General features: G+C 38.5%; 1 pseudogene; it reads left to right on the forward strand.

Annotated features, from left to right (window-relative positions):
- Positions 1-6374: 6374 nt before the first annotated feature.
- Positions 6375-70727, forward strand: LOC114696444 (annotated as a pseudogene).
- The last annotated feature ends 73452 nt before the right edge of the window (positions 70728-144179 follow it).

Here is a 144179-nt window from a genome sequence, read left to right on the forward strand (position 1 = left end):
TCATCAGTAGGTGATGAAATATCTCAAATTATTAGGTAATATATACCCCAATATTAGGTGATATATATCTCAATTAGGTAATAATATCTCAAATTATTAGGTGACACAACACATCAGAAAATATATCCAAAATATGTTTTCAAATGCGCATATTCACCTTGAAATTTTAAATTTTGCTAACTATCCCTTATGCCAGCATGCCGTGACCTTGTTTGGATGACTTTAATCTTTTTATAATTTAGTAAATCCAAGCTTGTAGGGGCTTTTTGAGAATATTTGATCATCAAAAGTCTACTCCAGAGGTTACTTTGTGAGTCTGTTATGGAGAAATTCCTTGCTTGAGGAATATTTCAGAAAGGTAATTTTAGAAAATTTGGGATGAACATCCTGACCGCCAGAATGTTATGGGTAAAAATGTAAAACAGATGACTAGGAACAGTCACTACATCAGAGTGAGGCCTTTTTTACATGGTCACTCCAGGATGCAAATCATGGGCAGGGGATCTTTGCTTATGTTCATGGTTACTTTCATGACATAGAATGTACTTTCAGAGTTCCCGAGAGAATGAACTCTGAGTTCTCGTCTTGAGATGGAGAAACAGGTCAGATTCAACTCTTTTCAAACAATCCCTCTTTCCAAGGATCAACTCAATATCTTCATGGAAGTTTGCCTGATACTCTTGGCAGAATTTACCCACCAGGACAACATCATAGTCACTGGCTAATTTAATATTTTCCTAAGTGAAAACCTATTTGTGAGCACAAAGCTGATGTTCTAACAGTGTGTGTGGAAAGCTTTTCTCTAAGGTCTTTGGAAAATTAAATTCTTATCTACTATGACATGAAAATATTCATATAAATTTGTGTGTGAGCCGAAAAAATTAAGTATCTCTGAATGATGGCGGCAATGTTTGATAAATGCTTCTATGAGTATTTTGTATAAAGATCATGTGTGCTTTTAGAAGTAAATCTATACTGCTCCAGGCTACATAATAACTCTCTCTCTCTCTCTCTCTCTCTCTCTCTCTCTCTCTCTCTCTCTCTCTCTCTCTCTCTCTCTCGTGTGTGTGTGTGTGTGTGTGTGTGTGTGTGATTAGACAGCCCTGCATATGCACATAGCCTGCAGCATATGCCATACTCTTGTTTCTAGGCTATTATGACCGCATAACACTCAACAAAGCTTAAGAAAAATGATGCAATAAAGAGATGCAGTAAACATGAATTGTTCTGTAGTAAATGTATAAAAAGAGAAAGAAGTACATGTGCAATTTCCAAAAAAACTCATAATTACTAAATAGTACTCACTATAGCCAAAGAGTGGGAGCAATTTAGCTGCCCACTTACAGATGGATGGATAAAGACTATTGTATGTGTATACAGTGTTTGTGTGTGTGTGTGTGTGTGTGTATGTGTGTGTGTGTGTGTGTGTGTGTGTGTGTGTATTTGGCTGGACATTGAACCAAAGGAGACTGTTATATGTATATAAATGTGTGTGTGTTTGGCTAGACATTGAAACAAAAGAGACTGTTGTATGTATTTAAGTGTGTGTGTGTGTGTGTGTGTGTGTGTGTGTGTTTGGCTGGACATTGAAACAAAAGAGACTGTTGTATGTATATAAGTGTGTGTGTGTGTGTGTGTGTGTGTGTGTGTGTGTGTGTGTGTTTGGCTGTGCATTGAAACTAAAGAGACTCTTGTATGTGTATATAAGTGTGTGTGTGTGTGTCTGTGTGTCATGTGTCTGTGTGTTCGGTGGACATCAAACCAGGACCACAGACATCTGCCCACAATGTTGGTCGCTGTAGCTCAACGTCGTCTTGCAGCCCTGTGTGTCCTTGCTGGCCTCTTCCTCCTTTCTAGTCTAAGTGCAACCTGCTAACTCCATCAAACTTGGAGCACAGGCACTTCACAGACAGTCTGAGACAACATGCTCAGCTCTGCCATGCAGGAATGTCTGCTTGACCCCATCAGCACCTCACAGTACGCTGAGAACCTCAGACTGTCACTAATACATTAGGTGTTTACCACATTTCACCTGATCTCCTCCTCTCACCCAACCAGAGCTAACACTGTCATTACCTCCCACCGTGTGTTATCAACACATGGCCTTCATCTCATCTTCTCACTACATCTTTTAAGGTCATTGTGAGCTTAGACTTTTTTTTTTTTTTTGAAAAAAGAAAAAAGACGTAAGAGCAAGCCCTTGTGTTGGCCTCCAACTTACTTGCTTTAGAGACAGGACACATCTAAGTAGGCATGTGATACAGTGGATAAAAAAGGTTTAATAGACACACCCACTTTGAGTCTTCAATTGTTCTGTCAACAGCTTATGAATTTTACTGAAAATTCAGAAATACAGCAAAGACAAAAAACTATTTGTGAGGAAAAGGTACAATTTTTCCCAACTTTAATATGCCTGGAAAAAAATTGATGATTTCCTAGAAACCTCCTGAGAAACGGTGCTTTGATGTGCAGTGAAGGAACTGTGGTGGAAGAATGCAGGAAAAAAAAACCAACCAACCAAACAAACAAAAAAACTTCTGTCTCAGGGTTTCTGTTGCTGAGATAAAACACCATGACCAAGGCAAGTTGGGGAGAAAGGGTTTATTTCAGCTTACACTTCCACATCACTGTTCATCACTGAAGAAAGTCAGGGCAGGAACCTGGAGGCAGGAGCTGAGGCAGAGGCCATGGAGGGGTGCTGCTTACTGGATTGCTCCTTGTAGTTGCTCAGCCTGCTTCCTTATAGCACCCAGGACCAGCAGTCCAGGGAAGGCCCCACTCACCATGGGCTTGGCCCTTTCCTACAAATCACTAAGAAAATGTCCTACAACTGGATGTTATGGAGGCATTTTCTCAATTGAGGTTCCCTCCTTTCAGATAACTCTAGCTTGCTTCAAGTTGACATAAGACTAACCAGCACATCTTGTTCCTCTAATTTTCTGCTAATAATAAATATCTGTGTCTTTAGAATTATTAAGATTTCAAATACACAACATGTTGGTAAACTCACTTTATCCTTGAAAGTACATACATCCATACTCATACACACACCCCCACACACTCTCACACATGTGTGTACATATGAGAATTAGATATTGTTTAACTCATCCTCTCATTTGAAAGGAAGAAAAATGAGATTGAAAAAAAAAATTGACCACACTAAGCCCCATTCATGTCTTGAACTGATAAAAACTACGTTAGAATTATATTGATTATATTTAAATAAACTTAACAAGAATGAATAATGAATTCTAGGTTCACTTGTACATTTGCATTTTATCATCTACAGCTGGGAAAATATATTGTCCTAAAACACTTTGACCTTATTTCTCACAAAGAATAAAGTAATTCCTTTCTATTACTAATGACTAATGAATCAATTAGTAATTGTTGATGATGACTGATAACAGTAACACAGATATCAAATTTGATAGACATCATGTTCAACATTGTGCTCTTAAATATTATACATCCTGAAACTCTATCAAGATTTTTATAAACAAAGAAAAGGTCGTGTCTTAATTTTTGTTACTAAGTACTTTAGTTACTGAATTGTAAATATATAATATTATAACTGGTTTCCCTTATGATATATGTACAGACAATATGGCAGATTCCATACCAGATTCCAGCCTCTATTTCTTGTTGCATGGCAATTTAAACCAAAGCATAATTTTATTTTATATAACAATGAAATTGCCATTCTGGGAAATAGCCTTCATAGTATACACTAAGATCATATAAAATGAATTATTATTGTAGCTAAGTGTTCACTGTGAAAAGCTGAGGGAAAGACCAGCTTGCTGGTTATATTGTTGTCTTCCTCCACGTTTGCTATAAAATAGAAATGATAGGACTGTAAAGAACACTGTAAAATTGCTATGTACTACTACCTTGCCATTTGACATGAAGCCTAGGAGCTTGCTGACAGTAATCTTAATGAACACCACACTAGAGATATTAAAAATATATGTTGCCATCTACTAACAATCCAATACCCAAACATATTTATATTGTATCTGCATCTGCATGCTTCTTTTCAAAAGTGCTGTTATTTTAATTAACAAGACTTTGAAATCTCATTCAATAAGAAATCTGAATGTTATATTAAATCATCAATAAAATTCAACAGTAGCAACAAGCAGAGTAATTGCTGAAAATTAAAATGCCTTTGAAATTTTGATTGTGAAAGACTAATTAAATTCAACTGGGAAGTTTTATCATCTGGTACTTACATTCAGAACACAATGGGAGACTTGGCCACTGGATCTCTGTGAAGAAAACTGGCTTTCATACACATTTACTCTGAAATATATAAAGAATAAGTAATTTTTCAGACATTCCAGAATCATGTAATTAGTCTTGCTATCTCCTGCCTTGCTCCTAAATAATCTAAATTATCTCATTAGTTGATTTTTTTTTTCAATTAAAGTTGCCAGAATCTAAGTGAAGTAGGAAGAGAGGATTTTTGCAGAGTCAAGGAGGATGCTTGAATTTTCACACAATAAAAGAATACAAATTCATAGAAGGGAAAGTAGGAAGCTGGACCAAGATGGCATTTCTATCTTGTCTTAGTGTGCTTTCTGATGCTCTGATAAATACAAAGCAATTTGGGGAGGAAAGGGTTTATTTGGCTTACAGGTCATAGTCTAAAGTAAGTCAGGGCAGGAACTCAAAGCCAGAACCTAGAGGAAGGAGCTAAAACAGAGACCATGACGGGGTGCTGCTTACAGGCTTGTTCCCATGGCTCCCTAAGCCTGCTTTCTTTTATAACCCAGGATGACCAGCCCAGGTGAGCTGGGCACTCCCATATCACTCATTGGTCAAGAAAATGCCTCACAGACTCGCCCACAGGTCAATCTGATGGAGGCAATCCCTCAGCTCAGATTCACTCTTTCCAGAGATATCTAATTTGAGTCAAGTTGACAAAACTATGAGAGATCTCAAAGAGCTGGTTCATTCTACATGTTTTTTAGTGTTTGCTATATTTTTTGCCTCTGTTTTCTACATGTGACAGTTTGAATAAAAATGGCCTCTAAAGGCTCATGTATTTGATTGCTTAGTAATCAGAGAATGGCACTATTTGAGAAAGATTAAAGTGTGACTTCAATGGAGTAGGTGTGACCTTATTAGAGGAAGTGTGTCACTGGGGGGTAGTCTTTGAGGTTTCAAAAGCCCAAGCCAGGCCCAGGTGCTTTTTCTATCTCTTGGCCTATGGATCAGAACGTGGCTCTCAGCTCCTTCTCCAGCTCTATGTGAGAATGTGGCTCTCAGCTCCTTCTCCAGCTCTCTGTGAGCTGCCACACTCCCCAGCATGATGATGGTGGACTAAACCTCTGAAACGTAAGCAAGGCCCCAATTAAGTGCTTTCTTTTATGAGTTGACTTGCTTATTATGGTGTCTCTTCACAGCAATAGAACACTGACTAAGACCCTACATGATAGAAAAGTTGGCAAATGCTAATTTTAAACTCTATTTTACACTTTTTCAAATTTCAAATTTTATCCTCCAAGACAAACTTTTCAGTTACCTCAGCTTGGATTCAGTAGGATAGAGGAAGGAAGAAAAATTTCCCTCAGGGGTCCAAGTGTCTGGAAGAGTGCCAGCTTCATGCAACGTGCTGTTGTTTTGACAGGATGATAAGCCAATTAAATAATCATCGCCCTGTAGGCATGGCTGTGTTACCTGTGGAACTGAAAACAGCTATCTCTAGGTCTTGGTTTAGGTTAACTAATTCATCTACCTGAAATTATTTATTAAATACCTATTTAGTCTGTCCTGGAAGCTATGCTGAGCACTGAGACACCATAGGGAAAATACGAAGAGCCCCTTTGCTTGCACAAGATACCCTGTGCAGTGTGGTAATACCGGGACTATAAATGAATATAAACACTGCCCTGACTCAGCATTGTAGGTGAGATCAACAAGGGATGGAGAATGGTTAAGAGTACTTTTTCAAACAACACAGCAAGGGAAAATCTCGGCAAGTGAGGCCGTGTGAGTGACAAAGGCCAGAAACATTTTCTTTCTCTGGCTTGGGAATGATTATCCCTGTCCAGTGACCTGAGAGTGTTGCTAGTTAAGGATGGAGAAACAGTCAGGCCATGCATGAACAGGAGAGCCTGGAGGAGGAATTTTCATTTAAATGCAAGAAGAGTTGTTTGTATCATTTCAAGCTAAGGAACAGTAAGATGTCATTGATATTTTCAGATGGTTTGCTCTGGTGCTTATGTGGAGAATGGCTTGGGAGGAAGGTGAAAAATCTTTGAATTTGTTGATGTGCTTGATATAGGCATTGAGAGGAATGAAGACTTTCGGTTACTTCAGTTTGGGACCTTGAGTGATGAGATTGACAACAAGCAGTAGGAGCTAAAATGGAGGAGATGCCTGTGCGCAAAACACTGGAAATACAGAGCTCAGAGTGTGCCACAGCCATGAAGCACAAACACACAGATGGAAAACATCAGGTGACTGCACACTTCCGGAAGTTGATGAGTAGAGACACTGCTTTCAGAATCGGGTGCTTCATGCAGATCTCACAGCATCAGCTCAGACTTTGGGGGTCTACACAGTGATTGTCCTTACTATTACCATGTCTCATACATCAAGGAAATAGTATTTGTACAGAATGATTGTGTGATGATTTCACCTTTTCCAATCAAGGAGAAAGGTCTCTCTGTGCACTGGTCTGGAACCTTAGTTTTTGTTTTTGTTTGTTTGTTTGTTCTGCAGGAGAATAGCAGTGACATCGATGTGGCTCTGCTGAACCTCAACAAGGCAAGGGGTCCACAGTGGGGAGGAAGACATCACCAGGTGAAAAGAATCAGGAGCCATGAAGGAGACTCATCCCCTTCACATAACAGCCCACTGCTGTGGGTTCTAATCCATCCCAGCTAGAGCCAATCTGTGTCTACCAGAGATCATTAACTTGCTCTGTAGTATGGAGTTTAGGAATTCATTGCCTTGTAGTAGGTTCCCTGTTAAATGAGCAGCCACCTCAGTGCCACCACACTGGCCACCAAACTTAGGATATACAGAACCACTGGAATAAGTGGTGTCCAAATCATGGCCCTAGTCATGAAGAGCAGCTCTGTATTGGTCCATCTTCTCTCAGCCTCCCAATCATCCTTGTTATTTGCTCACATACATTAAACAAATACCTATACATTAAACAATGGATTCCCTTAACCAACCACTACCATCTCTCTCTGACTATCAGCTGCTTTAATTGCCTTTTTCTTATTGCTTCTGGCAAATATTTTTCTTATCTGGCGTCTGAGATTTAAGTGTGATCCCCTGATTCCTAAGATAACCAAACCCAACAGTGTGGCCACTTGTTAACACCAACCTAAAACCAGGAGCCACCAGTGAGGGATTCAAAGACAGCGTGCCTTCTCACTAGTTCATTTGTCATCGCAATGCCTTCTAGACTTAGCCGTGGTGAACCCCAGTCACCTGGTGGATTTTCTCACATTGCAGTCTACGTTGCAATCCCTGGTTCTCTAGCAATTTGATCCATTAAAATATGTCATCACATTCTCTAAGAATTATAGAGGCATCAGAAGCAGGATGAAACCGCTAGCTTCTTATCAAGATGTTGATTTTTGCTATCTCAGGGGTTGGGCGGGGTCATATCAAAGATTCCTAACTTCACTTGCTATGATCTCTCTGTTATACTAACAGCTGCCAGATTCAGGCACAACTCATGGCTATTTCTTTGTTTGATATTAACCTCTCCTCCCTTAAGAAGGCCACATTCTTTTTAGTTAGTCTGGGAAAGCTCTGAGAATAGTTACTAGTCTGGTTGGCCAGAAGAGACCTAAGAAAACTGTGTCAGCACAAAATGATCTTCAAACCAAAGATGGCAGTTCTGGCTCCTAACAAAAGCATCTTCCTATGAGCCCCCCCCTTCTCCTCCCCTCCCCCAGCTAGTTCAAAAGAATCTGCAATTGTGTCATTCTCTAACATATATGCCCAATTATCCCCATATTCTGTTAAATGTCCCCCCCTTTCTCTAAAACCATAGCATTGCATTTGCACTGTAAGAGGGAGACTCTAAGCATGAGTTCGGAGGTTATAAAATGCATGTGATGATATAAAGACAACTTAGCCAATTGGCACGCTGTCTTTGACTTCCAAAGGAAAGAAGGTTAAAAAAAAATACAATTAGCCTATGACAGTGTCCTTCAGGGTAAAAAAAAAAATACCTTCATTGTCATTATGCTCAATAAATAAGAGAAAGCATCTGAACAAAATATGTTTAAATAATCAAATATAATTTTATTTAAAACCACCTTGCATGATCATAGACAAAAGAATTAAGCAATAAAAAAGTGCCTGTTAATGTGTGACAAAGTTGTGACATTATGGTGGCATTTGAGCATTTATTTCAATTCTCTGATTCTTTGATCACCGAATCAAAAACACATGTTAAAACACACATGACAGTATTTGTTACCAAAATTACAAATCAATAATTCAGGCTCTGGGTACATGGTACAGAGTGGGTACTTAGTAGGTATTTTTAGAATAAGTTATTTACTTATGATAGGATAATTCTATTTTTCATAATTTTGGCTAACACTGCACCTGTTTCTGGTTAAAAAATATCATAAAAAATACATTATCATGATTTTCTGTGAGTGGATAAATCTAAAAAATACGTATTTTATATTACAATTTAAAATTCTATTCTTAGGAGGAATAAAGTTTTCAAGAATATATATATTCCAAGTAAAAGAGGTTGGTAGCTTCAGGGCTTAAAGCACTGCAAATTCAATTGATGTGTTTTATAGAATTCCTAACGGAAAGGAGCCCTGTAAGAAAATATGCAGGTTTAACTGTAAATGTAAAGTATTTTATTTATTTAACAAGTTATCAAGGCCTGTGCATACAGATGACTCTTTAGAATAACTAGGATTTTGCAGTCTGTGCTGATGATACCATCCTTGGCCCGAACACTTTAGGATCCCCCTTTGACATAACAGTATAGTTAACATGTGGGGTTTCCACCTTGCATACATGTGTAGTTTTTTAACTGGTCCTCTTAAAAAAAAAGTTAGTTATTGTATTTGGCCATTCCAGCCCTGTCATTCAAAAACATAACACAGATATTTGACAAGATTAAGTCATTTCAAATAAATTTGCCACAGAATAACGGAGAAAATCCAAACTGGAGACTTTGATGACATATTTGGCAAAGACAGTGTCATCCAAGTGGAGAGGTGACCAGCTGGTGCAATCTAAACCCTCAGAAGCCACCAACAATGAATGCATTTAGTTTTGCACATCAATGCTCCAATTTGCATGTGTATTTTTAATCTCCAACCCCTTGTTCAATCCTAAACCCAAGTGCACCAGTTGTATTGAGGCGAGGCCAGATTCTTGGGGGTGATTAACTGTGAAGATTCTGTCCTGCATGGAGCATTGCCTTGATAAAGATGCTGGTGGTGGTCCACATGTCTATTTCTTCTACCCAGTGTAGGTAGTATTCAGTCCTTTTAGAAGTGTGGAGTGGACTCAGAGTGAGACTCTTACCAAACGTAAAACTTGATGTTGGATTTGCTGCCCTCCAGAACTACGGGGAATAAATTTCCTGTTGTTTATAGGTTGACTCCCCAGTGCCAGGTATTTTGTGACAGTGATGAGTGGACTTAGTCATAAAATTAGTACTTCTGTAGATAAATATTCAAGTGTTGGATATCATCAAGAGGACCCGTGACAACAAATATCAGTGATGAGGGGAAGAACAAACATTTCTTCACTGCTGGTTCGAATGAACACTGTGGGGGCCTTTAGGGGAATTGTAATAAAGGCTTTTTAACATCGCTAACATTGTTTACCTACTTTTAGGATTTTGGGATTTCTACTTATTGTTAAATTGTCAGGGTTGCTAGTAAAATTGGAAATAAGACAATTATTAGGTATGATTTCAATTTCACTTCATATTATCATATAACACTTCATTTGTTATTTCATGGTAGCCAGTGCATCTTCAGTGTATATTAACCAATAAATCATCTTAGTTTCATTGAAATCACTGTATACTGTTTCATGGTTAGTGCAAGTACCTTGGAAAAATGTGTCCCCAACTCCTTTATTTATGCTTAATAATGGTGATATCAGTGATTTGTCATTCATGACACTGATGCCCTTTATCTAAGTTATCCATAAGTCGCATTCATTTAGAACATTGTAGCAATTATTATTGTGACCCCATTCTGATTTGTTAGATCAATTAGGAATGAGAGAATTAAACTACTTTGGTGATTTGCCCCTTTTGAGCCTGCTTGATTTCTCTCCCATTTTTCCTCTTCTTCTTTGTCTTTCTGTCCCTCTGTCTCTTCTCTTTATTTACATGGATCCACACATTTTGCCCATGTCTTTTCTTTCATCTTGTTGAAGAAACCCTTTATTAAAACCATTTCTTTCAAAGCTCATATGTTGTAAAGGAGCATCTTCAATTCCTACATCCACAGGAGTATTTCTTCTGAACATTGATAGAATAATTAGAGCAGTGTGGACACTGTTCTAAGTTGTCAAAAATTTTCCCCTTTCAATACTTTATTCCCTTAACTTCTGGTTTTCACAGTTTCCATAGAGACATACCATGTAAGTCTTGCTCTTCCCTTCTTTTTTTTCCTAACAGTCTTCTGAATACATCTCTGTCTGTCTTTGCTCACCTCTCTCTTGGTTGTGGTATTCAGATTGTTCCGTTTCTTTGTGTGTGAGAATGATAATAACTACCCTGGTTTTCATCTGTCAGACTGGAAAAAAAAATAACTAGTAAGTTGCAGATATAGTTGTATTATATAGGTTTTATGGTTGTGTGATAGATTTGTATTCCTAAAAAGTGTGTAGGATTAGGTATTTATAATTGACATATTATATTTTGCTTCTGGTTCTATTTGTAAATATAAATATTTATCATATTCTTAAGGCACTGGTATGTTATTTTCAAATTTTTTACTATTTGGGTCAAAAAAAGTAATCCAGTCTCCACACTGCTACATTGTGAAATACTTAGTTTTTATGCTTTTAAGGAATTCCTTAATGATCCTTTTGTGCATTATACTGATTATGCCCTTAGAAACTGTTCAATGAACTTAGAATAAAATTTTCTGGCATGTCAGTATGCTGGTGAGATAATCTGAACTTACTTTTCCAGGAGGAGTAATAATTTACATTCCCCTTCGAAGATGGTGAGTCAGCGTGATAGGGATAATAAAGTATCTTCATGTAAAAAGGGAAAATTTTCTTCACATACAATGGTATCAAGTACAGATTTCTCTCACAAAAATAAACTTGTATATCATTCTCTTTGTAGGGACTAATCTTATGGGCCATATTTATATTGGATTTCTCTTCTATTACTGTTGGTACATAGCACTATTTCCATTCTGGCTGTTAATCTTGTGTTTATGTTCACTGTACATGGAGGAATATGAAGTTTTATATTTCTTCTTGTCTCCTTTTTGTGCCAGGGTTCACTGTTAGCATCTATCACTTCATATGAGGGAACAATCTGCTGTGCATATAAGTTCATATTTCAGCTTCATATTAGCAGCTTCTTCAAGTCAGCAACAATGCCTCAGACCATTCACCCTCCCTGGAGGTGTGAATATATTTTCTTGAGAGATCTAGAACTGATTCAAATGTGTGAATATGTGTGTGTGTGTGTGTGTGTGTGTGTGTGCGCGCGCGCACATGCACACATGTGTATTGTGTGTGCATATCTGTCTATGTGTCTATGCATGTGTGTGGCCATGTTTATGAATCTCTGTATGCATGTGTGTCTGTGTGTGTATGCTTGTGTATCTGTGTGTGCTTGTGTGTGTGTATCTCAGTGTATGTATATGTGGATATGTATGTGTATACATATGTGTTTGTGTCTTGTGTGTGTGTGTGTGTGTGTGTGTGTGTGTTTTATCGGCTTGAAGAAATCAAGGATCTTAAAATTTGTTCCTATATCTCAAAAACTGTAATATATATTTATATAGGTTTTTTTCAACATAATTGGTAACTTCCCCATTCCACCCCCAAACCAAAGTAAAACCCAAGCAATCCCAAGCAATCCGCACTAAGCCTGAGAATCCTACATTCTTCACCAGAACCTCACAACCATTCAGGAGCTCTTTCCCACCAGTGTTCACAGCTGTGGGCTATAATCTCATTAATCTTGCTGCAGAGGAAGTTTTTTTTCTGGTTACCTCATCCTCTATCATTTGTTCATACTTCTGTTTCTGTTTGATTCTTCCACTGAAGCATTTCTGCTGGAGTTCCCGACTTCTTATTCTTTTGGCAGGTACCAGTCTTGGGTTTTGACAGGGAAAGTTAAATGGAACAGGCAAAGACAGCAGGGAAGGTAACCCCCTTCTCTTTAGTCCCGAGGCTATCTCTGTCCCTACATTCCTATGGTGTGTTAACTCCCTTCTCTTTAGTCCCAAGGCTATCTGTCCTTGCACTACAATGGTGTGTTAACTCCCTTCTCTTTAGTCCCGAGGCTATCTCTGTCCTTACACTCCTATGGTGTGTTTCAAACCCTCCTGATAGTGCATTTAATCCAGGCCAGGACCTCACACTAGACCCAACAATGGCAAAACAGTAACTAGGATTTAAAGATTTATCCACACCACATGATAAAAATTAATCCCAAGTCCCTAGTTAAAGTGACTGAGCCAATAATGCTAACAGGCTACTCTCAAGGCTTGGAGAGGAAGGCTGAGATGCTTAATACTTTACAGAGTTTGGGTTGGAAGATCAGAAAATATACTGCCTCTTCTTGAATATTCCAGAAAAAACGACATTAGCACTACAAGCATAACTTGTGATATTTACTAGAGATGTAACCAAAAGCTAAACGACAGGACCAGTTTTTATTTTAGTATTTCAGTATAATTAAAGGCTTTCTTATATGAAATCTGTTACTCTTGGAGACTCAAAAAAGTAGCAAGATTATCCTTGTTAATTAAAACTAAGATTTAATTAACCATATAGAATAATTTTCAGTAACTAATTGGGAAATTGTACTATGTAATTTGATATTCTTGACATTGACTATTTTGTCCATACTAACCCAATACACAAAAAAAACGCATGCATGTTCATTAAAAAATTAAAGAGATGTATTTATATATTAAAATCATTCTCCTTCATGGAAAAATATGTCATTTTTATTGTTGTTTTTCAGTTTTGTGTCATATCTTTCTAAATTCTCAAATGTGCTTCATATGTTTGAGTTTAATACAGGCACTCTACTGGGCTTCTCTGCATGGGAAGTAATGTGTATCTTTATAGCAACAAACATTAAATTTTATTCAAATGCTACAACAATCTCAGATGTAAAAGTCATAAAATATTGTTTTGCAAACAGTTCATTGCTGTCTTAATTTTGCTGATTCAGGTTAAAGGAGAATACTGCTCTCAAAATATGGGGGGGGGGAAGGACACCCCACGTGTCTCATAATTAACTCTAATGGTTTCATCTACTATTTTTATTACATTAGGACACAAACAAATTACACAGGTGGGAAGCAGAACATTTAGTGAAGCCAAAACTCAGTCAACTTGGTATCAGGAGGCAGGCACAAGGCTTGGCTAAAGCCTGATCCCTCCTGGTGCTTGGCTAACCTTAACAAAGTCAATGTGTATAGCCACATGAAATTTTGGAATTACACAAATCCCATTACAGGAATTGTAGTGGAACAGAGTGTTGGTCTGTAGAATTCCCTTAACAGGGTTGTTCCTCATTGATCCAACACAGAAAAGTTACTTTCCAAATAAGAGCACATTGTCAATGCTACTGTTATTTTTAGGTATTTATTTCATTATGTTGAGACAGATATAAGAAATATTGAAAGAGAAGATGATTTAATGGTAGTATTCAGAGTTATACAGTTTTATAATATGTGAAAAGATGCCTATTTCATTGCTATCTCATTTAGGAATGCTACAGTTAACTAGTTAGATTAGATAAATCAATATGCTGTTTTTAATAAAGGTGCTATTTGCAAAATTTTGATTTTTTACATTATAAAATGAAAGAGTTGAAGTTTTGATTGTCTCCCAAAACATAACACAGAAAACTATTTATGCTATTTCAATTTTTTAGTTTTTTTTATATCTGTTTTATTTACTTACTTTGATGAGAGTGTAACAAATGTATCAGTCATTTTGACTAGTTGCTTGTTGTGGTGGTTTGAAAAAGAATGGATTTCATAGGCTTATAGATTTGAATGCTTGGTCATTAGGATGTGGTACTTCTTGACAGGGATTAGGAGGTATGGCCTTGATGGAGTAGGCGTGGACTTGTTGAAGGAAGTGTGTCATTAGAGGTGGACTTTGGTTTCAAATGCTCAATCCAGGACCAGAGTCTCTCTCTCTTCCTGCTATCTGCAGATCAGGAGGTAGAACTCTCAGGCCCTTCCCAGCACTATATCTGACTGCCTGCTGCCATGCTTCCCACCGTGATGATAATGGACTAAGCCTCTGAAAATGTAAGCCAGGCCCAATTAAATACTTTCCCTTTTAAAAGTGGCTGTGGTCATGATATCTCTTCAAAGCAAAAGAACTTTGACTAAGACAGAAGTTGTTACCAGAGACTGGGGTATGTTTGTAACAGGCCTGATCAGGTTTCTTGTTAGTGGAGTGTGGACTTTGGGACTTTGGATTAGAAAAAAAAAAAAAAAAAAGAGTTCAATACTTTAAATGGGCCTTAATGGGCCTTACTAGAAGGAGTATGGAAGACAGTGGTGCTGTGAGAAATGTAGATTATGATGGCAAAGCTCAGGTTTCAGAGAATAATATTAATAAGTGGCCTAGAGATCATTCTTATGATATTTTGGGAAAGAATGTGGGTGCATTTTGCCCTTGTCCAAAAAATCTGCCTGAGGCTAAATTGAAGAGTTTTGGATTAATGGCTTTGGCAGAGAAGATTTCAAAACAGCCTGGTATTGACTGTGTCTTATGGTTATCTGTTGCCACTCTTATGCAGATCTATAATGAAAAGGAGCAAGCTGAGCAAGGAAAAAGAAAATGTACAGTTTGAGGAGAAAAGGGACACCAGGAAGTGTAATGGAGCTAAGTCCAGTGCTCAAGGAGACAAAAAGCTTAAAGAAACGCCTAAATGAAATAAAAAGAGTGGTGACCTCAGGACAAGCCCCTACCTATCTAGGCTTCCAACTTGTTAAAGGGAATTAAAGAAAAGATTAAAGCCATGTCCAGTAGTTTATGCCTTTGGTCCAAGCATTCAAGAGGCAGAGGCAGGGGGATACCTGAGTTCAAGGCCAGCCTAATCTACAGAGTGAGTTCCCACACAGTCAAGTTTAGGCAGTGAAGGAAATAATTGAAAATAGAAAGCCGGTAAAAATGTATTTGGGTGAGGGGAGCCATATTTCTGCTCCAGCAAGCAGAAGAACTTAGCAGATTCAGCCACGTGGTTCTGGATTTAGAGTCAAAAATACAAGAAAGGGGTTGTGGAATCTCCCTCTATGGCTAAGGAAAGCTGCTGAGGCCAAGCATGTGTCAAGAGTGTCCCTGCATGGAAGCCTAGAAAACCTATTATATGAGGCTGTGAAAGTGAAGCTTGAATTTCATTGGTGACCCCAAGGTAATGGAGATGCTAGAGTCATGAGATACCTGCTAAGGAAAGCTGCTCACAGGGATGTGGAACCAACCCAAGAGAGAAAAGTGTGCTGCAGTCAGCAAATATGAACAGAGTTTGAGATCTGATGAGTGTTTTGTCATCAGACATGGAGATGCAGAAATTGGAATTGGCTCTGCTGGTTGTAGGTTTTCATTTGGTCAAATATTTCCTCACTATCTCCCTTCCCTCATTTTTGGAATAATTAATATATGTTCTGTGCCATTGTATGTTGAAAGTATGTGATCTGCCTTTTGATTTTGATTTTACAGGGTTACAATTAAAAGATTGCCTTGAGTCTCAGAAGAGACTTTGAATTTATAAACAGTATTGAGACTGTAAGAGACTATGAGGGCTTTTGAAGTTGGACTGAATGCATTTTTGCATTATGATATGGCTACAAGCCTATGGGGACCAGGAAGTGGAAAGTGGTGATCTGAATAAGAATGGCCCCCATAGGTTCATAAATTTGAATACTTGGTCATTAGGGAGTGGTACTTCTTGACAGGGATTAGGAAGTATGACCTTGTAGGAATAGCTGTGGCCTTGTTAAAAGAAGTGTTATCACTGGGGATGGACTATGGGTTTTGAAATGCCTAATCCAGGCCCATTGTCTCCCTGCTGTCTGCCAATCCATATGTAGCACTCACAGCTACCTCTTCAGCACCTTGCCTGCCTGCATGCTGCCATGCTTCCAGTCCTGATGATAGCGGACTGAATCTATAAGCCAGCCGCAATTAACCAATCAAATGTTTTCTTTTATAAGAGTCCCGTGATCATGGTGTCAATTCACAGCAATAAAACAATGACTAAGACACTTGTGTAGATGGCCGACAGACAGGTAAATCTTAAATGGGGATGTTATCATAACCAGAATAAAAGGGCACAGTATTTTGAAAACCCATGGTAGAGCAAAAGTTATGTCTTAAAACTCAAATACTGCCGGGCGGTGGTGGCACACACCTTTAATCCCAACACTTGGGAGGCAGAGGCAGGTGGATCTCTGTGAGTTCGAGGCCAGCCTGGGCTACAAAGCAAGTTCCAGGAAAGGCACAAAGCTACACAGAGAAACCCTGTCTCAAAAAACAAAAACAAACAAACAAACAAAAACTCAACTACAACTAAGAAGTTTACTCTATGTATTTAAACCATATCTGGTTTAAATTTTCCAATCAGTTTCTATAGCAACATGTATATTTTTGTCTGATGTGACCATTTTGACAGGAAAAACACTTGTAGATAAGATGTTTCTCTATGATATACAGCAAAATGCTTCACCATGATCACCTCAATTTTAAGTAAAAATTATGTAGTTGTTTTTAATCATTATATTTTTTTCTAAGACAAAGTGCAAAAGGTTAATTCCAGATTACCTATGACATTACAAGGTGGTCTTGGTTGTGCATGCCCATTTGAGCTGCAATAAAATCACTTAGCATTTCAGAACTCTCTCTCTGTATCAAATGCTTCAATTAGCTAATAAGCTTCTACAAAAGTGAGACAAATTGATTTCACATTCTAGAATTTCAGATTATAATAAAATTTCAGTAATAAACAAATTTACATAAAACTCTTAAAAGTGCATTTCTTTATAGTTTCTTCCTTTTGCCAGCAAAAAGGTGTCATTTAGAATCAAATATTTCAGCTAATATGATATTTTAATATTTGCTAAGCATCTTAAAGACTCACTTGTGAACTGTCTTCCTGGGTTTAATCACTTTGCTAAACAATTGATTTTGACACTTCCTAAAATTTTAAATACAATTTTTTTTTACAAGAAATGGGTAAAATTGATTTTTTTTCTGTCTGTAAAGATTTTAGCTATATTACATGTTGAAAGAAACGCCATAATAATGCTAATTTTTTTCTGTGAGCAATATTTAAATTTCAAAGCTCTCCCTTTCTCCTTGGATGTTGTTGTTACTGAGTCAGGGTCTCACGTAGTCTAGGCAGACCCCAAACACAGTATGCAGCAGAATATGGCATGAGACTTTTCATCTTTCTGCCTCCATTACCCCCAAACACAGTATGCAGCAGACTATGGCCTGAGACTTTTCATCTTTCTGCCTCCATTACCCAGGTGCAGAGATGAGAAGTGTGAGGCTCCCCGCCTGGCTTAGACAATGGTGGGGATTGAACCCAGGCCTTCCTGTATGCCGGGCAAGCACTCTACTAACTGAACCACATCCTCTTCAGCAGCAACCATCAAACTTCATATCTTTCTCCACACCCTACGATGCCACAAGTTTCCCTCGGTAAGAGTTCCACTTCAAAAGAAGAATCCACAAAAAACGGTAAGAGGGAAAGCAACTCTAACGCTAGTACTCTTAAATATTCTTACTCCAAACCCTAGCATTCTAAACCCTCATGCAATGAAACGACACTTCTTTCCACGATTTATTCTATACTTGTGGGGGCCTTCTCTCTCACTGACTGCTCAGTGGGGGAGAGGTGAGGGAGACTGAGTCATGACAAGTTTCCTGGGAAGCAGACTCCAGAGACCAGCCTTGAGGTACAGATCTGGTTCAATGTGTATGTTCAATGGGATATATGCATACATTATCCCATCAGCTAAGGTCATATTAAGTTACTGTCCAATGAGTTCAAATGATAGGCAATCCGCATTATGTGTGTGTGTGGGGGGGGGCAGTAGGTCCAGGCAGTGTGACTGCAGACAACGGGCAGGAAACAGACAACACCCTCGGCTTTGTCACAAAATTAGAGGGTCTCCAGTTACCTGGGACTCCATTATGAGTCGTCTAGTGTTCCAGAGACTCAGATCTGCCCAAATGGCCATAGGAGCTTCTCATGTTCTCTGTCTTTTAGTGACACCATTTGAACAGAGACTTACCCCTCATATACTCTTCATTTTCAAACTGCATATTATTAAGAAGTTAAACTATCTTCAAACACCCTTTTACAGGTATCTACTTCTGCTATTTATTTTTTGTTTCCTTTTGTTGAGTATGTTTGTTCTTTGGTAGCTTCACACACGTATATATCACGGTGCAAGATTCTGTTATATTTAACACCTTTTGATTCCCTCATTACATACCATCTTTCCACGTTATGAAAACATTTATACATCTCCTTCATGATTCATCCCCAGGCATGTATTTTTCTTTTAGACATGTTTTGTTTAGGTGGTAGACAGATGGCTCAGGAGTTAGGAGCACTGGATGCTCTCCCATAGGACCTCGTTTTGGATTCCCAGTTGCAACATAGAGCCTCATAATCATTTTTTCTTTCCAGTTCCAGGGGATCTAGTGCCCCTTTCTGACCTCTAAGGGCACCAGTCATGTATGGGTGCACAGACATACATGTTGACAAAATATCTATACACATGAAATGAAATGATCATATAAAAAATGTTATAAATGTATTTGTTTAGCTTTGTCTCTGCTTCTCATGGGCTCTGAATATATAACATATTATATATATACATACATATATATACATATATATAATTTTTATGAGTATCATTGTTGTAATCTGCTCATCTTCCTTATCATTCCTGACCTATGCCACATTCCTATGTATCCCCTATAATGTATGTCAGGCCCATGAATATTCAATGTGATCATTCAATCAATAAAAGCATACAGTATATAAAGCTGTGTATTAGATTACTGGTCTTTAAATACTCTTGCTTCAATAAATAATTCTAAGTAAAATTTTGTATTAATGTTTTATATTTTAAATTTTATGTGGAAATTAAAAGTTGATTGTCACTTTGACTATTTCCTGTGGTCAAATTTCATTGTGGGATTTGCTTTCCTCAGGCTTCTAGAGGCTTCTGACAACAGATCAAAAGGATAAAGCCATGACAATTTTTGTCATTAAAATATGCTGCATGAGATGTTTTGTAGAAGAAATGGGGTGGGAATATCTATAAATGCTACATAAAAGAGAAGTAGGCAAACTTGATAAATATTTCATAGGTATTTTCAAACAACATTTTAGTATGATTCAGATAAGAGGTCTACTTCATTGAAATGTTCTGTCTTATGGTGCTCATTTACACATTGTATAAGCTATTTTTGTAAATCAACTGAACAGCACCTACTTCTTGACCATCCTAAATTCTACATTAACAATAACATCTTAAAATTCTGGTGTGTGCAATAAACTTATAAGTATGCATCATTCTATTTATGTCAGTAGCTTTGACACCCAAAATAGCGACCTTTTGTGTTAATGATGATGCATAAGTCAAAATAATAAGTATTTGATCTAAATTTTCAAGTCATTGCTTGAATACTGGGACATGAGCATAAAATTCAGAGACTCAGTGGAATCAGATGTACCCAACTAAAATATCTCATTAAAAATTTTTAGGAAAAGTAAGTAAATGTGGTAGAAATCTTATTTTAAAAGTACAACTCTCAGATTGTGAATAACAAAGAAAGGTATCTGAATACGTTATTTAGTACTAAAGTTGAGGCTTTATGACTGGAAAAAGAGGAGGAAAATAGATAACCTTTGACCCTGGCCACTTAGCAATGATTATGAAATGATCTCATGCAAAGAAGAGGTGTAATGTCTGGTTGCCCTGCTTTTAATTAAGTCCTCCAATAAATGGCTGATCACTGACCTTTGTTCTGTTTTCCGTGCAGGAGGAGTACATAACTCTCACAGTGTCCATTCCAACTCAGAAAGCATTATAAATGTTCACGAATAATATAAATAGGTGACTTCTGTCCTGACATGATCTATAAATAAATAAGGATGTAAAGTAGAAGACAGAGATGGAATTTTAAAAATAAAATATTAAAACAATTGTGAATAAACATTATTATTTTGCATATATTCTTTCAAGTAGATTAAGGTAACAAACATTACATTATGTTTCCCCAATTATGACCACACACTGAAGGATCTTAATTAATATTGGCTCTACATTTTCACTCTGATTCTCTCAAAATGTTTCTTCTAATGAAATAAAAGCTAATTATATACTGCACAAAAATAATTAAGCCTAAAAGTTCTTTATTTGTCTATGTAAATAAGATATTTTCACATTTTCATTTCAAGTGTGGACACTGGTGGAGGAGTAACTTCAATTAAAAAATACTCCTGGGTTTCATGTTTCTATCTGCAGTGGAGTAACAGTATCAGGTGGGGTGTCCTATCAGAAATAAGTATGAACTTGGGAAAGCTATTTTCTGATTGGGACATCAGAGACTAAAGTACAGAGGCCACAGAGAGAATGGGGTGTCACAAGGTGACCCCAAGATAATCACAACATTTGATTGCAGATTCTTGTTGACTCCATCTCATAGAAATGAGTTCAGCCCGAACCTAGTAATCTAGTGGAATGAAACAGTAAGAGATTGCAGCTCTCTGGTGCCAACAAGCAGGGGAGGGATTTTTGAACAAGAAACAGAAAATGAAAGAGCTGTGATGGAAGGCACTTTAGAAATCTGTATGGGGTCTGGGAAGACAATGTCCACACAACTGCCAAGGAACCAGGTACTGCTCTATGGCGGGTTGAGAGTAACTCGTCACGCTATTGCAATAGAGAACTGAATGTGCCTGGTGCTGAGACATTAGGATTGCATCCTACCATGAACACAGATATCATTGAACATTCCAGCTACTGATCTGTGACTTCAGAAATGCCACTGGTGTGTGTGTGTGTGTGTGTGTGTGTGTCTGTCTGTCTGTCTGTCTGTGTCTGTGTGTGTGTGTGTTTAATTGCATTTCACAGGTGACAAAGAATAGCTCTCCTCTTTAGCACTATGTTTTTCTTTTGGACAATACTCACTGCTCAGTGTTTAGGCCAACTCAGGTCCCTCACATTCTGGCTGGATACTTTTTTTTTTTTTTTTTTTTTTTTGGTTTTTCGAGACAGGGTTTCTCTGTGTAGCTTTGTGCCTTTCCTGGAACTCACTTGGTAGCCCAGGCTGGCCTCGAACTCACAGAGATCCGCCTGCCTCTGCCTCCCGAGTGCTGGGATTAAAGGCGTGCGCCACCACCGCCTGGCTGGATACTTAAGCCATTAGTGAGATTTTTTTTATGTGTCTCTCTTTTCCGGGGAAGGGGGGATGGCGCGCGGGGGGGGGGGGGTGGTGGTTATTGTCCACAGGCCCAGGAGAGCAAAGGGAGCAGAAGCAGCAAGCAGGGTTCCGATGGCCATAAGCTTCAGGGAATTAGCTTCAGAGAGACAGCTCCCTTAGTGAAGCCAAGGGGCTACTTTATATATCTCCTGTCAGGAGGGAGGGGACGAAATGCACCTCATTTGCATATGTGGACCCAAGTGAGGACAGACAAATGTTAATGAGAGCAGGGGAAGAAGGGGAGAGAAACTTATGTGCTGAGTCATGCAGCATTTGCAGGGAGCTCTGTGAGAAGAGGAGTCCAGTCGAGAAAGGGAATCCTCCATTTTGCACCAGACTCACAGAGCTGTATGGAAATGGTGGACTGCGACCTTACATGCAGAGTTCTCCAACATTTTTTTCTCTATTCCTGTGTGGGAGGAACTAATTTCAAAAGTGCAAGAAAAGAAATTTTCTTTTTAATTCAAACTGATTTGAAAAAAATCACTTCTGAAAGATTGCTTGGAAGACTAAATGGCAGAGTGTTAGTGAAATGATACTTCACCTAAAAAGCCTCTGGCTTTCTAATGGTCACCAATGAATACACACACACACACACACACACACACACACACACACACACACACATTATATATATATACACACACACATTCTTACCATTCAGTTGAATACTCAGATTTTACTGTATTTCCAGAGAGAAAATCTACTCTACAAACCATAGCCAGGACTTCCACATGTGTGCTGCTCACAGAGCTGCATTTATTTCATAAATAAGCTTTGCTTTTTGCCAGGAGCATTGTGTTTAGATGTAGCTCATGGCAGAATGTGGAATAGAAGCAGGAAGTGTGTAACTGTCTTCAAAGAAGACATGATAAACAAAAAGGAGGTTAACTAAAATGTGAATATTTCTGAACATAACTAATACACTCCAGTCACACATGTGTCCCTGACTGAATAAATTAATAGGATTCAATGCTTATCCAGAGATATGGAAGAATGGAAGAATATTAACTTCAATTAATATTAATTTTGGGGGGTGAAGTTACAGTGGCAGAGAATGGAAAGCCTTGGGTTTGATTCCAGTTTTGAAAAAAACAGAAATAGTAAATAAAGTTGATGCTTCAGTTCACATGAATTGAAGGATTTTATCATGTCAGAAAAAAATAAATAAATAAAGCATGATTTATAAAAGACAACTGTTCGGCAGAATTCCCTCCTGAAAGATATTTTATTACTGCAATTGCTGAGTTCATTGTTTTTAATTGGCTAATTAATCATGAAACTTAGAAAATAAAATAATTCAGTTAACCTGCTATTTTCCCCTTAAATCAGAGTTTGCTAGTGTGATACTTACCAGTGTTTACAAAAGCTATAAACTCTGCTTGCAAGTTAAATCATAAATTTTTATTTTTTAACCCATAGATTACATTTTTTGTTGTTTGCTCATTTTGAGACAGTCTTGCATTCTGTACCCCGGGCTGGCCTGGGGTTTAGTATGCACTCTGTAACCCCAGGCTGACCACAAAGTCTACATCTTCCTAGATGACTCTGATGAGCCTGAGAATCCAGGTATGTATCACAGTGCCTGCCTGGCTGCCACATTTTAGCATCTAATTCTATAGTTGCTTTCTAAAGACTTCAAAATGTATCCATTGACTGGAAAGTAGGTAAATGACAACGTGAGCTGCATTTCACGGAGTGACTGCAGTTCCTATTGGTCTCCCGGAAGAAATATCAGTATTAGTGTGTCTGCTTTACCCAGTAGATGGGACATTATTCTCCCCATCAGTTTTCTGACTTGCCCTTCCTCCAGGATGTACTCTAGCATCTGGTTTCCTTCTGTGCTGTAAGATGGTTGCATCACATTGTCTTATGTTTTCACTGCAGGCCTTCAGAACGTGTGCTGTAAGATAGCTGAGCAGTGAGTGTGCTGTAAGAAACTGGCCCCACCCCCACCCCCCGCCACAGCCTCTGCCTCGTGTGATATGTTGTTGATTTAAGGTCCCCTCCATTACTCTCCATTTGCTGCAATTGCTTCCATCGTACCAGGTAACCTTCCATTACTTCTCCATTTTGCATTTATTTGTTTTCTATGTCAATATTAGTTCGCCCAAATAGCACGTTTCTCACGAGTTAAATACATTCAGAATGATGTCACTGAAAACTTACATAGGTTCTGAAAACTTCCTTTTTCAAAGTTAGGATCATATGAGTTCTGTCACACTTATCAGGGCATCTAAACCCTGGCTGGTTGCTCAAGGAGGGTGCCTCTTAACCTGAAGGAAAAACATTTAGAACATTAGTGTCACTCACAGTTAAATGTGTCACTCATGGTTAAATGTGTTACTCACAGTTAAACTCCTGACCACTCATAGTCATTGCTTCTTCATATAATAAGCCTACACAAGAGAAATTTTTACCGTCTATAAATAGGCTCTTATTTCTGGATATTTATTGTACACAGAAGCAAGCCCCATGTGACACTTTTGCTTCCACATGTTATCATTTATTATGACATAGTAAACATCCATCTATACTGTAACATTTTACATGAATATTCTGTTTTTTCTCTATTCATTTCTCCACATGAAACTATCTGTCTCTGAACAGCCATACTATATTTTCTTCATTTAGTCAATCTGATGGAAAGATATGATTCTGCTTTATCTACCATTAAAAATATAACTGCTTTCCACACTGACATATAACTCCTTTGCGCACATATATTTTATTATAATTCTGGGGAGTGTCTTAGAATATGAGTTGATGTGAAAACTAAAAAATAATATTTGTAATTGTAAAATCAGATTATCTTCCAATGTTGGCATTATTTATGCTTTGCAGTCCCAACAAACATGAAACGCTAGGAGGTAAAGTTCTTTTAACAGGTGAAAATCACAAGGCTAGTTCAAACAGATTCTGAAATTAAGTGCATGCATTTATAAATTGTACTTCATATTAAAGCCATTGAAATGGTTTTTAGCTTGTATTAATGAAAGAATCAATATTGAGTGTGTTATATAAGTACTTTATAATGCACATTTTAAAAAGTTTTGTAGAGCAGTTACCCATCAGCACACATATTAAGAACTCCATTTCATATACAGTATACCTACCAGTCAACAAATAGGCCACATCTGTATGTATGTATGTAAATTTGTATGTGATATATATATATATATAAATAATATATATATATAAATATCACATATATTTTTATCACATATAAGTTTATATTTATATGCATAGTATTCAGTACATACATAGTCACTTGCATATCTATTATTTGATTATTTTTACTGCATAAAACACCCATGAACTGTGTAATTGTAAAAATTTTATTTAGGAATTACTGGAGGAGCAATTCCTCAGAAACTGGCTAGGCTCTGATCTTGTGGAGTTTCAGCTGATGGAGTCTTTCAAGAAACTCACCTGTGTGGATTGTAGCCTGGAGCTCAGTCAAGCTGCGGACCAGAGCACACACTATGACATCTCTAGCATCATTATCTGAAGGCAGACTTCTCAGGTGGAGCTTTGGATTCGTAAGGTGAACTCTAGCTTTGCTGACAGCTTTCATGCAAATAGGATACTCAGGTGTTCCTACAATGTGTCATGGCTTCCTTTAAACTCAGTTGTGTTGCATCGCTTGAGATCAGATGACAAGAGAGTTCCTGAGGTTAGTTTTAATTCAAAAGAAGGGAACACTCATATCGAGCCTGGATGAGGCAACCCAGTAGGAGGAAAGGGTCCCAAGAGCTGGCCACAGAGTCAGAGACATCCCTCCTCCCATTGTTAGGAGTCCTTTTATAGAATGTTACTTTTGTTTATGTTGCATTTGTTTAACTGTGAAGCTGTGTTACTTTGCCTGTCTAAAACGCCTGGTGGTCTAATAAAGAACTGAATAGCCAATAGTAAGGCAGGAGAAAGGATAGGCAGGGATGGCAGGCAGAGAGAATATATAGGAGAAATCTGGCAGAGAAAAAAGAAGAGAGTCAAGAAAAGAAGGGGCCATTCATTAAGCCAGCCACGGAGTATGAGTGAAAGTAAGATATACAGAAGTAAGAAAAATAAAAAGCCCAGAGGCAAAATGTAGATGGGATAATTAAAAGTTAAGAAAAGCTATCAAGAAACAAGCCAAACTAAATCTGGGCATTTATAATTAAGAATAAGCTTCTGTGTGTGATTTATTTGGGAGCTGGGTGACAGGCCCCCCAAATGAGTAAAAACAACCAACAATAGAGTTCCACAAGAATACTTAGCTACACAACAACAACATATATGTAGAGTATCTTGCTCAGACCCGTGCAGGCTCCATGATTGTCACTTCAGTGCCTATTACAATTTGTTAGGTTGTGTTTAGTGGATGTCCCTGGGAAGCCTGCTCTTTTCTGAAGAGAAGTGGGGGAATGGATCTGGTGAAGAGGGGACTTCGGGAGACTGGAAAGAGGGGAGAAAGGGGAAACTGCAGTGGGGATGTAATGTATGAGAGAAGAAAAAAACAATTTTAAGAAGAAATGAACACTCCTCAATGGGAAGAATATCAAAGAGTTTAGTGATATTTTGAAAATTCTTGACACATAGTATTCTAGCACTCGACCAGTGCTGAGGGGACTCATAAACAGCTTGTTTACTTTGTGTAGCAAGAAGACGTAGCTTATATTCCAGGATCGAGGAACTAACCTAAAACTATCATGAATCATGAAAGGGCACTCAATTGTCAGAGACATGGAAAAGACCAAAATGTGTGGAATCTGAGGAGGATGGAGCCCTGGGTAGAGCAGGAAGTACCCTGTGATGGACCTGTGGAGGTTGCTGAGAGATGGCACTGGTTTGTGCCACTGTGTGCATACACACGTCTGTACAGTCATATATGTAAACACCTGCACTTATACTGAGCCAAATGTAAGTTAATGATGAGGTCTCCAACACATTTCATATGACAATGACCATTTCAGATTCCTTTGTTACCTCCAAGAAGATGCAAAAGCTCACTGTGAGATAGCGCACAGTCCTTGTTTTTCACCACCCTAGTTCCTGGCTCTCGATTGCATCAATTACTCAACATGAGCCTGTAAGTAAAGGCATGTGAGAATCATGAAGACCTAACTCCATAGAAAATGTCTGGAATGAGTTAATGTTTCTTCTACCTTCGATAATTTGTTTTTTTTTCTATTTTCCATTTAACAATTTTTTTTTATACTAACAGAATTCTGCTCTTTTTCATTCATTCCAGATAATGACCAGTTGCTCATAAAATAGTTTATAGTCCTCAAATCTTAATATCACATATTTAATATTTCTTACCTAGAACATTCCTTTAGTTCTCATCCTGTAATCCATTTTGTGTAATGCAAATTGGGATGCAATTTAAAGAGTAATTGGCTATCATAATCTATTGCACAAAAAAATCATTTTGTGTCATTAAAAAAAAGACCACTTATTAATTGCTTATGAGAGCATAGTATATTATTTTGTTCCATTAGCACATTTCTGTGTTTATGTAAATTTTCTTCACTGTCATTGTACAAAGTCATTATTTTACTGTATTATTTCCGAAGCTGTAAGAGGGCTTGTGTGTCAGTTCCGGGTTTTCACGCCTCAAATGCCAATCACCCATGCCCTATATGTTCCTAATCGGTTAAACAACAAAAGAAAGCATGTGGAATTCTCTGTATGTCCTTTCAAAAATAACTTCTGAGATTCAAAGGCCATCACATTCAAGCAGTGTTCATTCTACTCTAATTGTCGCAGGTTCCTAAGGAGTTTCAACAAATTTGATCTTCAGCCCTGTCCCGTTTTAGTCACCCAAAGAAATGCTATTATACTTGATGGTCTGTAATCAAAGCAATCCATAGCCACACCCAGAAAACTTCTTTCTATTCTTTAATTAGCAGACAAAATGGCTCAGTTACCTGCAAGAGTGCACAAAACATATACTATAATTAATATTTTGATGAAAATAGCATATAAACACAGCAGATCTAAAAGATCAAAAGAAGCTTTAAAGGGCCCAAATCTGCAAACTTGGAGACGGTTTCCAGCTGACTCTTTGAGATCTTTATTTAATGGATTGAAGGGTAATTTACTAATGTGTCTAGTCACAAGGTAGCTTGATGTGGTGGTTTGAGTGAAAACGGCCCTCTTAGGCCCATAGAGAGTGGAACTGTTAAGAGGTATGGCTTTCTTGGAGTAGGCGTGGCCTTGTTGGAAGTGGGCTTTGAAGTTTCAAATGCTCAAGCCAGGCCCAGTGTCTCACTCTTTTCCTGCTGTCTGCTAATCCAGATGTAGAACTCTCAGCCACCTCGCCAGCACCATGTCTGCCTGTGTCCCTGCCATGCTTCCTGCTGTGACAATAATACCTCTAAACTATAAGCCAATCCTAAATGAATGTTTTCCTTTATAATAGTTTCCCATGGCCATGGTGTCCCTTCCTAGCAATGGAAACCCTAAGTCAGGTTCTTGGCTTTCTCCAGTTTACCCCTGGTATTTATGAAGTATGTATGGGTCTTAAAGTAAATTTGTTCATGTTATCTCATTCAATTTGATGTTCATAGTTCAAAGCTGTGACATTAAACATTTTTTCCAGCAGTCACATAATTGACAGTAATGATTAGGAGACATACAGAAGGCTCAAATCCATTACTAGAAGAGATACAGTTAGTAAGGGGTAGAGCTGAGATCCACACCTGCTCTTCCCTGTACATAGTAACTATATCACACCATCTAAAGGACATCATGTCAATGTCAGTTGTAACTTGTAAGTGACCAGGGTTTTGGAAAGCATGGTCTGCAACTGAAGTACTGGGGACTGAGATGGAAAGATACTTGGGCTGGAACTTAGTTTTCACACATTATGACATTAAACACATCCCTAATACTTTATGACTGGTCATACATTGCACTCAAGTGTACTTTTTAAATCGTAGCTGTATTGGATAGGCTTAAATAATTGCCAGTGTTTGATATCACTGTGGCCTGAGATATTAGTGGCAGTCTGCACAAGCTGGACCTTTCCACTGAGGCAGGAAACAAAGCCTTGCCCATCTGTTCCACTAGCCAAATCTACTTCCAGCTGAAGTCTGGTCAGGGACAAAAGTTTCAATTTTTACCAGTAAATAAGTAAGTTATCTGAGGTTCATACTCAGTTAATGTAATCCACTTCAACTAACGTATCCCTTTTTCTACCCTGGGAAGTTCTAACAGAATAGCAGGATTACAGCACCCATTCTGTCCATTCTAAAGACGCTGGTAATGCCTTTTGTGAACGCAGCTCAGCAATCACAACTGCTTAGCGGAGAACTCAGCCATTCATGCTTGACTTAACCCCGCATTCCTTGAAGTTTCGGAAGCCAGGCTCCCCACACAATGGTAATTCCACTAGAACTCTCCATCCTGTTCTCAACTTACCTACAAGCACCAGACGACTATTTGCCTCCTGCCAACCAGGCTGTCAGTATTTGTGTAAATACACTTTGCACAAATGCATTTTATGAATTCCTGTAAAATGCATTTACATTTTGCATGTAAAACGGGCCTTATTTTCTTACTCATTTTCTCTACGTAGGGGGTATTAATCTCTAAATGAGATTCAATTATGTGTTATCCTTCACAAGGGTCTGTCATGGTTCTTGGGTATAGGTAAGGGGTTCACTAACCATCATAAGCAACAGAAGAAGGATAAGGTTTCTCTTTCTGTATTTATCACAGTGAGGTTCAGACCCACACTGCATTAGCCCCTCTTCTATGGAGGCGTGTACACAGTTGCACAGTGGCTCCGTTCAGGAGTTTTCCTACAGCTTCAAAGGCTCTTCATGTGACATTAGTACACATATTTTACTTTTACGGTGCATGTGACTTCAGAATTAAGAAAACTGGGCAGATAGTGAGCTTTGAGGAGGGCTAATTTTATTATGCTTGGTATGATTTCAGGATACAGCCAGATTTCTAAAAATGATATGCTTATATATTCTGCACATAAATTTTGATAGTCTTTTAGAAAAGAGGCTATTGAAGTAACTAAAGATATTCCAAAAGAGATTTATAGAAGGAGACCTGTAATTTCATTTCTGATTAACAAGGATTGGCTAAGTATTTAGATTGTATTTTGATGGTTGCTTCTGTTTGGATATTAAGTTATTCTGATATATATGTGATGGGGCATAAAGAAACATCCCCAAGAGACATAGTAATTAAGCTAACACTTACTACCATGAGAAAATAACCTAAAATAACTCAAAATTGACAGAAGTTGATTTTGTGTTCATAAAGTCAAAAAAAGTGAGTTGTTTTCAGTTCTCTTGTAGGTGTTCATTTCTATGTATTCATTTCTATGTGAAAATTCAGAGGCAAATTTGTTTCAAGGTTTTCACAGAGGTTACGTTTGTCATTCTGGAGTCAAGAAACATGCATGAGATACAGAGTATATGATGTTGTAATTGTTAGCATTTAGGCATCTGTACTGGCCTACCCCTAGGGTCCTGATAGGATATAGCCTCAGCTGCAGCCACTGAGAGCACCCCCTGTGTGCATTCCCTATGTTTCCTTATAAAAGAGGGGGGCCTTGCCCACCTCCTGTCTCTTTCTCTTCCTTTGCTCTCTCCTCTGCCCCTTCTCTCCCCTCCTCTCCACAAACCTCCCATGTGGGCCTTGTTGTATGGTTTGACTCCTTTGTGCCACTTTTAAAATACAACAGTAAAAAGCTTGGCTCCAGTCTGGATGAGATGAGCCATTTTGTTGACATTATCTTTGCTGGATTTATATCTAAGTATCTAAGGCCTCGAGTGACATTAAGGAAAACTGGAAAATATAGCTATACTTTAGTTCTAAGAAAAAAAAATTTTTTTTTTATAAAAACCTAGCCAATACAATAAAATATATTACAATATTTTGTAGCACTTAATTCTGGAAGTTTGCATCCTTGTTTCTTGTCTCTTAATCTTCTTCACTTTTCTGTTCCCATGCTCTCTTATCTTCAATTCTATGTAGCCGGAGATAATTAAATGCTTTGCCTTCAAATTACCACTGAGAATCAGGCCCATAGCTGTTGGGGGATTGAAAACATTGGTTTAGTCGAAAGGAGATCTGGGGATTTTTGAGGTCTCAATTATATTACATAGTATATTGTTAATTATTCTGTAGTGGGTAGCCATTCCAGCTTTGATCTGGAAGTTCCAACCCCCATTGAGGCTTCAGTACCTGTCTCGCCTACAAGGTGGGGCCAAGAGAGGACCGTGAAGACCCGAGATCTGAGTGTGCCAGTTCTCTTGGTTCCTGAACCCTGGACGCTGGAGGTAGGAGTAGAGTTCTCCAGGGAACACCACTGGACTGCGCTACACCTTTCCCAGACCCTGTTACCTATCTCGTCACTTGTAAGTTACCCCACAAAATAAACCTCCCTTTTAACTACGTGGAGTGGCCTTAATAATTTCACCAATATTATTCACTTCTTTAAAGTAGATTGGGTAAATGATGATAGTTTGGGGGTAAGAATATTATTGTCTGTTTTTCTCCTCACGGTCAACTATCCCAAAATACTTGGGGCTCAGAGGAGTCACTCTTCTGTGATTTTATGCTTGTGTTCTTGTCCCTTAGATGCAAGAATTTCTTTTGGGGATCACATATTGTTCTTTAGTGCCAACAGTACTCAGCATATCTAAAGTCTAGAACATAAAATCGGAAGTAATTGACGTGTTCGTTGTCTCTCAGAACTCATCCCATGTGTGGAGCGGCTCCTGTTGCGTCAGTGACAATGCTAGCTTTTTTTTTTTTAAGTTTTCATTTAAATAATGACTATATAAAGGAGAGCTTTGTATTTTCTCTGATAATGGGCTCATGGAAAGGTGAATTCTCAGCTATCTGCACCTTTGCATGTCCTGCGGAGATATGTGCTGAAACATTTATCATTGTTATGATGACGTTCTTTAGCTTTAAAACCATATTTAACAGCTGGGTAGATCTTGCAAAGCCAACACTCATTCCATGTGACAGCTATGAGTGACTTGGGTGTATACTGGCTTTTAGTTAGTAGTATCACAATCACAAACACAGAAGACTAGTCACTGCCCTAGGTGCGTGGCCAAATTATGCAACCCATTTTAAAGATTGTAGTTAGGAATTATTCCCTAACAGATATTTCTGTTAACTGAGAAAGTGTAAACATTGAAAAACACATGCAAGTTCTGAAGGAAAATTCGCATGGCATGCTAAAGACTGGTTGAAGTATGGGATGTTAAACACGTTGACAGATTTCAGTGGGTGCATTTATGTGTGACTAGAATTTCATTGTTGGAGCAAAGATCTTTATTTCTCATCCTTTCTCTCTTTAGTATGAATATTCCTCAGTATAAGTAGGGCAGAATTTGCATAAAGTCACCCTGTTTTAAATTACACTCAGTGCATTACTTTATTATTTTTTTTTAATTTTTAAAATGTTTTTAGAATTTCATGCACGAGTGCTATATTTACATCATTTTCACCCTTCCCTCTCCTCCTCCAGCTCTTTCCGTACACCCCTACTATCTTGCTAATTCATGTCCTCTTCCATCTAATGTTTACTTTATGTTTATGTTTTTGGCTGACCACTTACGATTCCTCACCAGGGAATATTGATTCTCACTCTCTTAATTCCCCCTGGTTGTCTATAATTCTTTATATAGGAGTAAAAAATTCCCACCCACTTTTGAGCAGGACGTTCTGAGGATTCCTAACTCCTGTTCTTTAGAGGCCAAGATTTTATTGTTAGGGATCAGTAAAAAGTGAATATTATTTATTTTATTTTAACTTTTAGGTTTTTTCAAGACTGGGTTTCTCTGTGTAGTTTTGGTGCCTCTCCTGGATCTTGCTCTACAGACCAGGCTAGCCTTGAACTCACAGCAATCTGCCTGGCTTTGCCTCCCAAATGCTGGGATTAAAGGTGTGTGCCACCCCCACCTGAACTAGAGAATGTTATTTTATGATTCAAAAACAGTATAAATACTCACGGTATGCAGGGTCTGCCCTGCGTATTAAAGAAGAGGCAATAAACAACAGATGCACTTTTATCATTCCACACTCCCACTGTGGTGCTGTGGGAAGGATGCAGAGCTTTTCCATGAAGCAGGCAATTGGTCATAAAGCTGTAAAACTATAGCATAATAATTTTCATATCACATGATTATTGAGAACTAGCTTCTGGAAGTCAAGAAATTTTCACAGAGAAAGTCTATATTGTTAAAATTTGAAAGATCTTAAAGCCTTGCATGAGTTAAGATGGGGTCAAGAGCAGCCTAGTAATACAGACTAAGCTTCCCATGCCAGAGTGACCAGGGAGCCAGAGTACAACTAGAAGTGAGCCCCAGAAGCACAAAGACCCTGGCTATGATGTAAAGCTTTTCTAAAAGGTTGAACAGGAGTGCAAACTGTGGAAAGATGCTACTTCCTGGTGAAGGTTTTTGTTCTTTAAAGAAAAACACAATGAGAAATGTAGCCTTTAAAGACATGTTTCCCTGGAAGGGGTTCCATCTAAAGGGCACAGACAGAAGAGGAACAAACAAGTTGAAAGGTAGACAAGTGCAATGCTTACAAAAGACTCTGGCTTGGAGCTCCATGCACTGTACTCTTGTAACATGTATTTTCAGGAAAGACAAAGGGACAATGTATTTCTCAAATACAAGAGAAATGTTCAGGCTCTGTGTCACTGAAAAGACACTTCCAAAATGAAGCTGAACATTCTCTGAGCTTTCTGGAGTATGATTTGTGCTGGATTCGGCTAAGGTTGAAAACTTCCATGGTGGTTTTAATGAAAATGCCCCCCACAGTCTCATATCTTTGAATGTTTGCTCCCTAACTGCTGGCACTTTTTTTGAGAAGGATTAGGAGCTGTGATATTGTTGTAGGAGGTGTGGCCTCTTTGGAAGAGGTAATTCACTGGGAGTGAACTTTGAGGTTTCAAAGTTCATGCCAGGCAGTCTCACCCAGTCCTCTCTCTGTCTGTCTCTGTCTCTGTCTCTCTGTCTGTCTTTGTATCTCTGTCTCTATATCTCTGTCTCTCTGTCTTTCTCTCTCTCTCTCTGTCTATAATTTGAAGATCAGACATGAACTCTCAGCTACTGCTCCAGCACCATGCCTGCCTGCCTGCCACTATGCTCCCCATCATGATGTTTATGGACTCACTCTCTGAAACTGTAAACAAGTCCCCAAATAAATGCCTACCTTTATACATCATATTGGTCATGATGTCTATGTACAGTACTATAACAGTGACCAGGGCAGCTTCCTTTTTTTTTGTAGGTGACAGGAAAAGAGAAGATGGCCTCCTGGTGCATTATCCAAGAGTTTCATTGCAGCCCAAACCATCCACATTAAAAATATTAGATTTAATTGACAAACACAGAGAAATACCTATAATAACACCTATAGGACCTGAGTTAAAACAAAGGAGAACGGCACCAGGAAAAAATATACAGAACTATGAATAAAATTTTTATTTTATTCTTCAAATTATTCATTTGTTTAAAAAAATATACAAACTTAGGAATCAACTTTAAAAGTTTCTGGGTTGATGAGGTCCTAGAGTACATGCCAGTAGGAAAAACTCAAATTTCATTGAGTGAAAAAGAAAAAAATCACAATCCAGGCTGCACAAGCATCATATAGGAAGAAGTTCCTAGAGTTAAACTCAGAAGGAGGGAAGTAAATCAAGAGACAACTGAAGGCACAATCTACTCAAAATAAGAGTTAACTTTGAAAACTTAAGGATTTTTGTTTGCTTTTGACACAAGGTCTCATTCTTTAGCTCAGGCTGGCAAAGTCATTACATTAGCCCACCTTGGCCTGAAACTCTTGATGACCCTCCTGTCTCAGGCTGGAGAGTTCTGGGATTACAGAGATGAGCCTAGCTTCACAAAAATCACTTGAATACACCTGTCATTGTGATGGTCATTGGTATAACCCACTACCAATGGCACTGAGCTAGTTCCAGAAAACCAGTGCCTCGTGTTCTGTGATCACAACATCCATGGAAATTTGCCTGCAACAGATAATAGTTGTAAAGCTCTTTCTCCATGGCCGGGGTATACTTTTTGTTTCCTGTAAAATCCAAGACATAAGCATAGTTCTTAACTATAAATATACTACCTCACTCATCTGGATCCACTATCCTTGCATTGAATTTGGTGGTTTGGGTCTTCTTTTGCTGGATGACATCTTTCCAAGGGTAGCCAGTACCATCACCCATGTTGATATTTAGATGTGAATTTGGTTAGACTCGCAATGTGTTCCTGCTACAAATGGCTCAGCTCACACTTTCTACATGGGATGATTATGGATGTGGATGAATAAAGTGTGTAAAAGCATTTCAAGGACCCTGATCATGTGCCTTATACAGGAAGATTATTTAATTTACCCATTTCACTTGGTACTTTACAAAGCCACTCTATCTTTCTTACATTAATGTGGGAGGAATTAGAATTATAAAGGCAAGGGATGACTTGGCTTATAAACTAGAAAGACAGCTTCAACATTTCAAACTCTAAGTGATAATAATAATCATGGAGTAAACTGGGACTGTCCTTTGGCCCATTGCAAATAGACTTGGTGAGTGCACTGTGATAGTTATCTTTTCACACTTCAGGAGCAGAATGGATGGAGGAATTTTACACACAAAAGAAATGCCAAAACTCAGTTAATAATAATAATAAAAAACTTCTGTACAAAATTCTTGCAATGGAAACATTTTGGCTTGTCTGGGTTTTTGACATTTTATTTGTAAGGCATCTGGTTGTGCTAGGTAAAGACTCTAGATTCAGCCATCCCTTGTGATCATGCAGTGAGTAGGACAGCAAAGGACATAGCGGTTTGGGGCTTCTACATTTTGAGGAGAGCAGTATGCATGGGCACTTTCTTGAGTGGCAATCACAAACTGCTCAAAAAAGGGCAGTATGAAACGAGCTGGGATTTCAATAACTGAGGTCAGTTTGACATTTAGAGGCAGTGGGGCTCGTTGACGTATGTCTGCATACTTTTGCATGATTTTAAATGCTAACCAAGCCACCGAGCGATCAGAAAATCAAAGTGAAGCAAAAATAAAATTTTCTGCTCGACTGGAGAAGATGATGATGGCTCACACATTCCTCATTCTAGAGGTTATTTAAAGATTTGTTTTAAATAAGCTGAATGGAAAGGAAAACAGACAAAGTAGTAACTTTAAAAGGCACCTCAGCAAGATGTGGGGGTGGGGGCCTTTGAAATTATTTTCCCTATTTCAAGAAGTCTCCTCTGTAGTTCTGTATCTCAAAATTAAACATGTAAACATTGCCTCTACCTGTGAAATCTCTCTACTCTACTTTCTTGAGAAAAGGTCACATGATTGCAAAGTGAACCAAAAATTACAACAACTTTTATCACTTTCTGTCAGAAAAAAACCCTGAAATTTAGAGCAACTATCCTGCACAGTTAGACACTTCATTTTTTTTTTGTTTCATTATAATGTTCTTTCTGTGTTCCTCAGACAAGGTAGGGGCTATACAAAGGGAAAAAAAAGAAACAATATGTGTTATGTATGAAATTTAACTGTGTGACCTACTATAATTTTGTGTGAATTTTGTTTGCTTAATTCTAAATATATTAAGCAAGAAATGAAAACCTAAGGTCTAAAAAGCTCTAGTTAACTAAATAAAAAAGAACACAGAGGGAGTAATTTTACTCACAAACTCAGGTGTCCTGTAGTTCTGTGCTGTAGAAACACCACCTGAAGCCTCCCTGATGTTTGAATAAACCTCTGAAAACAAATATCCAGGTGCCAATCCAATCTATTATTAACTCCTTTAGGAAAAGCCACTTATCACTGAGAACTGATACACATTTCAACTCTATATAGGCTGACATGGATGAGTTCTAAAGCCCTTTATAATAGAGTAGAAAAATTGTTTTAGTTTCAGTGAACATTCTCAAAATCACAATATTTTAAAACTCAGATCTTTCACTTTCTTCTTTTTTTCTTAATTGTATAGAAGTCAGATGTCATAATCATATAACCTCCTTTTCATTCACATTGATTTGGAGTTCCTCTGCCCATCTCAGATTGAGGCTTCTTCTCTCATTGGAAGCAATCGTTGGGGGGTGGGGTGAAGGCAGACTTGCAGTTCTATGAGCCTTCTGCTTTAGAATGGGTGTTCAAAAATGGAAATCAATTAATTTTGGGATTTTAAGAGTCTCAGTTATTGTCTTAAAGTAGATATAAGCCTTAGGATTGCCTCTATGCTTACATGGTATGCATACACTCTAGTGGCATGGGCCAAACCTACATATCACCACCTACACTGGGCTCTTTTTACTCTGTAAAAGGAAGTGTCATAAAGAATCAGTAAAGTCATGGTCTGCAACAATGTATATATATTAAGATTCTCTCAGAAGTTTCTTATAGATTTTATTTTTCTAGAACCAACTTAATACTTGTTGAAAACTTTGCAAGGACCTGGGACTATGTGTTGGGAAGTTGTCATTGCTGCTATCACTTAAGAAATCAACAAGCCTGACATTCTGGGAAAACATAATTTGATGACATTTATTTCTGTGTTAAGACTGTAGAATATTTTTTAATTTACTACTATATAGATACAGTAAGTAAAATTAATATTCATGGTGCTTGAAACAATTATTTTCATCATATCTGAAAATAAATATGCCAGAAATATTAGAAATAAACACTTTAATGAAAGACAAACACAGAGTAAAACTTTAAGAAACTGAATAAAACTCTGCAATATTGGGTCGAAATTTGTAAGAGTAGTGTGAACTCATTGCAATTTACAATTTTGATTTTGTCATTATATGTGTACTTTAAGGCAGAATATATCAGTAAAGACCTATAGGGCTGAGAGAGTAGGACCATTAAGTTTATGGCAGTCTACACATCAAACATGGGATTAGTATTCAATATAAATAAAGAACTAAAAAAGTAAATAGCCAGAGTATCAACTAATCGATATACAGCTAATTAACTAAATAAGTCATCACTGCTGTGCTATTATAATATCTAAGCCAAAAAAGAAATCAGGTTAGAGGTCCATCAGCATGTGAATGAGTAAAGAAAAATATGACACATGCACAGAATGGGACTTTATATGGGCAAAATAGTGACAGTTGCAGGAAAATTGATGGGAATACTATGCTCAGCAACATAAATCAGACTCAGACAAATACGGCATGTTTCCCCTCATGTAATACCTGCACTGAAAATTAAATACGTTTTAATACCTCTGCGCATGTGTGTGTGTGTGTGTGTGTGTGTGTGTGTGTGTGTGTGTGTGTGTGTAGAGCATCAAACTAGAAAGGAATCAAGAGTTGCTAGGAAGAGCTCTAAAAGGAGGGAGGGAGGGAGAGGTTAATGGAATATATGTGATGTAAAAGCAGAACAGGAGGGATGTAGGGGAAAGAAGGGAGCAGACAGAGGGGGTAGAACATGGAGGAGAGCAGCGCATGAGACCTGCAAATTAGAATGCAGTAATGACACGTATGGAAATGCTACAAAAATTATTACCTTTGTATGCTAAAGTAATTACTTCAAAAGTAATAGAAATAACAAAACCACCGTCTTTGCTCCTAAGAATTATATAATTATAACATCTACTACAGACTCTTTATTTTTCTATTATTTACTCATTATTAATTCACAACAACTGTTAATAATTAATAGTCCCATTTAATATAAATTATTAAGACAAGTACCTCATTAAATTATAGGTAAAGAAAGTGACAGCAACACACAGAAAATTTACTGAATGTGTTCATTTGGAGTCACTAAAATTAATCTATATTTTTACTAAATGTTTTTAAATTTCATAAAAATCACTTATTTTAAAGGACACATTTTAAAGCATCTTTTACAATCTCTGTCTAGATTCCTCCCAGGGTTAAGGCTGTAACTGCAACTGGCTGGCCTGGGATGAAGGTTTCATTCTTGATTCAACACTGCTGATCACTTAGTCAATGAGTTTTTATCTCCTACTGCATCCAGACATATAATTCATGAAGGTTATGCTACAGGAGAAAATTTGCACCATCCCTATGGGATCCATGCAACTCCTACAAGGTTCTGCTGCTGATCATGAGATTTTTATTCATGCTGTTTATGTTCAATCCACATTTCTATTTCTGATTTTACATAAATGGGATTGTTTTGAGAGGTTCAATATCCAGACAAAGCAAAATTAAAATTTAAAATAGCACAAAAATAATATAAGTAACTAGTATTTTATATATTCACAATTGCAATGACTTAATAACATTGGGCTCATTCAAGTGCATGAAAAACAAATTTCAAAATATATTAAAAGTATTTGTATACTTTATAGTAAATATTATTCTTTAGAATGATGAAACACTAAAATTAGTGGATTCATCAGTACTGCTTTTGATTTGTATGTTCACAAGATTTCACTTCTATTTCAATAAATTTGTACTTATCCAAGTAATGAGTATTATAAAACACAAAAATTTTGAAAAGTTTAAATCTGTACTATATATTTAATATTTTTGACAATTGAATCAACTTTTCTCAGTAGATAATAATTATATAATTAGTTATTATTTACAGTAATCAAGAACTCTATAGGAACCTAAATAATCCTGTAGGACACAAAATCTTACAAGTTATAAGCATAAATATTTCATCTCAAAGTTTTAAGCAGGTAATACATCTTTGCTTGAACTACATGTGCTTTTTAACAAAAAGAAAATTAAAAACAGAACTCATCAAATGGAGTCGTTTTCACTTATTTTGAAATTATACGAATTATAATGCTATATAATTGTTAATCACATTTTCTTTCCATTGTAAAATAGGATATAACTTATTTAATATAACTGAGTTTTTCTTCCACATTAGCAATGCATTCCTAATTTCTACAAATGTGTCTCCTCCTGAAATAGGTATTGATGTGAAAAGAAAATAAATAAACAACAACAATAAAAGATTGTGCTTGATTTCTTAGAATGTGCTTCATGAAGAAACATTATTTGAGAAAACCTATTAAATGTTGGTAGGAATTTTGCAAGTCCACAGAGTCTGCACTGTGATATATTCCTGTCCTCTTGCCTCCTTGTAGTGAGCTTGCAGACAGAACTCCCCACTGTTCAGCTGAGGCTAAGACATTATGCTGAAAATGTTGAGACATCAGCACTTAGCATGCTCCATTGTCTGCTTCACAAGGTAATTGTAGAAGAGTTTGGCCAAGAGTTTGGAAGCTTCCTTCTCTCACTAGACCATGCGGTACAGACGTGGCATCTCTGTATTCTAGAAGTGGAATCGGGAAGACTCTGAGATCCAGGGTAGCCTAGGCTGCAGAGTGAGACTCTGTCTCAAACAAAAATCCGTGGCTTTTAGTGAAGCCAGAATTGAAGGGAATATAGGAGAAAGATGATAAACCACATGCCAGCTCTTGAGCCAGAGGGAATTGGGAAAAGCAAAGAAATGACCTGGAGGGTACAGGCAAATTTCAAATGCTGAGTTAAAAACAAAAACAACAACAACAACAACAACAACAACAACAAACCCACAACAACTCTCTTTAAAGGTGTCAGACTCTCTCAGGACAAGTCTCTGTGTGTGCCAAATTGTGGGTCAAAGCAGTGAGTCAATGGGCATCAAATGAGTAGCATGATAAGTGGACTTGATCCGGAAAGAGTCCAAGTGAGCACAGTTCACACCACTGGCCTATCACAATGAAGTTGTTCTTCTAGGAAACAATAACAATGTCTTTACCTTTTTGGTAGAAAGTAGAATTGATTAGAATAGTTACCAAACATTGCACAAGTGAAAAACTATAAAAAGGGCTGGTGAGGGGTAGAGTCCAGAAAGATGCCACAGGGTGTCATCAAACAGAATCAAGTAGGAGCAGTTTGAGCAGAACTAAAATCAGGGGCTATGTCAAGGGACCCAAAAAGTCAAATGGCATCAGGAGGAGAGAAGAAGCTCACCCAAGTCCGGCCTGTGACAGGGACCAGGGCTGGATTCAGCAGAAAATGACTTTAAGGTTGCAAGTTTAAGTATGTTCAAAGAACTGAGGAAAACTGTCCTTAATAAAGCATGATGACCTTTCAGCAAGCATTTGCAAGCACATCGAAATCATAAAAATAAGAAAAATATGGCATTGGAAAGTATAGGGACTGAAGTGAAAATTCACAGGGTGACACAAAATGACAGACAGTGGGGCCACAACGGATTTGATGTGTGAGAAGAATGGATTGGTCAACAAACTTGGAAATTAAGTGACATATTCCCAAATAACTAATGACACAACAATCACAATCATTCAGAAAATGCTCTCAGAGAGAGGAACAAGCAGCTCCATTTGAAATGGAGCTTAGACATCTATAGAGCACGATGCATCCCTGCACATGCTTGCTTTAAAACTGAAGAACAACAGTGGGGGCTTGGTGTTTTCCCTTGAGACACTAGAACTAGGGGGCTCTGTGGTTAAGAGCACTTGCTGCTCTTGCAGAGGACCCAGGTTCTCTTTCTGGCATCTATATCAGGTGATTCAACAACTGCCTATAACTCTAGCTCCTGTAGATCTGATATCCTCTTCTGGTCTCCAAGAACACTGCCTTCATCTACACAAAACTACAAACACATAATTTTATAAATGAAAAAAAATAAAAAATTTAAATATCAACAAAATTGACAAGCCCATAGGGGAAAAAACAGGAATGTCTATCTCACAAGATCTGTTCAGCATTGTAGGGGCCTTCTAGCCAGAGTAAAAGGAAGAAAAATTTTAAAAATTTGGACAAGAACTGCCAGGCAGTGGTGGCATACACCTTTAATCCCAGCACTTGGGATGCAGAGGCAGTCAGGTCTCTGTGAGTTTGAGGTCAGCCTGGTCTACAAAGCAAGTTCCAGGAAAGCAAAGACTGTTACCCAGAGAATCCTGTCTCTAAAAAATAAAAAAAAAATGGACAGGAACTAAGCCATGCCTGTTAGCAAATAACAACATTATATACTTGAAATCCACTTATAAATCAAGGTTTTTATCTACAAGATAAACAGCTAGCATTCCGAGTTCGCATAATAAACTTGTAATAAGAAATCTAAAAATGAAATCCTGACAGCAACTTCATGCACACTAGCACAGAATGAACAGCATGCCAAGTCAGGAGTGGAACAGAGGGGCTGAAGTACATTAATCCGAACACCAAAATGAACTGATAGAAACCGAAGATCCAAAAGACAGAAATTAAAACATTCATTTCCTGTTCATACATCAACCTTTCTCCACTCAGAACTGGGAGGAGACAGTCTAAAAGAACTAGGAGATGGGGAGATCTGCAAATTGTCTTCTTGACATTGGCTTGATGGATGCATCTTTAAACTCATAGTGTCCGTTGTTTCCTGCACAAGACCTGTACAAGATCAAGCCAGTCAAAATTTTTGCATAGGGAGAGGAAGGAATCCTCAGGGCCCATCCTATGTTTAGGGGATATTTGCATTTCATGGTTGCTGAGGGAGAGAAACTCACTTCTCCTTGGGGGTATAAGTTACCCATGACTCAACAGAAGAGCCCATACTCATTTGCACATGTCATCCCAAATTGGACTCAGTGGGATGATGATGATGATGATGATAATGATGATGATGATAATGGGCGTGGTGGTGATAGATTAAAATTGGAAAGGAGAGGGGCTGGTGACCTCCCAACAGACATTGGATGGAAGCACTAAGGAGATGAAAAGATAGAAAAATAAGTATTATATATGGGCAGGAAATTTTCAAAGGAATAAAAATATATATACATTTTTAAGTAGCTATGGAGTCACTTATCAAAACTGCTGAAACAACTACTTTGGAATAATTGGCTGGAGATGGAAAGTTGTGGATGGATTGTCATAAAAGTATATCTTCTCAATATTAAACACAAAATGGATTTATAATAATGTTCACAATTATGACAGGTGATTTCCCTTTGTTGAGGTGAACTTTTAAAAGCTTTGTCTGTTGCCATGATTTGTGTTTTAAAGTGGAACATTAAATGAAGACAAGCAGAATCTCTATTTAATTTTCTGTTCACACTGAAATAAATGAAGTATAAATCCAATGTTTGGATAGTCCGTCTGTTAATGGTGCTAGCTCATTAAATGCTATCATTTCACTTATATTTAAGCACAAAACGAAGCCTCATTATTCTTTCCTCAATGAAAAATTAGGCTTCTTAGAGAAGTCTGGGATTTGAAATGGTCTTGCCAATGATACCTCTTCGGCAGATTTATATTCTGGTTTCCATCCTTTCACCGACTCTACTATAGCCCCAAAGGCAGGTTTTTAAATGTCAGTGAATATTTTATGTAAATTACACTTTAATCACCTCATTCTGATTATTTAAAATGCAGTACCTAAAGTCTTATTTTTAGCTTACTATCTAAAAGGGTGAATTGTGGGATAAAAATGTTTTCCTAAGAACAAAACCAAGTCCTGCTATAAAAAATGTTGAAGCACTAGCTGTGAACTGTATAAGAGACTATTTCTGGTTAAGTTTCATGTAAAGTCAATGTGTAATTTCCCTCTTTCCCCTTCATCTGAAGTACAAGAGGCTGGAGTGTTAGGACCCTTTGAAAACTGTAACCTATGACAAACCTGTCAAATATTGAACAAATATCCAGCCAAGTGTACCCTTCCTCAGGTCTCAGAAATCAGTGGGTCAGGATGTGTCTAGAATAGTTGGAAATGTGAAGAAGCTGTTATTTTTGCCTGTACACCTAACCTCAGTGAGAAGATTGCCTATAGAAACCTTCAGAGTTCAGTCATCTTACTTCTGTGCAAATTTAAGCACGCCACTTGAACTCGACCATAATGTGTTGTTCAAGAATGGAAATTTAGGAGATGTTAAAATGGACATTTCCTGGTTCAATAGTTATAATAGGCAAATGGCTTATATGGCTTTATTAACATTGGAGAAATATGTGAACTCACTCAAAATATTTAATCAAAACTGACACTTATTTTTAAGGCTAGAGAATGAACCAATAGAATTGAAGAGCACTCAATAATGGACTTGAGCATCCAGAGGGGCTGAGTCTAAAAAGGTGTACTTCTTTGCCTGGCGGTTCCTTATAGGTTTTTATCCTGTTAACTTCTGAAAGTTTGACCTTAAGAGGAATAATCATCCTGTGGTGGCAGCAGAGGCGATTTGAAAGGTTCATGTAGATGAGTTTATGAATCATGTTAGAATATTTCAATTTACCCTACAGGCAATGGGGAAATAAGGAGATGCAGGCATGAAAATAAGTTTCAACTGAAATGTCAGGAAGATGACTACAACTGAAGAGGGTAAAAAAAGGCCTTGGGACTTTATTTTCCTGCCTTTAAAATCAAGAGAATGAAACGTGATGTTTCTTTTCCCCAGATTCCTTGTGCTTCCACACCAGTGGGCATCCAGGAAGCCAGTTACTTACTGATAGCAGACATCTCAAGGGTACAAATTAAGTATCTCTTCCCATCCAATCTCACTGGCACGAAAAACAATCCTCAAAATTGTACTAGCATTCTCCATTATGATCCAGGTGTTCAGATTAGAGGGAAGCAGCTTCCTGTGTGAACAGAATTTGGATACAGAGCCAAGGGAGATGCACAGCCAGCAGAGGAATGCAGATGTTTCCTGAGAAGAGACATTTCCCTTAAGCAAAATCAGACTAGGGCTTGGAGTAAAATTGTCATTATGTGAATGTAAGCATTGTTGGAATACAGAGGGGATGGTGCAATATGTGTAATTATTAAAATTTAAAGAGATGAATGTTAATTATAAATGCTGGATACTGGTTTCTGTCCTGTATTTTGTCTTTTTAATATTTCCCTTAGAATCTGTAATTCAACTTTGTATTTCTTGTCTACTTCAATAACAAAGAAAAAATGGTGGCCACAGGAGACTGTAATTGTCACTCTTTTCCTTAAGATTTTGTTACTGGACACAGTGATTATTTAACTATATTCATGAGGATAAATTAGGGAACCTCTCTTCAAATATTAAGCACTGGATATGTTTCACAAATATTTACTTTTGAACATGATGATTTAACATGTTTGTCAAGTAAGAATAAGCACGGAGTATCAATATATCAGAACATATATTTAAAATACATGTATTTTTAAACATATATGAAATATACACTATATATAATACACTTTTAAAAACACTTTAAAATGTAATGTACCAATGACTGTGTATTTTGAACAAACATCACTTTCACACATATATACACACACACACACGCACGCACGCACGCACGCACACACATACACACTGCATCTGGGCTGCTGTAAGTGATCACATATCATTCATCCCCAAATTCCTTTTCCCCAGTGCATCTATGTCAAATGTCAAACTGGGAGATTGTCATTAGAGGTGAGGGAAAAAGATGGAAATGTCAGGTTATACATCCCAGCAGACGGCGAATCAGACAACACATGAAACCCTTTGGCAACCAAACAAAAAAAACAAAAACAAAAACAAAAACAAAAAACATAAGATTTAGTGACAGTCTCACAGGGAGACTGGTCTTGAGTGTGTTTTGAAAGATGAGTAAGGGAAGAAGTATGTGGGCATCAAAGCCAGGACAGCAGAAAAGACCTTGTGAGGCAAGCTTCATGGCGGCTCACTCTAATCTGAGCAACTCTGGAGGCTGAGGTAAGAGTATCACAAACTCAAGAGTAGCTTGTTTCAAAATAGAAAGGAAGTAGTGCCAGAGGCAGGGCAGTCCCATTCATATGGGCCATGGATACACAGACGTAAGAAAATAGTATGAACACCCCACCTCACCTCCACATAATGAACAGTCACGATCAACTTCGCCTCTGTCATTATTCCCTATTTGGCAAGCACACAAAGCAACCTTCTGTCACTGTTCTGCTGCAGTAACATAAATACTTGCAGAGGTTTTATTTGTAAAATGCAAATGGAAACACCACTGAAGTAAAACTTGGCAGAAGAACAAAAGAGATGAGGGAAATAATTAAAACCTGACTAAGGTGCTACATTGCCATCTCTAGGAAGAGCACTGATCATATTTTTATATCTTCCAGGGACTCCTTTGCTTGATCCCGGGCAGCATGAGGTGGGAGGACTCATTAAGGAGTAAAGACAGGGAACCGGATGATTAAGATTTCTGTTAGGTACACCTGGAGATTTCTCTTTCATCCACAAACATTTGGCTTTTGTTTCCTCACTCTATTCTCAACCTTTTCTAAAAAATTCCCTCTCACCATCACTGTGCTGTCTGGACATAACCATGAGGTTGGCTATGTATCTCGGCACTTTTATCTCTGAACCACGTCACTTAAGAATAAAAGGCACATGAACTCAGTGATGGGATTTCAGAAACTTAGAGGCAGTCTATCCATTTCTGTGATAGGGAATTTGAGTGAGGAAAATCTTAACATTTTAAAGGAAATCGCCATTCAGGAGGGGAGAAATAGCTTAACTGTTTAAAGAGAGGGATGTGTCAAACTTTGAAGAATTATGGGTATGCTACTGTGTGCACAGATATTCATGAGTGTGTGTTCATTCACGTTTATCTGAGCATTGAGCACCTGCATGCAACTGTTCCAGGGATTTGACATCATTCCATCATTCAGGGATTCGCCAGTGACAAGAATCAGAAGGCAAATCTCTCTCCTCTTATTAAAATGATGCTTTGAGTCCTGTTCCTGGCTCTTAAAAGTTTAAGAGGTATGATTAATATGTTAATATATCATTTATAATCATCGTGGTAGAGATCACAAAGAAGGGTTGTAGCTTTTAAAGTAATACACTAATAAGACGTCTGCATTCATGTGTAGAGAAGAGGAAGCATGTATATGCAGAGGCTGATGTATTACGAGGCCCAAACTCTGTAGAAACAGTTATAGGCTTTATATAAGGAAAACATAAACCAACTCTGTCTCCAGGAAGATTTAAATAGGGAAATAAACTTCTTAACAGTATTGCAAGCAGATCGAACGGAGCCATCGGAAAGCCTTGCTTGGCTAACTCCTGATTTACATTTTCCCTCGCAGGGATAAGAAAGGCAATGCCGGGTAAAGAATGTGAAGAGGATAATTTACATAATTAATCACTGCACTCTGATCGATAGAGCATCAGAGGCCATTTTCGATACTGAATAGAATGACTTGTCGGATGTAATGGACCGTTTGGAAACCTATCCTTCTGATACAGCCTGGAAAGAGGCAGTCTGCGTCAGGGAGTCAGAGCAGAAGGGGTGACTAGAGATGCAGCAATAGTGACGTGGGTTTACAGCTACAGCACTGCCTTTAAACATGGATACAAAAGAGGCCCAAGACCGCCGGGCGGTGGTGGCGCATGCCTTTAATCCCAGCACTCGGGATGGAGAGGCAGGAGGATCTCTGTGAGTTCGAGGCCAGCCTGGGCTACAGAGTGAGTTCCAGGACAGGCTCCAAAGTTACACAGCGAAAATCTGTCTCGAAAAACCAACAAAACAAAACAGGAAGAAAAAAAAAAAAGGCCCAAGGCCATCTTTGCTCTAATTTGTCATGACGATGTCGAGGCCTGGCTGTGCCCATTGATGTCCTGCCCGCCCCCTGAAGCATCCTTCCCTCTTTGTGTCCTTCCCTTTATCTTCCTCAGTGTCCCTGTTTCCATGGTCGAACTTGCCAAGATACTCCATGGTGATTTTCAGACAGAGAGCCTCTGGAAAATTCTCAAGGTTGCAGTTTCTAAGAAGGGGGTTTTAATTTATCAAGTGGCCACTTTTGCTTTTCTTTGTTCTTTCTGATACCGTTTTCACCTAAGGTATGGGTTGGTGTTCTCAAAACGAAAAAGTTTATGGAGTAGAAAATTGGCACACAGCCAACGCGCTCTGTAATTTTGACAACTCTTAGTTGAGAAACACTACTTTTTACCAATAAATGTGAAGTGAGGCTTTAAGTGGTGTAAGGATGGTTTCCTGAAACTGAAAAGAGTCAACGCTTGTGTCCCCGCGGATTTCTGAAGACATTGACAGAAAACTGTACTAATGCAAAGTAGGTAGTCAGAAGTTGCGAGGAGCCACTTACGGCCTAGGAATCACCGTCCTGACCAATGGGAACTGGGAGTAAAGAAAATCAATATGGCGAACCTTGTCTACCTCATACCAGTATGAGGCTTTACTGTCTCCTGGGCATTCTAGGTTTTTTTTTTTGTTTGTTTGTTTGTTTGTTTGTTTTTTTTGTGTGTGTGTAATGAAACACTGACCAAAACCAAATTGGACGAAGAAAGGGTTTATTTTAACTTACAGGATACAGTCTGTCACCAACAGAAGCAAGGCCAGGAACTCAAGCAAGAACCAGATACAGGACCTAAACCAGAGGCGGTGGAAGAACACTGTTTATTGGCTTGCTCAGTTCCTTTTCTTATCCACCCCAGGCCTACCCAACTTCCCAAGAAGACTGCTGCCCACAATGGGCTAGGCTCTTCCACATCAAACAACAACAACAACAGCAACACTTCCACAGACATAACCACAGACCAGTCGGATGGAGGCGGTTTTCAGTTGTGGTTCCTGAGTTACTCTAGTGTGTGTTATGCTGACAAAAACCTGAGTATAGGCTTACTACCCATGAAGCAACTATCACAACTGCTTTATAGAATATACCAGGAAATTTGCTGATTTATAAATCAACCTTTTCACACAACTTCTCTTTTCATCAGTAAAGTTCTGTCCACACAGCAACTATGTCCTTAAACCATATATATATATATATATATATATATATATATATATATATATATGTGTGTGTGTGTGTGTGTGTGTGTGTTTCTAAATACAGAGACTTAGTCATTGAGACATGTTAGTACATGTACACACAGTATAACATTAAATGTTGTGTAAGATGCACCACGTTCCAGGTGGCAATCAAGGTTTACATCTCCTCAAACTTTAATCATTTCTGGGTTGGAAGATTTCATTCTTCTTTTCATTTTGAAATATATCATAGATTGTCATGAGTAGCAACCCAGCTGTGCTATTCTAGACAATCAGGATGAACTCTTCCTGTCTTTTGATGCCTTTAACCCAAGTTATCTCCATCCTTCCTCCTCCTGCTCTTCCTGGCCTCTAGAGAATACTTTCCTCCACTATTCTTCCATGAGGTATACATTTTAGTTTCCGTAAGTGAGCACAAAAATGTATTTGTCTTCTTTCTTTTAAAGATTGTTTTTATTTGTAATTATGTGTTCATGTGGGTTTGTATGTTTGGGTATGTGCTCATGAGAGAAGGAGGCCTTGGAGGCCAGAGGTATCTAAAATCCTTGTGGTTGGAGTTACAGGCAGGGGTAAGCTGCCCAATGTGGGTCCTAGGAACTGAACCTGGATCCTTCTACAAGAGCACTATGTGGTCTTAACCATTGAGCTACCCCTCCAGCCACATATTGGTTCTCTTTTGTTTGTCTAAGAGGGTAATCCCTGATTTCATCCCTGTCACTGCCAATGACTGGATTTTATTTTGTTTTGTTTTGTTCTTAAGGCTGAAGTGCAGCCCACTGCAAACACACAGATTTAACATGAATTTAACATGAGCTACACGTGGTTCTCTATCAAAAAGCACACATTTTAGATTTTGTGGAACTTGTCTATTAATTGAAGTTGTAAATCATGGCTTAATGAAAAACTTAAGTCATCAACCCATTCCTTAGAGAAACTATATTCTATCCCTTCTTTCATTATAGAAAAAAATGACCTACCCAGGAGACTGAAATTTTAACTTACATGGCAAGCCTTAATGTAAGACTGGAACCATATCAGACCTTCAGACTTTCAATAGGTCATATAGATTCTCTAGCTCATATAGATCACAGCAGAATTAGATCAGCCTGATGAGTTCCATCCACCAGAAAGATGGCCTCTGGTGGACTCCAGTGTCCTTGAGCACAAACATCTGATGGCCTCAGGCATGTAACTCAGGCCCTGTGCCACATTGATGCCTTCTCTGAATTTTAATTAGTGTCTTCTATTAACCTGGTGAATTCACTTGTATCACAAAACACATCTACAGGAATAAGAAAGGACCCTAAGCCATCCTTTGTGGGAGAGTGAAGGAGCCAGTGTTTAAAAACACTTCCTAAGACTCAGGGCACAGGCCTCACTCAGTCTCTCAGTGGGCATGTGTAAAATACAGTGCTGGACTGCATCTGCTTTCATCAGTTACTGGATCAGGTTCGATGATGACAGTTACGGTATTCATCAATCTGATTACGGAAGTAGGCCAGTTCAGGCACCCTCTCCACTATTGTTAATAGTCTTAGCTGGGGTCGTCCTTGTGGATTCCTGGGAACTTCCCTAGCACCAGGTTTCTCCCTATCCCCATGATATCTCTCTCTATCATGGTATCTCTTTCATTGTTCTCCTACTTTTTCCCTCCCCTAGCTCCACCATCCTGTTCCTGCATGTTCTCATCCCTCATCCCCTACCCTCTATTGCCTTCCATCACCCCCAATTTGCTCATGTAGATCTCATCTATTTCCCCTTCTCAGGGCAATCCACACATCCTTCTTAGGATCCTCCTTTTAGCTAGCTTCACTGGAGCTGTGGGTTTTAGTCTGGTTATCGTTTGCTTTACATCTAGTATCCACTTTGGAGTGAGTACATGCCATGTTTGTCCTTCTGAGTCTGGGTTACCTCACTCAGGATGATATTTCCTAGTTCCACCCATTTGCCTGTAAATTTCATGATGTCATTGTTTTTTTACTGTCAAGTAGTACTCCACTGTGTGTATGTACCACATTTTTTTTATTCATTATCTAGTTGAGGTGCATCTAGGTTTCCAGGTTCTGGCTATTATTAACAATGCTGCTATGAACCTAGTTGAGCAAGTGCAGTCGAAGAGAGGGAAGAGGGATTCTAGGAGCAAGGGGCATCAAGATCATGATGGGGAAACTTACAGATACAACTAAACCAAGCTAGTGGGAACTCATGAACTTTAGATCAACTTCTGTGGAGACTACATGGGACTGGACTAGGCTCTCTGCATACTGGAGACAGCTGTGTAGCATGGGCTATTTAAGGGGCCCCTAGCAGTGGGATCAGGATCTATCCCTGGTGCATGAGTTGGTTTTTGGAGCTCATTACCTGTGGTGGGACACCTCACACAGCCTTGAGGCAGGGGAAGGGGCTTGGACTTGCCTCAACTGAACATACCAGGCTTTGCTGACTCTCCATGGGAGGTCTTACCTTTTTGGAGGAGGGGATGGGAGGGTGGGTGGGCTGTGGGGGATAAGGCTGAGGGAGCAGGAGGAGGGATGAGAGGGGGATCTGTGGTTGGTTTGTAAAATGAATAAAAATGTCTTAGTTTTTTTTTTTTAAAAGAAGAAAATGCCGTGTCCAGTAGATCCATCATCAAAGGGCTGAGGGACTAGAGGGAAAACTGAGAGTTATGGACATAGGAAGTCATAGACAGTGATATTTAAAATTGACCTTGTCAACTATCGGATTCTCTCAAACAGGCTGCCACCCAGAGATATGACAGGGCCAAAGGATAAAGTTATGATTAAATACTCAAGCATTCACAATGGGAATAAAAAGGAAGCCCAAGTAACAACCACCCTCCAACACCCCCCCCCCACACCTGTACACACATACATACACCCCTGCATTCACACATACACACACACCTATACATATACCTATACACACCTACACGTACACACACATGCACACTTACACACACTATACACACATCTACATATACCTACACACACCTACACACATACTTGCACAAACACCTATATACACACCTATACATACACAACTACATAATACATACCCACAAACACCTAAACACACAAACCTACACACACACACACACACACACACACAGAGAGAGAGAGAGAGAGACAGAGAGAGAGAGACAGAGAGACAGAGACAGAGAGAGACAGAGACAGAGACAGAGAGAGACAGAGAGAGAGAGAGCGCACTTGGGAAACATACGGATTGAGAAAGAACTGCTGTCAGAAGACCTTCAGGTCTTAGACCTAGGACATCTCAGAGCTTTCTGAGTTTACTTCATAGAGGATGTTAGAGATATGACAGACAATGTTTAGAAGTCCAGCAAAGATGACAGCAGGCTCTCTCTCCTGTTGATTCTGTGACTTACTATCCATTCATAAATGACAGGGTCTCTCACAGCAAAGGATATAACAGCTTTAGCCATGTTTCAACTTTCCTTCTATTTGCCATACTTGTAAATGATCATTTCCCTTACTAATGTGCAGCATTACTCCATATCTAAAATTGGTCTTTAAATCATATTTACAAGCACATTTATATACATGCAAATTTGTAAAACAAAACACACTCTGACACTTAATATTTCTATACTTTTTTTACTTTATTGTTGTGCACACTCTATGGGGAAAGAGGCATGAATTTAATATTCTTTCATTACCAAATACGTAGTATTTCATGTTGTTTTTATGATGATGGTATTAAGAATTTCCATTTTGTGAATATTTGGTTTTTGCTAGTGTTTTCACAGGGAACTGTGATAAATAACATGTTGGTATCATAGTTTTATAAAATAGATCATGTCTTTAGTATCCTCCCAGAAGAGAAATTGTTGGACAAAATAGTTCCATTTAAAATATTCATGTATCTTCACATTGTTTTTGTTTTGTTTTGTTTTGTTTGAGACAGGGTTTCTCTGTGTAGCTTTGGAGCCTTTCCCAGAACTCTGTAGCCCAGGCTAGCCTCATACTCACAGAGATCCACCTGTCTCTGCCTCCCAAGTGCTAGGGTTAAAGACATGTGCCACCACCGCCTAGCTATCTTCACATTTTAAAAAGGAGGTTGGTTCTTTTTCTTGTTATACTTTGTTTGCTTTTTGTTTTTCTTTGGAGTCTTTTACTTACAAGAAACACTACCTGATTTAGGCTGAGTCAAACAAGAACAAACCCATTTGAGATACTGAGTATGGCAGTAACTTATTAGGAGAGCTAAGCCTTGAATGACATTATTCTGAATCATTTCATAGTGTTATAAGCAGTATGGAGATTCTGGTGCAAAACCAACAGAAAGGCAAGGGCTTGTCCCTGGTACTGTGTGGGGAGCTCCATTCTTCAAATTCTATAGTTTAGCTTGAGTGTGTCAGACTGGAGAAGTTAAACCACACGGGGGGCTGGAAAACAACCACAGCATATTCTTCATCTCCACAGTCCCTAAAACAGGAGTCTGTTACACAAATTCTTGCAAAACAGCTTTTCAGAAAGAAAGAAAATAAAGGACTAACCTTCATGGACTCTGAGGACAAATCACTCCTGGTTTAATGGAGTGGTAGGCAGTGCAGAAAAATTTATTACACTAGAGTGGCAACATTGACCTCACTCTAGGTCAGTAAAGAGGCACAAGAGAGCCCTGAGCAAAACAAAAGCCACACAAAGGCTAACTTCTATCACCAAACATTCATTCTGTCTCTGGTGTTGGACGCCTGGGGAGGGGAAAGATGAACGTTCTGGGACACAGAATGCAGGCTGCCCAGGGAACTCGTTCTGTAAAAGAACAATCTCTTGACCTAGAACAATTCACAGGACCTGGTGATTAGTCTAAGGACTGTGGCTGTCACTGGGAGGTGGAGATTGAGACAACAATCTGTCTAAATGTTGGTGAAGGAAATACAGCAAAATGTGGGTGAATGATAATTTTAAACTTTAATTCAGATCATGTAAATTTGCCAGTGACAGAGATTTCCCACCTGGCCAAGGAGAAGTCATGAAAGCAAACTTGAGATATTTTAATTTGATAATGTACACTGGATATTAAGTGGGCCTGGAACTTATAGAACTGATCTGAGAAAGATATGTAAGGATGGGGACTACCTACCTGTCTTTCCAGGGAGACTAAAGGAGAGATAACCACTGTGATCATCAGAAAAGGAAGCATGGGGGGGGGGCATATAGAAGAGATACCCAAAGCTCAAATTCTATAATGACCCTATATAAATACCCTGAGATGAAGCAGGACTGATGGAAAGGACACAAATAAAACAGGAAAAAAGAAAATGTGAGGTACTCAGTTCTAAGAAGCAGAAATGACACCTTTATGCAAGACATCTGTCTCCCAGGAACTTCTTGCAAGTATAAACCCGTTATAGGGGTAAGGAAAACTAAGGCCCAAGACTCCAAGTCTCCGCCTGTGGTTTGCGGAATCACACTAAGTTAAATCAGCCAGACTGAGAAAGACTGAGAAAGTAGTAGCTCATGCTTCCTCCTCTGCATGGAATCTGGGGTGGGGGAGGGGACAGCCATGAAAGTAACAGGGTGGAGTAAAGGGATTCCAGGAAGCGAATAAAAGGAGAGGACTCAAGGGAGGATATTGCCAGCGTGCACAATATGTATATGTTAAAATGTCACAATGAAACCATTATTCTGTGCAACTAATATACAGTAATTAAAAAAAAATAAAAGGAAAAAAAGACTATGACTTTCTGGTGACACAGTACTGCCACCTGCTGGACGCAGTTTGTAAACTCTGTATCAAGATGATGGACCCGCAGGCAATGTTTCCAACTGTGAGCGCTGAACCCCTTGAGTTCAATGGTGAAGTATGTCCCATGCCACACATTCACAGCAGACAGAGACTTCTAACCACTGAGAACTAAGATGTGGATTTGGCTGGATGCAAGTGTTATGACCCTGACAGATGTCATTTTGGAGTCACAGAAGTCCAATGACTGTGTGTTTAGAAGTGGGGGTGGGTGGGAGGGGTGGAGCTATGGAAATAGTGATGGTTTTACCATGAAAAGAGTGACGACTTGGACATCGTTTAAAGGGAGACTTGTAGGAAAATCTGGTAGTGAAGAATGAAGAAAGGCTGAGATGGCTTCATTCTACAATAGAGAATGCAGGAGGGCTGCCACCTGCCGCTGAGGGAGGTACCAATGGTGAGAGGCCGAGGCCATTCCTAGGAAGGAGCAAGATGCCCGGGAAAGACACAGGAAGGGGGAGGGTATGATTATGAACCCCAAGGTAAGCAGAAGGTGAGACTGAGGAAAAAGACTGGAGGATATCTCACCTTTACTATTGATACATCAACAAGAGAGTCTCAAAACACTTTAGAACATGGGTTTTTTTTGGGGGGGGGGGTGTTTTGTTTAAGTGATTATTGATCGACACTTTTGGAGGCAATATTATTTAATAGCAATTGCTCTTATGTTTTAACCCTGAATCCTCCCAATATTGCTTTTTCATCTCTTATTTTTATGTAATTATTACAAGTTTTTCCCATGAGAATATATTGTGTTGAGCATATTTTTATCCATGCCGCTCACTGCTCCATTTTCCTGCCCCCCATTAGTCTCCTTTGTCCCCCACAGACAGTTTCATTTGTAATCTCAGGTCATGCATACATACATACATACATACATACATACATACATGTTTTTATATATCTATACACAACCTAGCAATCACAACTGGTATAAAGTATATATTTCTGTTTGAGTCTATTTTAATTCATGTAATATGGTTATGCCCAAGCATTACAGGACTTGCCGAAAAATAGGTTCAACTCATAATTTTATCAATAAATTACCTTAGGACAATTTTATATACATGTATATGGCACATATTTACCATGTTCACACCCCATTAACTTCTCTTGTCACCATCTCCCATCTAGTGATCCCCTTTTCTTTCCCACAAGCACCTTCTTCTACTTTCTCATCGTGCGTGTGTGTGTGTGTGTGTGTGTGTGTGTGTGTGTGTGCGTGCGCGCATCACACTGAGTATAATTAGCCTTACTTAAATGAGCATGACAGAGGTGTTGCACACCAAATTACCAGTGGCTACACCACCAAAGAAGATGAATCCCAGCCATTGCTAACTGCTAATATTTTGATGACTGGTCATATGAGACTATCTCGCAGCAGGCTTGCTTTCCTCACATCAGGCATTAGTACACGTTCTTGCCTGACTTTCTCTCCTTATTTGAGGGACCTATTACAATTCAGTTGTCAAACAAATGGGTGATAATCAGCTAAGCGATAAGAGAATCGCTAAGCTGCCATGTCTACTCAGAAGTGTGACTTGTGCCTCCTTTGTGTGATGTTAATCTCAAATTAAAATTAATTCTCTGCCAATTCTATAACCTTCCCCATGCCCAAGACAATGCCCAAGCTACATCATTGTCATTTTTCCCCTTGATACTGTCCCCTGACTCCTTTACCCTCTAAGAGGGATGGCTTTAATACGCTTGGGTAACATAAGATTAAAACGGGGTTGGTGAAACAAATTATTAAATAAATACATATTAATCTATTCAAGGAGAGTCAATGTCTTCTTATTTACATTCCTGAAATGACATTAAAAATCTCACTGGAGTTTGTGACTTCAGATTTTACCCTTGGATTTAGTATTTCTTAATCATGAACTTTGTTGCCAAAAGGAGCCAGTTACCAGAAATATCTAAGGACAATAATGGTAAACTCCCTCACCCATCATCTCCAACCACATTTGCATCATTCAGAATAATGTGTTGCTTATAATTGATGTTTTCCTTTTAATTACAAAATTGAAACAATATGACCAAATTTAATCATTATGGTGAGTTTTGCCATATCGTAGCACACTATTACCACAGGGCAGAGTTATATCTATGGTACTCACGTGTACATTGTTTTTCCTTTCATTCTGTATGTTCATCCTACAGTCTGATGCTAAGTTGACGTTTTTAGTTAGCTCAGTGGCTATGACTCGTTCTCTAGTGGTGGCTTCAATGGGATGTTTCTGTGCTGTTCGTCAGCTCTGGCTCTTGTATGTATTTCCCCATATACTCTATTGGTCTTCCTAATCCATTTTTCTTTCTCATTTTGTAGGAATTTGGGCCTCACCCTACAGAATAATCATCTTCAGACAGTTTTTTAATCTGACCTAACCACTGGTTCCCCCACTTGGAATTCATTATTGGTCTTTATCATATTTTGTCAAATTCACCTGACATCTTCATTATGACTTTTTTCTTTTTCTATTTTCATTTAATGATGGTAGGAGAAGAGCACTGATTTTCTGTGTTGATTTTCTACTTGGCTGACACATCTGTTTTTCTTACTACCCCAGTAGCTCTTTACTTATCTAGGCACTCTAGGAAAATTGAGATTCTTTATGTATATGAAAAATGAAAACACCACTTCTCATTTGTTTTGTTCTTGACCTGTGATGCTTGGCCTATTCTTCAATTATCTACTATACAGAAGTCTTGAGAGATTCATTGTCTCCTTCCCAACAATTAAAGATGGCTTTTTTACTTCACTATAAATTTTGTTTGTCTGTGGTCAGGGAGTTATCTTTAATTCTGACTATCCTCAGAAGTTTAACTAGGTCATTTGTTGCCCATTAGAAACATTCCTTACTATGGTCACCACCATACATTTTTGGTTCTCAGTCAACTAATTTTTAAATTAGAACAATAAATTAGATAACACATACTCATCTTTACACCCCTGAAATATACTAAAATTTGTGTCATACATATTTTCATTAATAATCTACAGTTTGAGGAAACCTTTGTTTCATTTGAAATATGAAACATTATATTATCAAAATCATATTGACCTAAATCATGAGATAGACATTCAAGTACCACTAAATTAGAGAAATTTTCTGTTCTCTGTTCTCTTGTACATGTGTAAGAATATATATAACCTCTGTATGAGACAATAGAACAAAGCTTTCTAGGGAACCCTTAACTTTTCACTAGGACTCAGCACCTACCAGCAACCTCTGCATCTTTTCTGGGTCATGATTACATTCCAGACACAGATTTTTTAAACCACTCTCTGGATAAGAGATGAATTGAGATAGAGGTAAACCCCTGACTCCCATTGTATTGATAGTTTCAGCCAGTCTAAAACCATCTTATATCAAAAATATATAAATTCATTTTATGATTTTGCATGAGATGGTCATCCTTTTCTGAGTCAATGTTATAAATCACTTAAGAAACTTTGCCTTATTTCCATCAGTTTGGATCTGAACTGGAATAGAATTATTTTAAGAGTGACATTAAGTCACACACAGTGATGACCACTGTTAAAATGGAAAAATGGGCAGGGGGAGGCACAATGCTTGATTTCAAAAAAATAAGCAATCTGGGATCCATCAGGTGTTTTGAGCAACAGAAGCAGGTGTGCATTCCAACAAGTTGCATGGGTGCCAGAAGGGAGAATTATGGTAAGAATGGTGTTTAGCAAGTAAAAGTAGGAAATTAACAGATCAGTGGGAAGGATGTGAGATCATTCAAGAAAAATTACCCGAGTTCATGGACTATAATAAAATTTAAGTGACATAATTAATAGAAAAACGGGCACAAAATGGCAGGGATGCAAAAATAATAGAGTGAGAGATGGAACTCACTTGAATCTCAATATTTGTGAGTCTAATAGGTGAAAAAGTTAACTTGATAACACCATAGAAGTGTGGCATGATGAATTGCAGGGACATGCTTTGATAAGCAAGAGGCCCTAAAGGAAGTTTCCCGGAGACTAAAAAGCATCAGCATTATTGTTAGCATGGACTTTGGCTTCATTCTCACCTGGGAAAGCTGGCATGCTGTGTTTTTCTTCTTTCTTTTCTGTACCCTCCTGGGAATTAAACCCAGGACCTTATACATTCCAGGCAAGCACTCTATTACTGAGCTACATACCTGGTCTGATATGGCAGTTTTATGTGAGAAACAGACAGTATCAAAATGAGATGCTTTGAAGTCGATGGTGTACTGCCACAAACCAGTTTTGTGGTCAGTGTATATAGAAGAGACGGGTGGGCAGGTGAGTCTAGAGGTGGGTCACTGTGGAGAAGCAAAGAGTATCAGGATACAAGGCAGAAATGAATGAAAGCAGTCTGTATTTCCAGTGCAAACCTTTCTACAAACCAAACACCTCTTCTTTAGATCTGACCAGTAAGGTCTATGTCATAAGAAAAACGGTGGACCTATGCACATACAGGCAGCAGAAAGTGGGTTCAGTGGGTTTAAAATGAAAAACAAAACAAAAAAACCACAACAATAATATGGAGTTGGGAGAGAAAGTGGTTGGAAGGATAGGAGAGCAGCTGGACAGGTGTAAATAGGGTAAATTCAAATAAAGTGTGTATAAAATTTCCAAATAATAAAAGCAAAATTAAAAAACTTAACATTAAAACATATTTAAAAAGGAAAAGATATGATAGACATGAAGATAAGACTGTTGGAGCCCAGGCAGACAATTGTCAAATGACAAATTATTCCTTAACTTAGGATTTTAACAATTTGTTAAATTGCTATTCGAATATACGGGTCATCATGTATTTCTGATTAGATATATTTCAGAGTTAATAGGTATAGATGTTACTTATCTTCAAGGCCAAGGCACTGAAACCTTGTTAGAATTGGTCCAGAGAAACGGCATAGCTGAAATCTTTTCAGATTTAATATATTTATTATCTACAAAAAGATAAAATCAAAGATACTAGTTTTTTTATATGATTGCAAAGGACTTAAAAATACCTAATAACTCTAGAATTGATCTAAAATGGTTCCATTAGTTTTTAAAACATCAATACAATGAGTTTAAAAGAAGTGGCTCAGTTACTTTCAATTAAATTGTGCAGTGCTTAACTATAAGCTTAAAGCTGATATTACATTTAATTCTATGAATTACAGGAGATAGAGGATAAAATAATACATACCATCATGAAACTAATTATCTCTTATCACTCTTTGCTTGAATTGGACATCAGTTGCTTTTTTAACCTTTGATGGCTGGTGCCAAGCTGTCATAATCCTACCCTTGATCTTCTGATAAAAACCCTTATTCCAAATGCAAACTTAAATTCTACTTATCGTGTGCTGGCCTCAGTGTAGGAGATTTTTTTTTTTTTTGCTCTGTTAATTGAAGCTTATTGAAAAGGATTTCAGATGCAGATTAACTGAGGTGACAAGAAAAATTTAGTGTAAGTAAAATAGATTTTGTCACATTTTTGTAACAGACAGCTCTTTCAAGCAGCCGTGGTCCAAGAGACAATGTCACTTCCAGAACTTGAGCTCTGTGAAATCAGAGACTAGGAGAAAATGTCTTATGAAGCAAACATAGTCAGTTTTTAAGAAAAAAAAAACTCCCATGAAGACTTTAACTTTTGAAGAGGTCAATCCATAATTAGTAGTATTATATTGTTCATTTACATTCCTTAAGTCTCTCTTACACACACGTGGAGGTGACTATGTGTCGTGATGAATAATTTAGCTGTGGTAACAAGTTCACTGTGTGCATGTGCTTTAGAATCCATAGTATGCATGTTGAATATATTTAGTATTTGTCAATTATAACCTGATCACACTGGAAAACGGTTAAACCCTGTGTGAGTGTACTCTCTTGAGTCATTAACAATCACTGCACCCAATAAATAGTAGATCAATAGCTGACACTCTGCCTTCGCTGCTTGACGGTTGTGCACACATTACACAGCATCTCTTCAGTTCTGTCATGTTGTTATTGCATTAATGACTAGCAGGATTCTTGTTAAAAAAGACATGAGGTAAGATTAATGAATGTCAAACAGACATAGTCACTAAATGTTTTTTTTTTTTTTCTCTTTAATTTTAACCACCAACACTTACATTTTGTTACTGGGTTTTATAGTTCTGTTGCTTAAAATGTGCTTATTAGTTTGAAGATATGCAAGTCTATGTTTAAGTGCTGAATAATAGAGTGTGTTATACTGATGCACAAATGATTCTGAAGATTATAAATAAGGGACTTCCCTTAACTTTGCATTGAGCAATCATATGTGACTCAATCTCTCCATAACCAGCTTCCTGAGAGTGGTTTTGAATTCCAATTTAAAAATCTCTCCTTTCTCTAAAACCACAGCACAGAACGTTATCGAGCACTTCTACATTTGCCTCACCCCCAGACATTTTGGTCATCTGTTCTTTGTTTTTAAGAATATTTAATCAGCATGTATGCACTGCTATCACATGGACTGTGTCCTAAAGTTTCAACAGTGGACTTTCTTGCTTCTGACTCTGTGCCAGTTGGCACCCTGACCCCCCAATCTCAATCTATGTGTAAAGAGATATAAAGTGGTGGTTTGTCTTCTGCCACAGACTCAGAACTATTAATCAATGAAAGCAAAGATGTTTCTGTTCAAGGGAGGGTTAATCATAAACACAGTGTGTGACTGCATAGAAAGCAGTATGATGCGTAGGGGTTAACAAGCCACACACAAAGGAAAACTCAGATTTACACCATGGCTGGTTTGTCAGCTGTTGCTATTATTAGAAAACAAACAAACAAACAAAAAACCCTGCTTGGAAACACTAATCGCTCAGTGAAGATTGGGTTTTCCTGTTCTCTGCATTGCCATTTATAAGCTAAAGGGCTAACTGCTGGGAAATGCCCACTGCTTTGTGTATGCATATTTGGTGGGATGCTTTCAAAACCTACACCTCCCCTGATGTTACATTGTGGCATGGGATGGAATACCAACTGCTTCTGCAGTTCCTACATTGTAGAAGCTTCCAGACCTTGTTCAGCCAGCCAATTGAGATGAAACATTCAGCAGTGCCCTTGCCTCAGGGACAATTAGTTGCAAACATCCCCACCAAGCTCCAACAATGGACTTGGCTTCTACATGCTGTCTGCTTTCTCACTTTCCCACCGAGTTCCCGTTGTGTGACACCATTCCTGGAGACACGGGAACTAACATTTCCTAACTCTAGATAGAGAGCCTGCCACAGATGAAAGAGAGGATACCTCCAAAGTCTAGTTTGGTGAATCATGGAGTTTTATTGGGGTTAATTACAGAAAGCTGGGTGAGGGAGTTATTTATAACTCAAAGACAGCTCACACCAGCATAGGTGACAGACAGTTCACAAAGCTGGGAACCTGCAGCATCTGCACAGCATGCAGGCAGCTCAACAGGTTGGACAGTGTCCTTTCCAGTTTGCAAGCAGCTTGGCTGGTATGGGATCCTTCTAGGCAGCTCAGCTAGTCTGTGAGTGTCTTAGGAGTTGTTGTTTCAGCTTACATAAACTTGGGGAATGAGGGATATAGTAAATCTGGTCAGTTACAGTGAGTTCCTGAAGCTTTCTGGTTGCCTAACTACTGATACTTAAGGAACCTTCCTGCAGGGTGGAATGTTTCACCTCTCTTTAGAATACCCCACGTCTTAATAGGTGTCCCTCCAAGATGGAAGAAATTGTTACACTGCAGTCCCTACACAGTTTTAAATGCCCTCCCTTCATCACCCTACTCTGTGTTAGGGCAAATTCTGTGTCTCTGGAAAGTGATGTTTTCTCACTCAGTTGCCAGGTATGACTATGGATGAAACCACAACAGAGATGCCATCACAGATTAGTAGGGCCAATGTTATCACATGTCAATTATCAGCAGTGAACAGCAATGAAATATGACCATATGCAAAGTGGTAGGTGGGAAGTTCATATAGGCATTCGGAATATCATGGCCCAACTGATAGTTGGCAATGGCATCACTAAAATCAGCATAGAACGCCTATTGGAAAATTGTTCAATTTATACAAGAAAACTTTCAAATATGGAGCCTAAAGCTTGATCAGTGTCACCAGAGGAGTGGAAAGACAGACAGACCCTTCTAGATCTTTGCTGGTACTCAGCGTCGGAGCTCTGGATTAACTGGAGAAGAGTGGCACCCAGCGCTGTTGCTGATCTGCCTACAGTGAGTCATTACCCCAAAGGATCCATGACTCTGGTGTGGTGAGGTGGCTCCATGAAGCCCCGGTGTCACAAACAGCTCTTGCTTGAGTCAGACCCTCCATTTGAGGTTGTCTTTCCATCTGTACTCAGGGCATAGTTTCTCTTCCGTACTCTATGATCTAACTTCTTTTTCTCCTGTAATCTTTCCGATTATATTTACCATTACTTAGTAGGGCAATGAAGTACAAGTGAAGAAAGGGTCCTCCTACATCACAAGGATTCAGTTTAATGAGTCTCCCAGACAAAATGCCTTCAGGTAACCCAGTCACCATATTCACAAATAAGTAAGGTGCATTTGAAACCTCAAATTTCACTCAATGAATCTTGTCTATTGGGGCCTTTCATGGCAGTCACTGTTGTGAGGTCAACCCTCAGCTACCACTGCCTTCTTCATTTCATTATAAACATGATGTATTTTTTATAAGTATGTATTCTATTCTTGCTCTTTGTCCTCACATGCTAACTCCCATATTTTGAAAGCCATATGTAGATAATCAGTATAAACAAAAGCAATCTATGTACACTTTTTGTATGATTTGTGGCTCTTAAGGTAGTTATCGCAACTGCTTATTTAATATGTAGGGAGTTGTAATAAAATTCATATATATATATACCTTTGAAAACACATATTTCTATAACTTGAGTTATGAAATACCATCAAATGCCAGTGTATAGATCTTCTTTGTTTCATCTTCATTGGCTTTTAATGGCTCTTGCTTCATACACTATTCCTATCATTTATTTATTAAATATTTCTACATATCCATTTGTCTGAGAACAGCATTTGTACTGTAAACATTCAAAATATTCAATATTTGATGCACCTTGCTCTGAGAAGGAGGCCTTTATACATGTTTCCTCAGATAAACATACAGTACATACTGTAGTTTTAACATTTCCTCCTATTTGGCTATGTAAAGCATCAGTTTTATTGATTCAGAGCCTTGGTACCTTGTACCCACTTGAACTCTCAGCCATTTTTCTAACCTAATGTTTGTTATTCCTTCATCTTCACATAAAATGTTTATAAAACTAATTTCACAACAGTGATGTTGATGCCCAGTGCAGTAGGTGCCAAGGCCTGATGAAAATCAGCCATGTGGTTCAGATCCAAGTTCCCACTCTTATTGTAAGTTTCCAGGACACCAAGATTGTGGGATGGAGTAACAATTAAGAAACTGGAAAACACTGAGCATCAAGAAGTTTGCAAAGGAAGAAAATCCTTGAAAAGCTTTCCCTGTGCCTGTTGGGTAGACATGCCCCGTGAAAAAAATTAATGCCTGGTGCCTGTGCCACCACATAGATCTAACTGAGCTAAGAAGGGATCTCCATTATGGCAAAACAGATTGATCCTCTGGATGGAGGCAGATAATGTGCATCTTCATCACATTCAAAAGATCTTGGCTGAGCAAGGCAGTGATTCAGGAGATAACAATGTCTGCAGAGAGAACTCAGTGAAGTTTCCCAGCTCTGTATAAAGAGGATTAGGGATGACATGCCATTAAAATATGGACAAGTGCAACTCCATGGTCACCACAAAAACTGTCTTATGGAAGAAAGAATTATCTGAGGGTAGAATTTTATTTAAATTTAAATGCTATGTTATTGGTAATGTAAGTCCTTCTAATAGCCATATGTCTGCATGTATGTATGCTTGCATATGTATTTTTGTGTATGAATGTGTATATGTTTCTTTATGTCTGGTGTTTTCATGTGTGTGTATGAATGTCTGAGTGTACACATGTGTTTGTGTGTGCATCTGTGTATGTGCATCCATGCAGGAGTATGTTCCTCTGTGTATTCTTTTAGGATTCAATCCAAATATATATTTCTTCCGGCATCATGGGCTTTGCATGACCTGTTTTCAAATTGTGAAAAAAATCTGGCTGAGAATTCATCTTTAACAGTTTACATGAACTCCAAAATTCAAGCTCCACTAATCACTGGGCTTTGCACCTAATAAGCATTTTTGACACAATGGCCTTCACCAAAAATTTAGTTTCCCTTCCATCATTGACTCTTGGATGGTCTGCTGGCAACCTACTCAGTCCTGAAACCCAGCTCCCAAGCCTCCACATTGTTGCTTTATTTCCATAGTATGCAGTCATGGGTCTGGAACTCTAGTGTTCTAAGAAAAAAAAATAGTGGCATTTTAAAAAGAGATTTGTTCACAAGAATTTTCAAAACACAGTTAATTCAGTAAGGAGACAGATGCAGGCTCTTTGATGGCTACTCTTCCAGAATACCTTTCCATAGCTCACTTTGGTTCTCACTCAATCTTTCCCTGTAGAGTACATTTTAATTTACTAAACAATGGTGAACCTTCATTTCTCTTGAACCTATATCAAGAGTTGATTCAATAACTGATAATGGTCATTTAAAAGACATCTATATGGAATCTAGTATACGACTGTACAATGTAAAGCATTTTATAAATACTAAGCCAACTTAAGTTGTGTTATACACCAGAAGATGAAACTGTTGGCAATTACCTTGACCAGCTGAGGAAATGCACAGTGGCTTTTCTACTTCCACACATTCAGAAAATGCATGTTTAATTAAAATCCAAGAAGCATGTTTTAGATTAAAGACTTACCACAACTCATTTGACATTGTTTTGAGAATATTGATTGCCAAGTAATATGATTCTAAAACTTGAGCCAGTATCAAATGTTTAGCCTGAGAGGTAATCCAAAAATGATAATGGTCTTATGAAAAAAGTACTTAGGTGGTGGCCAGCAAGATAGATCTGTGGGTCACAGTACCTGTCCAAGCCTTCCAAGGTCACTTTGATCCTTGACATACACATCAAGGACCAAGGAGAGAAGAGATTCATCTAAGTTGCTTTGAGATCCCTAAATGCACATGGCTGTACATGTGCCCCCACATCATACAAACACATTTGGAACACATAATTATAACAGCAAAAGTTAAAAACTACCTAGGTGAGACTGCTTTTGATAAACACTGCTCAACACTGATGAATGTAAGTAGTGAGTGTCTACAGACTATTGTACATCTTTAGCTTGTATATTTACATGGACATACATCTATCTATACATACATACATATATATATATATGTGTGTGTGTGTGTGTGTGTGTGTATGTGTGTGTGTATGTATATCTGCACATATGTATGACTGTGTATCCCATACACCTGAAAATGTATACGACAAACCTGGAATATGAGATCATAAGCCTATGTTAAATACTTTAGACAAGAGTTGTTTCTGCAATTTTATGTGATAAAAGAATAACTTCTGAGGAAACTGTCCTTATTTTTGATTTTGTATTTTTCTTCCTTAGTTGTTACAGTTAGAGTTGTAGTATTTAAGCCTGAAAAAAGTGCTATTATTCAGCATGTGTTACTGTATGATATGTAACTAAATCAAAATAGGTACTGTCCCTTTATGTCCAAGGAAATACTATTTAAGAAAAATATGCTTAATTATTAATGAAGAAAAACATTGGGTGAATTAATTTCTGTAGTTTTTTTTATATATAACAACCTAAATTAAATGAACATTTTTGAGGAAACAGATGGTATAATGGCCCTAGCATGCAATAGTTCAACTCAGTCCAATTAAACTTTATTAGATTTCATTTCCACAGGATTTAATTCATCTGTTTTTAAACTAAATAGCAAAAAAACAAAACAAAAACATGCAATACCTTTCTCCTTCTATAAAACATGTTTAATCCCACTATTCAAATATACAAGGGTTTATAAATGCATCATCAATTTCACATGTTAGTTTGTTATTAGATTTTTACATACTTTAAACTTTTCAAGATACATACATCTACAGAAAATGAAAGATATGATATAGATACACATTGACTTTCTTCAACAAGCATCTAGTTAGTTGTAGGCAAATGCAAAGTGCAATGTTTTTGTGGCCATTGGATGAGTTCTCTTTCACAGACTGAGCTGGTTAAATGAAGTCATTTGAACACAATGCAACAAATATTTGTTTTTGATATGGCCCAAATAAATGTCTATAACTCTCCAGTTCTCCATGTTATTGCAAAGGCAAAGTCCAAGACATCATAGAGTCTTTCATGAGAACTATGTAAATGGGGTTTGTCTACTTTTTAAAACAAAAAATAACTCATTTCCTATAAAAAAAAACAATTTTATTAGTTCTGAAAATCTGCATGCAGTTTGTAACAAACTCTTTAATCCTTTATAGACTCCACTCTATCTAATAAAGGGGTAATACTAAATGACTTAGTTTGTGGATATGGCTCCAATCCCAGGGTTATTTTTAACTCAAGCAAGTATATATTTGCATTATTATTTTAAAATATTTTGTTAATTGTGTGTATATGAGTGAGTGAGAGGTAGAGAGAGAAAAAAGAGAGAGATTGAGTCTATGTCTAGGTTCATATGAGTACAGTTCCTTAGGAGGCCAGAAGAGGGTGTCAGATCATCTGGAGCTGGAGTTACAGTGGTTGTGAGGTACCTCATGTGGATGCTGAGAACAGAACTCAGGTCCTCTGCAAGAGTAGTTCATACTCTTCAATTCTGAGCATTCTCATGAGCCTCAGATTTACCACTCCTTCAGCTATTTCAACATCAAGTTGGGTAATAGAATATCTGCCCTTGAAGACCAAATGCCCAAGACACAGTTCCAAATAAATCCTGAAAAAATGGGCAAAAAAACAGTGGATATGAATTGATAATAAATTTCTATGGGTTGCAGGTCATATTCTGGAATAAGACACTTTCAAATTTCATGTCTCTTCATGGATTTTTAACTCCAAATTTATTAACTAATAAGTGTATGAAAACACAAGGCAATAAAATAACAGCAAAAGAAAATATTTCAATACATCTTTACCAAAGAAAGCAACATGGCAAATAAGCATACCCAAATGTGTTTACTATCTAATCAATTGGGAAATGCAAATAAATGAGATGTTACTGAATACTAACTAGAGCAAATACAAACTGAAAGATTGACCACCAGGTATGTGGCCTGAGAAACAGGGCATCTCATAGCCTCATGGCAGATGGTAAAATGGAGTTATCATTTTAGAAAAAGCAAACTTGAGTAAGTACTACTCATTTCCATGTACCTGTTCTATGCCTGATGTTTTGGAAGAAGTTATGACATAACCATAAATTGCACATGGACAGATGAATAATAAAGCATTGCCTTTGTATAAAATAAGGTTAATAAAAATGAATATTTCTGTGAGATATCTTTCTGTATGTTGTGAATATGTGCTGCTCTGATTGGTTGATAAATAAAGCTGTTTGGCCAATGTGAGGCAGACTAAGGTTAAGCAGTACAGTTGAGCTGAAGAGAGAGGAGAAGAAAGGAGAGTGGGGAAGACACCAAAGGAGGAACAAGATGCCAGTAGACCAGTAATACCACAGCTGCATGGCAACATATAGATCAAAAGAATGGGTTAATTTAAGATAAAAAGGCTAGCTAGCCAGAAATCTTCCATAGGCCATACAGTTGGTAATTAATATAAGCCTCTGAGTGATTATTTTATAAGTGACTATGGGACCATGGGGCCCAGCAGGACTGGAGGAACTTAGAGTTCTTAACAAATGGTGCTTAAACACTTGGACAATGACATATAAAATGAGTTAAATAACTTCAAACCATTCAGAATGGATAGGAAACCTTGACGTGAAGGGCAAATCTCTCAAATGTGTGAAGGATAAAAAGCAGAAGACTCAGGCTTCCTTTGGCTTCGTGATGTTTTTGATAAAACACAAAAAGTACAATTCTTAAAGAAAAGTACCAATAAATTGGGGTGGTGGTTTGAATGAGAATGGCCCCCACATGCTTATATATTTGACTGCTTAGTTTCTAGTTGGTAGAATTATTTGGGAGGGATTTGGAGGCATGGCCTTGCTTTTGAGGTTTCATAAGCCCATGCCATTCCCATTTAGGGCTCTCTCTCTCTCTCTCTCTCTCTCTCCCTCTCCCTCTCCCTCTCCCTCTCCCTCTCCCTCTCCCTCTCCCCCCCTCTCTCTCTCTCTTAATCTCTCTCTCTCTCACCTCTCTGTCTGTCTGTCTCTCTCTCTCTCCTCTCTGTCTCATGTTTATGGCTAAGGCCATAAGCTCTTAGCTACAGTTCTAGCACCATGGCTGCTTGGCTTTTGCCATACTCCCCACCATGATGGTCATGGATTCACCCTCTGAAACTGTAAGCAAGCCCCCAATTCAATGATTTTTAAAAAAAAAAAAAAGTTGTCTTTTGTCCCTTCACAGCAATGGAAAATTCCAAGTCAATTGGATTTTGTCAAAATTCAAAATGAATCCAAACAAAGACACAGTTAAAATAATGAAAAGCCTGAACTGTGAAAATATTATTTTCTTATCTAATGAAAGACTGGTACTTACAACAAGCAAAGCACGCTTCAACTTTACAAGAAAAGCAACTCAATAAAAAAAAATTCTTTAAGGCCCTCTGGATACGGAAGACGATTGTTTGGCTCAAACTGTTTGGGGGGCACCAAGGCAGGGGGATCAGGATCTGTCCCTGGTCTATGGGCAGGCTTCTGGAATCTAGTGCCTGGTGCATAACACCTTGCACAGCCTTGGTGCAGTGGGAAGGGGCTTGGACCTGCCTAGTCTCAGTGTGCTGGGGTCTGCTGACTCCCTATGGGAGACCTCGATTTGGGGGATGTGGAGATGCGGGGTGGCTTGGGAAAAAGGTCTGGGGGTTGGGAGGAGGGAGGAGGGGGGCTGTGGATAGTATGTGGAGTGAGTAGAAAATTTCTTAATAAAGAAAAATGAAAAAAAAAAGAATTTAGAATAGTGTTTCTCAACCTGTGGGTCATGACCCCTTTGGGTGTTGAATGACAATTTCATAGGGGCTGCATATCAGATATTTACATTACGATTCATAACAGTAGTGAAATTACAGTTCTAAGGCAGCAAAAAAAAAAAAAAGATTTTGTGGTTTGTGTATGGGCGGGGGTCACCACAACCTGAGGAACTGTGTTAAGAGTCACATCATTAGGAAGGTTGAGAAGCACTGCTCTAGACCGACACTTAATCAGATCAAGTTTATACACAGCAAATGAGACAAAGAAAATGTGTCTGAAACTAATCAGAATAGGAATGTGAGATCACCACCTGCCTACAAAGGTAAAATAAAAAACAACAGCTGCACACTCTGAAGGGACAAGAGGAAACAGCCCATTTACGGTTTGTGAGTGTGCAGAGCAGCACAAAAACATTAAAATGATGTAAGGATAAAAACAGTCTTATCACACAACCTAATTCCTGGAAGATGGGGTTATGTTGCTGTGCAGTTTTTACAAGGTTTAGGCTGTCTCTTTTATGCATAATACATCTTTGAGAGACTCTGTGCCCCATTGTTCCAGAATATCAAACAAGAGCCCTTCAGTGCCCATATTCTTGTCTATAGCAGGGTTCTGTGCTGTTACCTTTGGGGTAAGGGGTAAGTAGACACAGAGTCAATGACACAGACTCTGGGAGGATGTTGAAAACAACAAGCTCAGTTTCTTCAGGAAGAGGAAGTCTTATATACCCTCTACCCTGCCCCAGGGATAGGTCTGATGAATATGCATCTGTTGGTATGATATGGCTGCCTCTCATTGGTCCAGGTCATCTTTGATCATGTCTCAGCTACTGTTGCTAAGGCTCTTGGGCAGACCCAGGTTGGTTCTCAGGAAGTATCTTATTACCAGGTTGGTTCTCATTACTGATTTGAGCCCACTGGCCCTCATACCTGAGTCATCCCACACTTGTCCTGTGTAATTAACTCCATCTTGCCAAGTGTGAAGTTACTGTTGCTTTCATTTTTTGCCTTTTTGCACTGCTGGCTCAATGCCTTTGCTGAGATGTTACACTTTGGTGACAGGATGTTTGGTAAGGAATGGTGGAACTCTACATCACACTCCAACTACTAACAGGACCTGGAATGTGTTGGTTCATGACTGGCTCTCCTACTGTGGTTACAAGGACCTTCTCTGGTTTTTCTTGAAGAGGTTCAAGTCTGCTGCCATGTTGTGTGTCTTCTCCTAGTCAGCTGTAGTGCATGAATAGGCCCTCTCTGTCTGCTTGAGCTATTTCTTCCCAGTGCTCTATTATTCATTTTCTTTGGAATGGCTTTTTAAGTTCATTGTCAATGATATCCAGAAAAGGCCAATCTGGAACATCATGGTATGGGCTTCTCTTTTCCTGGGCCAGGGAGTCATTCTGTGCTTTTTATTCTCAAGAATGGTATGCTCACCAGCACTGTCCTATGTAGAATCCCACATTTCAGGATTATAATCAGCTGAGCTCCTGGATTTGTTGGTACATGTTTTAGAAGCCTGGGTTCTGCCTCCTCTCTTGCCAGTGAGGAATGGATATTCTTTCTGATTATGAGCCAGCCGTCTTCAGCATTTACTGATCATATCTATGTTATATTGTTTGGGCCACTCCAGCCTTTTCAGATGGCTCACCTGAAGCTGGGCTTGGTTCACTTAATGAATTTTTTTGTTTGTTTGTTTCCTTTTGGGTAGGAAAGAGACCAATGGCTGAGGTAATGGTCATTACCTCCTTTTAAGAGGTCAAGTATAAAGGCAAGAACCACCTCTTCTTTCAGCCCAAGGTCATGGATGGAGCAAACCACTACAAATTACTACATTCTTTGATATTTTACATGATTTGGCATTGAAAACACTGCTACACAAAAGCACTCAAACAAGTGTTTATGACATCTTTATTCATAATAAAACTAATTCAGAAAATGCCAAGATTCCTTTTGACAGGTAAATAATGAATAAACAGGTAAAAATATTATTGGTTAATGAAGAATGAACTACAGTGACATGAAGTGTAGTTTAATAAATGATAGAAGTCAGTCTGATATGTCTACCTACTTGCCCAATTAGAAAGATAAACCAGTCTGTAAAAACCCAACTGCAAATCAGTAAAAAAAGATCTTGAATGAACATTGATTGAGGCAAAGAGATAGACCAGTAAGGAGATTGTTTTAGAAGAGTGGGTTGGTTATTCAAACTGCATAATAAAAGATATATGACACTGTACAGTTGTCCAAACCTACATTGGGTAGTACACCAAGAGGGAACTTTGTTATAGACACTGGACTTGAGATATGAACTGTGCAGTAGTGTCAATACAGCAATTACAGCAGATGTACAATGTGCAAGACACTATTCACAGGGGAGGTCAAGGGTATGAACAGATATGGAAATTCTACGTTTTATGTTTCTTTGTTTCCATAAGCTTGAAGTTATTCTCAAGTAACATCATTTAAGATTTTTAAGTGCATGAACTTCATTCTATGTATCAGCATATATAAACTGTGAAGTACTGAGATTGGATCAGGAAGACAGACCAAAGGGGAACAGGTATTTTGTGACTCCATATAAACACACACACACACACACACACACACACACACACACACACACGCACACACACACATATAATGTTTAAATCTATTTATCTATTTAAACCATTCTGTAGCATCTGAAGTACATTAAGAGTTAAACAGAACTTGAGTGATAGGAGACTGTGTCTTAAGGTATGGAGGAATTCATCATCTTAACAGTCATGATTTTACAGGCTTCAAAACATTTATAACTAGATATACTATATATTTTCTACATGTTCAGTTGATTTTTGGCCAATTATACCTTAATGGAAACATCTTTAAAAAATTCATTTGTCTTGATTCTATTTTTAAGTTTTGTTAATTTTTATCTGTGAGATAAGTTTTGGCATAGTACTTAGATATCTGTATTTGTATGAACATAGTGTTTGCACTATTTATACTTGTGTGAAAATCACAGTGTGTTGGATTTTCAATGTTTTCTCATTTTTATTCTGTATACTTTCTAGCCATTAACATCAACAACTGTACATAGAAAGTGTTTTATTAAATGAATATTTTAATATGATGATTGACAAAAACATATCAGGACGTCATTTTACTAAAGTGAAATAAGGCAGGGTTGCATTGGCAGTTTGTATTGGGAAATACATGGGTCCCCCTGGGCAAAATGAATTGGCAAGAGTGCTGAATTCATCGACCCTGGGTAATTAAGGCTGTGCTTACAATACTAACATAATTCCAGTTAATCAGTTAAACCATTTCCCAAGTATTTGTTACTGAATCAAAAAGACTTACACATTTCACAGAAAGGATGCAAGCTAAAGCAATAATTTAAAAACCATTCAGTTCCATAAAGTGAGATATTCAAGTTTGGTTTCCCCCCAAATCTTTCCTGAATAAAAGAGAAAACAATGCACAAAAGATGTGAGAGTAGATGTTCATGGGCTTATGGAGCATTGAGTGTACTAGAGTTTCTCTGGTCCATAAAACCAGATAAAGGATGCCATCCTGTAAAGCACTTCCGTGGATACCTTGAAGGTTCAAAGAGCTGTGTGAACACATTGCTTCTCAGTATTATTCCTTTGAAGGCAGTGCCCCTGAGATCCAGTCCACACATGTTATGTGGATGTTACCACGCACCTGTGATTGAAGTGGTTAACTGAAGAAAACAAATGCATGGAAAAGATTGAGTAGAAGTTGCACAGCTGCTATTATGAATCCAGTCAGACTCTGGGGACCTGAGAATTCTGCCCCAGGTAGAGAACACAATAGGCCCAACAGAGGCACTGAGACTCACTGGGCAGTCACTGAGTCATGTGCAAGTGACAGCACCTAGACACAAACAATGAGAGGTTATGTGATCTATACCATATATGTTATGTGTAATGCATTTCCTATTCCATAGATTGGATATATTACATTCATTTATTACTGTTAATTACACAACATTTTACCCTGAAATAGGAAATAAATAAAAATTACTGTCTGCATTCTACAGAATGTCTCAGCTTTTTGCCCTAAATTCCTTTTCTCATCCTTAAATTCATCCTCAACCCTCTCCAGACAACACAGAACACATTTACATGCTAACTGAAGTGAAGTTTATTACAAAATTATTCTGACTGGATGAGACACAATGTCTGAGTCAGTTAGTAATGTTTAGGAGAGGTGGAGTTAAGCTTTACACCTTTTCCAAAGTCAGTCAGTTCTGACACATAAATAAATATCAAATAAGTAAATAAAGCTTAAGTATACAGTATATATCTTTGTAGCTTCTAGAAAGGATAGGATCCCTTCAGTCAGATCCCTAATATTTATAAGACCTTTGAATTGTCTACCGAGTCAGCCAAGCTCAAAATACTCAAACCAAAGAATTAAGTGTTGATATTTGACTAACACAGTTTGTGAGTTGATTCTTAATTTCTCCTCAGGGGGAAGACATATGTAGATTTTCATTACAAAAGTCCCTCAAGTCCTCCTCTCATTTCTCAATGTGTGAGTCAAGGCATCTGAGGGTGTCCTTTATCCTTGCTACAGCTCAGCCTATTCTAACCAAGTCACTGGAAAAGTACATAGAGATGATAGAGATTGTATGTCCTCTGTGTCTTCTTATGTTGTTTTAGGGGGCTTATACATAGGTGTCCCCATTATACATATGAGTGTCCCCATATATGTAAGCACACACTGTATCTGCAGGTAGGTCCATGTGCACACGTGTGTAGGTTTATATAAGTTTGTTCACATGCATGTGTGCACAGCTACACTTTTGTTTCCATTCATGTAGAAGTCATCTCTCCACTGCATTTACTGAGGCAAGGACTTTGGCTGATGGGGAGACCATGGATTCCATTTAGTCTAACTAGCTAGCTTGGCCTGAGAATTGCTTGACCTCATCTTCTAAGTTCTGGGATTGTAAGTGGCCATGAGGCCTCCTCACTTTTATGTGGGTACAGAGGGTGTGACCCTCAGTCCTTACACTTGCAAGACAAGCATTTTACCCACTTATCCTTCTTTCCATGCCTCATGTTGGACTTTCAGATACATTTAAGAACAGGCAGGCAAGGAAATAAAAAATCCCCCGTTTGAATACACCTCTCCTTAAACTTAATCTATCACGTGGTTCTTAGAACATTCTCAGTGTTTGATAAAAGGAAGGCTACAGTTATATGACAGCATTGATCAGTTCTAAATAAATACGTACTGCAATTTCATATTATATTAATAAGAAGGTGTATATGGGGCAGTTTGTGGAGAGAAAGGGGAATGATACAATTATATCACAATTTCAAAAATAAAATAAATAATTAAAAATAACTACTGGAGAAAGAGATAAGCTTCCATTATAAGCAGTAGCACAGTGGACACCCATATAAGTGGAATGGATGGGAACTTAACATTTTTTTCTCATAAACACTGTACAGTAAAAAAAAAGAAAATGTTGAAAACCAGGTATTACAGAGTAAAAGTGTAACTAAATGGGAAAGCAGAGGTTTGGGTAATAGCATAGCTGGAAAGGCACTTGCAGGGCAAGCATGAGGACCTGAGTTCAGATCCCCAGCACCCATGTAAATACTGAGAGTGGTGGTGCATGCCAGCCATCCCAGCCATCCCAGCCATCCCAGCCATCCCAGCCACCCCATCCATCCCAGCCACCCCATCCATCCCAGCCATCCCAGCCATCCCAGCCACCCCAGCCATCCCAGCCACCCCAGCCACCCCAGCCATCCCAGCCATCCCAGCAATCCCAGCCACCCCAGCCACCCCAGCCACCCCAGCCACCCCAGCCACCCCAGCCACCCCAGCCACCCCAGCCACCCCAACCACCCAGTCATCCCAGTCATCCCAGCCATCCCAGCCATCCCAGCAATCTCAGCCATCCCAGCCATCCCAGCCATCCCAGCAATCCCAGCCATCCCAGCAATCCCAGTCATCCCAACAATCCCAGCCATCCCAGCCATCCCAGCCACCCCAGCCACCCCAGCCACCCCAGCCACCCCAGCCACCCCAGCCACCCCAGCCATCCCAGCCATCCCAGCCATCCCAGCCATCCCAGCAATCCCGCAGTTGGGAGGCAGCAACAGGAGTGAATCTACCTAGGCAGTTTGTCTAAATGAGTGAGCTCCAGCATCAATGAGAGACACTGCCACGAAAAAATAGCTACAAAGTGATTGAGAAAGATGATTTACATTGAACTCTGCCCTCCACACGCAAACACAAATGAACAAACTAAAACACACACACACACACACACACACACACACACATACACACACACACACACACACACACACACACACACACACACACACACACACGGGCCAAATATTTTTGAGAAGTAGAAACTCAGTCATGAATGCAAAAACTCCACTGAGTAAAAATCAATACGATGAACACACTTGACTAGCTATTCCAACCTACCCTTAATTTCTCTGTATGTCTCTCCTCTCTCTCCCTCATGATTTCACCTTTCAATATGATTCCATCAAAACTAATTCAAAATATCAAACTTTTGAGTTTCTCTCCTGAATACCTGTGATCTCTTTTTTTTTCTGTCCACATCAGTGACACAGATTTTATTCAGTACAATGAGGACCATACCGATACAATTAAAAATTGAGTTAGTAGAATATTTACAGTTCCCAATTTCTTCCTCATAAAATGGATATTAATGGAATTTTTTACATTTAAATAGTGTGTGCATGTGCACATGCATGCCATTCTTCACAGGAAGTGTTATGTACCTGCTTAAGAGAGAACCATCCCCTTCAAGGAGATAAAAACTGCACTTTCTGCATGTCTCAGGAATCTGACCCAAGACAATTATCTCAATGCCCAGAGGTTCCCTCACAGAAATTTCTGTTTACAACAGTTTATTCATAGCAGTTCCCTTCCCAGTTAGTGCTCTCCTGACACTCTCCTGCCCAACCTAAACCATCCAATAAAAATCCAACCTCCTCTTGGTGGGGCTGCTCTTTCATCTCTCATCAGAGCTCAATAAAATCTTGTCCTTTGTCCTCACTGCGGTCTGGTGGTCTTGCTCTCCCATAAACCTTACAGCATGAAGGCAAGAGGACAACTTAAAGGGAGTCAGTTCCCTGCTTCCATCATGTGGTGCCTGGGGATCAGATTCAGGTCATTAGCAAGTGCCTTTACCTGCTGAGAAATCTTGTCTCTTGTGTTCATTTGTTTGTTTGTTTGTTTGTTTTAAAGGTTTACTTATTTATTATACATACAGTGTTCTGCCTGAATGTATGCCTGCATACCAGAAGAGGACACCAGATCTCATTATAGATGGTTGTGAACCACCATGTTGTCACTAGGGATTGAATCGGGAACTCCGGAAGAGCAGCCAGTGCTTGTAACCTGTGAGCCATCTCTCCAGATCATTTTTTTTTCTTTCTTTATTTTATTTTATATACCAACCACAGTTTCACCTCCTTTCTCTCTTCCCATTCCCTCCCCCTACTTCCCTTCTATACCCTCCCATCCACTCCTCCTCCATCTTCATTCGGATGGGGTAAGGTCTCCCTTGTGAATCCACAAAGCATGGCATATCAAATTGAAGCAGTACCAAGCTCCTCCCCCTGCACCAAGGCTGAACAAGGCATTGCAGGACAGGGAATAGTTTTCAAAGAGACAGCTCATGCATCTCATGCATCAGGGACAGGTCCTGGTCCCACTGCTCAGGGCCCCACAAAAGACCAAGCTACACAACTGTCACCCACATGCAGAGGGCCTAGGTTGGTGCCATGCCATCTCCCCAGCTGCCAGTCCAGAGTCCCTGAACTTCCATAAGCTCAGGTCAGCTGTCTCTGTGGGTCTCCCCATTATGATCCTGATCCCCCCTTGATTATATAATCCCTCCACCCTCTCTTCAACTGGACTCACATAGCTCAGCCCAGTGCTTAATTGTGGATCTCTGCATCTGCTTCCATCAGGTACTGGATGAAGGCTCTATGATGACAATTGAGGTATTCACCAATCTGATTACTAAGGTAGGCCAGCTCAGGCACCCTCCAAAAAAAATGGACAATTTTCTGATAGGTACCACATACCAAACTTAGATCAACACCAGATAAAAATTTAAATAGACCTATAACCACTAAGGAAACAGAAGCAGTTAAAAAGTCTTCTGTGCAAAAAAGCCCAGATGGTTTCAGTGCAGATTTCTACCAGAATTTCAAAGAAAAAATACCAATACTCTTCAAATTGTTCCACACAATAGAAACAGAAGGAACATTGCCAAACTCTTCTTAGAGGCTACAGTCACCCTGACACTAGAACCACACAAAGATGAAACAAAGAAAGAGAATTACAAACCAATCTCTCATGAACGTTGATGCAAAAATACTCAATAAAATAATGGCAAACCGAATCCAAGAACACATCAAAACAAATCATCCACCATGATCAAATAGGCTTCATCCCAGAGATGCAGAGATGGTTCAACATATGAAAATCTGTCAATTTAATACATCATATAAACAAACCAAAAGAAAAGAAGCCATATGATCATCTCATTAGATGCTGAAAAGCCATTGACAAAAACCTGTGATCTCTGTAAAGATGCACACTCTTTAAAGGGGTGGGAGGTCTCTTTTACCTCTGAAGTCTAGCCACACACCCTGTCTTTGCTTGCAACATGGGCCATGCTCTGTTGCATCTGAAGACTTTGCCATCTGCATTTCTCAGGCTGAGAGAAATACCCACACCTCTGATTGCCTGGTTAACTCCACTTTCTCTCCTGACTGATGCAAGTACCACCTGTTGAAGAGACCTTCCCTAAGAGCAGCACACACAGCAGTGTGATGCCCTTCCTGAACCCACCCTCCTTTCCAATGCCCCGTCCACATCTGGTACATTTGCTGGACAACATGGACCAGAAGCCCAGGAGAACCAGGCTGTGACAAACATTACTGACCCAGAACCTGGCACATGGCCGATTTTTAATAAATATATGTTGACCAAATGAGTAAATCAATGTAAAATAATAAATGTTTTGAATTGCCTCCAACTTTGTTTAAAAGTCAGTTAATATATATATATATACAAGTAAAATATGGAAGCAAAATAAATGTTATATTCATGGTGATACTAACTTGTTTTAGAAAATCTTAACAGAATGGTTTAACAAAATATTTTCAATAAATCAATAAGTAGTCTGACTCTAGTTAGCCTGCCTGAATAGTGGTGACTGTGTGCACCAGAGAAGCATCCTGGCTGTGTTGCACTTTTCTTACAAGATGGAAGGATCAGGAAACTCTTGTTAATTAGAGGTGGTTCAAAGCCACAAAACTCTTACTCCTTTAATATCAGGCCTGACACCCAAGGCGAGAGAGAGAGAGAGAGAGAGAGAGAGAGAGAGAGAGAGAGAGAGAGAGAGAGAGAGAGAGATATGAACCCATAGAAGATTTTAATGAGAAGACTTACATATTTTTTGTCTCTGTTAAGTTTCCATGACTACCAATCACTCATTGCTGCAAGATAGCCTGAACATCTTTGAAACAGAAAGACAAGACCCCAAAGTTGCATAAAGTTGATCACTAAGCACTCCATATACATCAACTCAAAGGAGGCATTTATCTGGAGATGGATATCTGTGTTTCTGGAAGGGTCAAGATCCTCAGAAGAAGAGCTTCCACAACAGCACATTTTATTATGTGATAAATGCAAACAGCAGAGCTGTGCTTACTACATGTTATGGTCCAGAAATTGCAATAAACTTTTCCTTCAGAGGATTATCTTAATCCACACAGTAACTCCCGTAGGAATAAACGACAATTGTTTTCTTTAATTTACAGGTTTTGAAAATGATACACTTGGAGATAAAGGATTTGCTTCCAAGACTGAGCAACAGGAAGGACCAAAGACGTTAGACAAAAATATGGCTATAGTTTCTTAAAGGAAACAGGAAAGATGAATATCTCAGTTCTCTTCTTTTTTTTTTTTTTTTTTTTTTTTTTTTGGTTTTTTTCGAGACAGGGTTTCTCTGTATAGCTTTACGCCTTTCCTGGAACTCACTTGGTAACCCAAGCTGGCCTCGAACTCACAGAGATCTGCCTGCCTTTGCCTCCCGAGTGCTGGGATTAAAGGCGTGCACCACCACCGCCCGGCTTTTCTCAGTTCTCTTCTTAATCAATAAAAATACAAAAAACTCCAGCTGTAAGTTCCCCCTTAAAACTGGAATCAGATTTAATCAAATAGAAATAAAAATATGTGAACTTTAATATGTTAACATCTATATCTGTGTTGATGGTATAAAGGAAAAACAAATGTTTTAGCCACAGTTGGCCAAGGATAGATGTACAGGGAGGCTAACTAGTGAGTCAAAGAAGTGAAAGAAAATATAGTTTTATATCATGTTTGTAAAAGAATTTGGTTTAATTATGATGATGAATCTGTTTTACTTATGGTAAGACTAACATTCTTGCAATATTTTGAATTAAAGCTGTAAAACTTCTATGGCACTTGATGTTTTTATATGAACACTGTCAGTGCAGGTCATTTTAAGAGACGTTTAAGTAATATCACACTGTATTTTTATTATTTCATTTTTGTAAACTTAACAAGCACTATACCATGGATATAGAATATGATTTTAAATTACAATTGTGTTACCATCTCCACTTAGTAGAACAATAGTAACAGATCACTTCTGGGACCTCTGTGCTCCCAACTATGAGTTCTTGGCCAGATTTACAGTAACAGATATGTTTCTTTCTGTGGAGAGGGCCAACCAGAAAGTGGTCAGTCACCCTGAGATATCAACTTCCTGGCATTGACCTGGAAATTTCTTCCCTGTGGACTAGCTTCCATAGTGTCTGTTCTAGTTACTTTCTGTTACTTTGACAAACACCATGACCACAAGTATCTTGTGAAGGGAAGGGTTTATTTGGCTTACATTTACCCATCACTGTCTATCACTGAGGTAAATCAAGGGAGGAACCTGGAGGCAGTAACTGATGAAGAGACTGTGGAAGAATGCTGCTCAGTGGCTTGCTACTTGTGTCTTGCTTAGCAGGCTTGCATTTTTAATACTGCCTTGGGTCATCTGCCCAGGTACCACCCACAGTAGACTGTACACTCTCAACATCAATCAGTAATAAAAAAAAAATGCCCCACAGACTTGCCTACAGACAAATTGAGTTTTCTTCTTCCTACATGATAGTAGTTTTGGTCGATCTGTTTTGCTTGACAACCTATGGCTTCTGGGAGGAACATTATTCTCTGAATCCATCAAAGACACTTCTTTGCACAGTTGAAGGTGACTGACAACTAGTCAAAGTTGCAGAGCAAGTGTCCAGGGGATATCTAGATCACGGCTCTCCCCATGAGGCTCAGGGATGGTCTTGGAAGAGGGGGCACAAAGCCAGTGAGATCAGCAGACAGAGAGGATCAGTATGAAACAGGGTCTTGCAGACACCAGACGTCTGCAACAATCATGTGCTCATGGCAGCTGTGGTTGAAAAAGACCAGATCAGTCAGCGTGAGGACATGGAGAGGAGAGGGGCTCAGACACCCCCAAACCTAGATGATGAACTATGATAGTTGATGACTCCAGGTGAAGGTAGAGTCAGTGTTCTTTAAGGGTGAGACTCCCAGTAGGTCTAAAATGCTTCAGTGGACGGCCCCAAACCTGTGAGTATAGGAGAGGCACAGAATGAAATAATGTGAGTTACTAAAACAACAACAACAAAAAGATACCACAGGATGTTAGGAGAGTAGCATAGATTGGAAGGAGTCCAAGGGGAAAGATAGCGTGAATATTATTGAAGTATACGCATGACTCTCAAAACATCGAAATACTAGGATAAAAATAAAATGAAATTCCAAAAAGTTAACAAGCAAGTGTTCTCTTTTCTCTTCTGACACACTCCCTGTCACTTCTTTGATTATCTTTGGTATGATTTTCGGTCAAGCTTTTTGGCAACACATTAATTTAAAGCATTACGAAGGAACTGAAATATCTGTGATAGAGACTAATATAAGAGATAATTAAATATGCATGGGTTACATCAGTTAGAAGGAAAATGTGGAAGCAAGCTGAAGAAGCTTTGAGGTGATATGCTCAGTAATATCCCTGCATGTTGACGTGTGTGGAAAATCCTGAGTCACAGTATAGATTCGGGAAAATGTCTGCCACTATTTTGCTTAACAGAAAATGGGTGCCTGTTGTAGAGGTCCTGCCCTGCCAGGTCACATCTTCCCATGAATCTCTGGATATATTAAGGAATAAGGGTCCCTTATTCCAGGGATGTGATTTCTGTTGAGAATGGAATTCACCACAGGCAGTTAATGTTTTTCCTTGGACTTATTAATGAAATCCACCGCCATAGAAACATTCAACCTTCTTGAGTATTTCCATATTTATTGCTTGCTATTTTGTGACTGAAAAACACATTTCCATACCGATCAAATTAAGGCACTTTTAATATTTAGGAAGATATTTCATCTAAATACTAGTTAGAAACTCAGTGGCACTGCTGTGGCTAGAGGTAACCAAGTGGATCTGCCTGGTGCTCTTGCCAAAACCCCGCTCCCAGCTGAGACTCCTGCTGCAAAGTTCTTTTACAGGAGAATTTGATCCCTGGGCATGGAGAAAGAAAGGAAATGGTCAGACCCCAATGGCTCTGTCTAAAACCGGAATCCAATACCACACAAAAGCCAGAGAGTATGTGCATTTACAGGGCTGTTGGCAGAAAACTTCTTGTTCGGCTTTAACCAGTTTTAAGCTACTTTTATACATGATTTATTTTTCTTAGCTTCTGCTTTGAGTATTCAACCACAAATGCTGTTTGCTATATTCTAGACCCCAACACCTTCAACAGTAGCCCCTAATTACCATTTAAATATATCAGTACTTTACAAAAAGCAACAGTAATTTTCTTCTTCCAATGCTTACTTAGGATGAAGGCATTGCTTAGCAAAGAACTAATCTAAAAGGAAAAGAACATGTAAAGATAGGAACTCAATATTAATTTTTCAGATCAAACAAATAGTTAAAATAATGCTTTCAGATTTACACAGACCTTCATAACTAAAATAAGTAGCAATTCAAAGTCAAATGATTGGACCTAATGTTTTGTTCCTTCGAAATCTTGGAATTTGGATAATGCATTTATTTCTATTATTGAAAAATAGGTATTCAGCATTTATCTGAATCCACACAAAATATTTCCAAATAATAATACCATTTTTAACTAACTCAAGGACTTGAGTTATTTAAATAAGAATTTGTTAGGTTTTTATTCTATTCAAGTACATATTTGTGGCATATGTAATCACTGAAAAGTAGGTATGAAGTTCTATTCAGAGAGTCCACAGTCATAGCTCTAAGAAGTCACATTTTCATTTAATTCCAGATGTGGTATAATTCTGCCTGAACTTCAGTATATTTATGAGAAGGGAGAGCCCTGCTGAGATTTCACACAATGGAAAACACGACAAAACATGCTCATAGAATTCAAGCACTCATAGGTGGTTAGCTTTTCAATCCATCTAATTTTTCTTAAACAGATTTTAGTCTTAGCACCATTGTGGCGGGTATTGCTAGAAGCAGGCATAAGCCTGCCAGAAGGTGAATAAGCTGTAAAGTTCAACATCCTTACTGAAATTTCATATACACACTGGTTATGAACTTAGTATGCCAGTTTCTAGCACATAATAAGCACAATAGGATCTAAAAATTGACACCTGTTTCTCCAAATCACAGCCCTTATCTGGTGCCAGGATTAAGAAAGTTGGGGCAGGTGTTCTTTGTATCTGTTAGATGGTATCTCAAAAAAGAAGTCTTGGTGTCTCCTTGTTCTAGTCACATGCAAATTTAACTTCTTCGAAAGTATAGTTATAGATGTAATTGATAAGAATGGGGTCATCATGGATTTAATGGTTCTTGGATCCATCAGGTGAACCTTTATAGGAAATAGATGGGGATTATAACTCAAAGGGACAGAGGCAACAGATCACATGACTGAAGCTTGGAAACACAAGTTGCAGAGGGCAGGGTGCATCCAGAGTTGGAAGGAGCACTGAGCTTTCCTTGTTAGAGCTTGCAGAGGCAGAGGCTCTTTCTCCAAACTACACTTTGACTTCTGTTTCTGACTTCTAGAAATCACATAGAAAATAGTTCTGTTGTTTTATGGCATATTCTTTAGTATTGTGCTTTTCTCTATGCCTACAGAATAACAAAATGACCCACAATACTCACCCACACTAAAAATACCATTTAATGTTTTAAATACAATGCATACCATGTTCATTGTGGCAGGCATGCAGCTTATCTGCAGATAGTTCTCAATGTATAGGAGCATATTATTAAATTGATTCTTACATTATGTATCATCTAGCCTTTCATGAATCTGGTACACTGAACATCACCCTCCTTCCTGACTCCAAACCTAATTTAATTTGTGACTTTCTTATGCTATAAATATTTTTGTCTCCAACTTTATCTTGAAGTCCTAAAACTCAATGTAGTGATTGGAAAGTGAAGCTTTGGAGGTAATCATTTTCAAATGAACTCTTTGGGTGTGGGCTCAGCAACAAAATAAAAGGAGACTTTAATTCTCTATACAAGTTTCAGAAGCCATAGATGAGTTTTACCTAGAAATAAGTCTATTCGCACCTTGATCTAGGACTCCCAGTTTTGAGAACTATAAGAAATAAATGTTCTTTGAACTACCTAGTACATAATATTTCATTATATAAGTCCCAGATGATTAACAGAGTTCTGAACAAAAGAGAGAAGTGGCAGAAATCTAGCACACTACAACCACTAAAAATTGGAAGACCTCATCAAAAAAAAAATCATTTAACTATTCCTCTCTTCTCCATTTACCTTACTAAATTAAGGAAGTGTGTGTTTTAATCAAGCTTTCTAAATGAGCACATTCTCCCTGAAGAAGCAATTAATAACCCATGAACGTTAATTATGTCTGCCGGGTTAATTTTCATCCAGGATTGCATTGCCCAAGAGTCTGAGGTTGATACATCATCTTCTACTTGGAATGTCACCTGCACTAACAGATTGAATCTTGGAGTTACATCCCAAGGCTGGGACACAACCTTGTGATGCTTCCCAGACGTAAGACTGGAACTTACAGTCAGTCAAATATGCAGGAACAAGCAGAGAGCCTGCTTGCCAAGTGAGGTCTAGCCTGTGCCATTCTAACCTGTCTTTAGAAAAAAAAAGATTTTTTTTTGGTCTGGATCTCTATTCCATAAATTTTATTAAATAATTTCTGTCGTGATTACTTCATGCTGTCTTCAACTGGAAGGGGAGGGGGGGAGGATGGGGGAGACCAAGGGAATCCGTGGCTGATATGTACAACTGAATGGTATTGTAAAATAAAATAAAAGGAAAAAAAACATTTTCTAATTCTTGGTGAAGTTGCATTAAACTTAGTAACTAACATGATGATAGACACAGGCTGATCCATGGAGTGACTCAAATCATGATGCTCTTTAGATGGCCATTGGAAACTCTTGCTGGCAATCAGAACTTGGTGGTTATTGTATTCAAGGAAGGGAAGTTTGAGACAGTCTTACTGAATGACATCTTTTGAAGATTTCTGTGTCTTCTCGCACTTGTTGTGATCAAGGATATGACCAAGGCCACCAACCAGGTTACATGTGTGGGTGGAGCTACATTAGTATGAAGTCATGGCTGATTCAAATAGAGCAAATCATCAGAGCATGCCTGGCTCATTGATGACATCATTCACCGTCCAAACTTCAGTTCTGAGGGTTCCCATTCTTCCCTCCATGGTGTAGTGATATTTTATCTGTTCAAATCAAACCTGTTATAGCAGTATCAAAACTTAATTATTTTTCATGGCTAGATAATAATAATTCATCACGTACATCTACCACCCTTTGGGAAATCTGAATTTGTTCTTCTTATGGTCCACTAAACAATAGGTATTTCTCATCCAAGATCTCAATACAATTAATTTTCTAAACTGAACACTGAACTTAAAAATAATTGTAATTCCTTCTCAGTAAAAAGCCAAATGCCCAGGGTCATCATACAAGTTACCATAAATGGTTCACATAATCCTATTATAATCACATTAGTCAGAAATATGGTTTCAATCCATTAAGCATGAGAACATCTTCATGACTTTCAACTCATTAACAGAACAGATTAATTAATTACTAAACAAAAGATTTAACTGAGTTTGTTCTGAAGATTTTAAATTCATCACGTTGAAAAATAATGAACACATTACCTAGAAGTGGACCTAGGTTGGAGACCTCCCTGCATCATTTAATAACTGTGTAAGTTTTAAGCAAATCAAGTTAAAACCATGAGACTTATTTAAAACAAAGGCTGACATTACTGAAATGATATTTACATGTAATGCGATTAATCATTTATCAATAACTTGCCCAACTTCAAATTTATGCAAAGTGTTCAAAGGAATACTAAATCTTAAACTACAAAGACTTTTGTTAGAAAATATGCAAATATAAGTGATCATTCATATTTCAATAAATATAAATAGTGAATTATAGACTCAATAAAAGATGTTAGAAGTAAGTAACTAAAACTAAATTTACATTTGTTAAAAACCATAAATCTTAAATGTTAGTGATTAAACTTTATATGTGTATACAGTCTCCATGGCAGGTCAAGTGTTGAAGCTGCCCCACAGATGGAGACAGGAAACATTTCTCCTGCATCTGGGTGTTGTCCACAGCTTCACCCCACTTAATAATCTTCCTGTAATAAAACTATTCATGTTTATGTGATTCTGGTGTTCTCCTTTTCTGACGTATTTCTGAATATTATTTTTATCTGTGGTTCTGTAGTACTTAGATTTTTGTGGCTGAAAGTTTGCCCAAGATAATTTTAAGATAGGTCTATCTATCTATCTATCTGTCTGTCTATCTATCATCTATCTATCTACCTATCTACATACCTTTCTGTCTATCTATCTATCTACATTTATGCACATATTTTGATTTTTTTCTTTTTCATAGTTGTGGGAATTAAACTCAGGGCCCTATGTTTGCACACAAACACCCTATCAATACGACACACCTATGGTCCCCTTCTGTCTTCAGGTACTTACAATAGCTATAAGGTGGAGAAAGGATTAAGACCTGATATCATTTCAGGAGAAAGCTAGTGTTTGTGATTTTATAGAAGTTCTTGACCATACGACCCTATAACTCACCTGGTGAATGTAGCAATCACCTATGCACTATGCTCACAAATCAGTGCTGTCCACTGAACAACTTATCCATTCCTTCAAGTGATAGATATGCTGCTATATTCAGACAGAGTTATGAGCACTAATTTTCATCCAAATTCATCACTGCTGCATGATTGACAGGAGCTCAAAGGATGTTGGATGACTTTAATTACTGGGTCAGTGTTCAGCCCTACCCACTTTAAGTATTTCCAGTTCAAAGAACACATGGCATATTTCTGTCCATCCATCATCTAAAGTCACAGGGTGCACCTCTTCAATATTTGCATTATGATGGAAGAAAAGAATTAGAAGACAATTAGAAGATTCACCTGCTTAACACACACACACACACACACACACACACACACACACACACACACACACACACCTGGAATCTTTGAAAGTGTTAAAAATAAATCCATCGGCCTAAGTGCAACACATCACTTCTATCAACCATGGAAAAAATATGTTACCAAGCAAGTAAAACAGAATATTTCCAAATGTATATGTACCTTCTCTTTGGAGAGTTCTGTCAATGCCTGTCAAACAGCGGGACTGAAGCTGGCCCCCCAGCCAGTCTGCAGACTCAACACTTGGTGTTTCAAGCATGCTAATAACAGGTGTTACTTGGAAACCTAATGAGTCATTAGTCCAGTCCATCAGATGCCCACAGGCAGCCTGCCAAGCTCTCGGCTGTGGCTGACAATCATGCTGATGCAAAGAATGAGGAGAAAGATGGTTTTCAGCAGGCTTTCATTGATGCTAAATTTCAAAATCCAGAGAATTTTCATTTGTCACTAAAAATGAAAGGGGGAGCACCACAGATCGTATGGCCCCATATCTGTGTGTTTGAGCAGGTACATACAAGGCAGAAAAAAAGAACAAGAGCACTAACTGCAAAGGGCCCTAGCTCTCCAGGGGAGATTTTGCTGCTGAGCCATTCCCTGCCATTCAGGGTCCTGGCAGAGCACAAATGGTTTCCCTCCGTTAAAATGTCTCTCTTTTTGTCTATTTGTAATCCGTGTTGTTGTTGTTATTTTTGTCAGTTAGAGAAGTAACATTTAAGATGATTTATGGAACTGTTTATAAAAATAAAATATGTAATGCTTGACATAGCTGAACAGATACTTATAATATTAATTTTGAGTGAGGGTTTTACTCTTTTAGGGACACAGAGTGGGAGATTCTATTATGTGCTAAACTTTAAATCTAAGGTAGATTTTTTTCCTTAAACTTTTTGAATACTATTGTGAATTTACCTTTCTTTTCTTTCTGATACAGGGATATCAGAAGTGAGTCAGGATGAATGGTACAACTCTACTCCTCATCAGGATCTAATCCTGTTTTAAGGGTAAAGGCCACAATCTTTGTCAGCTCCACACAAACGTGGACACATTTGGTAAAAGGGAATCTCAACTGCTTCCAACGGACTGTAGACATGGTTTTAGGACATGTTCTTGATGGCTAATTGGTGTGGGTGGACCCAGACCACTGTGGCAGTACTGTCCTGAGTAAGGCAAGTGGTCCTGGGTTGGGTAAGAAAGCAAGCCGAGCGAGCCAAGGGCAACAAACTGACAAGCAGTACTCCTCCATTGCTTCTGCTTTGGTTCCTGCCTCCTGGTTCCTGTCTTGCCTTCCACAGCTGACAGACTTTAAGCTTGTAAGCCAAATGAACACTTTCTCCCTCATGTTGGTTTTGCTCAGTTTTTATCATACCAACGAAGAAACCTAACTAGGACAGTGCAACAGAACAGTGACGGGGGGGGGGGGGGGGGGGGGGGGGGGGCTGGAGATACGACTCAGCTGATTAGAGCATTTGTCTAGATTTGGTCCCCAGCACGGTGACAAACAGGTCCTGAAGGTGGAGGACTATAATTCCAGCATTTTGGAGGTGAAGAGGGAATGATCAGGAGTTGTTCAAAGTTACCCACAGGTACCTAGAGAGTTCATGGTCAATTTGGGACATATGAGAAGCTGTGTTGCAAAACTAATAAATAAGTAAATAAATAAATATATGGCTTAAAACAAAGAAAAGATTGGATGTGAAAACCATAAAGAGGGGCAAATGCATGTTTATTGCATGCCTCGTGCTTTCGGGAGCACTCCACACACTTGTGAAGCTCTGGGACGATTTCAGTCTTGCACTGTTGGTGGTGGTGTCACGACCTAATGCTGGCTCGAGGAAGTGAAACAACCCGTACACAGGAGCTGCCCTAGCACAGGACATGTCACCCGGTAGCCCCGCCCTTAGAACAGAAGTGACCAACACTGTCCTAAACCTTGCGACCTTGACCCCTTTGGATTGAAGGTCCCTGAGGGAAAATGGCCTATCCATCAGACAATATCTCATCTCCTAACAACCTCATTAGCTTACCTTCTTTATTAAACACAAAGGCCGATAATTCAGTAGAAAACATGAGCCGAGAAAGACAGCAAAGAGGCCGATGCCAATCTCAGGTCATTGAATTCACTTTAAGAGCCTGGGTGTCAGAAAATAATCTTAGAGTGGGCAAGAAGTACAGTGAGGCAAGTAATGTCATAAAAATGTGGAGAGGCGCTAATGACCTTGAAAAGTAGAGGAATCTCAGGGAAAGGACACTGTGTTTGTTTCAACTGCTGTGGAACAAATTGTTTGTTCTACCTTGAGTCACGAGCGTGAGAGACAATCATAACTGCTTCAAAGGATATATTCTATTCAGGAAGAGAGGATGGGCTGAAGTTCAGTGGGAGCTAAGGAAACAGAAGAGAAATGGGTTGTGCCTTTTAAAATGCTAATGGTGTATCTGCAAGCATCTTGCTAAACATTATTTACCTCTTAATAACTACAGTTTTCCAGACTAAACTGAAAGAAAATTAGTTTAGCGTGGCAAAGCCAACCAGGGCTTAATCTGAATAATCAAACATTTCCATAAACACAGAGAAGTTTGTATGCAGCAGTGTTTGTGGTATATGAATGTGGCAGTGTTTGTGGTATGTGATAAATGAGTGAACAATTCCAGATTAGGACTTAGCTCCACAGTTCTAAACTACACAGATTGTATTGTGTGAGTCGAGCACTTTGCAAGGGGAAGAAAATCCAACCCTAGACAGAAAACTGAAGAAGGGACGTGAGCATTGAGGAGAAAGGGATACAATACAGAAAGGGGCCATATGTAATGATGAAAACAATCTTTTGTGATGTTATGGAGAAAATTCAAGCAGTAAGTGCAAAATGGATATGGGTCGATGGCAGAGTGATATGGATGACAGAATATGTGCTTGAATAAATATCATGGCTTCCTAAATTAATTAAATTAGTCACCAGATGCAACAGTGGAATATGTCACATCAACATCTTAATTCATGGGGTGAGTAAACAGCGCCCTTATCCAGACTCTACCAAACAGCACCCTCGCGTGGTACTGCCAACATTCACTGTGTGGTGCAGCTAACCTTTTCTAAGCCCATCTTACTTTAGTTTCTTGGTTTCTTGCAGCAATTCCACCCCACTCTCTTCTAGGTGCTCACAGATCTCCTTGGATCAAGAGCTTTCTTTTCTCTCTACTTTCAGGAAAATCATTCATTCTAGAAGAAGAATGTCAAATAGTCACCAAATAACACATCTAAACTCAATCATATCTAATGAATTGTATAAAATTCTTGATCTCTCAACTCCGTATGTTGATCCAAGAAAGTGGAATCAGTTGACATGATTTGGTTATTTTAATAATTATGGTAAGTTGATTAATAGACAAACATTATTTATAAACTTTGATATATAAATTAGCTATAACATAATTGAATAATTTCATCTTTAGATTCAAATATCAGTGTAGTGTTTTTGTTTGTGCACTTTATTTCTTCTGTCGTAGCAGATCTTCCATGAGGACATTGCCTCCTAAGCCTGAAAAGAACTTTGAAATTTAAAGTGTCATTGATCAGCCCAGGAATCATGGCTGGTAATATGTGTTATTTAAAATACTGTTATTCTGGAAATCTCTTGAAAGACTTCTGTCTGAACATATTGTGAATTATATTACAAAGGTAAAAGTGAGTTAAGAACATATATTTAACCCTTAGGGAACACTGATAACCCATCAAACACTTTAGATCTTTCTATTCTGTGTAATTTTCATGAATATTGTGTAGCTACAGTTATTCTTGTTTTTGTTGTGGAACATGAGTGTGCTGGTTAATATTGTGACGTTTATGGGATTTGGAAACCACCAGAAGACAATCTTCTGGGATTGTGTATGTACTATGTACAGGGGAGTTTCTAGGTCAGGTCAACTCAGGTAGAAAGACCCACCATGATTATAAGCAGCAGCATCCCGTGGTCTGGAGTCTATGAAAGAATAAAAGAAAGATGACAGCTGAGGACCAGCATCCATTGCAGCATGCTTACTGACTTTAGACTTGTGTTCCTGACTCTTCACCAAGCCCACCATGATGGACGATACCTTCAAACTGTGAGCCCAAATTAGCCCCTCCTGAATTCCTTCCTGACTAGTATTTGGTTACAGAAATAAGAAAAGTATTTAATACATCAAGCCTTTCATAAGATTAAACAAAACTTACATAATCAATAATGAATAAGGTGAGAACCTTTCCATATTTATGTTCTAATTGCTGTTTTAGTTTGGTCTGTTGCAACATATTATCATAGACTTGTCAAGTGAAATAATAAATATCTAATTCTGCAAGTTCTACATACTGTAAAAACCAAGGTCAAAGTGCCCTCGTCTCCCCTGTCAGAGAAGAGTGTGCTTCTAGGTTAGGTGGTCACTATTATTTTTTTTGTACTCTGGTAGAGAAGAAAAGAGAAGCAATGCCCAACACCACACACACCTGATCTCTTGATATACAGGGGTTAATAGCCCTCATGAGGACTTCACCGGCATGACCTGAGGCACAACTTTGTGACCTGCAAAAGTCAACTTTACAAAACTATCACATCAGGGGCAGAGGATGTAGCAAATACATTTTGTGAAGACACAGAAACTGGGAAACTGGTAGGTGGAGCCTTATACTCTCCTTTGTTCAAGTATTTCCTTTCAACAGCTTCATGAAAGGAAACAAGACTGTATTCAAATGTCCATTGGAGAATATTAGTGAGAGGGTATGGAGTTTTTGAAGTGGGTCCTCTTGCTTAAGAATATCTCCCATGATCATAGATCAGTAGGGCTGACATAATAAAAATAGTCAACCTACCAAAAGTAATCTATAGATTCAGTGTAATCCCCACCAAAATTCCAATATAATTCTTCTTCACAGATCTTGAAAGGACAATTTATAGCTTCAGATGAACAAACAAACAAACAACAACAACAAAACAGGATAGCTAAAACAATTCTGAACAATAAAAGAACTGCTGGAAATCTCACTGATTTCCTGCTACAACCTGATATGAAGTTGTACTACAAAGCTATAGTAATAAAAACATCATGGTATCAGCTTAAAAACAAATAACATTGATCAATGGAATCCAACTGAAGACCCAGACATAAATCCACACATGTATGACCATCTAATTTTTGATAAAGAAGCCAGAAATACACAGTAGAAAAAAAGATAGCATCTTCAACAAAAGGTGCTGGCCAAACATTATGCCTGCATGTAAACAAATGAAAATAGATCCATACTTATCACCCTGCCCAAAATTCAAGTCCAAATGGACCAAAGACCTCAATATAAAACTAGATATTCTGAACCTGAAAGAAGAGAAAGTGGGAAATAGCCTTGAACTCATTCATAAGGAAAAGATTCTCTGAACAGAACATCAATAGCACAGGTACTAAGCTCAAAAATTAATAAATGGTAACTCATGAAACTGAGAAGCTTTTATGAGGAAAAGGGCACCATTAATCAGAAAAAGCAGCAGCCTACAGTATTGGAAAAGAATTTACCAACTCCACACCCTATAGAGGACTAATACCCAAGATATAAAACTAACTCAAGAAACTAGATATCAAAAAAACAAATAATCCAATTAAAAATGGGATACAGATCTAAACAGAATTCTCAAGAATCTGAATGACGCCATATATATATATATATATATATATATATATATATATATATATGACGCCATGTATATATATATACACCTATTGTATTGGTTACCTTTCTGTTGTTATGCCAGAGTGCCTAACAAACTGAAACTTAGAGAAGAAAGGGGTTTACTTTAGTTCATAGTTACAGAAGGATAGAGCATTCATGGTAGTCACATCATGACAGCACAGCATGAGGCTGGCTTGATGGGCAGGAAGCAGAGAGGTTGCAGATGCACACAGGAAGCGGTGATACGGGATCTGAAGTAGAACCAAGCTATAGAATCTTAAAATCCATCCTGAGTGATGCATGACTCCACCTTCTAAAAATTCCATGTTCCTTCCAAATAGCAGGCCAAGTATTAAAATACATGAGTCTTTGGGGGAGATTTCCCATTCAAACTATCATACCAATGTTCTGTGATTTTAAATGAGGATGTGAGTTACTCCCATGCTTTCAGTCAGTGGGTGTTATTTCCAAAAGTGTTAGAGACAGGAAGGCCGGGTCATAACTAAATTGAGACCAGAAAAAGAAAAGCTGAATGCAAATCCACTCTCTTATAAAATCCATTCATCCATGTGTGCCCATGCAAGTAATAGCTGTGAAGGAATTTAAGTGAACACATGCACCACTGCAGTACAAAAGTCAGTGTAGTTTTGCACAAGTGTGTGCATGCTTCTGTGGTTATTGGAATAGCATATTCAAACATAGAAATATAGTAATGACACCTATATTGCATAAGGAACCAACAAGTCATTTAAATACCTTGGTGGAAATGTTGAAAATAAGTATAGAGAATTACAATTATATTTAGAAAGAGAATACCTGAGTGCCTTACAGTCCTGAAAAAGTAATTAAGTGAAAAAATTGCTTTTAGAGCTTGGAAGGATTTGGAGTATCACCATTAATGTCTGAGTTGGATTTTGCTCTTTTAACAAAATACGACCTAGAATGCAGCAGTCCTAGGCAGCCATTCATGATTACTGCATATTAGATGGACAGGTTCTCATCTTGGAATTATTACTGATTAGAAAAGTTTCAGATCTCACTTGTGAGCAGCCTGCACTGGAAACCTTTCTTAATAAAGTGATTGAGTCTTTGTGCAACATATACATGTGTGTGTGTGAGTGTGTGTGTGTGTGTGTGTGTGTGTGTGTGTGTGTGTATGTAAAATCTATCATCTATCTTACCCATTTATCCATCCATTAATACGTGCTTATATTTTCTCTATTGCTTTTATTCAGTTTTCTATTGCTTTTCATTTTTACTGGATAGACTGTCCATTTGATCTGTATTGATGTAGATCTGGTGTTGATGAAGGTACAAACTTTTCTTCACATGGAATCTGGCATTGATCAACTTTGTGACTGGAACTGTCTCTCTGAGGTTCTGATCTGTGATCAGGCAGAACTCAAATCGCTCTTGCGATTAGCTGACTATGATTTGGGTTGGATACATTGTGTTTCCTCATTTATAAAATATTATGAATAATGACCTGCTTTAGTGAACATTGCACTAACTAAATTTCTTCAAGTACTCAAAGAAATGAACAGATAGCCATTGTGTTAGACATTTCTAATAGAATCTTATAATCCCACGAGGGATACAAATTCAGATATGCTCATAGGGCTGCTGAGGAGCCAGGCTGCTGGGTGGACGTGTGGCCATGCCTCTGACTCCCTCCTGGGTGTGTTCTCCCTAGTTACTATAGGCAGACTGCCTAGCTGCTAATGTCCCATTAGTTTTGTGTAGCAGCTGCAATGCCATGACATAAACAAGGGAGAAAATAACTTCCTACTTATATCTGCTCCTCAGAGTCACAAACAGCAGGCAGCCTCCAAATGTGAGTGAAGCTCATCAATAATAGAGGTTGAGGAGTAAGTCCCAGTCACTCACATCTTAGAATTATATGTGATACACTTGTCAGGCCTACCATTGTGGCTTAATTACGGAAGTCACCAGGAAACCATAGCTTTCATCTTTCACACAGACACATTCAAGAACACATCCATTCATCTCCCTTTTAAATCAATAGTTCATCTTAGAAACTATTATTTCAATGGTTATTCTGCCACACAACTCGCCAATCCTTGCTTGTCTCTCCTTAGTCATGGGAGGGCTCAATGTCCCTGGCCTCTGATTACTGAGTCATTTCACATTTCCAAGAGTCATTTCATGAAGCCATTAGGGACACTTGTTACTGCAGTGATAATGGGACACATTTGAATTATAAACTTCCAAATTTCCATTTTCTACAAATTAGCTCTGCAGATATTAAGGCAGAGTAAGTGCATTTGATGCTAAATTATCCTAAGAATTTTCAGGAACTATCTTAGCAGTGATTCTGGTTTATCAAACTGGATTTTGAAAAAGTTGAATCTTTAGGTACTTTAGATATTTTGAGTTTTGAGTTTTCTTCTGCAAGGTATTCATCTGCCCTTAGATTAAAACTAGACAAAACAAAACTATTCTATAGTGTACTGATTTTGGCTTATCTCCTTGTAAAAATTTTGTATGAATAGTATTTATGAGAGTCTACTGAATTTTAGGAGATCCATCTCTGCACACAACTGTAGATATTCACATTTATTTACTTTTATTTCCTTCAGAACTCAAGTAACTCAGTGACAGCATAGTAAAGAATAGTAGATCTGTGATATCTTGATAGTGTCTTTATGCCCACAATAAAGGGTAATTATAAGCAAAGTCTTTTGTGATGTCAACTTTACCCAAATGTATGTTTAAGTTGATTAGAACTCTGACTCCAGCGTAAGTTAAATCTATGTTTGAATGTTTTCTTTAAGGTGCATTGCCTTCCTAAGCCAATTCTGAGATGGTCACAAGAACAAGATCATTCATGTAGCTGAAGTAATATGTACCAAGTAATAGAGATGAACACTCATTGAATCTGACCATGTCACCAGAACAATAGGAGCCTAAAGACAGTTTTCTAATAGTAGTCTTTAATGTTTTTCTTTAATCATTCATAATGTGTGTCAGCAAGCCTTCTTGTAATGGACTAGGTGTGTGTGTGTGTGTGTGTGTGTGTGTGTGTGTGTGTGTGTGTGTGTGTGGTGTTTGTACTTCGTGAGTTGTACAATTCTTGAATAATTCAATTCATCATAACACAGAGTAATATTAAACTACAAGTTGGCACTAGAAGAAAGGCAGGCAATAAACAAACAAACAAATAAATAAATATAAAGCAAAGGTATGACTGTAGATCCCTAAAACCAAAAATTGCAGCTGAACTATACAAAAGACATCCAAGATATAGAAGGAGGGGCTGATATGTTTCTTTGGACTATATAACAGAAATTACCAAAACTTTTAAAATCTTAAAATAAAATATTTCAAGCAATCTCTTAAAAATTAAAAACCAAAGGGAGGTGTAAATTTCCTTTTTCAGAGCAAGCCTAAACTCAGAGACAGCTTACCTAGTACTCAAGGATTGAAGCACAAAGCCAAGCAATAGCTAGAGAGGGGTGGTTGGGTGCATGGTTGATTTTAGCTCTTGGTGATCAAGCATTTCCCAAAACATTAGCCGAGGCAAGCTAAAATAAACAAAACATCATTAGCCTCATAGAACAAGAAATTCATAGTCTATAAAAAAATCAATGGGTTTCAAATAGGTAAAACCGTTTTGGAAATATAAAATTAGAAGACCCATACTTTACAATTCAAAATTTTCTAAAAGGCCAGAGCAATCAAGTAACATTGGAAAAATGATAGATAAAGAGATGAGTGGGACTGAACTAACCCAGAAAGAAGCCCATATATCTATGTTTAATGTATAATGGGGAAAGAGAATTCTGCAAATGCTGAAAAGAAGTCACACAGAGAGAGGATGGAATGTGTTCTCACACTGTATAGTGACACCAAGTCCCACCTCATGCAAGAAATAACTCAAAATTTACAAAGATGTGGGCAAAGAATTAAAATTCTCTCACAGGAGAACATGAAGTTCAACTTGGCACAACGGCTTTTGAAAACATCTTGATAGGTAAAATAAGCTAGTCAAAAATTAACAAGTATTGTGTAATTCCACAGAGATAGGATACTTAGACAAGGGAATTTCACAGAGGCAGAACATGTTAACAAGGTTAATGAGGAATGAAGAGAAGGCTAAAGTGGTGTTCTTGCCTCAGGGACATGAATACAGAATGGAATTCACATCTACAGAAGGCTGTTAGCATGGAGTCACTCAGAGTGATCAGCCTGATGGATGCAGTGTTGCACATACACACTTATTTTTATTACTAAGAAGTTATATCACTATACAGAATGACCTGGTAGAAAATAAAGATTTAGTTCAGGAGTACTCATTTCTAATCTTTCCTAGAGCTGAAGCTCACCTGTTTTAGGACTCACACAGGTTCAATCTGAAGGCTTCTTTGAAGTCCACCATTATGTTCCTGAGTTTTCAATTCAATCAGAGTTTGTGGGATGGGACCTACAAAGGACAGTTGGAGAACCAGAGGTTCTGTAAAGAACTATCCTGCTCTCCAGAAGAGAACTTGCTTATTTTCTACCAATGAACTGGCTATGTAACCCTAATGCAATCTAATATAGTCCAATCTAATTTAATCCTTAATCACCTAGTCTAACTTGGTACCAGAAGGTCATGAGAAAACACGTAGTTAAAATCACTGAACTAAGAAGAACCCCTGTCCCCAAGTTCAAAGGTGAGTTCTTATGCCTGCATTGGATTAGAACCATTTCTGTCTCTTTTCTCTTCTGTGACCTTTGGAGAGCTATGAACACTTCCCAGAGGCTCAGTGTAGAATTAATTAGATAAGCACCCCCAGAAGACATAGCAAATATTAAATGATATTTAATAATTAAATATTATTTGCCCCATCATAAAACTGCCAGCACCATCCCTGGCACACAGGAACCCTGACAAACAATTACAGAAAGAGCAAAGAACCATGGGAAATCAGTCTGGAAAATGGTTGTGTGAGATGTTCATCTAGAATTCCTAGGATCACCTCCCAATTTTGGTGTATTAAAACAAGCTCAGCCTAGACTATTAGATATAAATCTTAAAAATGGCAGTGGGTAGCCGTTAAGTTTCTGCGGTCCCCCCAGGCCCCATGGTCCTGTGTTTCTCTGATCTCACAGCGGCATATAAAATAATTATTCAGAGGCTTAATATTAATTGCAAATAATATGGCCTATGGCTCAGGCTTCTTGCTAGCTAGCTCTTATAACTTAACTCAACTCATTTCTATTAATCTATATGTTGCCACGTGGCTGTGGCATTACTATTCTGCTGGCATCTTGTTGCTCCTCTGGTGGCAGGTTGGCAGCCCTTTGACTCCATCCTCCTCCTCCTCCTCCTCCTCCTCCTCCTCCTCCTCCTCCTCCTCCTCCTCCTTCTTCTTGTCTTCAGTTTAAATGTACCACCTAACCTTATCCTGCCCTGCCATAGGCCAATGCAGTTTTATTTATCAACCCATCAGAGTAACACATATTCACAACATACAGAAAGACCTCCCACAGCAGCAGTGAAGGCTGGTACTTAAGAGACACTTACTAGTAGTGTTTAGCCTCAGATTATCAGACAACACAATGGGGAATTATTAACTGAAATGGGGAGAACATTTGAGCTTATGGAATATTCACACTTTTCTCAGTAAAAAATGCTAAGAAGGGAAATAGCTGTCAAGGCAGTCTCTTTCCTTTGGCTCTGTTCCCATTCACTTTTTTTCCTCTTATTTTATTTTACAATACCATTCAGTTCTACATAACAGCCACAGATTCCCTTGTTCTCCCCCTTCCTGCCCCCTCCCCCTCCCCCCAGCCCACCCTCCATTCCCACCTCCTCCAGGCCAAAGCCTCCCCCAAGGACTGAGATCAACCTGGTAGACTCAGTCCAGGCAGGTCCAGTCCCCTCCTCCCAGATTTAGCCAAGTGTTCCTGCATAAGTTCCAGGTTTCAAACAGCCAACTCATGCAATGAGCACAGGACCTGGTACCACTGCCTAGATGCCTCCCAAAGAGATCAAGCTAATCAACTGCCTCACCTATTCAGAGGGCCTGATCCAGTTGGGGGCCCCTCAGCCTTTGGTTCATAGTTTATGTGTTTCCGTTCGTTTGGCTATTTGTCCCTGTGCTTTATCCAACCTTGGTTTCAACAATTCTCGCTCACATAAACCCTCCTCTTTCTCGCTAATTAGAATCCCGGAGCTCCACCCAGGGCCTAGCCGTGGATGTTTGCATCCAGATTCCTCAGTCCTTGGATGGGGTTTCTGGTACAACTATTAGGGTGTTTGGCCAACCCATCAGCAGAGTAGGTCAGTCCCGGCTGTCTCTCGACCATTGCCAGCAGTCTTTTGTGGGGGTATCTTTGTGGATTTCTGTGGGCCTCTTTAGCACTTTGTTTCTTCCTTTTCTCATGTGGTCTTCATTTACCATGGTCTCTTATTCCTTGTTCTCCCTCTCTGTTCTTGAGGGATGGGATCTCCCACTCTCTTTCCCTCGACCATCGCCCTTCATTGCTCCCACTCATGTCCAGGTTGTTCATGTAGACCTCAGCCATTTCTCCATCAAGAACACATCAAAACAATTATCCACCATGATCAAGTAGGCTTCATCCCAGGGATGCAAGGGTGGTTTAACATATGAAAGTCCGTCAATGTAATACACCATATAAACAAACTCAAAGAAAAAAAAAAAACGCATGATCATCTCACTAGATGCAGAAAAGGCATTTGACAAAATCCAACACCCCTTCATGATAAAGCTCTTGGAACAATCAGGAATACAGGGAACATATCTAAACATAATAAAGGCAATTTACAGCAAGCCAACAGCCAACATCAAATTAAATGGAGAGAAACTCAAAGCAATTCCACTAAAATCAGGAACGAGGCAAGGCTATCCACTCTCCCCATACCTGTTCCCATTCATTTTAAACTGGGAACTGTGTTAAGCACATGTCCTGCTTTTGGCAATGAGTCAGTTGAGCATTGGGCTTCTAGATTGTTCCGTGAGAAGCAGCCCACTATCCTTCCTCTTGAACATTGATTTTCACAATGATTCTATTACTACCTAATGAAAGAGTCTTTAGCCATCCATTTAGATTGACTCACAACATTTTTTTTTTGTTTTTCACAATTGAAAAAGAAAATTCGTATCATTACTTTGTCTGGGTTATCTGGAGGTTTTACAAGAAACCTGAAAACACCTCATAGTGGCTTGCTGCCATCATTTTGTCCACTAAGCTGCCACCCAAACCCTAATTGTACTAAAATAAAAGATTACTTTTGTTCAGTTTGTAGAGAAATTCCCCGCCTATGTTTTGCTGGTATGTTCTATCCAGTCTGCTTCATTTGCCTAAGTCACACCTCCCTCACTTCCAAAGAGACACCAGACATTTCTGGGGCACCCTCAGGGGGCTTCAGTGGTGCTGTTCTCTCTCTCTCTCTCTCTCTCTCTCTCTCTCTCTCTCTCTCTCTCTCTCTCTCTCTCTCTCTCCACACACACACACACACACACACACACACACACATGCAATCATACCTGTGTTAGTTCTTTACAAATTGCTGTGACAAAATGCTTGACCAGAGCAAATTTAGGGTCATGATGCACCCACAGTCAGGATGCAGAAAGTAATGAACATGGGGTCTCAGATCACTTTATCCTTTCTATTCAGTCCCAACTCCCAACCCATGGAATGGTACCACTTAGACCTAAGGTGCATTTATTCCTTAAATTAAACTACTCTTGAAACCCCCTCATAGGCCTGTCCAGAGTGTTGTCTCATTCTAGATCATGTAGATAATGAATGTTAATCATACAGCATCATTACACACAGCATCTTGCCTCTCCTTCCTTTTTGAAAGTGCAAAGTATAAAATCTTTTGATAACTTTTCTCAAAGTTCATGGTGCCTTCATTAGACATATCAAATTCAGTATGGTGTGGTTTTTCTTGGTTTCTAAGTACAATCTAATCCTTATCCATAACTTTTCCCTAGTCTGGCTGAAAGGCATAATGCTTGGATAGGCACACTGTAATGTAATTCCTTTCAAACACAGGCTCTAGAATTTATCAAATAGTTATGTATACGGAAGTGAAATACCCTTAAGTAGGGGAAACAATTGTGGTTCTCTAGAATGTCACGTGGTGACTGTTGATTATAACCATATATGATTTTCTTCAGGGTAAATGGAAAACTGAGCTTCTGATATCTAGAAATGAGCAGTTTTTGAGGTGTTGGGCATGCTCGTGGGCCTGATTTAATCATCATATGTCTATCAGATGGCTACACTGTTTACCATAAAGGTGCATATTCTCAGTAAAATAACAAGGGTGGTGATTCTTTCATAATGAATAATTAAATACTAATTAAAATAAATTGTCAGGCAAATCCACTAATGTTCTCAAAGTCTGTGGAAGCTTTAGCATATTTCTTAAGCCTGGGCCACCTGTCATGGTCAAGCATTGTCCATGGCAACTGTCATAAAGAAAAACGTGTTTCCCTATATGCCACATGTTATTCACAATGTCTCATAGCCTTTCATCCTCCACAGCCAATAACAGAGATTGCTGCTCTGTTATTTTCTAAGCCCTCATAAGGCATGGATTTCCCCAGAAGGACCATTGGCTCTGCTAATTTAAGCATGCTGTGGTTTTAAGAAACTTAGTAATATTTTTGTGCCGGTACTTTCTTTGTAAGTAAAATGAAAATGCTAAACATGTCTCTATCACAAAGATGAGGATTCGATTGGCACATACACAACATGATTATAACAATCCTGTCTGACATTCATAAGAACAACTTAATATCACTGAGAATTGTCAATATCATAAAAATGTAAACGAAAAAGACGTAATAAGGATATTTCTCAAGATATCCCCAATAAAAAACAAGAAAAATGTAGTCAAGTCAAAAACAAGGTATCATTTATGAACTACCAAATGAAAGATTTTGACAATTCTCCTAAACTGTAAAGTATTTGCTCCTTTGTAATGCTACTGAAAGTGAAAGGTATTAATCACTGTTTGGCATTTTTGTGGCAGGTGAATTGCTTAGTTTTTTGTCAAATACACATTTGTATTACCCAGCAGCTTACTATCACACACATTTGTTCAGGGGGGCAACCCTTCTATATGAACCAACTACACAAACACCAAAGGGTAAACATGGTTTTGATGGAAATATTGTCACCTACCTGAATTTTGCTTCATTTGAATACACAAAAAATATTTAACAGCAACTTGCAGGCTAAGAAATTGGGAAGAAACAGATACAAGTTTTGTTTCAAAGCATCAATCAAAATAGAGATACACAGGCACTTCTTATATGTATAGTACTAAAGGCTGTTATTGTTTTGGGGGTTCAAAAATGCTGCTTGGGAAAAAAATTGTGGTTTCTTACAGTAAACTAAAATGAGTGAAAATCATACTTTCAGAATATAAAAAGGACAGAATTGTAGATATTTAAAGAGATTTGCTTGAAGTTTTAAAGGTGGGCGAGAAAAAAAAACACAAACTATGAAGGGATGAAGAAGTATGTATTTCTGCTTTAAGAATGTGCACACACCAACATGCACAAAGTCACACCCACACCCACTACTGGTGAAACTGATCAAGAGAAAACAGAGATATTCTGCAGCACACCTAATCATGACCATTATTTATTAACCCAATCTTGGCCTCTCATGCAGAGATTAGCGTCCTTTTGGCTTTGGAGTGGAAGGCTTACTGGACAGGCATATCCTCAGGAAATAAACCTAATTTAGAATAGTAGAAAACCCAAAAGTAATGACATTTTTTAATATTTAATTTCGTTGCGCGTGTAGGTGTGTATTTGAGTATAGACACACATATAAATAACACTTAGTCAGAAGTCAGAGGGCAGCATTAGGGAGTCAGTTCTCTCCTTCTACTATGAGTTCTGAGAATTAAACTCAGGTTTTTAGGGTTGCAAGGCCTGAGACATTTTATCAGCCCTTAAAAATAAAAGCATTGAATGAAGTCTATGTCAAGTTTGTGCTGCTAGCATTGGCGATGTTTCTTTTATTTAAATACAGATCATAAATATGTCTATTGGTCATTAGTTATTTTTAAGGTCTATAATTACTTGACAGGATGCCCTGTGTTTTTTTTTTTTAAAAAAAATCCATACAGTCCTGGTGAAATACATGTTTTAATCACAAGTTTATGCTTGTGTGTAGCTTGAGTTTTTCGCCTTGCTCACAGTCAGGACAAATCTTTGTCACCCGCCAGTCCCCCGGGCAACTTTATTTATTAACATACAATCAAAATCACATTTCAGTATAATTAGATTACCACCACACTTGTACACATGCTTGAGTGTGTCTCTGTGTGAGTGTGATAGATAATATGCTATCACACCACCTGGAACCAACATGAACAAATCAAAAGCAAAGAACAAAGGATAAAAATGGACCTTTCTCAAGGAAGCAAGGTGGAAAGACAGCCCTGTTCAGGAATTAGGTTATTTTAGGAAGAAGTGAGCCATATGAGGAGCAGGTGCATATGCTAATGGAAAGACTCTGTGTTTTAATTAAGCAGCATTTCCCCACAGAATAATTACATGTGTTGTTTACTCAAGTATTTTCTAAGGGGCATTAACACTTCTGTAATGTACTTTCTTCCCTACAACATAAAAGTTTTAAGAACATTTGATTTTGTTATAAAGGGAATACCTAACAGGGGGCTTGCTTATTGAACATACTTGTTCCCTAAAAAACAGTGCACCAAAGGATTACGGTAAACATATGTATTATCTTCCTCTTATCATTTATAAAGCCTGTTTTAATTTCTTTCTAAGGATTTTTACCTGGGAATGTACTGATGAGGAAATTGCCTGGCAGATGCACTAATGGATAGTGGCCACGGAAGGAAGTCTTGCGACTGCCACTCATCCTCACGGTTGCTGCCTTCAAGGGTGATGAAAGCTGGGGTGTGCATGGCTGGAGATTCACCATGCACACTCTTTTGAAACAGGTCTCTCTCTCAACAGAACATCAGCTTCCCACAAGGAAACATCCAGATGGAAGAGGTTGTGTTTCTTTTGGAAAGCCTCTTGGGAAGCCATTACAGAATTTCCTTATAAACAGAAGAAATCCGGTTATACTTGAAAGCCTTTTAAAGGGCTTGAGAGAGAGCGCTGAGCAATTTTCTAACCCTGACCATCAAAAATAAAAAAAAAACCCACAGTGCTTTTGAGAGAGACTTTTTTTTGAGCTTGTATTCCTCAGCAGAGACAATGATTTGATTTTCCAAAAGACAATGTTATAAAGTCCTACGGAAGGAATCTGTAATACCTCACATGTACTTGATATTTAAATTCACACTGTTGTGGAGTTTCTGATTTGAGTTTTCATGCTGAGTTAGTGAAGCAGCTGAATAATTCAATATATTCACTGTCGGCCCAAGGGTCTTACAGACAGAAAGAAAAGTAATTTATCGGATTTAATTGGGAGATGGAAAAGGGAGGTACCTATATATTTTTTAAATCTCTTCTTATAATTTTATCAATTATTGTCAAAATAGTCATAGGCATGACTAGAAGAAAATGCTTGGCAACAAACAATTTCAACAAAAGGCCTTCTGGACAAACTACTCCAATGTTGCCAAGAAGGTCCAGAAAGTCAGTAAGGATGCGTGGAAATACCAGTTATTTCATTTGCTCTGTTGACATCTAGGTAACAGCCATCAATGCTGTGTAAAGCTTGGGAACTGTGTAAAGCTTGGGAAGTGAAGATCATTCAGTTGCTCACCATAAGAAGTATGGCTACTCAGAGGTAGCAAGCTTCCAGTGTACGTTTGTTCGTTCGTTTGTTTGTTTGTTTTTATTATTTTTATTTTTATTTTTTTTTTTTTGAGACAGGGTTTCTCTGTGTAGTTTTGGTGCCTGTCCTGGAGCTCACTGGGTAGACCAGGCTGGCCTCGAACTCACAGAGATCTGCCTGGCTCTGCCATCCAAGTGCTGGGATGAAAGGCGTGGGCCACTGCCGCCCACCTCTCCAGTGTACTTCTTAATCCCATCTGCATAACCGATGTGTGTAGAATGAACTTATTGGCACCTCTTTTCCCTTTCCATATCAGAATGGGACAAACACTCACACCCGGGAAATGCTAGTGAAGGTGTGTAAAGACTTGGCGCCAGAGGACAAGGGCAGACACTCTTCTACACCTGATCTACATACAACACGGCAATTGCCCAAATGAACACAGAGCAGCTGTGCACACACAAAGAGCTTGATATGAAGAGACTGGGGCTACTTGGGAAGAAAACAGTGTCAAAAGGTAAGGGAGAAGGTAGAGCAGTGGTTCTCAACCTTTGGAATGCTCTAACCCCTTAATACAGTTTTTCATATTGTGGTGACCCCCAACCATAAAATGATTTCCATTGCTAGTTCATAACCTTAATTCTGCTACTGTTTTGAATCATCGTGTAAATATCTGTGTTTTCTGATGGTCTAAGGTGACCCCTGTGAAAGGGTCGTTCCACCCCCAAAGGGGTCGTGACACACAGGTTGAGAACCACTGGGATATGAGAGTAATGAGTGAGAAAGTATGACTACAATGCTTTGTGTACAAGTAAGAAACATAGCCCCTAAAATGAAAACCTTGTTAAAATTTTAATATTTTTGATTTTTCTGTCTGTAATCTATTTACTTGACTTTAAGTGCATTTAACTGTGCATAAGCTGTTTTGAAGATGTCATTTTAATAATTTAATACTTATTAAATTATGTTAATAATTAAATATTTATTTAATTATTAAATTTAATAATTTAATACTTCACTGTTAGTTGCTCTATAAGAAATCTGTCTGTGCATCACAGATTAATAAAATAAGGCAACTTCTGGTAAGTTGACTTTCAGGATAATGGACTTCACTAATGAAAGACATGAAATCCAGAGAAAAATATTTAGAAGTTTACACCCTCATATCTCTATCCTAGTGGCCTATGAAAGTATTGTCCAACTTTGGTTTCTTTTGTTGTGATAAAAAAAAAAATAGCTGAAAGTAACTTGGGGAGGAAAGGATTTGTTTTAATTTACACGATACACCATCAAGGGAAGTGAAGGCAGAAACTGAAGCAGAGGACGTCAAGGAAGGCTGCTTTGTGTGCTCCCCAGTTTAGAGTCAGCTTCCTTTCCTACCCAGCCCAGGCATACCTGCCCAGGGATGGTACCAGTCATGGTGGGCTGCACATGAACTGGCAATGAAGAAAATGCCCCACAGACATGCCCACAGGCTGATCTGGTGAAGGCGATTCCTCAGCAGAGATGTCCTCTTCCCAGGTCACTTTGAGCAGGAAGATCAGCTGTTTTAAATGTAATTTGAATATTGTTTTACAGAGAGTAAAAGTATTCCATGTGTTTCATCTCACATGTTCTCTGTTCATGCTCCTGAACAGCTTAGGAATCATGTACATATCTATATTTAATTCATGTGTCAAATGTTATGTACGCTTGAGTCACAGGATCTCACTGTGATGCTTAGGTTAGCCTTGAACTAACTCTCATGCCCACAGTGTCTGTGAAATTGTGACCACCTGCTTCATCCTCCGGTGTGCCTGGAATTGCAAGTCATGAACAGCCACACACATCTACATGTTAGGCTGTATGCTCATTTCATTTTTAATTCATTTAGTGATGGTAAAGCTCTTATATATTTATTTAATTATTTGGTGTGTGTGTGTGTGCATGTGCTTGCATGTGTCACCATTAGTACAAACTAAGTAAATGAAAAGAGTAGAAAATACACAACATGAGGTCATCAGTTAACAGGACTTATTATTCCTTATTTAGGTCAAATGATGTTCAATACTTGACCCACTGGACATTGTCATAAGGCTGTTGCGAATGGATGTGTGTAGTTTGCTGTGGGAGCAATCTTCTACCATTAAGTCCTTCTAAACTGATGGAAACAAATTTTACACACAAAGTAAATCAAATGAAAATTAAGTAAGTGAATAAAATATTGATTAAAAATTTTAAATGAGAGTCAGGATGTCCTGTATCATTATTTCCCTTGGATTGAGTGTATGTTGCATGCTCTGAAATGGATTTTTTTTTTTGAAAAAGGTTTTCTATATATCTCCACTACATTGAGATTCCTTCCAGAACACTGTTTTCTTCCTGTGAAAGCATGATAGGAATTAATAAACTCCTGAGAATCAAGGGAGGAACAGAGGAAGTAGCTGGTAGAACCGGGTGGTGGACCGACAAGGGTGGGTAGGTTTGAGTTCGTAATTTAGTTCAAGTAGCTTCAAAACCTAGCTCACAGCAGGAATCCAATCCCCTATGAAAATTTCCTAGACGTGAATGCAACCAAATTTAATTGGAAAAGCCTTGAATTTGGGAGCCAATCTTCCAGAAAATGCCAAATTAAATGGAAAAGTGGTTTGGTTTATCTTGGCGGCAGCTTCACGCTTTAGGAAATCGCCTTGAAAGGCTGCTGCTTCCTCCTGAAGAGATAAGGCAACCCGCATGGCTGTAATAGCAGGCGATACTGTTATAACCCCGCTTACAATAATAAAATATTGCTGCGTGCTGTAGCTACAGAAGAAAATGTAAGAATGGCTTGAGTAAATGCAATGTGTTTGTTCTCAAATATTGAAGTACAGAAATGTAAGCATTATTCCATTCCAGAACAGTCGCCAACAACACTATGGCTGGATTGTTTTGTTTCTTAATAAAACACCTTGACAAGCTCCAACACATACCATGGATAAATGGGGCATAGGCCATTGCTGAACCATTTTTCATTTTGTGGACCCCTAGAGGTTTGTCATGTCTATGAATTGACTGGCTTCTAAGGAAAGGGTTTTCTTCCTAGTAATAACCCAGTGCTTGTTCTTCTCAAGCTCTGAGACAGCATGCCTTCTCTGAAGCTATTTTCAGCTGTCTCCACAGAATCTTGTACTTCTCGTCCATTCTATTTCTAAGACCTGTCAATAATGTCTCCATGACATGCATAGCCCAACGTTAAAAGTTAATCTACACCATCTCTGCAGTGGCTGGAGAACATGGAAGGGAGCTCTTCATCCCAGGTCCAGGTGAGAAAAGAGCACTGTGAGTGAAGTGACCTTGGGCTCCCTGTGATAGCACGTCACACATCTTATCTTCTGATTTCACTCATCCCCACATGCACCCTCCATTCTCCATTTCTCAAATGTCAATCATGGTTGGAACACAACATTTTTAGCTCCTCCATACTGTCACATATGTGAGAACAAAATCAACTTTACAAATAATTCATCTTAGCTGGGTGTAGTGACTTACACCTTGAATCCCAGCACTTGGGAGGGACACAGAGGCAGATCTCTATGAGTTCGAGGCCAGCCTTGTCTACAAAGCAAGTTCTAGGACAGCCAGGGCTGTTACATAGAGAAACCCTGTCTCAAATAATGAACCAACCAACCAACTAAACAAACAAACAAATAATTCATTTTTATCTATCTATGACAATGTAGGAGATGACCCAGGAAAGTTATTAGGATATCATAAAGTGATGGACATGACAGATGGAAGTTCTCAAAGGGGAAATAAGAAAGCATAGCTTCTTCCTATATAGACACAAATATATCTGAATATTAAGCCAGGGAAGCTAAAAAAATAAATTAAATAAAATTTATGGGCTGCAGAGATGACTAGTGGGTAAAGGTGCTTGCTACATAGGCTTGGCCCACCTGAGTCTGACTCCTGAAACCCAATTAGAGGTGGAGAGAAAGAACTGACTCCACAGCTGTCCTCCAATAACCACTTACATACTGTGATATGTCCATAAACTCTAATAATGTAAATTTAATTAAATATATAAAGATGATAAATAAGTAAAGTATAGGAAGACCTTTTGAAGCAAACATTGAAGTTATTTATGATATTATGTAACAAAGGGTAAAATACAGAAGGATGTAACAGAAATATCTGCATCTCCTAACTGCTGAGAGGCCTGTGAGCTAACCGTTCAGTATAAACACTGAGATGATGACATCTCCTTCTCATTGGAATCCATATCTGACACAGGACTGGTTGTGATTGATGGAAGTGAATAAGAAACACAAGAAAATGGGTTTGAGAGACTCAGTTCTTGGCTTCTCTCATGAAGAAAAGAACTCAGGCCAGGATTGGACGCCTGTCATATCTAAACCTGATCCACAGAGTAAATGTGCATGAGTTTAAAAAAAAAAAGGAAGGAAGTAAAAGAAAAGAAACAAACCTAACAGGTAATAGAATGCAAGTCATATGTGGTGACTTCTTGTCTTCGTTAAGAAAACGAGGCAGAAAGTGTAGAATTTCACCAGAAGGCAAAGGGTGCTAGAAGAAAAATCTCGAGGAAATGTTAAAGAATTACAGAGTTGATGTGGAGTGAATCATTGCACAAGCATGAAGCACAAATACCATGGTCAACTACATGAGTGACAGTGAAAAATCAGTGGTGCTGAGATTTGAAATATATGTCATCTCAGCTCCACAAAATGAATTGCTTGACCAAGATAGAATTGATTTTGAGGACCCTCAGCCTTTGGTTCATAGTTCATGTGTTTCCATTCATTTGGCTATTTGTCCCTGTGTTTTATCCAACCTTGGTTTCAACAATTCTCGCTCATATAAACTTCTGAATAGGTGAGACAGTTGATTGGCTTGGTCTGTTTGAAAGGCATCTAGGCAGTGGTAACGGGTCCTGTGCTCATTGCATGAGTTGGCTGTTTGAAACCTGGGGCTTATGCAGGGACGCTTGGCTCAATCTGGGAGGAGGGGACTGGACCTGCCTGGACTGGGTCTACCAGGTCGATCTCAGTCCTCGGGGGAGGCTTTGCCCTGGAGGAGGTGGGAATGGGGGATGCCTGGGGGGAAGGGGAGGGGGCAGGAAGGGGGAGAACAAGGGAATCTGTAGCTGTTATGTAGAACTGAATGGTATTGTAAAATAAAATAAAATTAAATTAAAAAAAGAATTGATTTTTGAAAAGAAAATAATTTTAAGAATAAAAAAATTTCTGAATAAAATAAATATGAGGCACGGCAGAGACTTTAGCTTGCATTAATTAAGACTATGCTTTATATCTATCTAGATATTTATCTAGCTAGATAGCTAGTTATAAATAGATAAATATAGATATGTACATATATATATACATTATATCTCTAATGAATCATGTCATATGTATTGTGCTATAATTCATGTGTAGTGTGCCATTAGCACTGTAGGCTTAATAATTACATTCCTCTTCAATTCATATGCTATACAGGTCTACACCTAATGTTGCTCTATTTGGAGGTAGGGTCTTTAGGCCAATAAGGGTAAAATATGTCACAATTCCAAGATACTAATCTGATAGGAACAGTGAATACACAAGAGGAAAAGGCACCAGTTGTCTCTTGTGCACATAGATGGTCTTGAAGACACAGCCAGAGGTCATTTTTTTAAGCCAAGCTGTAACTCTTAGGAAAGGAACTTTTGATCTTCATCTTCCAACTGATAGAAACTAGGTTTTTTATATAACAACCTATTGCTTCTGGGAGAAGTATTGTTCCCTGTATAAGGTAACTCCAATTAAACCCTTTTGTGTAAATACAACTCTCTCTCTGTATATATATATATATATATATATATATATATATATATATATGATGTATATATGTATATATATGTGTGTGATGTATGTATTCATGCATATGTATCCATATGTGATTTTCAAACATCCTTTCCATTAGTTATCAACTCCAGCCTCTTCCTCTGCCCTGCTCCTTGCCTCTCTTCCTATTCATCTCCCCCTCCCACTTATGAGGTGCTGTGGATATCATTCTATATAAATAAAACACTGATGGCCAGTGACCAGACCGGAAGTATAGGTGGGACAAGGAGAGAGGAGAATTGTGGAAACAGGAAGAAGGGGGAGAGACACTGCAGCCACCGCCAGGACAAGCAGCATGTAAAGATGCTGGTAAGCCACCAGCCACGTGGCAAGGTATAGATTTATAAAAATGGGTTAATTTAAGATATAAGAACAGTTAGCAAGAAGCCTGCCACGGCCATACAGTTTATAAGTAATATAAGTGTCTGAGTGATTATTTTATACGTGGATTGTGTGACTGCGGGGTTTGGTGGAACCTGGAGAGACGCTCTCCAGCAACAAATGGCACCCAATGTGGGGCACGAACCCACCACCCTGAGATTAAGAGTCTCATGCTCTACCGACTGAGCTAGCCTGGCAAACCATGGGTTTGAACTACTGGCGGGTTCCTGGCATTTGCATTTGACCAGCAGTATGGCGGTAATGAGATGTCTGCCAGCGGCACATTACACTGTGTGGTAGATTTAGTCTATACTAGTATTAAGAAGAAAAAAAAAAGGTGTCTGGGCTACATGCTGCTTTGATAAAAGCTTAGACCCACTATTTCTGAGACTTGATGACTCACAAAACTGGCGCAAAACGCCATGTTGGTAAGCGAAAATGGGCGGAGCCAGCAGCCACAGTGCCGTTTCAGTCTTAGAATAGTGCAGTTTAAAGCAACAGATTCACAATACGTAGGCTTGAAAGAGACAAAAAAAAAAGATAAATTAATATAAAAAAGCCACGTAAAGATAAATATTACATAGACAATCTGGATTGTGTTGTCTTTGGGATTTTTAACTACAAAAAAACATTTGATCAAAAAAGATGTTGAATTAAACCAATATGTATATTTTAAAGGTACCTTGACTTCAAAATTTGGATATAAGGATATGTTACTTTGGAAAAGAGGTTCTGCTTTTGTTTCCACAGAAAGCCAGAGGCTATGGATTTGTTCCAGATTAAGATACATCAGGTTTGACCAGCCAAGACCCCCTGAAAGATCTCCGATGACACCATGGCCCAGATGATCCAACATCCAAAACAGTTTCAAGGCAACTGGCTCCCACAATACAGCCTCAAGGACTACCCCACAGGCCTAAAATTTTCTTTGCGTCCCCATAAGATACAGCGCACCCCTCCAGCAGGAAATAGTAAGATATGCTATGCCCAAATTCCCAAATATACCAACCTGGCTTTAGAGGTGAAATTGGCTCACTCCCCCTCTAAACCAAGACATATTGCTTAAAAAAATGGTTAAGAGATTATTCTGTCCTAAATCAAAAAAGCCCTCTGGTGTGGGACAGAGAAAAACCAATATTTTTATTTAAAACAGGTTGATTATAAATGTGATCTCTTTCTAAAAAAGAAAAGGGGATATGATATAGATATATAAGAGGATATAGAGATGATAAGATAAAAGGGTAGATTAATAAACCTACTTTTAAAGAACAACTTGTTTAAAATGTTTTACATTGGTATAGATTTTAGTTTATGTTTAAAATATTTTACATTTGTATAAATTTTAGTTTATTGATACAAACTTGAAGTTAATTTTGTTATACTGTATATATATATATATATATATATATATATATTCTTGTTTAAAATATTATGTTTATGTAACTCATTTAAAATTGTAATGGATAATTAAAAAATAGATTAATAATCAGTCATCTATGATAATTATATTTGTAGCCATGTTAGTTAAGACTTCCACGTATACATAGATATATTTCAGAGAGATAGGTAATCTTCAAACACTTCATAGACCTAGAGAATATGGCATTTAAATAACTTAGAATTCTGATGACATGAGACACAATTGCTCCTGGCTGCACCAATTGATCCCGAGAGAATGTTGGGCTTCTAAGACATTTCCATTTGGAAGTTTGTCTTTTTGGCACAAAATGGCCTACTGGGCAAAGAACTGCCCTTGCCTTGATGGCTGACAGTACAAATGCAACGCTGTCCTTTCTGGACAAGGAAAGCAACCACTGTACTCTGCCAAGACAGGGTAAGATGGTCTTTCAGAATTCCTGCTCCTGAAAATGGTCTGTCAGATACTCTAGGCCTGTAGCCAATTTGAATGCACCAACAATGCTGAGAAACATTAGGTGACTGTCCAGGCTGTCAACTGTCTTGTTCTACTCTTGCAAGATTCCCGAAAATTGCTTGCATCCATCCACCATTTCTCAGGTACCATTATATCCTTCTGGGGTCTTTGATGTGGTTGAAGACTAGATGTAATTTCCTCAGTTATGGTAAAAGATAAGTTAGATATAAAAACTTAAACTCACAAATATAAGATAGATAGGACATCTTTAATATTGTAACTATAATTCTTGCTCGATAATTGTTTTGTTATATGTAATTTTACCATGTTAAAGTTAAAACCTTCCTTTAAAAAAAAAAAAAGAAGAAAAGGGGAAGTGCTGTGGATATCATTCTATATAAATAAAACACTGATGGCCAGTGACCAGACCGGAAGTATAGGCAGGACAAGGAGAGAGGAGTCGGGGAAACAAGAAGAAGGGGGAGAGACACTGCAGCCACCGCCAGGACAAGCAGCATGTAAAGATGCTGGTAAGCCACCAGCCACGTGGCAAGGTATAGATTTATAAAAATGGGTTAATTTAAGATATAAGAACAGTTAGTAAGAAGCCTGCCACGGCCATACAGTTTATAAGTAATATAAGTGTCTGAGTGATTATTTTATACGTGGATTGTAGGACTGCAGGGTTTGGTGGAACCTGGAGAGATGCTCTCCAGCAACAATGAGGCTGAAGACTTCTGGAGGACAGTGAGTAGGCTTTCTTTAAAAGGTGTGGCTCCAGGAAGGTTTACCATGCTCTAGTGGTATACAGACAGCAAGGATTAGAGTCAATAGGTTATTAAATTTTTAAAAAAGTAAAGAAGACTAGAGGTGGGAAGGCAGAAATTTGAGATGAATAGGATCAAAATACAGTGTATGAAATTCTCAGACTTAATACAGAATTTATTTTAAAAGATAACAATAGGAAAGAATTAAAAATAACTTTAATTAAGCTTGGCATGAGGTAAAATAGATTAATTTACCAAAGAAAATTATCAATGCCCTGATTAATATTATATTAAACACAGCAGGTTGAAAAGATTTGTAATGTTTTTCAAAGGTATTGCAAGCCAACAATTTATATTGAATGACATTCACTTGGGAAAAAGTCAACTGCTCAATAGAAATCATTATCAGGAGAGTCACAGAAATAGAATTGCAGATTTATCACACAAAAATACCTCAAAAGTCCAATTAGCTTTGTGGGATGTTGTTACAGAGACAAGGCTATATTTGAGACATGAGTCCAATGATAAAATTTACTTAGAAAGGGAAGAATACATTCATGAGCTATATCCTGCAAACAGATGACTGTATCTCATAATAACATATCACACTCTTGACAAATGCTAAGACAATGAATGTGCATTCACCAAAACATAAACAGGTGAGTTAATGTATATTTTAATTACCTGTGGTTAGAGATTCTATAATGTATGTAACCATATTTCATAAATTTATGTTGAACATAATGAACACATACAATCTTGCACATTACTGTAGAATAATTCACAAGTTCAAAGTCACCTTACAATCTTGGCTAATTTATTATTTGATGTGTTTCTTGAGCATCTTTGTTATAAATCTGTAATTCTAAGTGTCATCTACCTGTTTATCGAACAGTACTGACACTTAATTTTTAAGTGTTAACCAGCTATTAAATGGAAAATAAAGGGACTTCGAATATTTTTTTTGTGTGATATATATTTTTTATTTTACAATACCATTCAGTTCTACATATCAGCCATGGGTTCCCCTATTCTCCCCCCTCCCACGCCCTCCCCATACCCCCAGCCCACCCTCCATTCCCACCTCCTCCAGGACAAGTCCTCCCCCGAGGACTGTGATCAACTTGGTAGACTCAGTCCAGGGAGGTCCAGTCCCTTCCTCCCAGACTAAGCCAAGTGTCCCTGCATAAGTTCCTGGTTTCAAACAGCCAATTCATGCAATGAGCACAGGACTTGGTCCCACTGCTTAGATGCCTCCCAAACTGATCAAGCCAATCAACTGTCTCACCTATTCAGAGGGTCTGATCCAGCTGGGAGCCCCTCAGCCTTTGGTTCATAGTTCATGTGTTTCCATTCATTTGGCTATTTTTTTTTCAATATATATAGCCTTTATGGATCTATGGGTTGTGGTCTGATTGTTCATTTTATATCTAGAATCCACCAATGAGTGAGTACATACCATAACTGTCTTTCCGGGTTTGGGTTACCTCACTCAGGATGATTTTTTCTAGTTCCATCCATTTGCCTGCAAATTTCATGCTTTCATTGTTTTTCTCTGCTGAGTAGTACTCCATTGTGTATATGTACCACATTTTTTTCATCCATTCTTCCGTTGATGGGCATCTAGGTTGTTTCCAGGTTCTGGCTATTACAAATAGTGCTGCTATGAACATAGCTGAGCATGTATCTTTATGGTATGTATCAGCATTCTTTGGGTATATGCCCAAGAGTGGTATGGCTGGGTCTTGAGGTAGTTCGATTCCTAATTTTCTGAGAAACCGCCATACTGATTTCCACAGTGGTTGTACAAGTTTACATTCCCACCAACAGTGGAGGAGTGTTCCCTTTGCTCCACATCCTCTCCAACATTGGTTGTCATTGGTGTTTTTGATCTTAGCCATTCTAACAGGTGTAAGGTGGTATCTCAGAGTCGTTTTGATTTGCATTTCTCTGATGATTAAGGATGTTGAGCATTTCTTTAAATGTCTTTCAGCCATTTGTAGTTCTTGTTTTGTGAGTTCTCTGTTTAGCTCTTTAGCCCATTTTTTAATTGGACTGTTCAGTGCTTTGATGTCTAGTTTCTTGAGTTCTTTATATATTGTGGAGATCAATCCTCTGTCAGATGTGGGGTTGGTGAAGATCTTTTCCCAATCTGTTGGCTGTCTTTTTGTCTTATTGACTGTGTCTTTTGCCCTGCAAAAGCTTCTCAGTTTTGAGAGGTCCCATTTATTAATGGTTGTGCTCAGGGTCTGTGCTGTTGGTGTTTTATTTAGGAAATGGTCTCCAGTGCCAATGCGTTCAAGAGTGCTTCCTATTTTCTTTTCTATTAAGTTTAGTGTAACTGGATTTATGTTTAGGTCTTTGATCCACTTGGACTTGAGTTTTGTGCATGGTGACAGATATGGATCTATTTGTAATCTTTTACATATTGACATCCAGTTATGCCAGCACCATTTGTTGAAGATACTTTCTTTGTTCCATTGTATAGTTTTGGCTCCTTTGTCAAAAACCAGGTGTTCATATGTGCATGGATTAATGTCAGGGTCTTCAATTCGATTCCATTGGTCCGTATGTCGGTTTTTATACCAGTACCAAGCTGTTTTTATTACTATAGCTCTATAGTAGAGTTTGAGGTCCGGGATGGTGATGCCTCCAAGGGTTGCTTTATCATATAGGATTCTTTTAGCTATCCTGGGTCTTTTGTTTTTCCATATAAAGTTGAGTATTTTTCTTTCCAAGTCTGTGAAGAATTGTGTTGGGATTTTGATGGGGATTGCATTGAATCTGTAGATTGCTTTTGGTAAGATTGCCATTTTTACTATGTTAATCCTACCTACCCATGAGCATGGGAGATCCTTCCATTTTCTGATATCTTCTTCAATTTCTTTCTTTAGGGATTTAAAGTTCTTATTAAAAAGGTCTTTCACTTGTTTAGTTAGTGTTATCCCAAGGTATTTTATATTATTTGTGGCTATTGTAAAGGGTGATGTTTCTCTGACTTCTTTCTCAGCCCTTTTATCATTTGTGTATAGGAGGGCTACTGATTTTTTTGAGTTGATCTTGTATCCTGCCACTTTACTGAAGGAGTTTATCAGCTGTAGAAGTTCCCTGGTAGAGTTTTTGGGGTCACTTATGTATACTATCATATCATCTGCAAATAGTGAAAGTTTGACTTCTTCCTTGCCAATTTGTATCCCTTTGATCTCCTTTTGTTGTCTTATTGCTCTAGCTAGAACTTCTAGTACTATATTGAATAAATATGGGGAGAGTGGACAGCCTTGTCTTGTTCCTGAATTTAGTGGTATCGCTTTGAGTTTCTCTCCATTTAATTTGATGTTTGCTGTTGGCTTGCTATAAATTGCTTTTATTATGTTTAGAAATGTTCCTTGTATTCCTATTCTTTCTAAGACCTTTATCATGAAGGGGTGTTGGATTTTGTCAATGGCTTTTTCAGCATCTAGGGAGATGATCATGTGGTTTTTTTCTTTCAGTTTGTTTATATAGTGTATTACATTGACTGATTTCCGTATGTTGAACCATCCTTGCATCCCTGGGATGAATCCTACTTGGTCATGATGGATGATTGTTTTGATGTATTCTTGGATTCGGTTTGCCAATATTTTGTTGAGTATTTTTGCATCAATGTTCATGAGGGAGATTGGTCTGTAGTTCTCTTTCTTTGTTGCATCTTTGTGTGGTTTGGGTATCAGGGTAATTGTAGCCTCATAAAAAGAGTTTGGTAGTGTTCCTTCTGTTTCTATTGTGTGGAACACTTTGAAGAGGATTGGTATTAGTTCTTCTTTGAAAGTCTGGTAGAATTCTGCACTGAAACCATCTGGTCCTGGGCTTTTTTTAGTTGGGAGACTTTTGATGACTGTTTCTATTTCTTTAGGGGTTATTGGTCTATTTAAATGGTTTATCTGGTCTTGATTTAATTTTGGTATTTGGTATTTATCCAGAAAATTGTCCATTTCTTCCTGGTTTTCCATTTTTGTGGAGTACAGGTTTTTGAAGTATGATCTGATGATTCTCTGGATTTCCTCATTGTCTGTTGTTATGTCTCCCTTTTCATTTCTGATTTTGTGAATTTGGGTGCTCTCTCTTTGCCTTTTGGTTAATTTGGCTAGTGGTTTGTCTATCTTGTTGATTTTTTCAAAGAACCAACTCTTTGTTTCATTGATTTTTTGTATTGTTCTCTTGTTTTCTATTTCGTTGATTTCAGCCCTCAATTTGATTATTTCCTGGCGTCTATTTCTCCTGGGTGAGTTTGTTTCTTTTTGTTCTAGAGCTTTCAGTTGTGCTGTTAATTCATTGGTATGGGATTGCTCCATCTTCTTTATGTGTGCATTTAGAGCTATGAATTTTCCTCTTAGCACTGCTTTCATAGTGTCCCATAAGTTTGGGTATGTTGTACTTTCATTTTCATTGAATTCTAGGAACTCTTTAATTTCTGTTTTTATTTCTTCCTTGACCCATTGATGTTTCAGGTGGGCATTATTCAGTTTCCATGAGTTTGTGGGTTTTCTATAATTTTTGTTGTTATTGAGTTCTAACTTTAAGGCATGGTGGTCTGATAAGATACAGGAGGTTATTCCAATTTTTTTGTATCTGTTGAGATTTGTTTTGTGTCCAAGCATGTGGTCAATTTTTGAGAAGGTTCCATGGGGTGCTGAGAAGAAGGTATATTCTTTTGTGTTAGGATGGAATATTCTGTAGATATCTATTAGGTCCATTTGAGTCATAACATCCGTTAGGTCCTTTATTTCTTTGTTAAGTTTCAGTCTGGTAGATCTATCTTTTGGTGAGAGTGGTGTGTTAAAATCTCCCACTACTAATGTGTGGGGTTTGATGTGCATTTTAAACTTTAGTAGTGTTTCTTTTATGAATGTGGGTGCTTTTGTATTTGGAGCATAGATGTTTAGAATCGAGACTTCATCTTGGTGGATTTTTCCCGTGATGAATATGTAATGTCCATCCTGGTCTCTTTTGATTGATTTTAGTTTGAAGTCTATTTTATTAGATATTAGGATAGCTACACCAGCTTGTTTCTTAGGTCCATTTGCTTGGAAAACCTTTTCTCAGCCCTTTACTCGGAGGTAGTGTCTGTCTTTGGAGTTAAGGTGTGTTTCTTGTATGCAGCATATGGATGGGTCCTGTTTTCTTATCCATTCTGTTAGCCTGTGTCTTTTTATAGGTGAGTTGAGACCATTGATATTGATGGATATTAATGACCAGTGATTGTTAATTCCTGTTATTTTTTTGGTTGTGTTGTGTTGTCCTTCTGTGGTGTATGTTGGTGTAGGATTATCTATTGCTTGATTTTTCATGGATGTGTTTAGCTTCTTTGGGTTGAATTTTCCCTTCTAGTGCTTTCTGTAGGGCTGGGTTTGTGGACAGGTATTGATTAAATCTGGTTTTATCCTGGAATATTTTGTTTACTCCGCCTATGGTGATTGAGAGTTTTGCTGGGTATAATAGTCTGGGTTGGCATCCGTGGTCTCTTAGTGTCTGCATGAGGTTTGTCCATGATCTTCTAGCTTTCATAGTCTCTATTGAGTAGTCTGGTGTTATTCTGATGGGTTTGCCTTTATATGTTACTTGGTCCTTTTCCTTTGCAGCTCTTAATATTTTTTCTTTATTCTGTGTGTTTAGTGTTTTGATTATTATGTGGCGAGAGGACTTTTTTTTTGGATCCAGCCTATTCGGTGTTCTGTAAGCTTCTTGTATCTTCATAGGTATTTCTTTCTTTAGGTTAGGAAAGTTTTCTTCTATAATTTTGTTGAATATATTTTCTGTGCCTTTGAGTTGGTATTCTTCTCCTTCTTCTATCCCTATTATTCTTAGGTTTGGTCTTTTCATGGTGTCCCAAATTTCCTGGACGTTTTGTGTTAGGACTTTTTTGTCTTTATTGTTTTCTTTGACTGATGAATCTATTTTCTCTATCGTGTCTTCAGCGTCAGAGATTCTCTGTTCCATCTCTTGCAATCGGTTGGTTATGCTTGTTTCTGTAGTTCCTGTTCGTTTTGTCAGGATTTCTATTTCCAGCAATCCCTCAGCATGTGTTTTCTTTATTGTCTCAAATTCATTTTTCAGATCTTGGAATGTTTCTTTCATCTGTTTAATTGCTTTTTCTTGGCTTGATTTGATTTCTTCCCATTTTTTGTTCGTTTTTTCTTCCATTTCTTTAAGGGAGTTTTTTATTTCCTCTTTAATGGAGTTTTTCATTTCCTCTTTAAGGGAAGTTTTTATTTCCTCTTTAAGGGAGTTTTTTATTTCCTCTTTAAGGAAAGTTTTTATTTCCTCTTTAAGGTAGTTTTTCAATTCTTCTTTAAGGAAAGTTTTTATTTCCTCATTGAGGGAATGTTTTATTTCTTCTTTAAGGGTCTCTATCATCTTCTTAATGTCATTTTTAGGGTTGATTTCTTCTGTTTCTTCTGTCATGGTATGTTTAGGTCTTGCAGGTGTAGAATCACTAGGTTCTGATGTTGCCATATAGGTCTTTATGTTGTTGCCTGTATTTTTGCACTGGCGTCTACTCATCTCTTCCTCTGTGAGGTGCAGGTGGTGTCTGTGTCTGAGAGTGCCTCTCTTGCTCTAATTTTTAGTCTTGGTTTAGTAGTGGTTCTTGGTTAAATTGGTGTTATTGGGCTATTTCTTCAGGGGCAGTTGATTTCGATCGGTGAATTATATACTTATGATTCTGGTGATCTGGTTTGGTGTCTGGGTAGCGCCTTCTGTGTTCCCAGGTTACGTTTTGTTCATTTGTCAACTCCTCAGCTGATCTTGTTTCTTCAGACTTTAAACTGTAGGCATCTGAATCCTCTCCCAGAAGGGTTTCAGCTGAGCAGGGTAGTCTCACCAACACCTCCAAGTTGTTGGGTTTCACAGGATCAGCAGCTGGGCCCTGGGTTGTCCTCAGACGGAGTGTTCAGATTCGTTCTGGTTCTGACCCTCCGAGATAGCTTCTTCCCCAGATGTTGGAGTTAGGGGCGTCCCTGTTCCAAGCTGCGTCTGCTTGTCTCCGTCCCTGGGCCTGTTTACCTCTGCAGTCCGCCGCCGGGCCTGTATGTCCCTGTCAGCTGCCGCTGGGTCTGTCTGCCTCTGGGGGCCGCCACCTGGCCTGAATGTCTCTGCAGGCTGCAGCCGGGACTGAGTGTCCCTGTTGGCCTTTGCTGCCGGGCCGTTTACCTCAGCGGGCCGCTGCTGGGCCCGACTACCTCCACAGGCCGCCGCCACAGGCCTACCTGCGTCTGCTTGTCTCCGCTGCCGGGCCTGTCTACCTCTGTGGACCGCCGCTGGGCCTGAATGTCTCTGCCGGCTGCCGTCGCTGGGCACGTCTACCTCAGCGGGCTGCTGCTGGGCCCGTCTACCTCCACGGGCCCCCGCCCCAGGCCTACCTGCGTCTGCTTGTCTCTGTCGCCGGGCCTGTCTACCTCTGTGGGCCGCCGCTGGGCCTGAATGTCTCTGCCGGCTGCTGCCAGGCCTGAATGTCTCTGTCGGCCGCTGCCGCCGGGCCCGTTTACCTCAGCAGGCCGCTGCTGGGCCCGTCTATCTCTGTGGGCCGCCCCTGGGCCTGAATGTCTCTGCCGGCTGCCGCCGGGTCTGAATATCCCTGTCGGCTGCCGCCGCTGGGCCCGTCTACCTCCACAGGCCCCCGCCGCAGGCCTACCTGCGTCTGCTTGTCTCTGCCGCCTGGCCTGAATGTCTCTGCAGGCTGCAGCCGGGACTGAATGTCCCTGTCGGCCTTTGCCGCCGGGCCCGTTTACCTCAGCGGGCCGCTGCTGGGCCCGACTACCTCCACAGGCCCCGAATATTTTTATTTTGAATATTACTAAGTTATATGAAAACTTCCATGAATTAATTCAAGTTATTAGAAATAACTCATGAACCTAGAATTATTTTAAGAATAGTGTCTCCTGAATGAATAGTCTGTGTAAGTTTTTTTTTTTTCTATTAGCCAGTTTACTTTGGAAACTGTACATTATTGATCAACCACAAACTATCATTTATTGGACAGTCACTTGGTGTTTAGTGTATCACTTGACTTGGGTTTGTTTACTAATAACTTGAAGAGATCAATGGCCTGAGAACAAATTTGGGGGTAACAATATCCACATGGGAAGCCAGATTTCAAACATACCATGTAATGAAAAATGGCACAATACTTTATGTGGGAGCTTTAGTGACTCCATCTTGGTATGATGGGTTAAAAGTGCATACTTGTTTTGCTCAGCTTTGTTGAAACAGGACAAGCGGGATGTTTTGCCAAGAAAACCTCCTTGAGAACAGGGAAGTGGTTTGACTGTTCCTTGAAACTGAGGTGCTTTCGGGTAAAGAAGTCTGTAGCAATGTAGTATTCTTTGCTGATTCTCCTTTGCCTATTTCTGAGCTGTATATAAGTACTGGGCAGGATAAACTCGAGGCTTCAGTATTCACTGACAGCCCTCTCATGTCTTGTCTCTTTCTTCTAATCCTCACACCCCATTTCAGGTACTGATCCACAGGTTGGCTGGTTCTGACAACTCTAATAATATTTTGTAGGGTTGGCTTCTTTCAGTATTCCATATAATTCCTATGATGAGCCAATGGCTGACAACACCTTTCTTTCTGTATGAAAAAAAAAAGTTACAGAGGAGCATGCATGACATTTATTCTCTTTAATATATAGTTCTTATTTAACGACTCAAGAACGAACCTTGTGTTTTTTTTTAACTTAGAAAAAAGTTAGAACGCAGTAGTAGCACAGCCACACTGGCACCCATTTGCTGTTTGTAATGGGCTAATGCCATTTTTTTTCTCGGCTTGTCTGGAGCAGCCTTGAGCTCAGACATTCACAGTCTCTGTTTTAGCTGGATCCACAGGACAGTGTTTAATTCTCATCTTATTTTTAGGAACATGTTTATATTCTACCAGTAACATTAGTGTTCAGATCGTAAAAATGAAATCAAAAGGGTGTGAAAAAAAAGCATCTTGAAATTTTAAAAGTGATCCAGTTTAAACATGCAATTAAATAAGACAGATTGTATTCACATATGTCAAGGACTGAACGACATATTTTAAGAAATACTGTCACTGTTATCTTTAGTTGTCAAATTAACACAACAAGGAAGAAGGAGCCTTGCTTGAGGAATTACCTACCTTGACTTTTGTGGTCATGTCTTTGGGGCATTGACTTAATTGCCAACTGATACAAGAGGGTCCAGCCTGTTATGGATGGTACCGCACCTAGGCAGGTAGACCTGGGCTGGATAAGAAAACAGGCTGAGCAAGCTGGAAGAAGCAAATTATAAGAAGCAGTCCTCCATGGTCTTCAGTTCCTGATTCTAGGTTCCCACCTTGAGACCCTGCCCTGCTTTCTCCCAATGAGAGACTGTAACCTATAAGGTGACTTAATCCGTTCCTCCCTAGATTACTTTTGGTCATGACATTTATTGCAGTAACAACAACAACAAAACCAACTAATGAAAATACTAAGTTAAACATAGAATGCAGAAAAAAATGTGTCAATTGTCACTGTTTTTCAGATATGCCTTTCACTATGTGGACTGCTATGTAAATGTAATTTTCTCATCACATCTGCCTATATAACAATTTTATTCAAAGATATTCTGAAATTATCTGCAATGTGGTAGTATATCCAGGAAGAAGTAAGTCATTGGGTAGATACAGTCATTAACTGATTTTTTTTCAGGCAGTGAACTTGAGAATTGTTTATAATATTCAGGTCATTTGAGTTTTTAGTCTAGAACCCAATTTCTCCTCTTGCATTTTGAGGGGGGAAAAGGATGTCATGATCCTTGGGAATTTTGTATGTCTCTCCCTCAGAAATAAAACATAAACAATAACAACAGAAAATACCACCACTGACCCCCATAATGCTATTGTCCTTCAATCTGGCCATTTGCATTTAAGCCAATCAGCTTTTCTTGTGTCTGGACTTGTGGCTAACCTTGTTTATGTCAGACTGGTCCACTGATAGCTATGGAGCTGTAACATCTTGATACCTCAAGGACATTGTCTTCTAGTAGCATCTTCTCAGTGCTGGTCTTTGCTCTGTTGATACTGATTACTTCCCGAGAATATTCAGGAATATGGAAAAATATTTCTTAAATTCTAAGAACAAATTAAACATAGGCTTTAAGACTTATTTTTATATAAACTCAGAATATATCTTACCATTGTTATCTTCCTTTAAGCTCTTGATTTTTGAAACTGATTCTTATGTATTCTAGGCTGGCTTCAGAATAAGTATATAATCATGAACTCCTGATCCTCCGTGCATCGACCACCTAAGTGTTGGGATGGTGAGAATGGACCACCAGGCCCATTTATGCTGTGATTGAAGACTGAGTCTTAGCTTTTTGCATATTATCAACTGACTGGATCTCCAGCTCTACCTTTAAATGCTTTTATAAGATTGTGCTTCAGTTATCAAAGGCAGACATGAAATAGGATTTTAACTTTGAAATACAGGATTTTAGATCACCTATGTCATTAATACAGTGTGGGGACTTAGACATTTTTCATACCTGCATGACAAAAATTATTAGAGTATTGGGAGTGTCCTGATTATTCTCCCAGCACACTTTTATAGATGGGTTCATGGGCCTCTTGTGATGATAAACTGGGTTTGGGGTGGAGAAGCAGAACTAATGAGGAAATTAAATTTACACAGGGTAATTCTTAGAGCTTGATTTGCAGAAAAGATTAAAATATTAGATATTTATATTATTGGTTTTAGAAGCCTACTAAAGATTTATCTATCTATCTATCTATCTATCTATCTATCTATTTGATGTGGGAGCCACATGAGTTTATGTGCACTGTGTGCATGCAGGTGCCACTCAGAGGTCAGAAGAGGGTATTGGAGTCCCTGAAAGTGGAATTGCCTGCTATGATTTCTGGGAACTCTGGTCCATTAAAAGAAGAGGGAAAACTCTTCACTATGAAGCCATCTCTACAGTCTCGAGAGTAACACTTAACATAAGAGGAAACATGGGAAAACAGAAGGTCATATGATTTGGAAAACTTTGGGACATGTGAGGGTAGGGAGAGGAATAGCTTGTCAAAGTACAGAATTCCGAACAATTTCCCAGTGAACTCTGGCAAATTGCTCTCTGCTAGGTCTCAGGAAGGCTCAGCAGAGGCACAGGACTCATTAAAGTTCTTGGATTTGTGAGTGACTTTAATTTGAATTCCATACCCTATGGAGTTTGCACAGATCCAATTTCACTAACATTAATTTTAGGCCACATTTTTGTTATTTTACATGTACTTTCTAAGTTGTGTCCTTTATCAGGTACTTACACACATTGATAGGTTTCCATGTCCCATACCTTTCTTTGATGCTCTGTGATTTAGGAACATTTATAGTCTTGTTACCTCTTGATCAACAGGGATCCAGTCTCTGAACAACAACTTCCTGGCTCAGTCAGTGGTGTTCACTATTTCTGAGGAGTCATCCTTTCCATGGTTCCCTACTCCCTTAGACTCTGATTATCCTACGAAGAACTGCTTATGACACAGCAGATGATGTCCTTACTTTACTTTGAGATGTTTATGCAATGCCTAATGATTAAGAAGAAATGTTTTCTAACTGCTATTAGTATCACTAGTGTTTTCTTTGTAAATTTTATGCTAATAGCCCCATGTATCTACTCAGGTAGATTATATGCTATATAGCATCAAGAATAAGCCCCAAGGAAAGCTATGGAATTGGGGTTTTAATAGCCTGTCAAGCCTCATAAGTTGTAATAAGTGCCCAGCTGTGGTGAGGTATTTTGGAGCAGGTTGTATTTTAATGGGAGTAATAAGAATAAAAGCAATCTCAGTATTTGTCAGTTTTGCTATGAACCTAGAGGGTCTTTAAATGATTAATGTATTTTCCATATCTGGCTATATTATAAACTATTTTAATTTGTGTAGGCTACTAGACCACACAGCAACTGATTTGATTAAAGTCTGTAAAACATCTCTTTAGTTATTGTCAGTTGTTTTAAAAATTCAGATTCCCAGAACCTGTCAGACAGAAGACATCTCACCATATTATCCCTTTGTTTCTATAATCCAAATTCTAATTTATCACAGGATGAGCCAACATTCCACATTGCCCATGACATATTACAATTTCACAGAGGTGATGAAAATCCAAATTTTACTTCATACTGTCCACAAAGGTAAGTTTACTAGTTTCACAACTAACCACCACCCTGGGTTTCAGTAGTGGGGCACACACAGAAATCATTCTCTTTGAGGGAGTTTTTCCAATGAGTTGGCTGAATGCTTCAAACAAAGTTAGACTATTGTCTACACACATGCTTACACCCAGCCTGAATCAGGTAATGAATCAAGAGTCACAAAAGTGGTCACTTATAACCAAACTTAGTGAGCTATCAAATTCTTCTGGGCCAAATATGAAGAGAAATCACTATACTGAATTTCTTCAGTTTAATAAAGTGGGAAACTTATCAAATCAATAGTCTAGTATTTTAATTCAAAATTCCTCATAGTTCCTTGTTTTATGAATTTGAACCAGTCATCTATGGGCTAGTTCAAGTTTATTAGAAATATAGAACTTTGTAGGTCAGTGAGTAGAAACTTCCTTATACTAGTTGAACATTTTTTTATCTAAGTAGTCAGTGTCCTTAGGACTCAGACTTTGCCCCCAAAACAAGTACTACAGTATGCACACACTGCACATTGTCAGGATAACACAAGTGCTATGCATGTTTCATAGCATATAAAGAAGACATAAAACATTAAACTGTAACAAAAATATGAAAAATTCTTGTTTCATTAATATTTTAATTAGTGTGTATATGCCAGTTTGTGGTTGATACAAGTGTGTGTGAGTGTGTGTTATGGTGTCTGTATTGTATGGCATGGTTTGTTGGTGTGTGTATGTGTGTGCATTGTGTGGTTGTAGTAGTGTGGGGGGGCGGGGTGGTGATGTGCATGCATATGTGTATGTGTGTTTTGCATGTGTCACCAGTAAGCTTTTGGGATCTACCTGTGTCCATCTCCCCAGCACTAAGATTACAGATGTGCATCAATCTGTCTGCTTCTCATGTGGGTGCTGAGGACCTTATATTAGGTCCTCAAGCTTGTGCAACCTCAACCAGCTAATTTGTTGTTCTATCCACTTCAAGGATATGGTTATGGAGCTCAATGGACAACTTGATGACATTTAGAATCACCTGGGAGACCGGCCTCTGAGCCTATGAGTGATAAACCTGATTAAGGTGGTAAGACTTGCCCATTATGGGTGGCACCATTCCCTAGGCTGTGATTCTGGACTGTATAAATGAAGGAGAGCTGAGCATAAGAATCCATTGGTGTCTGCTTCTTGACTACAGATGTGATGTGACCTACAGTCTTGAGTTCTTTTTGCTGTGAGTTCTCCACCATGAGGGACTGTAATCTATGAACCTGTTCTCCCTTAAGTTGCTTTTGTCAGGGTATCAAAGCAAAGGAAAAATAAACTAATATGAAGGATGAAGAACTGCTGGGCAGTTATATTTTAAAGTTGAAAATGTTTCAATTACTAAGAAAAATAATTCACGGTCAAAACAAATATACATTTATAACATATATATGTATATATACATATATACATATGTGTGTGTGTGTGTGTGTGTGTGTGTGTGTGTGTATCATCCTTGCAACTAGCAGATTTCTAGAAATGTAAGTTCAGTAGTTATCTACAAATATAAGGTGAATTTAACAGGGGTATGGGTAGCTTCTGATATTCTGGTATATGTTTGGATGTATACAAGTTTATGTATAAATATGATTTCTTGAATAACCTCTACTTGCTAGAAACTTTCATTGTTTCTGATATACTCATCGTAACATTATATCCCTACAGCTATGTGAAACAATGTATAAAACTCCAGGAACCTTTTCTAGAGAAAGGCAGTGTGACCCTGCATTGATTAAAACCATAACCATTTCAACATAGAAGAGTTGACTTGGTAGTAAGAAATAAAGAAAACACAAAGCTCCTGATGAAGGAAAGTTCTGGGCCCCTGTGGTCAGACCTCATATAGACAGACACTGACCATCAAGAAAGCAGAGGAAGCATGTTCACCTGCCAAGGTGCCTGAGCAACAGCAATCTCTGAAGTTATTCTGGAAAACCCAAAGCACTGGTTTTATGTGTCTATGCTGGGACTTAGTTTATGACACCCATCAGGTGCACTTTGCATCAGTAGCATGGTGTGGAATTACTCAGTACATAGTGAAAACCTGATATCAAGTGCCCCAGGGAATAGAGCTTGGTGCTGGAGGTAAGGGTCCAGAAAGGACCTGGTACAGGGCAAATGGATTAGAAAAGCACAAGTGATCACAAAGATGGATGGAATGTCTTCAGCACAAAACGCTAATCTGCTAGAGACTCTGGTATGAATGTATCATTTATTCCAAATGCAAGTATGAGGAAATTAGAAGGGGAGAAGGATCCTGAAATATTCATGGCTGAATCTGTAGCTGTGCTTTATCATTTACTTTGTGAGAATTTAATTTTACAGACAGTCTTATTTATAAAATCACCTCATGAATAAGCAGAAGCATAAAAGCATATATATATATATATATATATATATATATATATATATATATATATATAATGTGCTATTTCAGTATTGTAGAAGTTATACTTTGATCTGCTTAATTACTTGCAGAGCATTGATGAGATAATTTACAAATCTGATATCAGGGCTAATTATTTATACCTGTGATTTTTTACTTATAGTACATATGCCCTTATCACAATGTGGTGATGAATGCTAACAATCTCAGCTCTTTGGAGGCTGAGGCAGGAGAGCTGCAGCTACTTCAAGGTAAACCTGGGCTACATATGGAACATGTTTCTAAAACAAACAAATGAAAAAGAAATAGCAATGCCCCTAGACAGAGATGGACAACATATTGCTTTGCACCCATCCTTCAGAAATCAATAGAAAATAATGTCAACTGTTTTTTTGTTCTTTTTAATAAATGGAATTAAACCTGTTATAGTTGATAGACAATGTACTTCATCCATGCGAATAAGTAGGACAGTCAATCGATTTTATTTCCATTCCCACCTCCAGTTTATTATGTTTTATACAAATATAATTACATTTAGTGAAAAGAGAAAGGGATTTTCTCTTCAACTAAGTAACAACTACCTTTTCGAGATCTTTTACATATATAAATCCAGTAAATAAAGAGATTCAACCCAAACTTATTGCTTTTTCTGTCATAGTATAAACAAATAGCTAAATGTATTTAAAATGAATAAGTGCTACATTTTTCCCTGTCATACCTGAATATTTTTAACAGATTCCACTTTGCTGAATTCTTCAGTTATGTCATGCAAACAGACACTCTCTGAGGAATGCTTCTTTGTTTGTTTACCTTTCTTCCTCTCAGGAACAAGGTCTATAGTGGCTGAGGCTGGCCTCACACTTGGCTATGTAACAAAGGCTGCCCCTGAATTGAATTGATTCTTGTACTACCACAACACAACTGCTAGGATTACAGACAGGCCAGAGTACTTTGTCCAGCTCCTATAAATGTATTGAAATCAAACTGTGCTTGCAATGAAAATAAATAAAATACATAACAACCACTTTATAAAACACCCTCCCTATGGGCAAAAAAATTTCAGAGTTCTCACAAATTTTTTTTAACAACAATTTTACAAGGCACACATCAAAATTAAACACCGTCAATCAAAATGTTCCAAACATCCAATATAGTAGATAACCACTTCCGAAATGAAGCTCAAAGGCATTATGTTGACTAAAAAAATCAAAAGAGAATATATTATAAGATTCCATTTTTATAACACCTGGATTTGAACAAATTAAAGTGATGAAGAACTGTTACTAGAATTTAGAGTTAGAAGGGGTGAACGACAGAGGAACAGCATTGTTGGTGGAAGTATTAAGGCAACTCCATGTAGTTAAAAGGGAGGTTTATTTGGGGATTTTGCTTAAAACAAGTAAAGGGATAGGTTACAGGATCCGGGAGTGGTGAAGTGCAGTCCAGCAGTGCTCTCTAGAGAATGCTGCTCTGTCTACCATCCAACATCCAGGATGTCTAGGAACCAAGAGAGCTGGCACATCCGGATCTCAGGTCCTAAGGGCTCCCATCTTGGCCCTGCCTCCAGGGCAGGCCATAGGTAGGCGTGACAGTTATTGGAAGCCTCAGTGGGGGTAGTACTTCCAAGTCAAAGCTGGAACAGCTACCCACTACACAGAATAAGGGAATTTTTGAAAGTGGTGAAACTGTTCTGTGTCCCAATTGCAGAAAATTATATAGTTCTCAAATTCAGAGAAATATAATTCCCCAGAGAAAGGTAAATTTTAGTGCATGTTAACCAAAACAAACAATAACAACAACAACAAAACCAAAACCTAAATAAACAGTACAACAAATGTCTTTGATAAAACTGGAGTATTTAAGAAAAGTAACTTTCCAATCTATGCCAAGCAAATACTTGTAATGGCCACAGAGTTCTTAATCCTACTGTATCATATGTAATCAGAAAAAGGTTCTAATTAAGTATTCTCTTGGACATTTAAATAATGCAATTATAAGGACATTCTATTGGTTCCATGTGAATCTGAATTGTGTTCCTTTAGTTTAAACAATAGCTATAATCCAAGTACACTGGTTAAACATTAAAAATAAAATAAATCTAAATTAAATTAAATTATTAAAATTAAACATTAAAAATTTTAGTCCTCCCTGTTTTTCAAAATTAATAGTGATGGACAACACTATGCTTTCAAATCTATTTTCTTGTCACTTAAACTCATTAAAGTGAGTATATAGTTAGATTCAACATTAAATTACTTATCTAAAAACTACACACCAGAATCTGCAATTACTGCTGAACAGAGGACCAATACATAATGTCAGAGACAACATAGAATCCCCTAAACCTAGTCACACCACTCACTACTTGGGAAGCATTAGAAGTTCAGAATGAGCAAGGTGTAGGAAGAAGAGAAATGAAAGTTAAAGGTCAGAGGGGCACACTACTAATGCTGCATCTTTACAGCCGGGCCCAATAGAATGATGCTGTTTATGCCGCAAGTCGGTGATTCGATTACAGTGTGTTTGGCCTTTGGAGATCAGGCCTAGATAGCTTTTCTCCACTGCTTCTGCCACAAACAGAGGTAAAGGGCTTTGTGAGAGCAGATTTGTGTTTGAAATCCACATCACAACAATGGCATTTATATGCCCCCCCCATATGTTCAAGTAATCCGGAAGTGTGTTCTTTGCAGTAAAGGTCTTCAAGCATATGGTTCACCCATGTGTCCCCGAACAGGCTGGTTGAGAGTTTTCTTGTGCGTAAATTTTTCCCACAGTTCAGGCACAAGAACAGTTTACATATCTTACGGTGGAGCAGATAGTTTTCGACATGAAGAAAGCCTACGCCATTCCCCAACACCTGGGGCACTGGCGCCTCAATGAAAAATTCTCATCATTCTGAATCTCATTTACTGTACCATGACTTCCATACCTCCAGATCTGTATCCGAAGATTGACACAAGTTGGTGTGTGGTTAGTGTTCATAGGAAGATCAACGTCCAGATGCTTAGACAAAGCTTCTGTGTATTTTTCTACAATGGGAACCATCTGGAGACAACTGGAAAGAGTCAAGTATTTCAAAAACCCCTTTTCTTTTCACTTCAAGTGCTCCAGTACAGCAGAACAGCAACAGCTTTCTTCCAGCTTCTGCACTCGGCAGAATGGTGATTCTGACGCGTTTCTACCGTGTGAGTAAAAACTGATCTCTCACGAAAGTGGAGCGACCAGCCAAAATCACTTCGTGCTCCTGGAATTCAGTATCGTTAATATAAATTGATACCTCAGAAAAAAATTTTCTGCTGTCTCGGGAGATTCCTTTTCTATAAGACCATATCACCTTGCTGATCAAACTGGAAGTATGGAAGATCAGACTTAGCAGCCTGGTCACCACAAACTCGCAAAACTGGCTTTGAGCCTTCTATGGCAATGGCGGCCCAAGCTGGAAGGTAGGCTTAGCGGTGCTGGAGGAAACACTTTTGGTGTTGGGTGTCAGACAGCTTTATGGTTTATGGATGCTGTCAGGACACCCTAGGAGGACACCCTGAGATGCTTTCTTCCTCCCTTTTTTCCATTCAGTTGTCTCGTGGTTGGCACTGAAGGCTTTGCCTTGGCTAGCTCCCTCCTACAGTTTTCTGCAGGCCTCAGCTCCAGAGCTTATTACAAAATATCAGTCTGATATCTTGGCCAGCCACAGGGCCCTAGCAGGAGTGTCCCAGGAGGCAGTCCCTGGGGCATTCTGAGACTTCCCACTGCAGATTCTGGAAGGGGAAAGAGGGTGGGGTGCAGCCTGGCCTGGTCCACTGGCTCTAGTCTCCCAAGGCCTAGATCAGCTCTTTGGCTCCCTTCCCAAGTCTGGTCTTGGACAATCCAGTTTCCCATGGGGGCTCCGTTTCCAGAGACCCCACAGCCCAGCCTGGCTCTCTGAACTTACAAATTTGGAGGCAGGATGGCAAACGCCATCTGGATCATGTTAAATGATTTTTATCGTTGCAAACATTTTGTCTATTTTAGTTGTATAAATATATATTTATGAAAACTGTATCATTGTATTTGTAAGAACTTTAGCCAGTAAAAATTAATATTTTCACAAACTGCTCCTATAAATATATATTATTTATTGTCTTAATTTTTCAGAGCCTTTTGAGTAGTTGCCTGAATATAGATGAGATGTAATATTAAAATTAACTTTGGAAATTTAATTGTTTAAAAGTATGAAAAAAGAATAAAGAAAAAACTAAAACTAACTTTTGTCTCAAATAATAAATTATTTTATGGAATTGTGCATGTTCTATGATTTTTATATTGCATGATTTTTAACTCTTTTAAACAAAGTGATCATGCTATTGATAGATTCCATTATACCATTATGCATGGTTATGATCTAAAAATAATTAAATTTTTATATTATATAGAGGAGAAAATTAGAGTGGGATCCTTAGATGACGCTGATTTCTGAGAAGCAAGAAAGAGATTACTAGCAGGGTACAAATGACCTGAACAGGAAAATGGGAAAAGCTGGTGGGTGCTTTAATTATGAAGGAGTAGGGAAATAAATGAAGGAGAGAAGAAGGTAAAATAACAGTAAGGATGTCTGACAAAGCCATAAGGAATCATGCTATTAAATATCTACCTGAAATACCTATAATTTGTGTAAGCTGGTGTATACATGTACATGCATAGTTTCAATGAAAATTTTCCATCTGCTGACAATGCTTGCTCAAAGAGCCAAAGTCTATTTAATATCAGGCCTGAGAGAACCCCTTAGGAGTTACTGGTCAGGGTTTTCCAATAGACTCTCAACACAGCTACTGCCCTTGGTGGTTTCTTCAGTGGTCAAAACCCCTAATGTTGAAGACATGATACACTTCAAATATGGGACCTAGAGGACCAGAGCTTGATCTGACCCAAAAGCCTTCTCCCTGAGGACTAGCTTTCATGGTACCAGAAAGCCTCATACAAGCTTCGAAAGGAAAGAAGCAGCCAATATAGTTTTATCCATCTATGATGTCTATGTACCACAAAATAAAAGTAATAAATAAAAAGAATTTATGATTTCATAGCTATGTCAATACTAGAACATTTCATTGAATGATGCATGTTCTCTGGTTTTATACTTTACATGATTTTAACTATTTTAAACATAAAGTGATTATGTTATTGTTAAATTACATTACACATGGTTATGATCTAAAAAACATAATTAAAACTTCATATTATACAGAGGAGAGAACTACAGTGGAGCCCTTAGATGCCCTTGGTGATTTCTGCTCATTCAGGGTCTGAAGTGGTTAATTTCAAGCTTTGTAAAATGCTAAATGGCCAGTAAATTTTAGAGCCCAGCAACCTTAACCCGGGCTTCAAATTCACTAATAAAGGTCCTAATCGATTGTCTCTCTGTTCATGGTTTAATGATATGGGACACACAAGTATATGTAACTTGATAAGTAGTGCAAAGTACATTCTGGAGTGTGCTGTGGGATGTTCTGTATGTCCTGTGGGAGCCCTTCTTGGGTTCTTTGTGGCGTTACCCAGCAGGTCCGCATAGAGGATGATTAGGACCATGGGCCTGAGTGCAGGTGTTTGAGATGGTCTGCACTTGGCTGTGCTGGGGGATAGTCTGTATGTCAAGTTGTTCTGATTGATCAATAAATAAAACCTGATCGGCTGTGGCTAGGCAGGAAGGATAGGCGGGACTAACAGAGAGGAGAAATAAAAGGACAGGAAGGCAGAAGGACTGACGGCCAGCCGCCACCCTGACAAGAAGCATGTTAAGACGCCGGTAAGCCACGAGCCACGTGGCAAGGTATAGATTTATGGAAATGAATTAATTTAAGCTATAAGAACAGTTAGCAAGAAGCCTGCCACGGCCATACAGTTTGTAAGCAATATAAGTCTCTGTGTTTACTTGGTTGGGTCTGAGCGGCTGTGGGACTGGTGGGTGACAAAGATTTGTCCTGACTGTGGGCAAGGCAGGAAAACTCTAGCTACAGGAGTGGAGAGCTAATTATAGTCCTTTCTAAAGTTCATATGTGAAAGAAGCTGACATGAGCATAAAGGACATTTTTTTCCCACCCACCCTACCCTTGAGTGTGTGTGTGTGTGTGTGTGTGTGTGTGTGTGTGTGTGTTTTACCAATGCCTTGCACATTCTTGGCAAGTGCTCTACTATTTAGCTATATTATCAGTCCTTCCTTCTCCATTCTTTTCCTCTCTCAGTCCCTCCTTCTCTCTCCCTCCTTCCCTTCCTTCCCCTTTGCCTTCTAGTTTTCATTTTTATTTTGAGACAAGTTCTCACAGTTTCTTAGGTTGTCACCGAACTCACTCTGCAGTGGAAGTAGCCTGTTGACTTGCAATCTTTGTTGTATCTAGGATTACACACCTGTTTCAAAGGGCCCAAGGTAGGACTCTTTTATACTGATTCCTAGTATCCATAGTAAAACAGTCAGATATTCTTAAATTCATCAAATTTCTTAAGATAATCCAACTTGATTAAAAAAAACCCTGTAATTTGTGCTTGCATGTGTGTGCTAAGTATAATAGCTGTAAAGATTTATTTTAAAATGACAGAATATAATCTAGACCTGAGTAAATCTGAAATTACTTAAAAGATTTTTAAACATTTTAATTGAAAATAAATTTTTATTCAATATATGTTGATTACAGTTTCCCCTCCCCCATCTACCCCAAGATCCTCTCTATATCCACACCCATTCAAATCCATGCCTTCCTTCTCTCTTAGGAAAACAGACAAATAAAAACAAACTATATAAAAAGTAAAAGCACAAAAAAACACAGAAACAAAACCAGAAACCATAATATATAAGCAATAGACCAGTAAGACAAAAAAATTGCCCAAAGTAATATGAGCTAAAAATCTATAGAAATACCACTGAGTGTATTTTGTTTTAGTCATTTACTGGTAGGCATGGGGCCTGCCCTTAAGAGTAGTTTGTACAACTAGTGAGACTCCATTGGAGAAATGAATATTTCCTTTGCAAGCAGATGTCAACTAGAGATAACTCTTGGTTAGAGATGGGAGCTGGTGTCCACTTCCCAATCTAAGCACTGGGACCCCATGTGGCCTGAACCTGTGTAGGTCCTGTGAATGCTGCTATAGTCTCTGTGAGTTTATATGTGCATCAGTCCTGTTGTAATGTGAAGATACTGTTTCTTGGTATCATCTATCTCCTTTGGCTCTCACAATCTTTCTGCCTCCTCTTCCACATAGATCTTTGATCTTTGAGAGGAAAGGGTTTGATTAAGACATTCCATTTAGGACAATATTCCCAAATCTCCCAGTCTCTTCATATTATCTAGTTGTGGGTCTCTGTGTTTCTTATTATCTACTGAAAGAAGAAGCGTCTCTGATGATGGCTACACAAGAAACTGATTTATAGGTATAATGCTAGGAATCATTTATCACTATGTTCCTTTAGCCTAACCATAGTATTTGTGGTTTCCAAGGCCTATGGCCTATTTAGTCTCAGGTTCTTGGCCATCTGAGCAGTGTCAGGCATGGGTTCCATCTTATACAGTGAGCTTTATATTCAGAGAGTGGTTGGTTACTCCCATGTTTGTGCCACTAATACACCAGCCTATTTTACTGGTAGGTCACCATTGTAGAGTGCAGTTTTGTAGGTGTTTTAGTGGTTACATTTCTCCTCTGCAGCATGCAGAGTACCTGCTAGAACCATGAACTCTAGTCAGTATGGGTTAAAACTCTACTCAGGCAGCAGCTTGACTTCTCTGTGTTCAGTGATATAGGTAATTGATGCCTTCATCTACAGGACCTTACTATCAGTTTGTGGAGAGCAATCAATTGCCTTGGATATTTGGAGGTTCCCCTGGGGCACCTTTTGTCATATTTAAATTAGATGTAACCTTTTCCTGGCACTGGAAATTTCAATTGTTGGTAAAGGATGTGTAGGTGAGGCATTGTCTCATATATTATTTGTTGACTCCATTTAGATTTCTTTTATATAGGTGTATAGTTTAGTGAGCTTCTACGGTAGGAAGTTTCCATATAATCCCTCAAATGACCCTTCGTGTTAGTTATCTATCCCCATATTCCTTTCTTTACCCCCTTTTGAGCTCCCCCACCCTCTTTAAGTCTCCTGTTGTATTCTTGTCCCCTTCCTTGGGATAGCCTCCCCTCCCCCCCAGTATCTTTATATATAAAACCTCTGTGGTTATATGGATGCAGAATAGCTATCAAGATCCTAAAAGCTAACATCTTCATAAGAGAATACATACAATATTTGTCCTTTGGGGTCTGAGTTACCTCACTCAGGATGATTTTTCTAGCTCCATTCATTTACTTGTGAATTTCATGATTTCATTTGATTAAACAGCTGATTACTATTCCAGTGTTCAAATGTACCACTTTATTTTTAAATCCATTCATCTACTGATGGACATCTAGACTATTTTCAATTTCTTGCTATTATGAATAGAACAGTAATGACCATAGATGAGCAAGAGTCTCTATAATGAGATATGGGGTCTTTTAAGCATATCCTCAAAATTGGAATAGCCAGATCTTGAGGTAAATCTATCCCAAGCTCCCTGAGGTAATGCCACACTGATTTCAAAAGTGATTGGAAGGATTTCTGAATATTTCATTTTCTGTATTTTGGGCTCCCTTTATTACAACAGCTTTACTACAATGTAGTGTAGGACTAAGCAGCATTGTGTACTGAGGTATGTAAGTACATACAGGCATAGGTAAGTTTGTGGATGTTAACATGCAGTATTCTCTCTCTCGCTCTCTCTCTCTCTCTCTCTCTCTCTATATATATATATATATATATACATATATATATATATATGCATTCCCTTTAAATATATATGTAGCATCATAAATATGTATGCATTCCCTTTAAAATCATTTGACTAAGAACATGTTAGAATGGACAACAACAAAACTTTACAACTTCTTACCACTTCTAAGACTTACTACAGAGCAACACAGCTGTGGAATGTTCTTGATATTAAAATGTTAAGTGCTAGCTGGGTGGTGGCAACACACACCTTTTTATTTTATTTTATTTTATTTTACAATACCATTCAGTTCTACATAATAGTCACAGATTCCCTTGTTCTCCCCTTTCCTGCCCCCCTCCCCTTCACCCCAGCCCAACCCCATTCCCACCTCCTCCAGGGCAAAGCCTCCCCCGAGGACAGAGATCAACCTGATAGACTCAGTCCAGGCAGGTCCAGTCCACTCCTCCCAGATTGAGCTAAGCATCCCTGCATAAGTCCCAGGTTTCAAACAGCTAACTCATGCTATGAGCACAGGACCTGGTACCATTGCCTAGATGCCTCCCAAACAGATCAAGCCAATCAACTGTCTCACCTATTCAGAGGGCCTGATCCCATTGGGGGCCCCTCAGCCTTTGGTTCATAGTTCATGTGTTTCCATTCGTTTGGCTATTTGTCCCTGTGCTTTATCCAACCTTGGTTTCAACAATTCTCGCTCATATAAACCTTCCTCTTTCTTGCGAATTAGACTCCCGGAGCTCCACCTGGGGCCTAGCCGTGGATGTCTGCATCCAGATTCCTCAGTCCTTGGATGGGGTTTCTGGCACAACTATTAGGGTGTTTGGCCATCCCATCGCCAGAGTAGGTCAGTCCTGGCGGTCTCTCGGCCATTGCCAGAATTCTTTTGTGGGGGTATCTTTGTGGATTTCTGTGGGCCTCTTTAGCACTTTGTTTCTTCCTTTTCTCGTGTTTTCTTCATTTACCATGGTCTCCTATTCCTTGTTCTCCATCTCTGTTCTTGATCCAGCTGGGATCTCCCACTCTGTTTCCCTTGACCCTTGCCCTTCATTGCTTCCACTCATGTCCAGGTTGTTCATGTAGATCTCAGCCATTTCTCCATCATTGGGCGATCCTTGTGTCTTTCTTGGGGTCCTGTTTTCCAGGTAGCCTCACTGGTGATGTGAGTAGCAGTCCAGTCATCCTTGTTCCACATCTAGTATCCTCCTATGAGTGAGTACATACCATATTTGTCTTTCTGAGTCTGGGTTACCTCACTCAGGATGATTTTTTCTAGATCCATCCATTGGCCTGCAAACCTGAAGATGTCATTGTTTTTCTCTGCTGAGTAGTATTCCATTGTGTATATGTGCCACAATTTATTTATCCATTCTTCAGTTGAAGGGCATCTAGGTTGTTTCCGGGTTTTGACTATTACAAACAATGCTGATATGAACATAGCTGAGCAAGTGCTCTTGTGGTATGATTGAGCATTTCTTGGGTATATTCCCAAGAGTGGTATAGCTGGATCTTGGGGGAGATTGATTCCCAATTTTCTAAGAAAGCGCCATATTGATTTCCAAAGTGGTTGTACAAGCTTGCATTCCCACCAGCAGTGGAAGAGAGTTCCCCTAGTTCCACATCCTCTCCAGCATAAGGTGTCTTCAGTGTTTTTCATCTTAGCCATTCTGACAGGCGTAAGGTGGTATCTCAGAGTTGTTTTGATTTGCATTTCCCTGATGATTAAGGATGTTGAACAATTCCTTAAATGTCTTTCAGCCATTTGAGTTTCCTCTGTTGAGAATTCTCTGTTTAGTTCTATAGCCCATTTCGTAATTGGACTGTTGGTCGTTTTGATGTCTAATTTCGTGAGTTCCTTATATATTCTGGATATCAGTTCTCTGTCAGATGTGGGGTTGGTGAAGATCTTTTCCCATTCTGTAGGCTGTCACTTTGCCTTGTTGACCATATCCTTTGCTCTACAAAAGCTTCTCAGTTTCAAGAGGTCCCATTGATTGATTGTTTCTCTCAGTGTCTGAGCTACTGGTGTTATATTTAAGAAGTGATCTCCTATGCCAATGCATTCAAGACTACTTCCTACTTTCTCTTCTAGCAGATTCAGAGTAGCTGGATTTATGTTGAAGTCCTCGATCCACTTGGACTTAAGTTTTGTGCACGGTGACAGATATGGATCTATTTACAGCCTTCTACACGTTGATATCCAGTTATGCCAGCACCATTTGTTGAAGATGCTTTCTTTTTTCCATTGTACACTTTTGGCTTCTTTGTCAAAAATTATATGTTCATAGGTGTGCATCCCACAGAACATCCCACAGCAAAAGAGTTTTATCTGTCATGAACAAAGTTAATTCACACACATATAGAAAGACAGAGAGTCAGACTCTTACCATTGTCTCTCAGGGCAAGTCTCAGGTACAGGGTGTCCCACATAACTGTCTTCTTGCAATTTGTTTATCGGCCATGAAATCATCCTTCAGGGGTCCTTGATTCAGATAAGGAAATAAAACTGAGTTAAGTTAGAATCCAAGTTTTTAAGTTACAAGAACAATGCCCCCCATTTTAAAATCATTTATCTTATGTCAGATACCACACTAGTCCACATAAAAGATCTAAATTCCTCATGGGAGGGATTCTATAGTAACCCTTCCCACAGCTGATTAACTCAGGCACAGAGAGGTGGAACAGTTATCTTAAATGCAGCATAAATGGGTGATTAAGCATTCAGATCCTCCCAGTCTGATATACTAAACTGGGGAAGTTAATTTGTGTGACTGTAGCCACTGACCTCAGTTACAGCTACCAAGCGTGAGAAAAGGCACCAGTAGGATTGACCATGCATACAGTTAAGATACACCCCAGACTTTGAGCACAGAATTCTTTTAGGATTACTGAGATACCTGAAAAAAATGATACTATAATGTAAATAAATGCTGACGTTTTACATATTAATAATGGGAACCATTGTACTTTTGTGCCTACATTATGATTAAAGTGATTGTGAAGAATAATTCGTCTTGGATCCAACTTTTCATGGAAATTCACATTTCTATGAATCTTAGGTGGACAAACTTTTCATGTGGATAAATGCTTGGGGCTGAAGCCTCTGGGTGGTGTGGAAAAGTGTTTATACAACATTATAAGTGGTTCACAGTGCTCCTGAGAGTGCATAATTACACACAAGTCTTAATACGTTTTCCAACATGACTGTACCTTTTAAATTCTTTCCCTATCAACTCAGTGGCAGCATCCCTTTGATCTGGATTCAGAACTACTGCTTGATTAGCTCAGCATGTTTTAGTTTAACCTTTGTATCTCATTTGCCTTAGAGAGACACACAGACTTTATTCTATATTTGGGTTAAGATATTTCTCTCCTATATTTGGAGACATGGATGGAATATATAGAGAACTATGGGATACACTTTTGGGTTTAAAATTCATTGACTTTGATCTATGTCCAATTTCAATCAGGTAACATACTACTTTGAGTATTCAACTCTAAGCCTTAAACATTAGTTAATGTAAGGTCTTCATTTTTTCCTTCTGTCTACATTGTTTTGGCATGGATGGACTTGGCATCCCCCCCCCATAAAAAATCTGAAATAAGCCAGACGATTTCTATAAAACACCTGCTACATTTTAACTGGAATTGTATTGAATCTGTAAATTACTTTGGGTTGAGTTGATATCTAAACAACATTAAAAATTAATACAGTGTAAGCAAGCCAGACCTTAATATAATTTTAAAGAAGAAAGAGAAATGAAGCTGATTCTAGTAATCAGAAACAATTGCAGAGACATATTTCAGTTTTAGAAGTTAGATAAATAATAGATAAAAAGAAACTGAATTAGATATCTGGTTTCCACAGCTAAAATTTGCAGATATTATACATATTAAAATCAATCATGATAGCAAAATTTCAAACAAGGATTTTTTTTTTTTATGTCTGTTGGTTGGGCATAATTGCTTAATGGAAAAATCTTGCTTACCAAACCCAATGCCAGTGACAGTTAACTATAGTCTATAGCCAATATTTTTCTTTTTGGATTGTGTATGTGTGTGTGTGTGTGTGTGTGTGTGTGTGTGTGTGTGTGTGTGTGTTGTGCCTGCATTATGTATGTGCAGAACTTATGTGTTGGGTGCCTGAACAGGTCAGAAGTGGACATCAGATATCCTGGAACTGAAATTTCGGATAGTTGAGAGCTGCCATGTGTGTGGTGAGAACCAAGTGTTCAGCTGCTGAGCGGTCTCTCCATTCCCTGTCATTTGCTTTCTATCTCCTTGTGTTATATTTCAAATTACTCCAATTGTGATGTATTAATAAGCATATAAAGAGCTTATGCAAGTGTACTACAACATATGAGATATGTGACAGTTAACTAGATGTGTCTAATGCTTTGGATGGTGGCAGGTAGTATAAGTTACAGATTTTACAAATTTGTAAATTATAATTTGTTAAAATTATACATTTTACAAAGTTGCTCTTTCAATCATGCTAGAAGGAACTATTTAATCAAATTAATTTGAATACTTTCTTCATGAGCTAAACTCTGTTTATGCATTGTAAATCTCTTTTTAAAGGAGACAAAGAATATTTTAATAGAATTCACTTGTTACTTATGAATACTGGGCACACAATAAAGTAGCAAGAAGTTATAACAAAAACAAAAAACCCTCAAGCATTTCACTGGCAGCCAAGAAATATCTGATACTGTCTATAATGCTAGACATATGTTATCTAAATAAGCCACAAGAATGTCCACCCCTTGTGACTTTTATTATTTCTGCCTCGGAACATTATGTTGGCCCAGTGTTTATTCCATGTTATTTTAACTTGCTCTGATATTTTTGAAGTTTATACTTCCTTCCTTTTCTTTTCTGTCTTATTTCCCATATAGGAAGCATGAAATAACTTCCCTTTTATCATGTATTCTGAGTTACATGAGCCTTCTGCCTTAATATTACTCTTGCCTTATTTTGGGTTTACTGGATAGAGCAGGAGATTTTATTGCTGTTGTTTTGTAGTGGATTTTTGTTGGTTTTAATTATTTTTTACACTTCTGTTTTGTTTTTTGATTTGTTTTGTTGAATTTTTATATAGTGTGGGATTTTAAGACCCCATTTTCTGGAAGCCAGCCATGCTTCTTAATTTCTCTCTTTTCTCATTTTCCATCCTCACTCACCTTTACCCCAGAGACAAAAAATACTGTTACACATTTTCACTTTTAAAATATGAAACACTGCTCACCTGCCAATATGCTTCACCTCAGAATTATACCAAGGATCTTTATACTCACACATTCCTACATCCAGAATTTGCAGCCCAAGAAAATGTTTAAATACTTTTTATTTCTACCTCTTTCTGTATTAAATCCTTCCTGTGAGTGAAGAGTCAAAGCAAGCTACCCTCTGATTGAGGGCAGTAATGGGACTGTGATGGGATGTGCCAGGTCAGGCTTTGGGGAGAGCTTCAAAGCCTGACACAGGACAAAAAAACAGGAATACAGAATGAAAGGCACCAATACACCCGTTAATCTCTCAAAGGCACTATGATGTCACCAAGTAATAATGCAGATACTTCAGATTCCAGGTGAGGTAGAAGGAAAGAAAACAATTCCTGAAAACAGGTTAAAGTTACAAAACATTTGAGGAACCTCTATCTGTCACTCAAATACCTGACCAATAAAATATAAGGAACTCAAAAGTTCCATGGCCATGTAAAAGACATCCATCATGGGAACTTTGTTGAAATATTATAATAGAGGTCAAGTAAAAAGGATATAGCCAAGTTTGGTAATATAATTAGTAATGGTATTTCCTCTAAAATGAAGACAAAAATCCCCTTTCTTGCAACCCACTTCTGTGACAGCTTTATTAGTAATCATGATGTTTTTGTTTGTTTGATTTTTTAGACTGGGTTTCTCTGTGTAGTTTTGGTGCCTGTCCTGGATCTCGCTCTGTAGACCAGGCTGGCCTCGAACTCACAGAGAACCGCCTGGCTCTGCCTCCTGAGTGCTGGGATTAAAGACATGTGCCACCACCAGCCAGTGATAATCATGATTTTATTCCAGCCAAAGAAAACAGCAACAGGGAGGAGATTTGGGGGAGGAAGGTTGTCATTTTACATTTCTGTGGCTCTGTAAAAACATTTCTGATAGCAACTTTCACCATGGAAAAAATCTGTACCTCATCCCATGTCTCATTCCCAACAATAACAAAACACATGGAAAAATATTTTGAAGGTGTTACTCAGTTATCATCAGGATCTTTCATATTATAAAACCACAGAAAACATGTAATAGAGTTAATTTAGAAGTCTAAAGGTAAAAGGCAATTTTTTTCTGGTTAAGTATAATTGATAGGACAAATATATTTGAAATGTTAATAAGTACTTTAAAACTATTGCATCAAGCAAGAGTGATGTGCTACTGTAATTATGTGTAGTGGAAGGACAGATTCACTTTTATATATTAAAATCCATTTATTTATTATGCAGACAAGCGGTATGGAAGATTATATTATAAATATCTAAATTAAAGTTTTAAATTTATTAACTTTTCAAATCCATTTTTATGATTAAACAGTATTTATACAAATTATTTTATGAATACTTTTGAAAAACTCATTTTATAGACTTATCAATTTTAATAAACCCTGTAGGTATCAGTCACCAGTGTCCAAGTCTGTGACCGTCTTCTCAAATGTTCCTATATTCCTACAGTGCTAATGACAATGCTTATAAAATCAGTGATGATGTGGGGGGATGCAGACATATATTTTGAAACACATTTTATTATTAGTTATAGAAAAGTCTATACACTGGGTGCTAGGGAAATTCCCAGGAATCCACAAGGATGACCCCAGCTTAGAGTACTAGCAATAGTGGAGAGGGTGCCTGAACTGGCTTACCCCAGTAATCAGATTGGTCAATACTCTAACTGTCATCATAGAGCCTTTCTCCACTAACTGATGGAAGCAGATGCAGAGATCCATAGCTAAACACCAGGCTGGCCGAGCTCCAGGATTCCAGTTGAAGAGAGAGAAGAATTCTATGAAGCAAGGGGCATCAAGATCATGATGGGGGAAATCTACAGAGACAACCAAACCAAACTAGTGGGAACTCATGAAATTTAGACCACCACAGGACTGGACTAGGCCCTCTGCACAAGCAAGACAGTTATGTAGCTTGATCTGCATAAGGGGCCCCCTGGCAGTAGGATCAGGATCCATCCCTGGTGTATGAGCTAGCTTTTTAGAACTCATTGCCTATCGTGGGACACCTCTTATAACCTTGAGGCAGTGGGAGGGGCTTGGACTTGCCTCTACTGAATGTATCAGGCTCTGCTGACTCCCCATGGGAGGCTTTACATTCTTTTAGGAGGGAATAGGGGGTGGGTTGGGGGAGGGAAGGCTGGAGAGGTGGGAGGAATGAAGAGAGGGATCTGTGATTGGTATGTAAGATGAATAAAAACTTTCTTAATAAAAAAAAAGAAAAGTCCATTCAGAAGTTAAGGCTCATAGATAAAGAGCTATAGGAAATTAATGACTACTAAAGGAGGGAGTCTTATTCAGGTGCAAGCCCTGTGATAAGTTTTCTGAACACAAGTGGTTAGCTCTATACACTATGAGCTCTATGTACATATGAGCAACAGTACAAGGACTGAGCAGAATGTGG

Source organism: Peromyscus leucopus, chromosome 16_21 (genome assembly GCF_004664715.2).
Source record: "Peromyscus leucopus breed LL Stock chromosome 16_21, UCI_PerLeu_2.1, whole genome shotgun sequence".
Classification (NCBI taxonomy): Eukaryota; Metazoa; Chordata; class Mammalia; order Rodentia; family Cricetidae; genus Peromyscus; species Peromyscus leucopus.